General features: G+C 31.5%; 11 protein-coding genes and 1 long non-coding RNA gene across 22 annotated transcripts in view; 5 read left to right on the top strand and 7 right to left on the bottom strand.

The window, feature by feature from the left end:
• LOC129311085 (kinesin-like protein KIN-7K, chloroplastic) overlaps positions 1 to 2,117 on the bottom strand; it is a 14,648-nt gene extending 12,531 nt beyond the window's left edge. Inside the window, exons 1-4 of one of the 3 annotated variants that reach the window (XM_054953080.1) lie at positions 2,095 to 2,117; positions 899 to 1,164; positions 715 to 812; positions 488 to 577 (exon numbers count right to left, since the gene is read on the bottom strand). In XM_054953080.1, the coding sequence (XP_054809055.1) occupies positions 488 to 577; positions 715 to 812; positions 899 to 1,146 (436 nt within the window). In that variant the 5' untranslated portion in view covers positions 1,147 to 1,164; positions 2,095 to 2,117. The other 2 variants (XM_054953063.1, XM_054953072.1) reach the window with 2 other exon arrangements.
• A 16,024-nt stretch (positions 2,118 to 18,141) lies between these two features.
• LOC129313955 (uncharacterized) lies at positions 18,142 to 27,003 on the bottom strand. Of its 2 annotated transcripts, XM_054957342.1 has the most exons (13): positions 26,960 to 27,003; positions 26,508 to 26,598; positions 26,180 to 26,366; positions 25,642 to 25,901; positions 24,669 to 24,822; positions 24,400 to 24,509; positions 24,232 to 24,319; positions 22,573 to 22,908; positions 22,426 to 22,500; positions 20,390 to 20,928; positions 19,732 to 19,840; positions 19,459 to 19,638; positions 18,142 to 18,621 (listed from the first exon to the last, which is right to left on the bottom strand). In XM_054957342.1, exons 3-13 carry the CDS (start codon positions 26,345 to 26,347, stop codon positions 18,445 to 18,447), a joined length of 2,196 nt encoding a protein of 731 aa, XP_054813317.1. In that variant the 5' UTR covers positions 26,348 to 26,366; positions 26,508 to 26,598; positions 26,960 to 27,003; the 3' UTR covers positions 18,142 to 18,444. The 2 variants fall into 2 exon arrangements, with proteins under 2 accessions (XP_054813317.1, XP_054813325.1); XM_054957350.1 differs by lacking the exon at positions 26,960 to 27,003 and having other exon boundaries at positions 26,512 to 26,637.
• LOC129313973 (uncharacterized) lies at positions 26,667 to 28,758 on the bottom strand. Its single transcript, XM_054957359.1, has 4 exons — positions 28,562 to 28,758; positions 27,410 to 27,479; positions 26,955 to 27,061; positions 26,667 to 26,835 (listed from the first exon to the last, which is right to left on the bottom strand). Exons 1-4 carry the CDS (start codon positions 28,564 to 28,566, stop codon positions 26,694 to 26,696), a joined length of 324 nt encoding a protein of 107 aa, XP_054813334.1. The 5' UTR covers positions 28,567 to 28,758; the 3' UTR covers positions 26,667 to 26,693.
• Positions 28,759 to 44,362: 15,604 nt separating this feature from the next.
• LOC129291873 (zinc finger protein 8-like) lies at positions 44,363 to 45,643 on the top strand. The gene is given in 2 exon segments (XM_054929429.1): positions 44,363 to 44,757; positions 44,760 to 45,643. Coding segments are annotated over 2 exon segments (738 nt in total). The 5' UTR covers positions 44,363 to 44,676; the 3' UTR covers positions 45,417 to 45,643.
• Positions 45,644 to 57,263: 11,620 nt separating this feature from the next.
• LOC129313040 (uncharacterized) lies at positions 57,264 to 61,645 on the bottom strand. The gene is made up of 2 exons (XR_008593836.1): positions 61,525 to 61,645; positions 57,264 to 61,424 (listed from the first exon to the last, which is right to left on the bottom strand). It is a non-coding gene; the product is annotated as an uncharacterized LOC129313040 (long non-coding RNA).
• A 7,045-nt stretch (positions 61,646 to 68,690) lies between these two features.
• On the bottom strand, positions 68,691 to 69,682 carry LOC129289140 (dirigent protein 22-like). Its single transcript, XM_054925951.1, has 2 exons — positions 69,048 to 69,682; positions 68,691 to 68,952 (listed from the first exon to the last, which is right to left on the bottom strand). Exon 1 carries the CDS (start codon positions 69,630 to 69,632, stop codon positions 69,057 to 69,059), a length of 576 nt encoding a protein of 191 aa, XP_054781926.1. The 5' UTR covers positions 69,633 to 69,682; the 3' UTR covers positions 68,691 to 68,952; positions 69,048 to 69,056.
• Positions 69,683 to 82,274: 12,592 nt separating this feature from the next.
• LOC129304249 (60S ribosomal protein L21-2-like) lies at positions 82,275 to 83,887 on the top strand. The gene is made up of 2 exons (XM_054943951.1): positions 82,275 to 82,600; positions 83,499 to 83,887. The coding sequence occupies exons 1-2, from the start codon at positions 82,364 to 82,366 to the stop codon at positions 83,754 to 83,756; spliced, it is 495 nt and encodes a 164-aa protein (XP_054799926.1). The 5' UTR covers positions 82,275 to 82,363; the 3' UTR covers positions 83,757 to 83,887.
• Positions 83,888 to 84,565: 678 nt separating this feature from the next.
• LOC129304259 (putative defensin-like protein 128) lies at positions 84,566 to 85,247 on the top strand. Its single transcript, XM_054943960.1, has 2 exons — positions 84,566 to 84,681; positions 84,872 to 85,247. Exons 1-2 carry the CDS (start codon positions 84,609 to 84,611, stop codon positions 85,072 to 85,074), a joined length of 276 nt encoding a protein of 91 aa, XP_054799935.1. The 5' UTR covers positions 84,566 to 84,608; the 3' UTR covers positions 85,075 to 85,247.
• A 3,952-nt stretch (positions 85,248 to 89,199) lies between these two features.
• On the top strand, positions 89,200 to 95,167 carry LOC129289918 (carbon catabolite repressor protein 4 homolog 2). Its single transcript, XM_054926668.1, has 12 exons — positions 89,200 to 89,784; positions 91,671 to 92,415; positions 92,671 to 92,757; positions 92,837 to 92,920; positions 92,998 to 93,084; positions 93,169 to 93,255; positions 93,703 to 93,756; positions 93,840 to 93,931; positions 94,029 to 94,143; positions 94,279 to 94,423; positions 94,511 to 94,669; positions 94,929 to 95,167. The coding sequence occupies exons 1-11, from the start codon at positions 89,627 to 89,629 to the stop codon at positions 94,657 to 94,659; spliced, it is 1,803 nt and encodes a 600-aa protein (XP_054782643.1). The 5' UTR covers positions 89,200 to 89,626; the 3' UTR covers positions 94,660 to 94,669; positions 94,929 to 95,167.
• A 3,340-nt stretch (positions 95,168 to 98,507) lies between these two features.
• Positions 98,508 to 102,320, bottom strand: LOC129322499 (F-box protein At3g58530). 6 transcript variants are annotated; one of them, XM_054968811.1, is made up of 13 exons: positions 102,106 to 102,320; positions 101,943 to 102,002; positions 101,581 to 101,664; positions 101,225 to 101,355; positions 101,022 to 101,097; positions 100,541 to 100,591; positions 100,133 to 100,203; positions 99,708 to 99,794; positions 99,561 to 99,633; positions 99,405 to 99,472; positions 99,248 to 99,316; positions 98,848 to 98,953; positions 98,508 to 98,749 (listed from the first exon to the last, which is right to left on the bottom strand). In XM_054968811.1, the coding sequence occupies exons 1-13, from the start codon at positions 102,274 to 102,276 to the stop codon at positions 98,684 to 98,686; spliced, it is 1,113 nt and encodes a 370-aa protein (XP_054824786.1). In that variant the 5' UTR covers positions 102,277 to 102,320; the 3' UTR covers positions 98,508 to 98,683. The 6 variants fall into 6 exon arrangements, with proteins under 6 accessions (XP_054824786.1, XP_054824802.1, XP_054824789.1 ...); XM_054968827.1 differs by lacking the exon at positions 99,708 to 99,794; XM_054968814.1 differs by lacking the exon at positions 100,541 to 100,591 and having other exon boundaries at positions 102,106 to 102,319.
• Positions 102,321 to 108,942: 6,622 nt separating this feature from the next.
• On the top strand, positions 108,943 to 113,850 carry LOC129284801 (protein WHAT'S THIS FACTOR 9, mitochondrial). 3 transcript variants are annotated; one of them, XR_008586966.1, is made up of 2 exons: positions 108,943 to 112,149; positions 112,316 to 113,214. XR_008586966.1 is itself a non-coding variant. In XM_054920286.1 (2 exons), exon 1 carries the CDS (start codon positions 109,508 to 109,510, stop codon positions 110,798 to 110,800), a length of 1,293 nt encoding a protein of 430 aa, XP_054776261.1. In that variant the 5' UTR covers positions 108,943 to 109,507; the 3' UTR covers positions 110,801 to 110,838; positions 113,565 to 113,850. The 3 variants fall into 3 exon arrangements, 2 of the variants coding, with proteins under 2 accessions (XP_054776261.1, XP_054776255.1); XM_054920286.1 differs by lacking the exon at positions 112,316 to 113,214 and adding an exon at positions 113,565 to 113,850 and having other exon boundaries at positions 108,943 to 110,838; XM_054920280.1 differs by having other exon boundaries at positions 108,943 to 110,838.
• Positions 113,851 to 115,735: 1,885 nt separating this feature from the next.
• LOC129320285 (DEAD-box ATP-dependent RNA helicase 37-like) lies at positions 115,736 to 122,096 on the bottom strand. The gene is made up of 7 exons (XM_054965661.1): positions 121,887 to 122,096; positions 120,582 to 121,419; positions 120,383 to 120,466; positions 118,596 to 118,838; positions 117,576 to 117,743; positions 117,292 to 117,405; positions 115,736 to 116,446 (listed from the first exon to the last, which is right to left on the bottom strand). Exons 2-7 carry the CDS (start codon positions 121,311 to 121,313, stop codon positions 115,964 to 115,966), a joined length of 1,824 nt encoding a protein of 607 aa, XP_054821636.1. The 5' UTR covers positions 121,314 to 121,419; positions 121,887 to 122,096; the 3' UTR covers positions 115,736 to 115,963.
• Between the last annotated feature and the right edge of the window lie 22,083 nt (positions 122,097 to 144,179).

The raw sequence follows: 144,179 nt of genomic DNA, 5'->3' as shown, positions 1-144,179 counted from the left end.
AATGTGAAAGGAATTAGTAGTGATCAATGAAGCTAAGCATTTGGCTTCTACAAAAGTAAATAAAAAATTTGCAGGAATCACTGTCTTTTAAAGAAAGAAAGAAAGAAAGAAAAAAGTAGGTTTTTACCATAGATGCAGATTATGTCAAAATTTATTGAGAAATATTTGATGAGCAAATCTTGCATGTCTTTGACTGTGAATGGTTACAAATTTTTATGTGCATACTATATACTGCAATTTTCAACGAGTACTGGCATCCAATCCAACTAATTGTTCATAGGCCATCTCATTTTACAGTAAATGACATGATAATTTCTAACCTAATTAGTTCATATGTGACTTTTAAGCTTTGGGTTATTTCAAAGCATACATCCATAACCCAACTACCATAAGAAGGATAAGAAAGAGCGACTTCTGACAGCAAGTATATATTTTACACTTCAATCATATGAATAGCTAGCAAGTAGTAAGTTGATCTGTCAAATACCATTGATGCCCTCCATAGCACCGTTGACAATATGCTGAGCAGCAACATCGTAAACATGACGTGTTGTGGTTGTAGGACCAAAGACACGGTCTGGAAACAAGCAACAGAAAATTAATCAACCGAGGTGCATACATGACTAAAATGGAAAGAGAATGTTTCATGAGAATGAATTGCGCATGAAAGTAAATATAGGCAATAAAACTCCATTCTTAAATGTCATACTTTACCATATGCATATGCTATGGATGGATTATACTCATTTCGCACAATAGTTTCTCCGTCTGCATACCACGAAATCTCCTCTCCTTGACGTATTTCTCTTGGACTGTCCCAGACGTAGACCTAGTCAACTTAACAGCTGTCTGTAGACTGAAATCTAAGGATAGCAGAGTTGAGAAAAGCAGTACTCACTTCAGGGGGCGAAATCGGACTGTCACTGTGACATTTTCTTTTGCTCTCTCTGCATATAAAGGCACGCTTTCTGAGTAAAAATGCTGTGGCTTACTTCGAGATGATGAAGATGCTGGTGAGCTGTGACCATCAATGGAAGCTTCCAGAAATTGTTTCGACGATGAGGTAGTGGAAGATGATGGAGAATTAGCAGCTTTTAAATTGTTCAATCCTAATTTTTTTGATTTTGCACCTTGTTTTGATGCCATTGCCGTTTCCAGTCAAGCCTTCAACACAACAAAAAGGGGGAAGGATTTTGAGAGATTTTGATTTAGCATCAAATGCTCATTTTCATCAGTCTAGTAACATTTAAATACCATTATTAGAAGAAAAAAGCCAAGACAAAGAACAAACACACCGGACTCAGCTTACATGAAGTTATTAAGCTTTCATGAGCAATCGCTGCATTACACTTGTAGAAAGAAAACAGGGAGAGGGGGGGGGGGAAACGGTGCACGGAAGCCATTCTCTTTCATTAAAGGAGAAAGGTGTAGAGCGGGTATTGCTTAAGCTAATCAATCCATATATGCTATAGAATGAAGAGTGCAGGAAACAGAGAGGATCGCTACCGGAATTAGCTCCACTCCCAAGAAATTTTGCTTTCCTTTTTCAGGAGGGGCAAAATAAATACGAGCCAGAAAATAAAGAAGTTAACTTCGATTCCCCTAATATAGTCCAACCTTCTTTTTTTGTCGGGAAACAAACAAGGGCGCTGGAGATAAGACAGAAAAATCACCTTGAAAAAGTCAGAGAGGCATTTGAAAGCTGGGGAAGAGCAGAGAGAGATCCTGTTGGAAGCTAGAGGCAGATCGGGGAAGAGAAAGAGAGTGAGGGGAGTAACGAGGGAGTGAGTCAGACTGAGAGGGTGAGGAAAGAGCGCATCGTGAGAGGACATGCATCCATCAGAAATCGGGGATTTGGTGAATTATGAACGGCAATTGCAGAGTTTCATGTTTCAAGTTCAAGGGGTTGAAGAGCTGCCTTGCCTTGGAAGCGATGCCCCTCATCAATGCAAAACCTCATTGTCAATCCAGACTGACCTTTCGAAGGTAAGGTTTATGTATATTTAATTTGAGATTAAGAGGACAGTTAAGTCTAATGAGGCAGCAAAATGAAGAATAAAAGCAGAAGGTAAGAAAGTCAGAAAGCGGTATTACTTATTTATGGCGGAGATGAGAAAGAATGAAAGAAAGAAAGCAGCCCTGTGCTTCTGAGGGATAGAGAGACGCTCGTGGTGGGTCTCCTCTCCTGTAAAATTTTCCACGGTTCTCGCTCACCTTTCTCTCTCAACCTTTTAGCTGCAGAGGCGGGAGTGCGCTGTCACAAGAAGCGCGTGCGACAAGTTACGACCGGAAGTCGTTGGTAATTACTCGGGTTGAACCAATCACACTCCGTAACGTGTCAAAAAGACGAATTTACGATCCCTTTTTGCCAACAAATTTTTGTCGTCAGAAAAAAAAAAAAGAAAGAGGAACGTTTTCGTTTGGCTCATTGGCTGTGCTGGAACTGGAAGAAGCCCATTATTTTCTGTTTTTTTTTTTTTGGCCAACGCAGGACACATTATTTCTGATATTTGAGACTTGCAATAGAGTCGGGAATAAAGGTCGGACCTGGAGAGCTAGACTTGAAAATCCTGTTTAAATAAGGGTTCGAGCTTTAAAAATAAATTTTTTTAAAGTAATTGGGCTTCAGGGCTTGGCCCTGATAAGCCTTGTAAAATAGGGCTCGGGCCCGGATTGCCTTTCAAGCCCTGTTATATTATTTTCATTATTTTTTTTGGTAAAATACGTGTTTAAAATCAATGAACTGCCCACCTAATCCTACATACATTATATTATTATTAATTTTAATTTATTCTAAAATTAATTTAATATAATTTAATAAATATCAGTGTATAGTATAAAATTTATGATATTTTTTATTTTTTTATAATTATTATGTTTGTATATTTATAAAAAAAATAAACTATTTTTAAATGAAGATTTAAATTTTATTACTAGACTTCTAATGTATGTTATTTAATTTTTAAAAAATTATGATGATTTTAATTTTTTTAATTTTAAAATATTTTAATTTATTTATATTGTTTAATTTTATTTTAATTTTTTTATTTTTTAAAAAAAGGCTTTCGCGCCTGAGCCTGAGTCTTGAGTATAAGGGTTGAGTTTAAAAAATGAGGATCAAAATAAAAAATTAAACTTTAATACTTAGATCCTAAAAGGTGGAGCTCGCCCGTATTTTCACCTTTAACTTGCAGACAACAAGTTGGTGCTCTTATGGAATCGAGCTGTACAAATCGAGTGAAAACTGTCAAAACTCGGAATGAATCAAATTGCATAGATATTAGCTAGACGTCCCGTCCAAATCCAATATCCTGCGACGCTTGTATTGTAAACTTGCGGGTAAATGGTAATTCAGGACCAATGTCAAGTTGTGTGTTTAATACGTGGTCTGGTTATTCTCATATGACGAAATAAAAAAATATATCATTTATTATGTCTATGCTGTTGCTTGAAAATTGAAATGATAATTTTCTATTATTTTTATCAGTAAATCTAAATTCCATGCGTGGAATATAATATTTCTACGTGGTATAAATATAAAAAACTTGGATACCAGTCATGAGGAGAATCATCATTATCCGGATTCTGATGTAAAAAAGCGTTACATAATAATTAAATATAGGAAAAAGAAAACTGCAATTGTAGCACAATGATATATATGACGTAAAAAAATAAAATAACAATCGTTGTTCTCCTCTGCCTCCTGCGGGAGGCCGTGAAGTGTGACCAGCCGCTTGTTGGGATACAAGTTTGTATCTGTTGCGTTGATGCGTCCTGCCGTGGAACGGTTTTGTCCCCCAACAAAAACTTTGACATAATATTGTGAGGAAATTGAGATATTTCTGATGAAATTATTTAGTAGAAGCTTTTTATCACCGTCGATGTTTTGCAATTAACAATTTTTAAAAGAAAATTTATGATTGTGATTGTGTATTATATGAAGGGCAAGTGCAAGTTGGACGTGTTGTGACATAGCAATGTGATTCCCTGACCTTACATGAAGCAAGAAAGAGAGATTTATTGACCAAAAGAAAAGGTAAGAAGAATAATAAATTTATAATATTATCCTTTATATAAGACATTTTTTAAAAAATTGAATATTAAAAAATATAAAACAATTTTAATATTTTAATATATAATTAATGTATTTTTTAAAAATATTTTTAATAAATAAATTATTTTATATCATTTAAATGAAATGTATTATTAAATAATGATAAATATAAAAATATGGTTTTAATTTAAAGAGAATTCACTAATTTATTGAGATAAAATTTAATTAAAAATATTTTTATTTTAAAGAATCGAGTATTTAATATTAGCTTTATCTGAGACAAAACGAGGTATTCTGGCAAAAAAGAAAAAGAAAAGAAATGAGAACAAGAGTAAATACGTTGTGTCAAGATATTTTTATTTGAAAAATTGAGTCCCCCGTGGCCGTGTTTCAGGTAATAAGTGTTTAGTAAAATCATTAAAAAAAAAGATATGGTAATAATTGCGAGCCAGATTTTACTGTAGATGTCCTCGAATAGAATTTTAATGATTATAGGTTTAATTACGTCTTTAAATAATTATGAATTCTGAATAGAAACCTTAAATGCTACTCTTGCTTCCCGCCACAAAGGATTCGGTGCTGGTGGATAAATAATTTTATGAAAACTTGACTGTGCTTCGGATTTCTGCGGGATTTCTCAAAGCTATGAAGGTGCTTCTCCTACATGTGGAATTTGTCAGAGGGTAAAAAAAAATATATATATATATATATATATATCGAACAAACAAACGCGCGCGCTCGCTCGCTCGAAATCACAAATCACGTTCCCAGATCTCATTCAATATCCAAATTCCTAATGCTTTCTCTTGCTCTTTCGGACTTTAAAACTACTTTTTTTAGAGGGGGGGGAGGGAGCATAAGATCCCGAACTTTACATGGCATCGTTGGTTAAAAGGGGAAAGCTTTATACGTGGCATAAAAATTAGTATTTCATGCCAGCTGGACTTAAAACAGATAATATTGTTCCAAACACCTCATTTTGCTCATAATTGATTAATTGGGTGATAACTGTATTTTGGATGAAGCTAGAGAGGGTAGCTTTTTAATTTCAATTTTTAAAATTAATTATATTAATAATTTTTTATAATTAATTATACCCAATTGAAATACAAACATATCCAAAATATTGTTAAATTGTACTTTAATAAGTTAACTGATTATTTTTTAAAGTAATAATATATTTTTATATTTATTTTTATTTAATAGAATGTATTGCTTTTATTAAAAGGTGAAGAGTCAATTTATTTAAAATATTTTTTAAAAAATTATTAATTACATGTTGAAAAATTAAAAACATCTTATATATTTTATAAATATAATTCAAAAATACCTTTTTAATGGATGAAGTAATTAAAAAAGTTTTTGAAAGTTCTGAGTTTTTAAATACTTAATCCAACTTTCAGCGTGGCAATGGCATTAAAAAGTAAAAATTAGATAAGAAATTGAATTGATTAAAATATTGATTTAAAATTTTGAATTAAAATTATAGTTAAATTATAATCAAACCAATCATGATAAAAACATTTTAGTAAATTAGTCAAAAACATGGATTTAATCAATCCAGTTGACCTTGTTTTCAATATTATTGACTAAAGGTGTTGACATTACAAATAGCAAGAAAGATTGATCAGTAGAACTAAAAATATAGATCAGAGTTATATGAGTCAGCCCTCAATAGCTGGCCATGTGCATTGGTGGGTTAGGAAAAAAAATTTATCCAAATAAATATGAATCTTTCCTAGCTCATATTATATAACTTATAAATCATGCGGGCTAACTTTGATAAGTTATGGTATGTCCATTTAACTTATATTGTTTTTAAAAATAAAAAAAATGGGATAATATTGTAAATTCATGATTTTTGATAAATTGATATGCATGATTTGGCTAGCTCAATTCAAATATTTTATATAAATATTATAGGTTGACATTTTAGTGTATCTAAAATGAATCATGATGTAAAAGAATATCATATTGACTCATCATTATTTTCATTTAGGTGTATCTTTAAAAATTTATAAAAAAATTAAAAAATAAAATAAAAGAACTAGACAGGGTAGCTTATTTAATTCGTCAATTTGTAAGGATTAAATTGAGATTTTTACAACTTATATAAAAAAATTAAATTCAATTCAAATCATATTTTCTTAACCCATACGAGCTAACCCAGAAAATTTGAGTTGGCCTATGTTTTGAGCTCTACTTCAAAGCGATCATGATCTTTTTTTTCTAAGAATAATTTATTATGAAATTTTACAGGACAGGGGCAGGAAAGGCAGGCAATTTTCAGGTAACAAGCAAACATGTAGAGGGACCCGTGGGGTCAACACGAACGGATTTTCCATTTCTTTGCTTTTCTTTTTTTGGGGCCAGATGCAAATATTGGAATTGTTGACTACTGACTACCTTGCTTCTCACGATACCTGCGGCGGGACCCATTATTTATTTATTTACTTCAAAACAATTCATTTTGCCTTAAAAAAAAAATTCAAAGTTCATACTATATATCTTTGGAACAAGAGTTATGATTCAATTATTAGTGAGTTTTAAAAAAATTTAAAACTTTAATTTAGTTTAAAAGTAAAAATAAAAATAATTTTAATTATTAAAAGACTAAGATACCATTCACTTGTTATGTAAAATCATTAATTATTAATTTTTATATTTTACTTATTAATTTATTAATTTGATGTGCAAATTATATGAGTTGATGTGTCAATAGTTATATAAAACTTAATATCAATTGTTCAATTATAAGAACCAACATTAATTATTAAATTATTAACTTTACTTGTTAATTTATTAACATCGGCTGTAAATCACTAACAAATTTTATAATTTACTAGCATCAGCTGTAAATTACTGATATATCTTATAATTTACAAATAATATTAGTAAATTAACAAGTAAAATTAGTAAATTAATAATTAATATTATTGCTTCTCTAACTAATAGATGTAATTTACAAGTAATATTGATAAATTAATAAGTGAAGTAAGAAAATTAATAATCAATGATTTCGCATAACAAGTGAAAGGTACTTTAGTATTTTCACTGTAGAAATTATTTTCACTTTTATCTCTCTAAACTAAACTAGACTTTTAATTTTTTAAAAAAACTCATTAATAATTAAATCATAGCTCTAATCCTTATTTAAAATTCTCCATACATCTTTACTTTACTCTTCACAGTAAATCTTTCTCCTTTCATCCTAGTTTATAAATTATTTTTAGAAGTAATTTAATATTTTAAAATAGAAGATATTCTGATAAAAAATAATATTTCATTTATTATACGTATTTTAATGTCACTCATCATTATTATTATATTTTGCCTCTTCATTTAACATTTCAGGAATAAAGTTATATTAAATTAAAAATATTATTTGAAAACTTATATTTATCTTTTTTAATAATAAGATTGTAAAATATATTTAATAATTTATTAATTCACTTAATTTTGTCAGAAAAAATCTTGCAAACCGAGACAGGAGAGCATTAAATATACGCCTTGTACAATTAATAGCACTCGGTTGATGGCTTTGTCTATCACCGAGTTTTTTTTTTTTTTCCTTAAAAAAATTAGTATTTCACCCGTACAATGCACGGTCCTCTCATAAAAATTATAATAATTTTTAACACAATTTATATTACTGAATAAGGTTATTTAAATGAAGTTATAGTTAGAAGAATATTTTAAAATTATTAAAAATATATAATGGTATTGAAATAATAAAAAAATTACAATGTAAATAATGTGATAAACTAAGATTTAAATTCCTATTGAGAGTGACTATATTTAATTCTCGATTATATTTCAAACTTGGATTATATCAGTACTCATTCAACACACATACACATGCATTCATTTAAATATGCATGTAGAAAATATTTTCTAAATATAATGGATGTGAGTGTACTAAAAAAGACATAGGCATGAAATTATAACATACACAAATGAAATGCATCTTATATAATATATAATATATTTAACATGAATGAATGTTCAATAATTCATTTAAACACAAGGAAATATATATAGGAGGGAGGTAAATGAAGGTGTGCTTTTTTTCATCAATGAATAGATCAATCGTAGATAATAAAACCCATGTAACATCTGGAAAAAAAATGTAAGTAGAGAATATAAAAATGAGGTTTTACAAGGAATCAATTAGTCGAATAAATGAATCATAGAATATTCAAAACATTAGAATGTAACACATAGCTTTGTCCTGCAAAACTATCTTAAGTGATGTAGGCTCGTTTGGAACAATATGAGGAGCAACAGACTACAACCAAACAATGCGTACTTTGATCTTTTAATCCTCACGAGATCGATTAATGGAATGAAGGCAATTGAATGTTATAGTCATTTGAAAGAACAATATCACAATAAGAAATTTTACAAATGAATGAGTTTGTCTCACATTATGTGGGGATGCAATTTTTATACAAGCCTCCCCTAGTTTGCATGCCTTGCAAATTCATAACGTGTGAGGGAAAAGACAACCTCATGATCTCAAAGTAATACTACACATTTAGCAAGAAAAAAGGCGTGGAAAAGTGGGAAAAGTGAGATGGAGGCATGGGATGGGATAATTATAAAAAAAACCTCAAATGATGTTTCAATTTTTATGCTTTTATAATGTTTTCCTAATTTTCTTTATAGGTTATGAAAATAAAAATATAATTTTTAAAATGTTATAAATTGTTTACTTTAGAATATTCAACAGCAGAACACACTTGTTATGTGTGCAGCCTTCTAAAAAATTTATTTTTGTTTTTATAAAGGTTGAATAATAATTACTACTAATGCATTATTTAAATTAAATATAATAACATAATTTTCATAAATAAGAATTTCATTTTATCATTGACATGTTTGCATGAGATGACACATTAAAATATCAAGAAAATTATGTTATTATATTTAATTTAAATATTAGAATTTAACTTAATATCCATTAATTGCTTAATTCATAAATCATATATATTTAATTAAATTATAAATGAGAATTATATTAATCAATAACATATAAAGAATTTAATGTAATTATTTTATTAAGTTATACGTTTATAATTCAGTTTTTATTAATTTATTTATATGATTTAATTTGCAATAAAATTATTTAAATTATTACTCATAAAATTACTATACCAATTCTCAATTATTTATGAAATGGCAATATTCGAAAAATTATGTTTCAGATCATGAGAGAGAATATCAAGAATAAAATTTTTAAAAATAAAATTTTAAATTGTGAATTAGTTAAAAAATTATATTTGAGATTTGAGATCATGGGAGAGAAGTTACATTTTTAAATTACTATTTTATAAATTAAAAAAATTTATTTTTAAAAATTAATAATGATGTGGATAGCATAGAATTATAATATTTTAAAAAAACTCATACATGTCAAACTTTAGTGTTTCTTGTTTATCTATTTTATGTATAAATATATATTTCAACAAACTCTGCATGAATCATGGAGCTAAGAAGTTATTAAAATGATAGAATAATCTAAATAACTATCCATATTTAAATCTAATTATATGCATGAATTAAAATAATCAAAAACTAAATCATAGAGCAAGGAAGTTATTAGAATGATAAAATATAAAATAGCTAACTATATCTAAAAGAGGAATCTTGAGGTTAAGAAATTATTAGATCATAGGTTGAGAAGCTATTGGAATGAATTACCTAAATAACTATCCATATTTAAATTTAATTATATGCATGAATTAAAAAAATTACAAACTAAATTGTGGAGTGAGGAAGTTATTAAAATGATAAAATACTAAATAACTAACCATATCTAAAAGAGAAATTATGGGATTAGAAAATTATTAGATCATGAGTTAAGAAGTTATTGAAATGATGGAATTAAAAATAAATTATATTTATGAATTAAAAATAATTTTGTAAGTAAAATCTTATGTGGCTTTTTGAAATTATAGTATTTGAAGAAAATGACACTTGTCATTCATAAAGACGTGCTTGTTATTCTTCTATTATATATACACATATATATATTACAGCAAATAGTTAAGTGCAGGGGCTCACTTAGCTTGCACAATATTTTTATAAAAATGAAAATAGGTTATAATGATAATGAGAATAAAAATGGGACGTGATTGAATAATTAGTCTAACTCAATTCATCGATCTTTAAATTTTGATTTAGTATAATTTAATTTTTATAGCTTTGACTATTCAAAGTATTAGTCTTTTATACATCTTAAAAAATAAACTACAATAACTAAATTTTAGGAATCAATGTTTCAAATAGCTAAAATTATAAAGATAAAGTTATATTAAATGAAGATCTGCAAATTGAATTTTAATCAACTCAAGATTATAAAGATTAGATTACAACAAGTAAAGATTCATGGATTTGTCATTGGGTTTAAAATATTAAAAACCTTTTTAACATCTTGTGTAACAAAAATAATATAATATTCGACCTCCTTGGTTTGTAGATATGTTATTGACAATCTAGCTTAAAAACACTATTTTATTTAGTAAAGATGCAACACATACTTTACAAGAGCATGGAATTAAATTGGTCTTCTATTGATACATAAATATGTGAATCTTATTAGTGAGTACTTCATAAACACTCATGTAAAGAATTTTTGGAGCTATATGAAACCTAACATGACATGATAAGTTTGTGGAATTCGATAACCTGACTAGTTTTTTCCACAAGGAAGGGAAAAAAAGGAGAGGATATTGATATCTAACATGGAAGTGATGGTGTAAACTTGTAAATTATCATTAATGCCATGTTTATAGTATCCCCCGCCTTTACATGTGGGAAGAAATCAAATTTACTGCAAAATATTAGATGTTACTATGTGGAATGGAATGAAATTTAAGCAGCGGCAACTAAGCATGCATCTTAATTATCACGGTGAATTCCCATAACATACCAAAAGGGGAAGGGGGAATTACAAAACGACGGAAACCAAACAGCTGCAGGGAAAGAAGTAACGACAAGGCAACCTGAAATGTTGTAATTTGGATATATTATTGGGGGAATTTTGAGCATGACCTACTCTCATATTTACAATTACGAAAAACAACCAAATACGCTTGGCGAAGGAATCAAGTACAGGTAGCTAAGATTCTTAATTACTCTTTTATTCCCCTCTTTCTAAGCATCGAAATTCCACGTCCTTTAGAAATGTCTCCTCTCTCTCCACAAAGCTTCAACTACCTCTTTGTTTGTTCAACGACAAAAAAAAAAAAAGGACAATCACCACCTCCAATTAAACACGCACACAGTAATGTGAAATCAAGTGATAATTATTTGATAATTAAATGAAGTGCACGCATAATGAAAAAAATGCGCATCGATTGCATTAATTTCTCACATTTTTGGGTAACATAAGAGCCCAACAATTATATTATAAGCAGGGCAGAGTGGCAGAAAGTGCATATTAACCATGTACAATTGTGAAACATAGCTGTGGGCTGTGGGTAGGGGACAAGACAAAATCAGGATACCATTATCCTGTGTCCTGTCTCAAAAAAGATTGAGAATAAATTTTTGTTTCATATTTTATCTCATTAAAAACTATTACCGGATTGGAACGAGATCAAAATGTTCCGCTGTTCTAATAAATCGAATAATATGAAAAAAAAGGTTTGTATAACATTTATTAAAATTTTAAATCACATGATTTATCAAGTTTAAAATCAAAACAACACGAGTACATAAATTACAATAATTTAAAATTAATTATTGAATTATATCAATTACAACCACGAGTGTATAAAATATTATGATAGAAATTACAAGTCATCTCTAGATTATAATAGCAACAGTTACAAATAAGTCAAACACAACATCAAGTCACTATTATTCTTCTTTCGATGAGATGCGCTGAGTTAATTACTCTTTTAAAAATAATGCAAGAAATACGATATAAAATAAAAATTATTAAATATATATATATAAGAATAACTTGTATCAATATAATTAATATATTATAAAGAAAGATATTAATTATATTGTTTACTCTGTGTCATTAAAATTATTAATATAAAAATATTTTAATTTTAAATAAGAATTTCATGTATTAAAATTATAATTAATATAAATATAAATTATATTAATATATTTAACATATTTAAATACATTTTTTTAAAATAAAAAATAATATATGCTTCCTCCGTTAAAAAATATACAGTATTATGAGTTTTTTAAGGTATAATTATTATTTTTTTTCAAAAGTGTTCATGTTGAATATATTACTTTATATTTTCTTAGAGTGAAATGCTTTATTAAATAGGGATAAATATAAAAAGATAGAGTTAGTTTAAAGATAAGTAACTACTTTATTAAGGAGTGAGATTCCATTAAAAATGTCCTATATTTTTGAACAGATAGAGGATATATAATATTTGAAATGGGACACCTCGAGAGTAATTACTTGTCCCATCCTATCCTAGACTCCTTTTTTATTTTGTTTCGATTATTTTTGAGTTGGGATGAGACTCATCTCAATATTATCGAGACGAAACTAAATCAGTTGAAATGGACACAAGTTGAACATCCAGTATGTGGGAACAGCAAAATTAATGAAGCCATCTCTTTCTATTTTGATCTCATCCACCAAGCAAGCTCTCATAATTTGTGGGTGTGAAAATGAAATTATTTGGAAAATGAATGAAGGGATAGGGGAAATCAAGATGATTTGAAAAGGGATTCCATATATGGCCACTGTTAAGGGTGCACATGGGCTGGATTGAGTTAGGCAAGACCTTGCCCGATGCCCTACCCAAAGGATGCATGGGCTAAAAAATGTAGCCCGCTATCCAGCCCTACCCGCAAAATGCCCTATTAGCTTAGGCTGGGCAGGGCAAGCTGGGCACCTTCGGGTCGCCCTGCCCATCAGATAATCTCCCTTTCCATCAACTTCAAATGAAACTATCATAAATCAATAATAATGATCTAGCCTATCAACTCAAAATAACATTTATAAAGATGTAAACCATAAATATAAAATAACAGCTATGATATTCAATTATCTATAATTCAACATCTAACTTGAAATATAAAACTATCATAAGTCTTGACACATAGTGAAATTATCCATAATGCAATCCAAAATAATAGCTACAATAATCCATTAAAAATAATAAATTTTACAAAAGTTTGGAGCATCATGAAAAAAAAGAATTTCACAGAGTAGACTTCAATTTACAAAAAGCTTATTCCCAATTCCTCTTTCCGTCTTTCCTTAAGTCTTAATAGTTAATATAATTGACCCTTTAAAAAATTTAAAAAATATATTAATATATTCGGGCTGGGCCAAATAGGCAGGGCATGCTACCCTACCCGTGGCCCGACCTTGCTCGAACAATGCCCTACCCAAACATGCCCAAGTCATGTCAGGTAGCTTTTTTTAGGACCGAGTTGGTCAAAATTTTATCGAGTTCGAGTGGGTATATCGGGCAATTGAGTTACATGCACACCCCTAGCTATTGTTGCTTGTTGGGAAAGTGTTGTCAGAGCTGTTGACTTTGGAGTTCGTCCCCTTTCTCTCTCACACACATACACACAACCGACACCCACTATCCCATGTTTGATTTACAAGATACCTAATAAAAATAATTTTTAATTTAAAATATAAAGTAATTTATAATAATTAAATTATTTTTGTAATTTTATCTCTTTTTAATTAGTCTTAAAATATTTAATATGATTGTATTATTATTTAAAGTCAATGATAAAAATTAAAAAACCTCTTAATTTTTTATAATATTAATATTTTTTTATAAGCATGAAACAGTTAAAATTGTTATATAATGGATGCTATAGAAATCCACTATGACTGCAAGTTTTATGCCTTATCACGGTATCATCAAAAAATGATTACGAAACGCGCATATTCAATGACGCGATGACAAAAATGTTTGAACGTCGATGGGAATGTTTTTGCCCAAAAAAACAAAAAACAAAAACAAAGAAATCATCGCGAGAAAAAAATTCCTAAAATAATAAATACATGAGAAGACTTATTAAATGTGTGGAAGTCGATTGTTCAACGATTACATACATGAATTTGAAATTTTCCCAACTTTATTATTAATTTTCATAGATTCGGCTAGAGCTTCATGACTTTTCTTTCGTATTCTAACGTATAAAGCTGTATATTATCTGTTAAATGATTGATGCTGTGAGTTATCTGCTCTGTCAGGACTGTTCCTGTATTCTTTCGCTGTTTATAATCATAGTTTGTTATTATTTTACCATCTTTCCTTGTGTTCATATTATTGCTCATTTAATTTGCTCTGTATAAATCAACAACCCGTCCTTCCAGCAAGCGATTATTTTTCTTTCTTCATGAGAAGACATAAAGGTATATATGCATATAATAGGGAAAACTAGCAAAGCAAAGCTGCTTGAAAAAGAACAACAATTAGGCATCATGATTCATGAGTAAAGTATACCAACAAAACGTTAAGAGTATGATTTTTAAATAAAAAAGTATATGTACGTAGGTACAAACCAAGGAAAACGATATTGTGAAAGATAAGGTGACGATGTTGCTTACTCTATGAATCACAAGCAACGAGGAGTCATAAAAAAATAAAGTTGACATCTAAATGCTAACCAGACCTAACCACTCCTCTCGTCTATGGCATCTGTGTGTGTACTTTAAGCCATCTATTAAGGCACACTATCATCACAAGGGGTCCCCCTCACATGATTTCTCATTATTGGCTTTAATCAATTACAATTATGGAATCCAATTTCAATTATTTCAACTTGGCTACCTCTCTCATAAATTCAAACAATCAAACTTACAACTTAATTAGATGACATTAGCTGTTCCTTCTCTTTAACGTTACCGACACCAATTTTTGCTTAGCTATGCGGATTTTATTCATGTTCCCACATAGAATGTATCACTTCTCAATTTCTTAATTACCTGGTCACGAGATTACTTATTCTGTAATAATATTTTAAATATAACCAATTCCTATGGACGTTCCTTCTTTGGAACCACACGTACCTTTCTATCTCCGTGCTATAGATAACAGTCGGGAAAAAATTCCAATTTCTTAGATCTGATTCTATAATAAGCTTTTTCCCAAAAAGGAGCTATAGAAGTAGGTGTAAAATAAATTACTTATTGACACAAGAGTTGTTAGGTGTATGTTTACCTTAAATTTGTCCAGGATATGATATGGGTATGTTATTATAGAGGCGAAACTTTTGTTTAATAGAATATATATCCACACACTGGTTACGCTTGGAAAATCTGACTCTTTTTTTTTTTTTTTTGTGGTCATTTTAATGTGTTTGTTTATTCAGAGGTTGCAAATGACCTGACTGATCTCCGAAGCTTTCACAGCATATAAAATACCACAGTAGGCTTAAATATTCTTCTAAGCACAGTGAAGAATCGAGGGCAAATAAATTAATAATGTCGTTCCTTCTAGATGATTACAACAGCAACATTAATAAATTTAGAATTTTCAACCGATCCCTCGCAGTGGCCGTGCGTGTTAACGGCACAGTGGGATTCCATTTTGTTGGTGGTAACATAATATTCTATTCGCCTCAAATTATAAGATAATATTATATATATATCAATAAAATATAACAATTACGCTTTGTGAACTTACTTTTCCAAAATAAAATTATAAATTTTAAAAAATATTCTTATATATTTGATCATTATATTATAATATTATTTCAATTATCTCTCTTCTTGAAGGGTAATATTAAAAAAATATCATTAATAATATTTTACTTTTTTTAAATTGTCTTATATTTTGAGATAAAATTTGGGTTAAAATGTAAATTTGCTTTTAAATTATTCTCAAAAAAGCAATGTTCATGTTGCCCCTAAACTAATTAAATTAGAGCAATATTGTTCTTGCCATTTAAACATCTATTGCTGTAGTTAGTGAGATTCTCCTTTTATGAGTTAATGTATAATTTTATCCCTAAGCTATTTTTAGAGGAGCAATGTTACCCTCGCCATTTAAAAATTATAAACGTTCATTAACTATAGCTAGTGAGACCAACTTTTTATTATTTCTCTCTAGTGAACATTGAATTAGGTTAGGATTTTAAATAAACTGTGACATTTCAGTTGTTGAATTGGTTTTTGGATAACCGTTTTATGATAATTTATGTATAGGCTTTTTTGTTTATAATACATATAAGATGGTATGTTTATTTATGATAGTCAATTTTACAGAATGATCTACTCAAGATGATAAGAAGTAACTTTTTTACCTTAAAAATATTATTTATATATTTTTTGTTGGATCAAAAACTCCTCTTACAATGTTGTCAATGTAAATTTATATTGTAACTATTGTTATATTTGTCACCGTATAAAGTTAGTACAAAAATTGAGTTTCTTTTCAATGTATAATTCTTGGAATGTTGGTGAAGAATATCATGACACAGATAAAAATGTTGAATATTAGAAAAAATGTGAATGCAATGATAATGGTATAAAAAGTACTTTTCATTATTTCTATATAATTAAAAGATGTTTATGATTTTTAAACAATAAAGGCAACATTGCTCAAATTTAATTAGTTTAAAGAGAGATTGATTTTTTGAGAATAATTTAAGAGTAAAATTATATATTTAACTCATAAAAAATGGATCTTATTAACTACAATAATAAAAGTTTAAATAATTGGATAACATTATTATGATGAATAATTAAAAAATAATATTACTCTTTAAAAATAATTTAAGAATATAGTTAAACCTTAATTCATAAAATTTTTTTAAATTTTGAATGGAAGAATTATCAAGAAATCTGTGTTTAAGAGAAAAAGGGAAGGCGATGTGCTGACAAGAGAGAACGGCCTGACCTGTGCCCACTCTCACCGTATCCGGTCGTTGAAAGGGATAGATCGACGTCGACGTTAGGTCGCTCCTATTGGAGCTGCAGCCAGGTTTGTTGAAGTGATTCTTTATTATTAAAACATTTATAATTTCTTTTCATAAAAAAATAATAGCCGGTCTAAAACTATTCTTACCTCAACTGCTCTAAAATTTCTATTGAAAAGAATTTTGCACGGAGCTTTTCTATTTGTTGTCACCGTTATAGTTACGACCTGACAACAGAAAGATTTGACTAATATTGATGACAAGAGATATGTTTAAATTATGGGAGATTTCAATATCAAAAGGAAAAAAAAAAAAAAATTCCATCATTACATAATCTAATTCGCTATAAATTTTCTGATTTTTCCAAGACGCAATTTCCTTTTTCTTGAGACGAGATAGCACAGTGGAAAATTTTGTTTTGAAAGTAAAACAGTGGAATCAAACCTTTTTATGGCCATCCACGCGCTTTTCTTTCATTATAATATACTCTTTTTATTTAAAAATATAAAATATTTTAAAAAAAATTAAATATTTAAAAATATAAAATATTTTTAATTTTGTAAGATGTAATCGTTACTTTTTTTAAAAATATTCTTATTGATAATGATTTTATATTTATTATAAAGTATTTAATAAAGATAAATATAAAAAGATAAAATTAATTTAAAAATAAATAATTATTTTATCAAATGAGTAAAATTTAATTAAAAATACTTTACATTTTTAATTGAAGAAAGTAATATTTTGTAACAAAATCTTTCATAATAAATTTTCTTTCCACCATCATGTTGAAAAATATTGAGGCCCATAATTCAAGTAAATCAAGTTTATTTAAATCCAACTTAATTTGAGACAAGCTTCAACATTCCTAACATATAAAAAAATCTATATAAATAAATCCGACACTAATCCCTTAAGCTTTCAAGCTAGTCCAAACACCTATATAATTAAATATTATTATATTTTATTTTTTATTTAATTTCAATTTCTATTTTAAAAAATTAATATTTTCATTTTTATTATTTTATTAATAAAAAAAATGAAATCAGGCATTCAAATCAAGATTTGAGTTTGCGCCTGGTCTCAAATTTTTTCAAGCTTATTTGACCAGTCTAAATAAACCTGAAATAAAAAAAAAATTAAACTACCAAGTTAAACTTTAAAATTTTTTAAACTTATTCGAGTGGTTCGTATGAATTTGGCCCAAATTATCGCATATAGAAAATACTATATCAATGTCAGGTGTCATTACAAGAACGAAAATGTCAAACCCAAAAGTCTGCAGCCTGCTCAAACACACACAACAGTGAATAACATTAACAACTAAATACGGTAGACGTTGATAGTCAAAACTGTCCAAGTATTTGTAACAAATTGAGCAGCATTGGCCTATTATTACACGAACAAACTTGGGCAGATTTTAGATACCTTGGACCTGGAGAAGGGCATCCAACAACAACGGCCTCGAGCGGCGATTTTCCTCCCTAAGAATAATATCCCAAGAAAACTCTTCAGACAGACACAGGCGTGTTCATGTCATTAAGAATGCGATAGTATCTGCTATGTTCTGAAGTGTGCTTGAAACCAGGAAGGAAATCCGAGAGGAATCTGAGAACTGCAGCTAGATGTCGGGAGTCCTTGGAAACAAATGCTTCTTCTAGGAACAACGATGGCCGGATCGTATCCACCTGAAATTTGAAATTGATTCTAACAAATGTTATCTGTGAAGTTTCAACTCGCACCAAAATCAGAAATACCAGCCTCTCATGATCCACAATTGCCACTAACAAGTAGTCATCTGCTCATCTTGATCTTTTTGGACAGCAGGTGGTGCCACACTTCACTATGGCCATAAATGTTGTTGTTGTTATTATTATTATTATTATTATTATTATACTTAAAGGACACCAACAATTTCAAAGGTATATAACTTTTACCGTTGTTATTTGTCATCCCCTGACCAATTCACCAATGAAAATAAACTACAGTATTACTTTTCGAGGAACTACCAGCATCATGATCCTAATAACTTCGTCACTCACTTTTTCTAGCAAGAGAATCATCTTTTGATTCTTTTCATTATTTTATAACAAACTTAACCCATGTTCATGTACGCACAGGTCTTTACAAAATAACAAAATATTTAAAAGTCCGACTTACATACCCATTAAATGGAAATATCATCTATATCAAAAATGAATATTTCCTTTCGCTACGGAAAATAATAATTGGAATATAACAACAGTCCATTAGACCTTACTCAGCAAAGTTGACATTTCCTATCTCGCACAGCTACAGTATTTCAGCACAGCACTATCTAACTTAGAATGACAAGATCAGCAGAAAGAAAAATGGCAGGAATAAAGAAAATTCTACAGCAAGGAAGCCTGCAAAATTATTAGATTGCTACAGCAACAGGGTCCATAAATTTTTATTATCGTATCCCCCTTTTAGCTGTTATTGCTATTAAGAATAGAGAGTATCCAATAACTTTATAATCCAGCAATGAACGTGATAGAAATTACCTTGTACTTCCGAGCATATCTTAAGGCTTCTAGGTAGTATCCATCTTGCACCAGCAACAATACATAATCCTGATGTAAACCAAGCTGTCTCAGCATATCCAGACCAAGCTTCCTGGTTTGGGAATTTTGACGACCTGACTCTAGGAGCTGTAATGCAACTTCTTTAGAGGGTTCCAGAATCTGTAATGAGAGGGTCTCGTCTTAGCATCAAGCTGATTATAGGTTATATGAAGACCATTCTCCTCCCTAAGAATAGACAGAAGAATTGCAAACCTTGTTTATGATAAACAACCCAAGTTCTGCATATCGCTCATTACGGGCCAGCAGTTGAATTGTTAGAACATAGAGATTCGGGAGTATTCTAACCTTTTCTGCATTAGCACTGCATCAATGAATAGATAAGCTTTAGGAAGCCGATCAAAAGGAACTGCAGGTAAAACTTATGATCAAGAAAACAGACATGACATACGCAACTTTCATCATTTCAAGTCACCTGTTCCAACTGATCAGCTAGATTTGCAGTTTGTCCTGAATCTAATTCTTAGTACAGGTACAGTGGATAATCAAGCTAAAACATTTCAGAAAGTCATGACTTTTCCAGGAAGTCTTGTGCTCACTACCGACTCAACCACCTCACTTAGAAACATAATAGTAAAATATTTTGGTAAAATTGAAATCACTGGGTTTTAAGACAGAAAACACAATGCTTTCTGTTGGATAACTACTTGCTAACAATTTGACTTATTTAAATATGGGCAGAATTAAAGCCTGATAGAAAATTTCTCTGAACATGCGGCGATGACCTCCAAGTCTGATGCACATATAACTAAATTTCATATAGAAGGCTATGGATCTACTAGGACAAGATTAACAATATAAGTACTTAAAAATGACATTCAAAGCCAAACCACCTCTTACAGTAGTTGCATACCTGTGAAGGAACTCAACAATGATAGTGACCAAGTAAGAAGGATCTCCAACCATTTCTTCATCAACTGGAGCAAAGACAAAGCTGTACATCTCATCAGGTGAAATCGCAGGAGAAGTAAGTTGGGGCTCCTCTTGCCCAAACTGCAAAGATGATCGTGTAACATGAGCGCTGTGAGCCCGGACCCCTGGTGTATAGCCCCTTTGATTAGCAGATCTGCTCTCACCCTCAGAATCCAAACTCAAAACAGTAGAAGATTTATCAAGAGATCCACTGTCTACTCTAGCAGCAGGTTCATGCACAATGGATTTTCCAAGTGCACCTGCTCCCAAAGCAGACACATCAGCACCAGTCAAAGGGCTAACAGCATGTTGTGCACCAGAAGCTGATGTCTTGTCGGATTTAGTTCCCCTTAGATGGGGATTGGTTTTAATTGAATGGGAGTAAGAGGTGATTAATACATGTATAGCCTTGGCAACCATAGGTACCGGCCTACGCTCTAGAATAAGGGTGCGTACTATACCCAAGCACAATTGTTTGGCCTGAAAGAGTAAAAAATGAGGTCAAGATCTTAAATAATAATAATAATAATAATAATAATAATAATAATAATAATAATAAATCAGAGATCAACCTAGTCAAACCAAATAAGTATCAGCATGAATAGTGAATGCCATTATTTTATTAACTGAAGTTAAAAGTCACTTAATGCAATATTCAGTATAATTCAATTCCTTAAGGCTTGGACAAGTAACTTCCAAAAATTGTACTCCCAATGTGGCGCTTCAATATATGATTATCAGGAATTCTCAATTCTTATGTTCAGTAAGAAGATTGTTTGGCATCCAAAACTCCAAAAAAAGCATGAAATATGACTTCATATAAAAATACTGAATATCCAGCTGGTTAAATGTGAAATTAATCAACTTTTGTATCTTTCAATCTACCAAACAACTTTTCCAGGCCAAGGATAACCATCAATTAAACTAAAAAATAACAATAACAGTCATTCTTAAAATTTTTATCACATGACAAATGAGAATCTAATGATAATCTAATGGAGAATTGGTAGTATGGGATCCCAAGTCCCACATTGACTACTATGGGATACTCAAGGGGGTATATAAGTGGATTGGCCCTCCCACCTTAGCAGCTAGCTTTTGGGGTAAGGTTCGCCATCCCACTTGGGTACCCATCAATTGATATCAGAGCCTTGTTGTTGGCAGTTCTGGAGAGAGTTACCCACAGAGGGTTCTAATCGAAAGGAGACTAAGCCAAGTGTTGTGGAGTGCAGCTGTCAGGACATCGGCTTTCCATGAGAGGCCAATTGATGGAGACTTGGTAGCATGGGATACCAAATCCCACATTGAGTAGCATAGGATGCTCAACGGGGTATATAAGTGGGCTGGTTCTCCTACCTCAACAACTAGCTTTTGGGGTAGAGTTCATCATTCCACTTGGGACCCATTATGTCATGAGTCCCATATCGGGAAGCCACATTAGGGAAATGTGGTTAATGTGGCTTATAAGCTAGCTAGACATTCTCCGCTATGAAGCGCCTTTTGAGGGTGAGTTATACTTAAAGGGCTTGTAGTTGTAACATAGAGAGCCGGCGTCTATGACGGCTCACCCAATTGACTTATAAACCACACTCCACCGATGTGGCCTTCCGATACGGGACTCATATCAATTGCCTATCCACTGTTCCCTAATTCTCATAATAATCTCACATAATCAATACTGCCCTCCATTACCTTGATTGAATACACATACCCATACCCATGCTAGCTATTACAGGCTAAAATTGACAGATTATCCTCCAGCAACTTAAAAAATGAGTTTAGAATCGAAATTGCCATACTTATGACATAAGCTAGCAAATGTTTCTGCATCTCCAAAATATACACCACCAAATAAAGCAGTCAAAATTCCAACAAAAAACTACTAGCTAGACCACAGACTGAGTTCAAAAGTGCCGCAATAGCACCCAAAAGAATTGTAAAAAATGAAGCAAAGGAAAAAGTGAAGGGAAAAGATACCTTGTTAGCTTCCAACTTTCGCCTCTGCAAGAACTCTAACACTGATGGAACCTCTGAGCTACTGGCAGAAATTGCCTGTCACATAGGCCAACTTGTTAAAGAAAGTCCCCACAAATCATACCAACGTATAAATGGAAATAGACTTGCCTCTAAGTCCAAGTGGATCTTCCACAATAACTTATTTGCCACATCACATATCAGGTCAGGAACCAGGAAAGACCATGTATCAGCATAGGTAACTGTGCCGTGATTACTCACAACATTAGCATCTGAACTCTCACTTTCTCTACCAGTTGATCGAGATGAAAAAGAATTGGACCTTGGGAGACCCCTTAACAATAGAGGAAGTGGTGCAGATATAGGAGCTCGAGAATCTGCAAATATATCATACAGTATAACCACCTTTGCATCAACTTGATGAATAAGAAGTACATTGTCCACTGTACTCACAGCGATCCTGCTTGAATAAATTGGCAAAGAACCCTGCACGTACCATGAATGTTGTTTTGTCAAAAGATTCCATATAGTGAAGAATGGTGCAAATGACAACTGCTGCAATCATATGAGATGCAGCATAGAAGTGAACCTATAGTCTATTATTAGTGCACCAAGGTAACATGCCTTCTACAAACCTATGAACCATTAAAAAGGAGAAAAGAAAGAAAAATACCATAAATCTTGAAGCGTGAGAAAACCATAATATGGAGATAAACATAATTATTCTATGTAGTCCTGAGTTGCAAGTCTTGAAAGGCACGAAAGCTGATGGCCAAATAAATTTATAAATATTATGAAAAATAATACAATAATTATTATACTACTAATAATATTAACAAAATTCTCACAGAATGTTGCCCCTAACTAATTCTTATTGGGAACTTAGTCTTCATTTTATTTGGGGAGAATTTCATTAAGGACCATGGATGTTTCATATTTTCAAATCAAGCCCAAAACATTATGAAATTTCATTGTAGGATGTTGGGCCTGAATTGAAATAAAATTGTAAAACAAAATGACCAAACTATTCTTAAGTATATTGCAGCATAACAAGTAACTCAAGGGAATTAACAAGTAAAAGCATGGCATTTAACAAGCAACGTAGTTGATTAACAATAGAAGTCCATGTGGCGATTTAAATCCATAACTCATAAAACCATTATCATAACTTGCAAAATCAACTATATTACTTGTTAATTCTCGTGTTACTTGTTACATCCAGCACATTTCAACTAACATAATTACTAATCCTGAAGAAGCCTTGTTAATTCCTTAAATTGTTCATTTCCCTACATTACTTGCTAATTTCATAACCTTACTTGTGAAGTCCATGTGGGGAGTTAAATCTATTATTTGTTAAGTTGTTAGTATGACTTGTAAAATCAACTACATGATTTATTAAAAAGCTTTACTTTACTTGTTAATGCCCTTATATAACTTGTTTCACCACAACATATTGGAATAAGGATGTTTTGGTCATTTGGTTTTACAATTTTATTCCAATTCAAGCACGCGACATCCTGCAGTGAAATTTTAGATTGCGTTGGGCCTAATTTGAAAATGTCACATCCAAGATCCTTAGATGAAATTCTCCTTTTTATTTACATTTGTTGCTTATTAAATTTTTGACTTCTGTTACGGATCTTTCTTCCTATATTAACAACCCAAAAATATTCCTCAAAGAATTAGCATTTAGTAGCATTCCTCAAAGAAAATTAGCATTTATTAGTAAAGATATTTAGAACTAGAATTGGAATATAATTTCATATTCTCTAAGTTTCAGGATTGAGGAATTTTAGAGAAATCTACCTGCTGTATCACAGCATCACGGTACAGCCTGTACGAATGGAGGAGCATAGCAACTCTATCAAACTGTAAGCAGTATACCCTACCATAACTGTGAAGGATCGTAACAAGTGTAGCTGTTAGTTATGTTAACTATGAATGCATAAGCATAACGTTATAACTGATACCTACACAGTAACGATATAGATGTCTTCAGCTGCTAAAACAGGCTTACTATTTGCTTCAGATTTGGCCATAACCATCTCAAACCTCGGCAGGCGAACAATATCTGCAGAAGAAATCTAAAGAAATGTACTGCTGCATTAGGCAAATAAAATAATAGAGGAAGAAAATATAAGGATCTTGTCTAGATATTTTACAATAAGTGAAACTTGCCTGTAGCGAACATCTTCTGCTCTATAAATTAACAAGAAAAAGTAAACAAGTGAACATAACACTACCTGAAATCCATGAAATGTCTTGCACTGCATTCCTGAAGCAAGTAGAACCAAACGACTTTCATGTGTGTAAGCATACCAACTAACATTCAATTTCTTTGTCTCCACTAATTGTAGTGATTTTGACTCAGAGTTATATGCATACATGTCTAGTCCACTGTGGAAACAAATAATTGCACTTTAGTATATCACTGCACAAATATAACAACAAAACTCTCCAGTAGTTGTAGGTGATTGCAGCAATATGATGTAATCCATTGGTGCATTATACAGGAACTTTTGGCAAGTTCAGACCATTACAATGCTTGTGGAATAGAGTTTCTTTTTTGTATCCTTATGGTGCTTAGCAATGAAATTTGTTACAACTATCCTTGAGATATGTGAAGAGAGTCAAAGGTCGTAGTCTTTAGGTGAATTTTTAAATTCCGTATTATATTCCCTGCTTTTCGACATCAGAATACTATATAGGTATGTCCTCATTATAGCACTAGCACTTCCTTACTCTCTAAAAAAAAACAAAAAAACAAAAAAACAAAAGAGACAAAGTGGATGGGGATTAAAAAAATCTATTGATAATGAGGAAAACAACATAGCAGTTTAGTAGTCACTGAAATTTATTAAAGTATTTTAAATACATATTCATTGGTTGTGAATTTAGCGTGTTAAGAAATAATACATAGACATTACTATTGTATTCATCATGCCTTTTTGCCTGCAAAATCATTCATTAATTTAAGATAAATTCCAGGATAGATACAATAGAAATTAAAAGCTTCAGATGAAGGCCAAACTTTAACAGATTTATTGAGCAGAAAAGAACCCAAAAAAAAAAAAATCATAACAGGAATAGCTCACCCAAAAGCACAAATACACAGAGAATGAGCATTAACTTATTTAGCCCATAAAGGAAAATTTTTTCTTGAATAGAGATTCGTTCAAATCTGAACGTCTTGAAAAAGATGGAGATTTAGTATACCTAGTCTTGATAAGAACAATATCACAGATATGACTATCTGTCCAAAAAAATCCAAGCATGCTTTCAGATTCAGTCCTGCACGTATGAGTAAATGTTTCCCCAGTCTCTCTATTCCAAAATTGTATCTCATGATCTGACCTTTGGATTGCTATGACCTTCATATCTAAAGAATACCGAATAGATATGATGGGGCCTTCACCTATTGGATCAATGGTTGGACTGACATGAGGATCAAAGGGAACAACTTTCCAAGAGAAGACCTAAACATAAGAAAGAAAAATCCACATTATATGAGTCAAATCTCATAAGTTGAACAAGTTGAAAAATCCACATTATGAGTCAAATCTCAAAAGATCTCAAATCTCAAAAGATCTATCATATAAAATGCATAATAAACTACACTATTTGTGTTCTATCATATCAAATTCCATGCAAATCAATGGTCCACAGTCTAGTTTAGCTACAGATAAATTTTATTCTTGAAAGAATTTAAACAACTTAATGTACAGTTCCTGCATCAAGTTTACCAAAAACATACCTGATCAGATGTTGGGGAAAGTAGAAGTTTATTTCCGTCATCATAAAACAAACCCTTTGATCCAGGATTGCTGCACTGTAATGGCGGATACTGAATGTAAGCATGTGAAAGACCACCGGATCCACTCAAATCTATATTAGGCTTTGAACTTGATGCTTTCCCGGACATATTTTTAAGCACTGTTTATCTGTTGAAAGAAGCTTAGGTCAAATAAGATGAAAAACTTCCAGAGATATAAACATGATTTACATTAGACAGTAAAAGATTTCTTAAAATGAAATTGCATAGAATTACAAGAAACATAAAAGAGCTAAAGGAGAAATCTTACTCACAAAAGTTGCTGTTCCTTCCTGTAAATTGATAAGTGAAAACTTCTTATCTGCAAACTTCTCTTAGTAGCTTCCAAGCTTTGATGTTTGCTTATTAAATGCCCCAAAACAAAGACATGGAACAGGTGCACTGTTAAACCTTCTTTTTGAGCTGTTTAGATCCTTTTTTATCAGTAAAGTATAAATTAAGCAAAATAACAAAGAGATGTAACATTTCTACAGAAAAAATAAGATCTCAGATTTAAGCAACAGAGTGGAAGAAGAACATGAAGTTTACAGTCAGAACACAAAGACTCTGAAAAGACCTTCCAATAAGAGAAGATGGTCCTGATCATGATTTAACAGAATAAAGTTTGTAAAAGTTTCTCTTTAGTCATTCCAAATGAAATATTTCCTATTTAAATGCAATCCCTGAATGAAGGCATAAGGAATGACAAAACAATTACCGTACCACGTTCTGCATGCAACTTTTCAATGCCAGAAATTCCTTAGCACACATATCGCGTTCAATCTCTGGAACCTTTGTTGCAACACAGCTTCCATAGTCTTTTGCCTAGTAGATAAAATTCAACCAAATTAAGTTATAAACAAGTGGGAAGAATAAAAATCTAAAGAGAAAAAAACAACGTCTATTAAACAATCTGTCCACTCCCCCTCAAAGTGACAAGCTTGAGCATAACATGACAAAATTACTTTGTTAAAAGTTTAATTAGTCAAACATCCATATGTTTCAAGAACTTTGTCCCACAGAAGATCGATGTTTTATCAAATCTCCAGACACTGAAACGCCTCCATCAAAAGTTTCATGCCCTAGAGTGACGCCATTTATAGGTTATACAAGCAATCACTTTACATAACCATGAAAATAAAATCACAACTCAGTTCAAGATAAAAATCCAACCTGAGATGCACAATTTACCAAAATACGCTGGAAAACAGTAGAGGTATTCTTTTCCTTCATGTCCACAATACTGCAAAATACATATACAAGAAAGACAAAAATTATTTACTTTTTAATAGGCGGGCACAGCTTTAATATGGATAACTATAAGTTTTTTTTTTCCTTTAATCTCATCAAATCAGTAAAATCAAAGGACATGCTATCATAGAAACTTCCTAACAATTGAAAACCTAGAGATCAGATCTCTGTATGTTCTGTTTTAAATGTGAACATAAAAACCTTTTTACCAATCAAGGATAATTAGTCACTATATAGAATCAAGAGTCAAACTCCAACAAGAATTCTCAGAAATAAACTGCAAGAAATATTAAGTTCATATTCAGATGTAAAATGGAAAAAATTTACACCATCATCAAAAAGCCTTGAATCCATGTGATTGCGTGGCCGATCATGTGAAATGCAAGAAAATTCAGGGCAGAAATTATTTGATAACCGTCAAAGAAGGCTCGGTTAGCAAAATCGAAGGACCGTATAATGTAAATTAAACTCCATCTAAAACTTATGAAAGCATTTATTCAGACACTCAATTACGATGTTTCTTTGATCTTCGGTTCTATTATAAATGCGGTTCAGGCATCAGAATACCAAACACGTTCCTTTCTCATGCATCATTAGAAATGAAATCACAAGCTGTAACGAGGAGCAGTAATTGAATTTTCTTAAAAAGAACAACCTTTTCCAATTCTCAAAAACAGAGAAAAGCCACTTAGATAGAATAGCAGTGAAGCAAATGGGATGAAGTACATCCGCTAAAATGATAACAGAAGTCAGGGGGAGATAAAAAGCAACGGTGACTTAATTAAAAAATCCTAGATAAAGACTGAGAACACTCAAGAAATCTTGCTTTAAATTAGTCACTTGTTTTTTAAAAAAAGGTGAAACATAGAATTCGTCTAAGTGCATCATCGCAATAAACCTAAATGATAAAACGAGCTGAATTTTCCTTAAATAAGATGTTAACCCTCTTAGGAACTCCGCCTTCGGTTTCCTCACACACCAAGCAAATAAATTCTTGATCATTAACAGATACGACCAAAAAAAAAAAATCGAATGCAAGGGAAAATAGGCTATTAAGGAGGAAAGATAACGCACCTCATGAATCGGCCATCAGTCTACAATCACGATCACGATGAACACTTCTTTTCCTGAATGACTCAGACTATTGGAACTCCCAACGTACCCAACCTAACAGTCTCCGTTAATTGTTGAGGAACAGGCGGAATCTTTGTTTTGTTTTCGGCCCCAGCTGTGTTGTATGTAGGATGGGCCAGAAGAGGGATCTTGTTTTATTTGGGCTAGCTGTCTTTGCAATGGGGATGCCCAAATTTATATCATGAAGCCTGCCATTCCCCGTTAGGCAGTGGTAATAGCCAAGACCCTTGTGAGGGGCTAGGCCTGACCTATGCCAAACTTAACTTATTTATTAATCAAGTTAAATTTAAACTTTTAATTAAATCTACTTAATTAAATAAGTCATACTTGTTTTTATAAGACCTAATCTATAAATCTAATAAGTCAATCTACTTACGTATGTTGTTGTTATTGTCATTGTTATTGTTTTTAGAGAAAACATTACTTTGAATCCTTTCTTGAAGAGACCTAAAATATCAAAAAATAAAAATATAAAAACTTAAAATATTAAAAAAATGCAAGGATCAATAATAAAATATAAATAAAATGTAAGAATTTAAAATTATTTTTATTATTATTATGTAATATATTACATACACATTAATTTTGTTATTATATTTTTAATCAATCTATTCTTTTTTAATCAATCTGGACTTGTATCTTAACTTTAATATTGTTACTTTATTGTCATGTATTGTTTTTGGTAAGTCCTCCTAATTATTATATATTAAAATTGATAAATTAGGTTATATAAATATAAATTTTAAAAGTTTTAAAATATATTTAAAACATTTAAAATTAATATGTAATCTTATTTAAAATATTTACTTTTAAATATGTTTTCAGGTTAGGTTTAGGTGAGCTCAGGCTTAAACCACTAAAAAAAACTTACAAGTTTTAGATTGAACTTAGACCTCTAATCTATTATACAAGTTTAGCCTTATTTAATCATAACTTAACTCAGTTTAATCTATTTATGAGGTGGGTTCGAGAGGATTAGCAGCCTCATCTATGAGAAGTCTCGTAGCGTTTTGAAGATTTTCCTCGAGAATGTCATTCGTGATGTTGTCACCCACGCTGAGCACGCTCGGAGGAAGACGGTCACGGCCATGGACGTGTCATCCACGGACTTAAGAGGCGGGAAGGATTCTTGGTGGTTTTGGTGGTTGATTTCCCCGATGCCTAGGGTTTTCTACATCTACTAATGTTTGCTCTTTCGGTTTTCTGTCCCCGGATTTGTTGAGCATTATTCAACCAAATATATAAATATATATATATTCATCGTGTGACATCATCATTTTCCTAATAATTAATTTTTTCCTTGAATTATACCAATCTTTCTAAATTTAAATTTCACGTGACATTGAATGAATAGAAACCTTTACATCACTATTACAAATTACAAAATATCCCAAAGGAAGCACTCATTTTGGAGCGATTAAGTAAAAAGCACTCTGAAAAATAGATATAGATACATTTTGGAACGTTTTCTAAAATAAGTGCGTTGAAAAAAAAAATTATAAATTATATGTGAGAGCAGTTATTTGCAAAAGCATTCCCATAAATGATGTCATGAAAAAAAAAAAAAAGATCTACTGGAGTGCTTGCTTGAAAAGCATTTTGGTAGGTTTCCTGAGGAAATTTAAAAAATAAATAAATAAATTAGCTTACCAGGGTGGTTTTTTAATAAGTGAGGAGCTTCTATATCCTACTTACTTTCTTCTAGTTGCGTTAACATAAATAATAGAATACTGTCTACGCGATGAGGGGTGTTGAGGAATTTGATCTCTAGCTGTTCTTCTTTGATCTAGATATAATTTTTTCTTAGTTTAATTTGTGTTCTTCATATTGCAACATACTGGTATGTTGGATCATAACATAGAATCACCTCTGGCCTCTGCCTCATATTGATTTTTTATTCGAATAAAATTTTGGAGTGGAGTCATAATTTTTTTTTTTGGCCAAGTGAACAAAGGAGCTGTAAATTCTTTTATACTGAAGTGCTTTCATAAGCTACTAAAAAAAGAACACTTCCTTTTAAAGCGCTCCCATAAGCAACTCATATAAGAGCATTTTAAAAGCACTCCTATATAAATAAGAGCGCTTTTGAAATACTTTTATAGGCAAAAAATAAGCATTTTTATAAATTATTTTTGTAGTAGTGCATGAAAAAGTGGAATGAGTAATGAACCATTTAAAAATTAAAAAAACTGCTAGAGTTTGATGAGAGCGCTTTTTTATTTTGCACTGATGATATATGTCGATTGTCCTTGGTGATGAAAATAGTATCGTCTACTGCATATTATATTATAGTGTCTAATATATAGATGATATTGGAACATATGCACATATATGACTTATTGTCATGGGAAGTTTTAAATTCGAGGGCACTGCGTGATGATTTAGTTTGGAAGAATATTCTCAGACAATTTTTTTGTTTGGGCCAGTCATATGAACTTGATCACCGTATGCCATTTTAAGTCAATGTTAACGTCTTTTATCCAATTAAAATGATTTGTCTGTTAAACAAAACAGCGGGGGATGCTTACAGAAATACTTATCTGACACAAATAACGTCTTATTTGATCATTATACGATAATATGATTTATTGGATTTAAAAATAGGGAAATGGAGGAAAAAAAGGAACAAAAAGCAAAGGAACTCGACAACGAAAAAGTTCGTTTGTGCATTTATCTCCATTTACACTGGACCTAAGGCAGCTCTGAAAAAAAGTCCATGAGCGAGTAATTGGGCATCTGGATCCCCTCAATTAAAACTCCCTCTCAAGTCTCAATGTAACCTTAATTAGGACATATTAATTGTAGAGGAAGGAGTTATAATTTTGTTAGGAAAAAAATATACTGCCCAAATTCAATAATTTGTGTGTGCACTTGATTTATCTATTTTTAAAAAAAAAATTATTGTTTTGGATATACCATGATGAGTAATTGAAAGTCAAAAAGTATAATTTGAAAAGCCAGATTTGAAGATTAATCGAACTGGCAAAAAAAAAAAAAAGGGGGAAAGAGAGGGACGGAGAAGTGATACTGAATAAGTAGAATCCTCTGAATTGTAATTATATGTCTGACTTGACAAAAGCATTACCCCCCTTCAGCTTGAGAAGGAGGAATAAAAGAAAATCTAGCACATCTAACTAGAAATCATGGAGTAACATGATCAAACCGCAGAGAGCCGCGTGTGTTCAAAATAATTACAAAAGGAATAATTTTATTTGTTATAAAAGAATAGATTTTAATCTTCTAAAGTTTGCTCTCCACGGTGTCCTGAATTTGAGAGCATTGGATTAAATGAACATTTAACCATGTCCTTCGTTTGAGTGGGTTATTATTTTATTTTTTTGGGGTAAGATTTGTTCCAATTTTGCCCTCCATTTTGTGTGTAGATTATACATTTACATTGATTTATATTCACATCACTGCCAATAAATTAAAACCAACTGGATCTATTATTGTCACCTGATTTATACGACGACTCGAATTTTCTCAAAATAGTACATGCGTCTAATTTTTCTATAGAGAGAGAAATGATATATTAGTAAGAAATTTAAATTATAAAAAGATATTTTAGTTTGATCTGCACAAAATTTATAATAAACTTTATAGAGAAGCCAGACTGCAAAGAAACACAGGATTTAGCACCTATCCTGGCTAGTGGAATTAGTTACACCATATTGGCTTCCTTAGTTAATTACGGTCAACAATGTTACTAGTTAAGCAAATTAAAGAAACAGTCTTGGAGGATAAGGCATTAATATCTGTGGCCCAAGAGCCATATGTAGATTTTACACTTGGCAGTTACTAATCGTCGCTTTTCTTCGCTCAAATCACCAAAAAAGGATGTAGATCCAACACAGTACCTGTGCGCTGCACGTAATTCCTTAACCAGGTTATAAATCATTTAAGCCAGCTGTTAGTTAATAATGAGCATCCTTTTCCTGATTCCCTAAAAGAGATGGAAATTAACCAAGGCTAAAACTTGCACTCATTATTCTATAAACTCAAGCTTTGAAGGTGAAGGAATATAAATCATAGTGGTGGTGGTGGTGGGGCTGTGCAACGTGGAGGGAAAACACACATATGGGTAATATCCTACAATAATAACGCTTGAAGTTGTAGACAGTTATGTGCCTCTAAAAGCTACTGGTGGTGAATAAAGATTGATCCCCACAACAACAACCTATCAATATCAGAGAGCTAAAGCTATTGGCTTCTCTAAGGTTGCAACTTAACGTGGTTAATCTGAAAATGGTCCAAAAGCAGTTGACGATTATGACAATGCGGGCTTCCAACTTGCCACTTGTTCATTACGTTACGCCCACACCTTTTTGAAGCAAACAATTACAGAAACATGACACGAAAATGTGTGTCATAATCATAAATGAGTGTGTGAGAGGGTAATGTGAAGACAGAATTACACGTTTAGACGTGTATAACGAGTCATGATTGTTTTCCTGGTTTGTACTTGGGTTTAGCTTTTCAATTTTGGACTATATGGAGATGTGCAGGGTGCAATGTTATCTTTTTGTGGGGTAGCAAATGGATGCTTTGTTTCACAATTCACACCCACTTCGCCATCAAGGGTCCTACCCTCATAAACACTAAAGCAAACGGCCAAGCAAGTTATATGAATATCGTATGGACGAACGAAACCCATATTGCAGAAACAAGATGTACCCAAAAAAAAAAAAAAGGAACTCGAGGCTTTAGAGCCTGCTAGCTAGCAAGCTTGTCCAGGACCACTTCGAGGATATGCCAGAAGGCACAGCAACACATATATAGATATAGCTGAGAAAGATCTCAGCGATCTCTGGTTTTCTATGAAATTAGGCCCTGCGATCGACCTGTGTGGCCCCTCTACAGAGTACTTCAACTCAAAAGCCAGTTTCTTTTTATATATTCAATCTATATATCTAACTCGCACAAATACTACGTACATGTACAAATCTATTCATATATCTGGGTATTCTCAGTCAAGTACCATAGAAGAAAGCAGCTGCAGACATGAAACAAATGTGTTAAGTTGCCTATGTTTCAAATGTGTACTTGAATATATAACCAGGGGTAGGTCACTCTTCTCTCCCAAATAATTAGCGTTCGTAACGGTCAAAAAAATGGGTATAAATCCACGAAAAAAGAAATTAATACAGGATATTTTTATTTTTAAATATTACATTCTTTTTTTTCTTTGAAATCAAGAAGTGTATTAAACCTTTTTTCAAAATAATTAATTTTATCGAAAGTATTCTAAAATATTTATATAATATTTTCTGAATGTGTATTGATTTGATTAAATACATATAGTATAAAAAATCGTTCTAGTTAGCATTCCACAAAGATGGCGGATGATTGATATTAAATAAAAAAATGTGTGTGTGTCCCCCCCAATAAAATAGAGGAAATTAAAATATTAAATATAAAGTAAATATAACAGTGGTAATTTTGCGTGTAGTTAATTTCAGTCTTTTAGATGATAATAACGATCGAGGAACAAGTTGGATTTAATTCTGTCACCACGCTATACACTCGATTAATTAATCAAAAAGGATTAACTGGTGCTTTAATTTATGTAGAAATAGTTCAAAGACATAATTTGCAGAAACTGTCTATAGTGTCCACATCTTGATTTATGGATGTGGACCCAATTTCAGTCACGTATACAGAAGTAAATGGATGGGAAATTGTTCATGTGAACGTCGTTAACTTGCAACTGCTACCAAAACTCAGATCCTATTCGGTGCTGTTTTTTAAATGTCAAACTCAAACAACATACAAAATGTGAATGAATATCTATTTTCCTCTCATAAATCACACCATGTCTGTCACCTTAAACTATAACATCAAAGTTGTTACCCCCCAGGTATGCGCAAATTTTTCATGGAAAATCCGAGCATGATTGATGTGGATTCTCGGAAAAGTTTACTGCAGCTAGCGCATATGAGTTTCTTTCAAACAAAGCAGTATGCATCAATCAGGACTTGAAGGAAATATATAGATATGTAATTAATTAATGATAATGATTGCAATCAATCAAAGTTTGAATAAGATTACCTTCCAATAAAAAGATACCTGCACATAGTTTATTTTTTTTATACCTGCACATAATTTATTTTTCAAAAAAAAAATAAATTCAAGGTATTGGGAACCACAAATCTTTATAGTGAATTAAACAACCTCTCCTTGTCAAACAATATTATATTGCGAATCGTTTTAAATCCAGTAAAATGATAAGATGATAGGGACTTCTGTGGAAGGTTAGAAATAGTAGTCAACCGGACAATATTTCGACCAACGTACAATCATGATTTACCATTCTTTTTTTTTTTTTTGTGAAGGGAAATTCTCCCAACGGTCAATTGCACAACAGTGAATTAATATATACAGAAGCAAGTTTGTGTCTGTGTCTGCTCCGTATGTTTTATGTTTTCCCCTTTAGCTGCGCCTATGGTGAGATTTTTCCGAGTTGAATTTTGTGTGATCATTGTATGTGGAGTTGCAATATACTAGTAAGTACAAGTACAAAAGTAACTTTAATCTACCCCCTCTAAAGTAGATTGAGAAACAAGAAGGCGAAAACACAGTAGTAGATTTTTTCTAGTTTAGCTCACTGCAAGTAGATATAGGCTAACTATGGATCAGTTACTTTTAATTTTTTGGCCAAATCTGGGTCAGTTAGAATCAGATTGGAATAATAAAACACGAATGATTAAAGAAGGGAGAGAAAGATCGAGAAGTAGCCATTAGAGATGTACGTACATAATTTATATAGGGATGGTCCCCACAATGTTAATTGATTCAACATTTGAAAAGATGTGGTCCAAAGCACTTGAGGCTCCGGAAAACAATGATATCAAGTTATCATCGAGAGGAAGAGTTCAAATCAACTGTCTTAATACATTTTGAGTGACAGTTTAGGTGGTCTTGTGTGGTGTATGCAGAAAAAACGATTATATATCAATCAAACATCATAATCTAAGGTTTAGATCCATGCATCTTGCACAGCATCTGTTAAAGCTTTGTATATCCAAATTATGGAACTACATAAATGGTCCCCTCGCCTCCCCCCTCATGCATATCGTTTTTTTTTTTTTTAACAAACACATAATTCTCGCTGTTTTAAATTTCATTTTCTGCTACAATATATGTTCTTTTTTATTTTTTATTTTTGGGTTGCAGATGGGATGCTAAATACAATAAATTTGCAAAGAAATATATATTAGGTGAACATAGGGATGCTTGGTTCAACTAATCAATAAATTTGAATCAATTTATCCTAAGGTATCGAGTTTGAATCCTAGCTAGGATATGCAGTCACACATAAATAAAAATATTACAGGTTTTCCTAAATTACTCATGAAGTTGCCATTAGTAGTATAACACGCACACGATGAATTAGTAATGTAGTGCTTCTAGGTTTTTCAAACACTAAGCCAATAGATTCCAACTTCAACTACAAGAAAGTCCGTAATATTCTCATTAACTACTCATACAATATTCTTAGATAGATATAGTTGAATAATTGAAAGAGCTTTTTTTTATCTAACTCTTCAAATTACTTATTAGACATAGTCATACGCTTTTTATTCTTTTTAGGTAAAGCTTTCTTCAACTCATTTTAAGCAAGAGCAGCTTTCATTTGAGCTCGCCAAATAATAAAACTAATCTTGTCATTAACTTTTCAATGTCAAACTTTAAAAATCTAGATCTGATGCCATTTATTGGAAAGTGCACAATAATAATCGAAAGTAAATAAAATAAAATAATTAAAATTCTAAAGAAGTTAGAGAATATGATAAAAAATGAGATGAGAAATTTAATATGAAAAAATCTTCAATGTGAGGGACCAAAAACTCAAGGGCAATGAACTAGGAATTTCACTATACAAAAAAAAATTACAATAATTTTTCTTTTATAGGAGATAGAGAGACAAGATATATACATATATAAAAACCTTCTTATTAGCTAAAAATATTATTTGCTAAAATATCAAATAGAGACATGATAAATTTATATTAAAATAATATTTAAAATAATCACAAATGATTATAAAAATTTGAGTCATAATTTCAACAATATAAATACAAACGAGAGTTGTGTTTAGTAAAATGTGTTAGTCACGTGAATTAAAGTTTAAATTTTTGTTGGGAGAGGTTGTCCATGTTTAGTGCTCGACTATACCATAAATAAGATTGTCTCTAATAGAAAAATACATGTAATTTAGCAGTCAATGTATATATATATATACACACACACACACATATATATTATAGGTGAAAAAAAAAGCTAATAATGTTCCACATCATCTAATAGCTTTTTTTAAAAAATACGAAGTTGATGTCTTCTTTGAGTACGTTTTATGGACTTCATTTATATAAAGACAAGATTAAGCCTTCTTATTTATAAGGCGATGCTTAAATGTTATCAATATTATTTTTACCAAACTCGTGAAATATATGTAAATTTCCACGGAACAAAATAACTGTGCAACGAGGGACTCAATTTTAACAGCAGGTGATTTATAGATTCGATCATTGAGAGTGGGGAAAAAATCTCACGTTGGATAAAATTGACAAAAAGTATACATGTGATAAAACCAATTAATCTAACCAATAATTAGATGGCCTAGGGTAGGCTCCTCTTGAATTGCAAGCACGACAATAGATTCCTGTGAATAGGCATGTAAAAAAGTTTTATGCACTTAGCGCCTTAAGCTTTTTGGATTAAAATGATGTCAAACTCACTTATACATTGGAAGGTTGAAGAAATCTCCCTAATAACATTGACGGATCAGAGGCCGTACAAATTACACAATGTTTGATAGGTAAATTTTTCAGGAAGGAAACTGGAAATACATTTTTTTTTTCTATTTTTTCTACGGAATATTTTTCCGTGTATGCCTGGAATTTTTTTTTTGTTATTAATTTTCAGGTAAGAAAAGGGGGAAATTGGGGCTCTCATTATGAAATTTTGTCCATTAGATCGTTATCAGCCCTTTATCGATCCAACTCAACCAAAAAACGACGCCCACAAACGATGAACCCTACTTTGGACGTTAATTAGAACCTTGACTGTTGAAGCCGAAAGACATTAATTGACATCAAACCCATATTGACACATAATATGTTAGATAGCGCTAGCTAGCTGAGAGAATAATTTAAATCAAACAAGTCAAATTCATACGCTTCTCATATATCCAAATTACAAGCCTTGAACTATAATTAAAAGGAACATTCTGAGTCTTTCAACATAAATCAAGCCATTATTTGGCCACACAACACAAGAGAAGGCACTTCCATGTAATTACGATAAAGCAAATGGGGAGGTCCAAAGCTGTAGCTCTCAAACTCGAACATGTCACAATCAAGACACGTAGCGGGCAAGACTGAAGAGAGATAGAGGGAACAAGTGGACAGTGACCCCTCTTGTTCTTACCTCATAGGACACGCCAACTATTATTAACCGATGTGGTTGCCACGACAATTCACGATATACATGGGGAGACTTATATTCAAGTCCCTACAACACAATTAAATATATACTGCAAGAGGAGGTTTATTGACAACTTAGATAGCGAGATGATCAATTATTGTCATTTTGCTATATATTCTCAATTGTCGGTATACATATCTTACGATATTTGATTGTGCTGAGGAAGACTTAAACGTAATTCTCTCGTGTGTGTGTGTGTGAATAAGAAGGCACGAGAATTAATCTCTGAGCCAAACCAGACCAATATGCCGTGCCAGGCTAGCCTCTAGCCAGGTTTCTCAATTTCCTCGTCTACATTCTCGACAGTTCTGTCTTGACTCGTTTTGTTGATGGTGGTGGTGGGCGAGCACTGAACTTGGACTTATACATGGTCACATGTCTTGGGGTTTTCCATTAGGGACGCAAAGTAATTAATGAGAGACCTGGCTATAGCCAGTTGCTCAACTATTTTATGTGCCCTCGTCTTGTAATGCATGTCAGGTATATTTTATATTGTCGTTCTTTCTGTTTGCATATATGAATCTTGCGCTCCAAGTTAATGATATATCTGAAGTCTTATGAGTTCTCGTTTTCATAGATAATTGACATGTCAAATTAATTAAATATGATTTAGATTTAATTATACTTCTATGGCTAAATGGGCTTTATGTATAGAAACCATCTTCTTCCAGTGTAATTTTCATCAAGTGGGATCCATTCAGCACATGTTCGTTAATGATCATTAGCGTGAGAATATTGCTTGATGAAATTAATCTACGTACGGCATAGATCAACATCAGGTCCCTACCATCGCTTTGATGACATAGATAACGATCTGAACGAGGATTCCATAAAATTAATTCATAATTAATTAATTATAAAGAACATGCTCATTGTGTGTGTGTGTGTGTGTGTGTGTGTGTGTGTGTGTGTATCCTGAAGATGTAGGATGGACGTACCTTGGAGTAGGTAAAAATTTAATAATGTAAATGTGATGCTTATAAACCATGGCATCATCACCAGAATGCAAAATTACATAACAGCTAGCTAGTAAAAAGCATGTCCTTTAAAAAAAAAAAAACTCGTAAGAGTCATGAAATGTCACTAACGATGTTGCCAAATCATGAGGCAAAGCAAATGGCAAATGCTCATGCTCACATCACATAATTTTCTACTTTATTAGGGCACGTAAGTGGTTCAGTTGCATTGAAACCCCATGTGTTACCATGGTCCCCTCTCTCAAAGCCTTTCATGAGTGTGACCCTATTATTGGCAAAGAAATTACTTTCATGCTTGTCGCTAGTTTAAGAGAAAGAGAGATAATAATGGGTTCTTTAAACAGAAGAAAGAGGCCCACTTAGTTTGCTAGTTTAGGTGTAACTTGAAAGTATTTCCTGTCAAACTTTTAAAACACAGCATATTATTAGCCCAATAATTTTTAGTTCTGGACAAAATTGATAAGGATACGTGGTAGGGAATCCCAATTAATCCTACCAAGCTAGGCACAAGACGCCAGTGCCACGTTGGGAATTCATCCCAGGTGTAAACCAGAAAACTAATACACAGGTCTGAAACCACGAGTAATTAATTTCATCCAATTACAATTACCAAACTAATTGTTGATTGGATACAAGGGAATCTTTTTATGTAAATGCCCGCCAAGCAACAGTATTCTTAACAGCTTCAGGGAATTCAACTGTCTGGCGAGAGTTTCTCTTAACCAAAAGCAATAAGGACTATGCATGGTAGATAGATAGATTATAGAAAGAGATATTTATCGCAAGTGCTTCAATGGAAACTGGTTATCTTAATGACAGCCCAAAAAGTAATTTTGAGAATGGAAAGAAAGTAGGGATGGTGACATGTCTATGGGCAAGAAATTTCTTCAAAGAGTGAGAAGTAGTTGAAGAGTGAGAGAATAGGTATATGGCAAAATGAGTCAAGCATTCATAAATAAAGCAGCCTGCTTTTGCAGAAAGAAGGGAAAGGTAACTAAAAATAATATCATGAGATTGCTATTTTGAATGAATTCGATGAAATATTCGCTGAAAATTTTTAGACAACTCTTCACAGACAAACCCAATTATAACAGCAAGTGAGGTCGCCTTCCCTCTCCTTTTCCATCTCGCGGAATGAGGGGTAACTTTTTGAGGTAACAAAAACGATAAAGAGAGACTTGGGTAGTGTAGACATTGAAACCAGTGAAGAGAAAAAACAATAGCTTCATATATAGATATATTCGCATACCTTTTATGCATGACGAAAGATAGATTTTTTTTTTTGTAAGCTTTTTCTTAGTAAAATTTTGTTTTCAGGTTTTTACCTATAATAGATTTCTGCGTTCTGCAACCATTCCACTAGCTAGATGCTATTCATTTCTACCTTTCGATCATTACCATAATGCTGCTCGAATACAAAAATTAAAGCGGGAATTAATGTTAAGAGATTTTTCTTAAACACCATGATGTCTTAAAAGATCGGATTGGAGAAAGAATTAAACCGGAAAAACATCAAATCCAGTAATTATATTAATTTTTTATTTTAACCTTAATTAAAGCCTAAAATTAAGAGACTCTAGACTCTACGCTATATAGTTTTTTATGATTTAATTTTAAATTTTCTATTTGCATAATTTTTCCAATTATCTGAAACTAAATTTAAACAATTTCCATTTTTTTAAATTACTTAATCTTCTCGCGGCTTCATTTTTTTTTGTTCCTTATTGTTTTCATAAACATTCCTTGATTTTATTGCCATTAATAAATTATCGTATATCAATGGATTATTATCAAAAATTGATTCTAAGTTTTCAATCAAAGTTTCTCAATATATAACTTCAGCAAATAGAAGTCTTACATACTAATAAAGGTTGATCCAATTAAGGATTAGACACATAATGTCTATAAATTTATAGGACCAAATCTTATTATTGATGTAAAAATTTTATTGATGAGTGATTTGTAAGTACTTATGTAAACATCTTTTGAACTAAGATGCATGCCTTATAATCTTGAGAGAGAAAAAAGTTGTCAATTGTTTTAGTTTATCACTTTTTTGAATTTTGATTTGATTCAATTCTCTAGTTTTCCCTTGATTCTTTTGACAAAGGACTGAATCTACTGCGCTCAAATATTCAGAAGAATGCCGAATAACATCAGAATGGTGCAAGGTGCATATATATATATATATATATATAGAGTACATCTACTTGCAGACAAATTTATCCAGAAATCGTTGTTATCAAGAACAACAACGACCCAGATCCAATTACCACTGGCCACCTTGATCTCTTTGATTACATACATACATACATACTGTTAGAAATTGTGCCCAAGGGTCAATTATTGTACTACGCACGTTGTTATTCAATGAATTTCTCTTGCATTAATATATCAATCGCAAATTTACTATGATAAATGTATCCTTAAACAAAGTATAGTGATTGTCCTAAATGTCCCTGGTCGGTTATCTATGAGGGATCATAGATGAAATAAAACTAGTATGACTTTGATTAATTATAAAGATATAAATTAAAGTTACAGGCAATTGAAAGAGTACAAGGTGTTGGACCAACCTGTTATAAAAAAGCTACATAATACAAGTCATAAGCTTGTCTCATATGTAACCATATTATTAAGCTCTTTGACTTGAGATCGTCATGGATTCCTACATGATAACCATTAAACTTTGACCTAGTCAAAAGTCACCTTTGGCTGAGTGATCATAAAGGCTATGATTGAATTTAGTGATATTCATGCAGAGAAATATGAATGATCAAGATGGAATTTATTCCTCACATTAACTGAGAGATATTACTAGGCCGCTCAATGAGTAAAACTGAAAAAATGTATGGTCATGCTACAATGAAAAGGGTTTTTTTTCATTGCTATAGTTAGTCCACTCAGAGATTAAGAAAGTAATGGTCAGGTAAAGGAGAATAACAATTTCATATCTCACACTTAATTGAAATATCACGTAACAAAAAGGATAAGATACGGTTACATGATAGGTTATATTGGATCATCGATCTCCATGTAAATTAGGTAGTCACAATGTCTTACTAGAAGTCACTTGTAATTTGTGAGCTAATAGCAAATTAGCCTACTGCCAACTTCATATGAGCCTATAGGGTTGCCCACAAGAACAGCCCAACTCAAGCTTTAATGTTTAAGTTCATTAAATCTGGAATATGTCTAAATATAATGAATGTAATATAGGGTGAATAAATTATATATATATATATATGAATATTATTTGATAAATATTTATATGAAATATAAAATTTGAAATGTAATTATATATATATATATATTTGAAATATATATGTATCTATATAATATGTATATGTGAATATATATATATTATATTATATATGTTATGTTATGTTATGTTAGTTTTAAATTTAATTTTATATAATAAATTAAATTTAATAACTAACATGATATGAGAGAATATCATGTCAATTTTATAATTTAAATTTATAAGATAAATTTGAATTAGATATAATATCATGGATTAAATTTATGAGATAAATTTAATTAAATTTTTATGTGTTTTTAAGTGAAAGACGAAAACCCTAATTTATATAATATATATAGATAGGGATGTGCTTCAGTAATAGAGAGAGTTATAAAAGTTCTGACGGTAAAAATACTTTGAGAGTCACAAAACACCATGTAGAAAGAAAAACTAACATTCAAAGAAGAACAGACGCTGAGAGCGCTAGCACACTGTTTGAGTTAGAGAACTGTTCGTGTAGATACCGATAGAAGGAATAGATTTACGTTATCAACTCTTAAAATCCAAACTTTCGAAGAGAACACACACCAAATTTGAAGAATTAAAAATAACTATTCTTTTCATATTGACTTAAATGAATTGTTCGGTTCATATCAAGATAGAAACTTTAAAATTTTAATTTCTTGCTGCACCTCTCTATCCAACACATACATACATATATGAAAACGTGATCATGATGATCAATTCGGCTAAGGGAGAGCTTTTTCATCAGTTCTCAAATGACTACTCTTGTCCTTGTGAATTTTAACACCGACGATTATAAAACAAGCTAAAGAAGGAGGGGAAAGAAAGGGCATTATTTGAGGCGGCTCGTGATGATGAAGCTAAACAAATGAACAGACATATAGAGTATGTATAACTGGACGAGAAAGAAGAAGGATGAACAGAAGAATATATGTACCTAAAGAGGAAGAAAGAAAGAGTAGGTGTATGTTCGTATATAATTCAAAACCCAAAACAAAGAGGAATAGAAATTAGAAGAGAAAAGGTGTGAGATGAATCCATAATTCATCTCTTAAGCGCTCGTGGAGTCTGATTTGAACACTACACTTTTCGACTTTTTGCAGCAAGGTATATATTTGTAAGGTTCCATTGGATGATCTCTCATTCTTCAAAACCCCGAAACATTCATGGTGATTTAATTATGGCAGCACCGGTGGTCAATTATAATGTATGATGATATCATCACATCCATGTGTGTTTTTCTTTCAAGAAACATAATGCGATCTTGTTTGAAATAGTTGGTAGTTGATCATGCATATGGAATTTAACTTAACTTTTTAATCATGAGCCATTTTAACCTTAATTATTAAAAGGAGCGAATGATAAAGAATCTTTCAAATACCGGAATACTTTTAACATTGCATCCAATATTGGACCGGAAACACTATATTTATAATAAGGGTACGTAAAGGTAAAACTTTGTTATTATTTGAATTACTAGTTATATTAAAATTTTCAGATGAAATAATTTTTCCCCGCAGACTAAATCCGTTGTTTCCAAAAGAAAACAACAAAAAATCACCTTTTTCAACTAGATTATTTATGCTTTCAATACATAATACTAATCTCTCGAGTTAATTAGAGAGTAAAAAATAGACTTCTACCGAATAATTTATACACACACATATTTTCTCTAATTTAAAATATAAGCATCTTTTTATTATAATATAGATATCAATAAAATTTCTATCCTCATAAAAATATATATTATTTTATTTTTTATTTTTATTTTAATTTATGAGGAGTGAGAAGATGACCAAAAAAAACACATATACAAGAATTTAGGTTAGTAAATATGAAAAAATAAAATATAAATTTTTTTACAAATGCTATATTATTTATATTTTAGAGTTTGGACTAAGAGTAGTTAGGAGGAAGTCAAGTTATTAGCTAAAAAATAAGAGCGTCAAAGCCAACATGAATATATATAAAGTACCAAAATTACTTGGAAACGAGATGGCACATATATGATGAGATGAGGGGATGGTGGGGTGGCGATGACTAAGAGTCGAAGTATTTGTGGGGTTGTCAGGGCTTTCACTGAGATGGATGAGCCCTCAGCCCTCCCAGTTGTCCATTTGATCTGAGTACCCTCTGCTCTGCTTCCCTGTGTCCCACCCACCCCCTCCTTCCCTCTAATACTCTCTCTCTCTCTTTGCCCCTCCTCCTTCTTCCTCTGATCCTCCTCCTCCTCTTCTCCCCAATTCTCACATCATTTCCCCAAAACTCCCACCCCCTCTTCCTCGCTCATTCACACACACACACACACACACAAGCCTCGCTCCCTCATGGACAAGTCAGACAGAGAGACTCATGACTTCATGAACGTCCAGTCCTTCTCCCAGCTCCCCTTCATCCGCCCTCCTCCTCCCTCAAAGAGAAGCCCCTCAAGCTTTTCGGCATTGAATTCCCCAACTCCGACTCTTCTTCTTCCCCCGATGATGCCCCTTCCACCACCGCCCCCAATAACGCCTTCGACCTCGATTCCAAGGACTCCGCCGCCCCCGACAACAACTCCGACACCACCCGCCGATTTGAATGCCATTACTGTTGTCGAAACTTCCCCACTTCTCAAGCCCTGGGTGGCCACCAGAACGCCCATAAACGAGAGCGTCAGCACGCCAAGCGAACCCACCTTCAGTCTGCCATGGTGCACAATAGCCTCTCGGTCGACGCCGCCGCCGCCGCCCATGCCTACGGCCTCGTCAACTACCGCCTCGGCTCTGCTCCCTATCCCTCCTCTGCCGCTGGAAGGTTCTTTGGAACCCACGGCGCTAGCTCCTATCCTCACCTGCAGCCCATCAACGGTAGCCCCTTGGCCTTGTGGCGGATCCCCGCCGTCCACAATAACCCCGCTGCTTTCAACCGTGACCAGTCGTTGCACTCGCAGCATCCGTTGCCCTTGCTTGCCGGCGACGAAATTAACGTCGGGGCTCCTCAAGTCGTTGGTTCCGCTTCGCAGAATCGCCTCGTTTATGACTCTAAACCCGGCGTTCACGACCATGTGAGTTTGGATCTTCATCTGTAACGATGAATAACTTTATATCTCCTCCCCACGAATAACTTTTGGGGCTTCTCTATATGAATTATGTGGAAATTTTTTCTTTCTTTTGTTGAAATCCTATGACTTGATCCCATGTACGATAAGGCCCATATATCACTTCGGTTCTTATTCTCCTCGAAATTAACAGTGATCAATTATGATGAGACGATGATTTGATATGTAAACGAAGTTTCCATATTTTATTCATGACATTCAGCATTCCGCTTCTTTTAACCATTTCTTGATTTCAAAAATCAGAATTAAGAAACGACGAACCATCTTGACTGTTTTCTCTTAGTTCAAATGGGTTAAAGTTACAAATACCAAACATCTAATGCAGAATTCTATAGTGTATCATTTCGTATCCTGTATAATGTATTATAACATCCTTGTTTGTCTGCAAAGATAACTGTTCACACGTGTGGCAATGATAAAGCATACAAGACAGTTGGGTTCGCATGAAGGTTTTGTCCAGACACACACGTGTGCGTGAATCCGGCCATCATAGTGTGGAGACAGGTGGGGAGATGAGAAAGGACATGGCTTCTGATTCGATGCAATGTAATTGAGAAGGCCATTGTATAAAGGGTTTTCAAGGTCTGCTCTAAAATTGCAGTAAAGAAAGTGATTTTTCAATGCCATGTTTTGCAGTTGCAGCAATGCAGCTTGCCAAACATCAATAATACTTGCAGATCCAACTTTTTCCAATTAATTTAGAGGCGACAGTGAAAAGAGAAATTAAGAACAGAAGTTAATTATCTCTATATATTCAAATACACGCGCGCACACGTCATGTGGCTGTAAGCCCTGTCGACTTTAGATCATGTCTCCTGTGTCTAGCTTTAATTTGGTACACGGTAGAACCCTTCTCAAATGAGACCTAGGTAGCTACTCGCGCGTGACCAATATGAAGGAACATATCCCGCAGCAACAGGTTCATGTTTATTACATGCAAATGCTCGTTGCAAAGCAAAGGTAAGGGCTATTATTAAAGTTGACTCTTGCACATATGACAACTTATCGAACCAAATAGTCCTTATGCATGCAAAAGAGAATATTTTGGAGCTCTATGCATATTGAATAGGAGAGAGATGTTCATATGTCTATAGCCAGCGGTGGAGAATTATTCATCAACATGCACTTTGGGGATGATTGAAATGACACGACAAGAAGTAATTAGGGAAAATTTCATTTAAAACTCCCTGGCCACACTCAATAAAACATAAAGCTTCTTAAACTTTAAAACTTCATTTCAGATTAGGAATATTAAAGTGAAATTGAAATTTTGAGAAAAATAACAAATTAACTATTTAATTCTGAACTCCCTATGATATCAAACATCTCTTATAGGTTAACAAACAACTTTATGTAAAAAAAATGAATAACTTCAATAAAAAATCAGAGAGGATGAGGGACAATAAAATAATTTTACTCTATATTTTAATTTCATTTCAATAGCTCTGGTTTTAAATGAGGGTGTGTTAAGTGAAATTTTCTCAAGTAACTACCTGTAAGTTGACGATCAGCACTGTTGAAAGTTGAAGTGATGGATGTACAAACAAGCGCCATGTTTTTAATTCCTCATCACACTAATAAATTCATGATTCAGAGAGAATGACGCGCACCAATTAAGGGTCAGAACATATACTAACATCTGGCGTTAAAATGGCGAAACTAACCCCTCAGAAAAGGGACGTGTTTCCCTTTTCACTTTAAGAGACTTTTAAGGAACATATGGACAAGTTAGTTAGGCAGCCATCTTCATTTTGTGCATCTCATGGTTGTCTGAACAGGAAAGAAAGAGAGACAGGGATGTGTTAATGTTAGGTGGGTTGGTTTTTAGGTGATGAGTTGAACTGTGGGACTTGGGAGATTCCTCGTCTGGGGGAAAGAGGAGAGGATCAGGACATGAATATGTTCTCCTTAACAAATACTAATAATTAATACCCATAATAATAATGTTTGTACGCTGATAGTTTAGTACTGATAATGAAACTGTCTGCATTAATCACCTGGTGGTATATGGGTTAGAGAGTTGTATGTATGCAACGGCACCATACCGAATTTATTGCCTTCCTATAAAATTCAGAGAAAATTGGCAATCAATCACCCACTCATGCTAAAGTTCTCCTCAAACTTGTCGGTATGTGTGACTTTGACTTTCCTCACTCGTTCACTCCTATTTTTCTTCTCGTCGTCTTTTTTTCCCCACTTACCTCCTCGCCGTTTTTTTTTTAAAAAAAAAACTTCGAATTCGGACTTTTAATAGTTAGAAATCCATTAGTTGTTGATTAAATGATATATATATATATATATATATATATAAATGTTAATTGTTGATAGAGCATTTCGTGGAACATAGAAATCAGCTTACTTTTACCTATATATAAAACTTCTTGTTAAAGCTTTTAAATTCGAAGAATGTTTTTTTTTACTGTGCAATAATCAGAGAATATGATTTTAAATAATTTGTTGTTCATGGAGGACCATAATAATTATTTCATGTGATTCATATAGTAGGTAAGATCATTTCTATGTTAGGACTTCTTCTTCATTTTGTTTTACACTCGTAACTTCAGGAAAATTGTTCATAACGTGATTTTTAATAGTAATTCAATTTTGCATAAATCTTTGGTTTTAAATTTCCTTATTCTGTGCTAACTTTGTAACAATTAAATATTATTTCATATTTTCAAGAGAAAATACATTGGTTAATATATATAATTTTTAATACTAGAATGAATGTTTTTTGTAATTAATGCAGAATATAGGGATGTTAATGTATTTTAGTCAATATTATTTATCCCTCACATTCTGATTATATAGCAACTTTAGTGTTGTTATAATTCCGCGTATAGAAATGATATCATGATCAGAATGTTTAATTTATACGGCAATTTATGTAGAAACATTTATGCAAGTATTTATAATATATAGAAACACTAGTGATGTAATATATGTAGCGCAGCTTATTTTTTGACCGATATATAATATGTTAAGGCATTGTTTGACAAAATCTCAGGTACTAATAAATATTATTAAATATATTTAATAACCTTGTACCTTTAAAATAAAAATATAAATTTTTAAAAATATACTTCATTTAATATATTGAAAAGAGAGAGAAACAAAAATTAAATAGAGCTAGAAAGAATAATATTGAAATAAGTTTATTTAATAAAACTTTAATCTTCTCAAAATATATTACATTCTTTTTTAAAAATATCTTATGATTTGAGACGGAGGGAATATATATACCAAAAAAATTTATTAAATACACTTTACAAACTTTATTTTTACTTCATTCGTTCCAAATTATAATATATTTTTAGATAAAATTGCATATACTAAGAAAATTATTAAATATACTTTACAAACTTTATTTTTTTCAAAATAAAAATAAAAAATTTTAAATATGCCCTTCATTTAGTACTTCATTGATGAAAGAATAATAAAAGAGTTAAATATAATGGGAATAGTAATCTTAAAAAGTATTATTAATTAAACTTTATTTTTGTTAAGTATTTTATATTTTAGAATGATGAATTACTCCTTAAAGTATTTTATAATATGAGAGGAAGAAAGAGAGAAAGAGGAAGTATTTAGTTGTTGAATGCAGAGGAATTCTTTGAATGAACGTAAAAGAAACGCAAATCCAGGCTAATAATAGTAAATATTACTCTTTTTATTCCTAAGATGTCTTTAAAAGTTTATTGTATCCTTAAATATACATGATGTCATGATAATTTTAAATAATTAGAAAATTTTACTCTTACTTAAAAAGAAAAAGAGATACTCCCTCCATCTAAAAATATAAAATATTTTTAACTGAATCTCACCCGCTAACAAAATAATTATTTATTTTTAAACTAACTTTATTTTTTTTATATTTATCCTTATTAAACATCCTACAATAAATATAAAGTTATTATTAATAGAAACATTTTTGGAAAAAAAAAGTAATGATTACACCTCAAAAAATTAAAAATCTTATATTTTTTAACATCCAACTCCTCAAAAAATGCTTTATATTTTTCAATGGAGGGAGTACTAATTGTGTGCTTTACCCACTAGTTTTTTTTTTTTACCAGTTTTACCCACTAGTTACCATCATGATATAAATTAATTGACATTATCAAGGCAAAATTAAAAAATTCTAATAATTTAATATGATTTTAATTAAATAATAAAATTTATTAATATATAGAATTTGGTTAAAAATATTTTATATATAGTGATAGAGGGAGTACTTGACTTCATTGATTATTCCGCACAACACAATCTTAATACATTTACAAACATAAATACGTACTCGTATATTTCAAAGACTTGCCCTTTTTGTTGGTTAAAAACAAACAAGAAGACCTACCTTTTCTCAAGACCGTTGAAGAATTTATTGCTAATGGCCGTAATTTGGGCAAAGTTTAATATGCTAAATTTAAATAAGCTTTTAAAAATTTTAGGGTCAAGTTTAAAAGTTTAAAAAATTTTATTTACTCTTAACTTATTTAGACTGTGTACATAAATTCAAAGAAATTCAAGTGAAGTCCAAAACTTGAATGATTTTAGCCATAATACTTGAATTTATTTTTTATTATTAATAAAATAATGTAAAAATTGAAAATATTAATTTTTAAAATAAATTGAAATTAGATTAAAATAAATAAAATAATTTTTAACAATTTGAGTAATCTAAGCTAGCCTAAATAAGCTAAAAAATAGAGGATTAAAGCCAAGTTTGATTAGATAAATTTTTTATATGATAAAATATTTTAAGTTCAATCTAAATAAGATTTCAAATTATGGCACTATTTATTCCACATCTCACAGTGAGGTGTCCCATATATATTTGAAATCCTATAGCATGATTTGACTCCTTTGACCATAATAAAAATAAATAAATAATAAATATATGTATATATATATATATATAATAGGATTTCTTTTACATATCAATAAAATTTATTAAATACAATGTACAATCTTAATTTTTTTAAACTTCCAAAAATACTCCCTGTTGATAAAAGAGAGAAAAGAAAAATTGTACAAGGGGTGAAATAATGAGAGTTAATATCATAATAACTGTTATTAATGAAACCTTAATTTTTTTAAAAACATCTTACTTTTTGGGATACCAAATCAATTTAAAAAATATTTTATAAAATAGGATAAAATGTGTGTGTGAGTGACAGAGAGAAAGAGAGAGTGCGCGTGCGTGCGTGCGGTGGAGACAAGAGAGACAAGGGGTCATGAATACCCTAACTTTTTAATTTTTTTAAATAAAATATAAGAGATATATATTTTCAACACCCTAAAATATTATATATATTATTTGACTCATCAATTATAAATAGCTCTTGTTATTGTACGTAAAGTAGTTGATATATATATATATATATATATATATATATTCATTCTTTTAAAACTTGAACATGATTTTAAAACAAAGAACAATGATGGATCACAAGATATTTTTGCATTTCAAACTGCCAATTTGATTGAAATGATTAAATTTATATGGGATAGGTTAAGTTAGCACATTATAGTAGCCTCATACACTAGACGATATTCTTATTTTAATTATACTTGTAGTTTTTATACTTGCATATATAGCACAACTGTTTCAATTCGTGAAGCTATGGTTGCCACACGATCTATTCATTTTTAATGAGGTAATGCTACTGTATATGCTTATAAAGTATTAATGTTATCTTATTTTACTTTTATTTTACATTTGACGAAAAAAATTACCAATATTACTATCAAACTTTGTCCATTCCGACAAAAATCTCAAAATACCTTTAATATTATGTATTTAATATCTACTACAAAATTATTTATTCAAAAATTAGAAGACTACGGCTAGGAAGGTTTTTAAAAAAAATACTTATTTTTATAATAACCAAGGTATTGAAATTCTAATATAAATGTTTTTATTTTGTAATCCCAACACCCCTAATTAAAATTTTTGGGCCCTAAATATATACATATCTTTCGTTGCAGATATAAAGATGATAACACATACCAACCATGAACAAGTTATTTCAGAGGAGGATAGCAAGGTGTTTTTCGACAACCTCACAATGGAATTCAGAAGATTCGTACGTGCAAGCGATTTTTCAGCTGTTTTTCACCGGAGAAAAAAAACAAAACAGTATGTGAACAAGAGCGTTTTATTATTGCCCGCCTTTGTCGTTTCTGTTTTACATTAACGGATATCTGATTTCCATCATGAAAATAGCACAGTACTATATAATACACTCAATTACAAAACATTGCATACAATTAAAAATTTTATTTAAGGATATATTAGACTTAAATATAATTTTGCATATTGTTGTTATTGATACATTTTTAAATAAATAAATGACATGCTAATAAATTTTCCAAATGATTTCAATCATCACATGAAATATATTTAATTGTAAAGTTGTAGGTTCTTTTTCGTTTTTACATAAAACGCATGGCATAGATAATAACTTGGAATGATGTGGACTTAAAAAAAAAATAGAAAGAAGAGCAGAACACAAATTAAAGAGAGTAAAAATATTTGAATGGAATTTAAATAGTTGAGTGAAAAAAGATAAGAGGAGAAGCATAACCACACAAGGTTAGCTGAGAAGATGAGAGTGAAATGGAGTGCAGGCGACTGGCCCCAAAACAAAAAAAAGAAAAAGAAAAGAAAATGGAGTGTAGGCGATATTATTCAGATCCTTATTGTATATAAAAAATAATTTTTTAAAAAACAAGCAGTGTTAAAAAATACTGTGATACACCAACGTACAACTAAAAATAAGCTGCATAAATTTGGGATTTGAATATAGTTAGCAGTCTAAGTTTATTTACTTAACAAGTATCTTACATGTAGCACAATTGAATATAGTTCAATTTAATTGAACTGAGACTATTTTATCATATAATATTTAAAAAATATCAAATCTAAAACTTTTGAAGGAGACAACGTTTGATCGTAATGATTACTTTGAATTTTTTAAAAAAATATATTTTAATAATTTTCAAATACTAATAAATTTCAATGATCATAATCGAGAGACTAATTGAGTGATTAAATTTAGATCACTTGCCAAATTTAAAACCATAAATTTGCCAAGCCAAGATGGTTCGGCAGTGGAAAATTTTAAACCCCAGCAAAGGCGCAAAATATTGCTCCCTTCTTTTTCAAGCATAAAAAAAATGAACTAATTTATACAATCTAAGAAGTTAGTTAAGTATAATAATTGCATTTGAAATTAAAAAATATAGAGTAAATTATCATTATTAATAAAACATTTATTTAGTGAAAATAAATATTGACTTTATAAGAGACAATTAAAAAAATGTAATAAATGGTTCTTGAAATTTATAGTTTTACTTATAAACATAAACAAAAAGATACATGTCGGTAATTTCTCTTATATTAAAAAACTGGGGGAGTATTTCAAACCTAAATGTAATAACCAGACAATTGATTCACACAAATTAAAACGAATTAGTTAAATTAGTTATTAATAAAAAAATGTGTATTGTTTTCTTAAAATACCCCATATTAATTATTTATATTGAAATTAACCCTTACTAATTGTACATTAAAGTATCACGTTCATTTACCGATAGTTCGAAGAAAATAAAAAACAAAGAAGGCGAAGGATATCGAAATCTTATATATTTAATATCAAATAAGCTCTTTCAACTCTTATATTCAAAATTGAATGGAGAAAAACTTAAAGTTAGTTACTCAAGTTTTCAGGAACATAGATATATACTCTAACTCTATTTATAGGGTAGAAAGAAATTTTTTTAATTTTATTTATAAATCACGCTATTAAATTTTTATAATAAATTATCTTTTTTACCTTCATTAAATATTTGAGAGAGAAAACATATTAATAAAGTATGCATATTTAATAGAAGCAAAATTAAAAACTTATTAAATTTTAAAATAAAGTTAATAAATTTTAAAATTTAATAATGATAAAACATGTTAAAAGTAACTTATAAATAATACTAAAAGAATATAAAATACTAAAACTCGTGCCACAAATTTTTTATAATTGTCTCTACATCGAGTTTGGATTGGTCCCTTCCACAATACGGCTCCGCCTGGATAATGATAGCATATATTCATATACCTACACTCAACTTCAAATGATAGTTCGAAGGGTCTAAAAAAGAAATTGAAACCCTACCACCTCCGCCAGACGTAACGTGGATTCATTACTCAGTTCCCGACATGGAATAGCTGCTTTTCTCAAACTCATTACCGGGTTTCAAGATATAATCTGCCTTTCGTTCAAATAATTGAAAAAGATAAAACTCGATCGAGAAATTGAATCCGAATGTGAAAAATGCCCGCCGAAAAAATAAAAAGGGCAAGAGAGAGAAATAAAAGACAATCCCGAAATACTGCCAGTGTTAACGTCAACCCAACAATAGAGGGCCCCGCAAGTAAATGTAACACATAAAGCGCATGTGAGGAGCAAAGATAACAAAGGGACACAATGAAGAGGGAGAGACAATAGACACTAGACACGTAATAATTAGGACCACCTCTTCTTCCTCCTACTTGCTCAGAGAGAGGGAAAGAACAGTGGAATTTAAGAAATATCGGCCCACACCTCAATAAAGTTTGTAAACGAGGTCGACAGTTTATAGTTACACAGTAACCTTATTAAGCAAACCTTGAAATTTTTGAACACAAAAACATACACCTTCCTTTTATATCCTATTCCTCTCCTATTGGAGGGTTGTTGGTTAACAATGTCGTAACAAACGCCAGAATGCCCTGTAGACCCAAATGCTTGCTTGGTCTTGTCAAAACTATCTACCAATTCATATCACTTCTCTTACTTTCCAACTCTCATTAATTAAGAATGTAACCCAGCCCCTAGAAATATCACGTCACTGCTCACCAAGTCTTTGGAGCGGCTCATCCACCCGTGCTTCGGTCTGAACACAAGGACCACTAGTGGGTCGATGTTATTTCTTATCCATTGAATTTCGCTTTGATTAGGCACATAACGTTCAGGTCTAGTTGGTCAAGGTTGATCCGTAACTGGATGTGATTGTAAGAGAAGAAAGGTCAGAGTTACCAGGCAATCTCCCCAGTCAGATCCGTAACTGGATGTGATTGTTACACATTTTATGCCTAACACAATCTCCCCAGTTCTCCCGCTTCATCCAATTTAGCCTTCTATGCATAGATCACTCTGTCTGGAATAGAGGTTTTGAATAGTCCAAGTTACTTCAAGAGACCCCATTCTTAAAGATTATTATCATTACTTTTGGGTAGAATTCGATCTTAAGAGTTATCCTATTTGCATTGTTGTTCTATAGGATAAAATAAACTCGTCACGAACAAGAAAAGGAGGACAAAAGATACAAAGTTAAAGCAAGTATAACTCAAATGATATACCAAATTTACCTTTTCACTTTACATGATCGATCACTAACTTTATCCTGCGGCAGTCATTAGCACATTATATACATCCATGCTTTTTTTTTTTTTTTTGGTTGGTCGCAGATATATATCCATGCTTTTACTATTCAAAGTTTCAGTTCTTGTTAAGGAGGGGAGGGCGTTGCACCTTTTAGCGTTCTGATTTATTCAAATCCAAACATGCTTTTGTTCTTTGCAATAACTATTAATGCTCGACAATTACAACTCATTGACACAAACTTATAGTGTTAGTTTTACAGTAGAAATAATGCCTGCTAAAAAGTTATTCAACCACTCACGTTCATCGCCAATCAATTCCAAAGCACTATCACAAATAATAACATCAAGAATTTTAAAACACATTTATATAAACAAATAAACTTTTCACGCCGCTGTCTTGTTTTAAGAATTTCACACCCTTTGCTTTCTTGCAAAGGGTATAGCCTTCCCTTTATTTTTTCTTCCAGATATTTGAAATTAATTGACAGTTATAAATTGAAGTAATTAGAAGCAACACCAAGTTGCAACCAGAAATTTTAAAATCATATGTTCCTTTCATTGAGGTAAAATAATCTTTGGAATTAAGGCATCCTTGCAGCATCCATGATTTCAATTATCAGGTAATGAATTAATTATACTTAATTTTGAGATTTAGAAGGGAAATTTAAGGCTTAGAATCTATTAAGGGCATCAATTGAGGTTTAGAAAACTTTGAAATGAGAAAAATATTTAGAAAAAAAAATGGGGGAGAATTGGGCATGTCCGTCCATAGACATGGACCCAAAGGGTGTGTTCGTACGCAGACATCACCAGAGGGGAGTCTAAGCCTTGACTAGCATTCGACGCCGGACGCAAGGAAGGCCGTATTTGGTCGCAGACAATAACAGAGAGGGAAGAGGCCATCCTCAGGCTACAGCCGATCGCACACGTGGCACATTATGTCTATGTCCATCTACAGATGACATCTATCGTCGAACACAAAATGAGCGCATGCATTTGATCCCAGATGTTATTACAACCCAAATTATAGATAGGGGAAGCTAGCCTAAACAAACAGAGAGATTGCTAAAAATTGCAAGGAAAGCAATATAAAAAAAAAATGAAGACAAGAAGGCTCTAGATAATGGTATATATATAATCTTAGTCAATTCAAAGTTCAAACCACATAAGATAGATATAATTTCGGGTATAAAAAACAATGAACACCGATCGTCAGTTCAAAATTAACATGCACTATATGTCAGAAAAGCGAAACCCCTCAACAACTCGTACATAATTTCCAGCAGAAGTCAGAAGATTCATGATTAGATTATCAAACCCATCAATTTAAACACAAAAGCGGCACAACAAAATCCAATTAGAGCAAGATTGAAAAAAAATTAAAACAGAAAAAAAGAATGAAATGCTAACCCAACTCCTAATAATTAAGTGTTTTCTCTTGAGCCAATTCTATTGTCTCCAATCGTTTGTTGATAATGAAGACGGAAAAAGGAGATGTCCCCAACAAATTGGTCCTTTTATTATTTTGCAGAAAATTTCAAAAATCTTTAACAACAACAAAGAGAAGAGAGGGATGAAGGAGCAGTCATAAAAAAAATATCAGGGAGCAGATCACATCAAGGAAGTTACTAAGAGGTGGATGTTTTAACTACCAAGAATTGTTATGGGCTGCCTGATAATAGAAGAGAATTCCCTTGTGCATGAATAAAAAGTTCATCATTGACTCAAATGATCATTTCCTCATATCAAAAGAACCCCCACCCTCTGCCTTCTATACATTTTATCAAAACCACAACAAACATAATTTTGATTGATAAGGCAGGATCTCCTTTCACACAACTTATGGTCAATTTCAGCACAACATTTTGTATGGAGCTAATAGCAATTCACATTCACCTCCCCGCAAGAATTTTCATTAAAACCTCAAAAGACATTATTTAATATGACAAGGCGGGATCTCCCTTCACATCCCTCAAGGTCAAATTCAGCTTGATATTTTGTATGGAGCTAATAGCCATTCACATTCAAATCTCCACGAGAATTAAATCATTCAATACAAAAAATAAAAAATGAAATAAAATAACAAGCGAGGACGACTAAATCTCCACAACAATTATAACTATAGACATATGCCATGAAATTTTCATAAGTTATTAACTTTGTATCACATTCACACCACACGAAACAAGAATCACTCAATATAAACAGCACAAAGAAGCAAGGACAAGGTCTAATACTCCAGTAAAAATATAAAAAATTTGCCATGAATATTTGACCAAATAATAAGTCCAAAAGCATTGAAGGTGAAACCACAAAATCATAAACTAATGCATCCTTGGAGAATGAGATGCACTGTATCGATAGGAGATAATGAGGTCTCTTGAAAGCTTTGGAAATCATAATAAGGGAATGCACAAAGCTATTTATTTCATAAGCCATCCAAGAAGTGCTAGAGGCAAGCTGCTAATTTGTGAGATTTCCCTAAAGTAGGAATAATCGGTTCATCAACTACTTGAACGCCATTTCCTCAAGTCATAACAACATTCACCCTCTACAATCCATACATTTCATCATAGATAAGATGAGAAATTCCATCAAACCACTCAGTCCATTTCAGCCAAACATTTTGTATGGAGCTAAAGCAATTTACATTCATCTGTCCCCAAGAATTAAATCACTCGATAAGAACAACAATAACAAATGAGGATGAGGTGTAAATCTAAAGAAAAATTAAAGATAGTATTGGATGAAATTTTTGTAGGATGAGTTCTAAATCTTAAACTATAACATCCTCCAAGGTAGTGATACGTTGCTTAGATAGGAGAGGATGAGGTCTCTTGACAGTTTTAGAAATGACAATAAAGCAATGCACAGAGCTTGATGGTACATGACCAATCCAAGAACTGCTATGGACCATCCAGTAATCCATGAGAAATCCCAAGAGTAAAAACAATTGGCTCGTCACCTGTTCGAATTGCCATTTCCTCATGTCACAAGAACCCTCACCCTCCACCCTCTAATCATATCATCAAAACCCAAAAGAAGTCAATCGCATAGATAAGACTGGATCTCCCTTCACACCCTTGAGGTCTATTTCAGCCAGACATTTTGTTTGGAACTACTCCACAAGAATTAAATCAATCTATAGGAATAACATCGAAAAGTGAGGATAAGGCAAAAATCTCAAGAAAAACAATAGATAGTATACCATGAATTTTTAGAAGTTTTCAACACAGTATCGCATTCACTCCACACAAAACATGAATCATTCAATTTAAATAAAAAAGCAAACCAAGAATGAGAATGTAGATTGTGAGCATGGAAGGTGAAACCGCCAAATCTTAAACCATGGCATCCTCCAGGGTAGTAATGTGTTGCTTAGATAGGAGAGGACAAGATCTCTTGACAGTTTTAGAAATAACAACAAAGGAATGCACAGAGCTCGATAGTGCATACTGCATAAGCAATCCAAGAATTGCTATAGACCACCTGATAATCTGTGAGAAATTCCTTGAGTAGAAACAATTGGTTTGTCAACTCCTCAAGTCGTCATTTCCTCATGTCACAAGAACCCTCACCCTCCACCTTCTATACATTTCAACAAAACCCCAAAAGACATTTTTTGCAAAGAATGGACAGGATCTCCCTTCACACCACTCAAGGTCCATTTCAACAATATATTTTGTTTAGAACTACTCCATGAGAATTAAATCACTCAACAAGAATAATTTTAAAAAGTGACGTTGAGGCACAAATCTCAAGAAAAACTATAGACAACATGCTATGAAATTTTCATAACTTGACGCCGGTATCACTTTTGCTTTTCACAAATCATGATCATTCAATTTAAACAACAATGTAAAGAAGCAAGAATGAGGTCAAAGACTCCATTAAAACTTTACGAAATTTACCAAATAAATTTTACATAATGAGAAGACCGCGAGCATGGAAGGTGAAACTGCTTAGCATCCTCCATTGGAGAGGAGGAGGACTCTTGACAATTTTAGAAATGACAATTAAGGAACACAGCGAGCTTGATAGTGTATGAGCAATAGACAACTTGCTTTGGAATATTAAATACGATGTTGGTGAAATATTAAAAATTTCAGCAACAAACCATAAATGTGTCTATTTTTTTAAGTTAAGGCTTACATATCAGAGATATTATAAGACCAAACCCCTACATGAGAACATATTAGGATGAGAATATCTATTACAACATCCAAGCATATGACTCACAAGACAACTGATGTATATTATTGACTCACCCAAGCTATGCCCACCAAATGAATAAGGAAAAGCAAGTCAACAGCAATAATATGATGAGATATCATTACTGAAGATCACTTCAACCTGGTGCAAAATACAATAAAGAATCATCTTCAAAATGATAGGTGCATCTAAAGGGATAAAATTTACCCTATATGCGCAACTGCTCATTGTTTAAGTCTCTTTTGTTGAGTCCAAGAATATTCTGTTCAATATGTCAAGTAAGAGATGAACGTGTACTATAAATAAGTCCCAAAAGATGTGACCTTATCATGAATGAGGTCCCAATCAAGACAACAACAATAACATGATAAGACATCATCACTGACTACTATTTAAACTTGGTGCAAAATACACCAAAGAATTATCTTCAAGATGATAGATACATGTAATGGCATAGAATTTACCCTATATGAGCAACTGCCCACTGTCTAAGTCTCTTTCGTTGAGTCCAAGAATATTTTGTTCAACATGTCAAGTAAGAAATGAGATTTGATAACGTGATGCACTTGAGGCAGCAAAATAGGATGTTACCATGAAAAAGTTCACTAACAAAACACTTAGATGGTTTCAATTCATCATATGACTATTTATGACCCTAACATTTGGATACACACTTCAACACTAATGCAGGAATAATCTTTGTAATGTCATCATCTTGCAGAAGCCTCATGTAACTTACTACAAACTATGACATAGCCAACTAGGCATTTGATTTTCATTTGCACAGTTAAAGCCTAGAACATGAAGGACTAGAAAGCAAACAAAAATTTATTAACATAGTCCATTGTCATGCCAAGATAATATGGCCTCACATGATTAATGCAAATAAACAGGAAACGTCTGAACTCTAGTACAAAAATTCTGATTTTCTTGAAAATCGATGCAATCATGGCTTATAAAGACAGCCGGAAGAGAAATTGGACGAAAAACCATAATGACAATTCTTAGAGCCAGACCATACACAAACAAATAACCAAAAGAAAAACTGCTATGAGAAAATAACAAGGACCTATATCTCTCCTATGACTCAACTGAAAATGTCGGGAATAAGGGAACCCACTAGCCAAACTTGATGCAAAAATCCTCACCCAAAAAACTCCAATCAGACAGATTGATAATTACTGTCATTTCACTTCTTAGTTCCTTTAATGGTGGAAAGGCCAATCCAACATTCTGTAAAGATAATTTTCCTTTTTTGTAAATTGTATAGGGAACTCTAAAACATAGAAATCGAGGATAGGGTAAGACCAATTTGTTCATTCACTCTACAGTTAAAAATTGATTTTAGGCCATTATATAGAGACTACCATCAACAAAGAATGAGACACTAAAGATTCCGTACTTTAAAAAAAAATAAATCTCGTTGAATCAAATACCTTCAAATAGCAGCCAGTAATATCAGAATTTCTGGAGGGGCATTAAAAAAAATTAATTCACAGCTCACAGGAATGAAATCAAGATAACATAATGGATACTGAAATTATGAGGCCCTTGTGTAAGCTTAATAAATCAGCAAGTACAGTAATTACTTCCAAACACAGCACTAGCAACGAAACAAAATTAGCACAGGAGGAAGCAGTGATAAAAGAAGAGACAATGACTGGTAAGCTCGAGGATGTGAAAAAGTTCTAATGCACAACTCACCCCACTAAGTGTTTGAAAACTTGAAGGACAACGAATCATGCGAAAGATGCCGGCTGCGCATCAACAGTTCTCAGTAATTGTAAAGGAACGCAAAATAGGAAAACGAATTATAAGAACCCCAGCATAGATAATAGAAGCTGAAAACAAAAGAAACAGATCATACCTTATTAAAGGTTAAAGATATGAATTGCGCTAAGCATTCGAATAACTGAGTCCATTTGCGCTTCCCCTGACGCGGTATTAAAACCACGAACTCTGGTTATGCTATTAGTCGTGACTTTGTTGCGCTCGGAAATAAATTTAAATGCATTTCTATCCTGTTGTCTCCCGTACAGAACTTATTTCCTTGCAGCTCTGTACCCCTGGTAACCAGCCACTAGACTTCTTTTCTGATAAATAAAAATTGCCAGCTCTAACAAAGCACTTGACCGATACCCGAACCAACGTATTAAAATGAGAGCACAAAAAAATGGAGAGCAACCACTAAAACCGCGTATGTAGGGTATTCTAAGTATCAGAATTTCTGATTTCAATAACATCAACAATAGCACCGGAAAGCGTGTGACCGTGTAGGCAGAAGATCACGGGGAAAGTGAACGTCCATTCGCCTTTGTCCTTTTTTTTCCCCCAGAGCCTTTGTCCTGAATCGACAAGATCAACAACAGCATTAGCAAAGCAGTTCGCGAATGACAGCCAACCAAGGTGGCGAGAAGATCGAAGCCTGAAGGGGAGCTGCTCAACTTGTTTTTTTTTTTCGGCCACCGTTCTCCTTGAGGTTGCGTGCGATGACAGGCGTTGGGCTCGTTCTTTGCATATGACTAGCCCAACTTAAGGAGTGCCATACATGACTGGAGAATTTCGCCTAAGGATTATGCTTACAGCTTTCTCCATGACTCCATCCGTTCCTATTTATAAAATATTTTTTAAAAATAAATTTTTATTTAAAATATAAGATACTTTATAATAATTAAATTATTTTTTTAATTTTATCCATTCTTAATTAATATAAAAATATTTAATATAAATATATTGGTATTCAAAGCTAAAAGTAAAAATAAAAGTACATCTCACTTTTTCTATTATATTGAGAAAAAAAAACTAAGTGTTCTTAATATATGTGAAATAGTTAAAAATATCCTATAATAAAGATCAAAAAGAGTAATTGTTAGTGAGTTTTAAAAAAAAATTCAATTCAGTTTAAAGAATTAAAGTCAAAATAATTTTAAAAGTTCAAAAATTAAAATATTATTCACTTGTTAATTTTGTGTGAGATACGTGATCATTAATTGTTAATTTTTTATTTTACTTATTAATTTATCAATATAAGTTTTAAATTACATTAGTTTGTTAAATATGAAACAAGATCATTTATTAATTTACTAATTTTACTTATTAATTTATTAATATTAATTATAAATTATAAGACCTGTCAATGATTTATAATTGATATTCAAAAATTAACAAATAAAATTAGGAAATTAAAAACTGATATTATTACTTATAATTGAATAAATAATGTTCAAGTATTGCATGATTATTAACAAATCAGGTTATATAATTTATAATTCATATTGAAAATTGACAAATGAAGAAAAAAATCAACAATTAATAATTTTACATATAAGATAAAATTAACAGTGAAAGGTATTTTAACCTTTTCACCATTGAAATTATTTCCACTTCGACCTACTTGAATTGAACTGGAAGTTTTTTTTTTAATTCATTAATACTTAAGTTTCATCTTTAACCTTTAATTAAAATTTTCTCAAATCACCTTTATTTTCAGCCTAGAAAAAAAAAATCTATTATATATATAATATAAAAATAACAAGCGCTTTTCCAAGTTTGATACCTAAGCATTTTATAAAATACTGTAATTCTAGACTAACCGCGTTACCATTAATTCTTAAAAATATTTTTTTAAAAAATAATATCAACGTCATGTCTAAAATTGATCAAAATTGCTTCCCCTGTTTCGAAATATTCTCTCACGTGATTTTGATCAGGTTTCAAATAATGCAAGCTAGTGAAGTCTTCAATCCTATAAATGATATATACCTAGGTCAATTTGAGACATGCTTATGATGCTCTCCAGGGTGGTTTCACTCACAACTTGCACGCCTCACACGTCTACTCTATGAGGTTGTATGTTATCATTTGAATACTTTTAAAATTAATGATAATTAATCTTTACATTTGATCCATTTCAATAATATTATTTGATTATCTTCAAAACTATAATAACAATATGCGTGTGTGAATATAGTTGTCAAACTCTCAAGTTAACTCTACAAACTTAATATTTTTATGTTTTTAACTTATAAAATCATGCAAATTCACTAATAAATTTTGATTAGATACAAATTTGATTAAACTTATGAATTTACATCTGAGTTATTATTTTATATCTTTAACTATATAAAATCATGTCAACTAATTTATAAACTTGAATTAAATGTAAACTTGTTAAACTTATAAATTTTTTTTAAGTTAAGCGAGTTAAGTATCTACTGAGAAAAATTTAATTTACAAAAGTTATATAACCTGGTTCAAAGAAAAAAGTTCTTAAAATGAAAAAACTAATATTAATAAAAAAACAAAAATACCACAAATAAGTTTTCTTGTTTTAAAATTTCTATGTTTTGTATGATAATTTATTAATTTATATTATTTATATTTTAAATATATTTAAATCAAAATACATTCATATTTTATATTGTAATTATTTAATAATAATTTTTTAATTGTTATTTATTAATAAAATTAAACCTTACGAGTTTAAGATTTGAGTTTACAATACGAATTTACATTCTTATCATGAATTTATTTAAACTCATAAATTTAATAACCTTATATGTGAGAGTGAGATATTGTACAAGGCAATAACAATATTTCATAATGTATACCAAAGCTGTCTCGTGTGAGAAAGGTAAATTTGAATATGAATTTAACTTAATTTTTAGATGCATATTGTCTTATATGTTGTATTTGTTTAATTCTCATGAGTTTTGAAGTGCTCTTATTTATCTTCTAACATTATTACAAGTGATTATAGCAAATTTTACACAGTCATTTCCACTATCTAGCACACCAGTTTCTAATTATCTTCTATTGTTTTAACTTATACGTGAAGTCATGTAGAATTTTATTTATAACCTAATTTATTCTCATTCCTTCATTTTGTTAATTTTATAATCCATGATCTAACAATTTCTCATTCCATGGTCCCTTTTTTTAGATACATTTAATTATTTAGAGTACTCGACCATTTTTATGTCTAATTATCTATCTATATATACATGGAATACTAATATGTGTGTGTCTGTATTATCTAATCAACTAATGTTATTTTATATACATTTTGTTAATTAACTTATATGCATGGGGTGCATACTAGTTAACTTTTAACAGCAAAATATATATTTAATTATTTAACCTTATATAAAATTTTATTTTAATATCTTTATTTTGGAAAGCATGTTTTTTGTTCTGTAATTTTAATAATATTGTTAGTTTTATTAAAAATAAAGGTTCATATTAAACTTTTAAATGTTGACTAGATAATATTAAATATTGATAAAATATAACCAGCACTCGTAGCAGCAGATCTTGTGGTGCTGGCGTCCCCCACACCCACTGTGTTGCGTTTTATTTTTTCTGATAGTAATGAATGTTAGGCTGTTTGATGACAGCTTAGGCAGTTAGTGCTTTCTTTTCATTCCTGTTTGTTTCCATTAAAAACAAAAAAAATATCATTTGATGCTAAAAATACTAGACTTAAAAAAACTGAAAAAAGTATTTATAGAATTAAATTACTAAACTGAGACTTCATATTAAAATTAGAGGGTACGGAAGGTATTTTTTCCAATTCTAATTGGCTGGGAATATTATCTGTGCATATTCATTATTCAGTATTTTTCCGTGGGGTTGTTGCTCGGTCATTGTTTTTTTTTTTTTTCCGGGCTTAAGATGCCCAGTCATTGTTTAAGTGTCTAGACTCTGTATCTTGGGACATTGTCCGTCGGAACAGTCCGTCCCCTTCCGTTAAACGTTAACTGCTTCCTAAAAAAGCTAGTTTTTAACCCCTGCGCATTAAATTTTTGAAAAGATACCAATAAAAACAATGAGAAAAAAAATAATATCTTTCAAAATGTTTTGAAAAGGTTCAGTTTAATTCATAGTTTTCAAATTGTTAAAGCCAATTCAATTAAGGAAGATAAATAAAGTGCTACTGGGATCTTAAAATGAAACAATGTATGAAAAAAGGGAGCATTAGAGTAAATTACTCATGGCCCTCACAAATTCCCATGACTCAATCTGCGTAAAAAGAAAAAAAAAATCTGCATAAAAAAAAAGAGTGAATCACTCGTGAGAAATAACTTGAAAAAACAATTTATGGATAAAAAAGAGCATTATGTTATGAAATTAATCAAATAGAAAATAAGAAATATGAAGAAGAAATTGATGTAAGAGCATAGATAATTTCTTGTGGATTATTGTATATTTTAATACAAATAATTCATCATATTTATAGAGATGATCTTGCATTAAGGGTTACACAAATAATAATAACAAACAAAAGGATAGTCAATACTTGTGGTGGTAAGACTTTCATGAGAGAAGATGAAAAGGTGAGAGAAATGGACATTCACACTTTTAATATTCATAATACTTTCCCTGGATATCATTAAATGAGAATGTGTTTTGTTAAAAATTTCAATCAAGAAAAACTCAATAAAATAAAAATCTAGTAGGAGAAAAGAGTATATAATTCAGCTATATGTTATCTAACACTTCCTCTTTAAAAATCTTACTAAGAAGACTTAATGAGACAAAAACTTAGTTATGAAGAAAGAGTGCAACACATATTACTCCCTTGATGACAACATCACTTTTAAATCACTATATTTTAAGATAATGTGCTGATTTCTCAAATGTAACTGCTGTCGACATTTTTCAAAACATATATTGCTTGTGGTTGAATCATATTAGCTACATTGTCATCATATATATAATTTTTGAAAAAAAAATTAACACATCGTCAAGATATAATACTTTTCTTATAATATCATATATCTCTTTTAATATCTATTTGTTCACCAGAAACTTAGCCTTGCTAACAACATTATATCATATACAGTATTAACCAACTGTATAAATATTCATGAAATATATGATACTCTAGGACCAATCAAATTAGTATGGTCTTGCGGACAAAATAAATGTAGCATAATAATTTCATAACCACTAGCTATTAAATACTTAATCAGCAAATTGAACATAAATTTGAAATCAAATTCTCATTCTCAAGTTCTTTTGATCAAAACCTTTCATTTTCAATTCATATTTGCAAAGACAATGCGTGCATATTCTTAAACCATCTTAATCCGTACAAGCTTAAGAACTCACACATGTATATGTTAAATGATTTTCTTGGGATTTTTTTTTTATGCTCCTAGCATTTGAAGTCCTTTAAGGATTATCATGTAAATTTCATTGTTTAGCAAGTAATGTGCATAAACTATAATAATATTCAATAGATGCACACCATATTTCAATTTTATGTATTACTAAACAAATGATGTATACAAAAATCCACCACATGATAATATATTTAATTATCGTTATATTTTTGTGAAAATTTTTATTTTCACATAAATTTTCATTTTATCTCACAGTAACTTTACACTTAAGGTATTTTCACTATATAACCGTGATTTTCACACATTGAGAATGAATATGATTTTACTCACATCCAATTTTTTTTTCATTTGGCCAATCTTTTTTTATCTACTTTTCATAAAAAAATTGTATACAAAATTCTCATCTAATTATGTGATATTATTATCAAAATTATTATCAACAACTTTATATTTTTAATTTTATTTTTTCAGTTGTGATATTACTTTTTGAGATCTCTTTATTATTTTCAATACCTTAATCTCTTATGAGACTTTTTAAACCAACCAATCTTGACCTTCTTCTAAAGTGTTTGCCTTCTCAATATAATCATATTAATTATATGCTTATTTTTTACCAATATTTTTATATTAAAAATCAATTATTTAATCTCTCACGCTTCAGCCATGATTTATTTTCATTTATTCTAAACAAAGATTATAAATATCTAATCACATGACCAAGATTATCATGAATGCAATCATTCAATATTGTTTTCCAATATCAAATAATTAATGTCAAATTGACGATCATAGTCTATAATATATTAAAAAGAATTTCAGAATTAATTTTGAAATAAGAACATAGAAAGAATTTCAGAATTAATTGTGAAATAAGAACATAGAAATACAATAGCGCTTTACCAGATCAAAAAATATTCAACATGTATTTTATTAAAATGATGAAGTGAGCCTCAGCGTATCCGCAGCCATGCTGTCCACTGGTGGCTGACGCGTGGTTCTCATCAACCAATTCCATTTGAGTACCGTGCCAAGTTATTGAATTATTACTTTCCATTGAGAGTGAAAGAATAGCTAACCCATCGTCAAATAAACCATTGCACCTCGAATTTCAACGATAAGCAGTAGCGACAACAAGAAATATATAACATAAAGCAAATTTGGAAACGGTCTTCTTTTATCATCATTACTATAAAGGAGAATCCTGATATCAAAGAATTAGAGATCAAATCTTTTTTCTAAAAGCGCAACCTGGGCGAAGAAAGATAACATAAAAACGACATTCTATCCCCGCTTTCTTCTTTAAAATTATTGTCCAGCAAAATGACATTCTATCCGCACCAGCTATGGTTCTAAATCAATCTATTAACTCTTTTGCTAATATTTATTCCTTTTTAGAAAATTTGTAATTTAAAACTTATAGCTCACCTTTTCAGGAGTAGTAAAAATCTTAAAGATTATTTTTTTCATCATAATATTAAAAATAATTAGCATTGCACTTTCTTTCTTGATTGCTCATATATTTCCTTCTATTAAATGCAATGATATTTATTAAATGCAATGATATTTAAAGTACAATCGAATATTAAATATGAATTCATCTTTTAATAAAAATTTAAACTTTGATTCCTCATCTTATGAGAAAATGATTTTTTTTACTAGACCTAACCCCGATGGTAGCATGATATCACACTTTCATAAAATGATCTATGTCATACCGTAGATATCAAATTACAATAATTTATCTGTGCAATTGTCAAAACAATTTCTATGTTACATATCAATACATTTAACCTGGAAATACAATTCAACATAATCAACCTGGATAGTCGATATTGATATAAAATGCAAAATTTATGACAGCATTATGTTCATAGCGTGTCATTTACAAGTCGCGACGAGTGAACTACATCAACGCCAACAAGAAAGAGAAAAGAGAAACAAAAAGGAGAAGAAAATGAACCAAAAAAAAAAAAAATCGTTGTGTTGTATCACGAGATAACCCGAAAAGTTGCCCGGCCTAAAAATTAAAATAATAACCCACTTAGTTAAAATATAATTTCATTGATAGTCTAGTTCAAAGTCAATTTTCCTTTTTGCTTCTCAGATGAGTCTGCCTCACCTAGAAAGAACATCCGGGGCCTTCGCATCTCGTCATGTTTGGACAGTTCATAACAATCCATTCACATTCATCTCGTGAATCATCATAACATTAATTAAATATGTATTTGCAGTCCTAAAAATCAAGCCAAAATTTGAGATACAGAGCATTTGAAATCTAAAAAACTCCAGGTCTATAATTTTTATCCAACTGCCTGCAAAGTACAAACATAAAAGGGGATATATGAAACAGTTAAAACGTTTGCACCCAGTTCCAAGAAAATGATGTTAATTAACTTTTGTTTCATGTTATATATTGATGATTCCCTAAAATTAAAATACAGAGATAATTCTCAACACAAATATACTATGCATGTATCCGGTAACTGCAGAGAAACAGTAGTGAACTGTTGAATTTGCATATATTTTGTTCTGGAGGCCAAGGACCACACGTCTAGCAAGCAAACATTGGCAACAAAGTACCAAAAAAGGAAAAACACACAATGTACTAGAAACATTTGAAATAATTTCGAGCGAAACTAGAAAGGAAAGGAATAATTTGTATGTCTCTAGAAACTTCATGCGATATTAGTGCGGAGAATCCTGATCCACCGTCAAGGAGAACCCCAAGGCAAGGACCGCCAGTTTACTAAAAGAGAAAAGAGAGAACAAGACAGAAGGGACAAGGATTACTAATCGGAGAGGTGGTCTCTGAGCTAAAAGAGAAAAGGAAAAGTTAAATACCAGGAACCATCAATAATGGAGTACGTAGACATTGTATTCCACGACGGCGTCGCCGGTTTTGAGATCAAAGGTGTGGGTCTTGGCCTGAGCGTAGCCACGAGCGAACCGGAAAAGCCCACTACCGCCGACGATCGGCATCTCGCGAACCGTACTGAAAACCTTGTTCCGTCCCAACAAGCTCAGAGTACTACCATTATACTTCCCTTCCATGAACGCAAAGTTCATCACCATCAACAGCCCCACCTCGTCTTGGGCCGCCGACGCGTATATTCCCTGGGCCTTACCCACCAGCTTCGACACCCGCTCCGGCCCCGTCGTCAACGGGTCATCCACCATCGCCACCATTCCGAACGCCGTCAAGGAGGTGTTGGTCATGAGGGCCTCCGCCACCTTCACGGCGGTGGGGTTCCGTCCGCTGACGATGTCGTGGAAGTAGAAGTGAAGGTGGCTCAGCTTCTCCTTACGGAGGCCAAATGAAGATGGAGAGAGAGTCCGAAAGAAACCGGTGGGTTTTGCGGCGATGAGGGATGCAGAGAGGAAAATAAGAGCGAGGCAACTGAGGAGCGTGGAGAGTTTTCTCGCCATTGTTGGAGTTTTTCCGAAAGTCTTGATGAAGATTTCTTCTATTTATTTCTTCTTCGAAATGGGATAAATCTATACGGTGTGTGGATGTGAGAGTGTGTGTGTATTTTACCAGAATCTACGTGGTATATAGAATATTGAAATTGAAATGGAATGAGAGTATGAGATTTTATTAATGTTTTAAAAATCAAACTGAACTAATTAATTCAATAATTGAATTAAAAATCGGCTCTTAATTTTATTTGGTTGATTCTAAATTACTGGCTACAGGAGAACCAATCAATAACCAAAAAGACTAGTTAAAAATTGGATCGATTACCTTAAAAATCAAGCTAAATTAATTAAAAATTTAAAAATTAATTAAAACAAAGAACATCCAAAAACAATTAATATTAATTATATAGTTATCAATAATAAATTATTTTACCAAACATTTATTAATATTTTTTAAAAAATATAAATATTTACATGTATTTCTTATTTAATTATGATATATATAAATTAAAAATATATTAACTTAATATCAATCGATTTAGTCACAATTAAACTAATAAATCATGAATCAATAATTAGTTTGATTTAATGATCATTTCAATTTTTAAAACCTTAAAATTTTATACCAATCATAGAGCGGAGACCTTTGGCGTAATTGGAAAGTATCATTAACGACTTGGATTTACATTGTCAACGTTATTGACCAATAAATAAATAAATAAAGGGCTATTTCTTTAAAAATCACCCAGACCTCATCTGACCACGTGCGAATGAAAATTAGACTCGAGTGAAAATGGAATGCTTTGATTTTGATTTCGGGTAGCGCCAAAATAAGTTTTCCTGTAGATAAATCAAGACAAATATAAATGGCGGTGATTTAATTTCTAGGCATCAGTGCAACGAAGGAAAACATTTTATGCCGAATAAATGGGATAAATTTACAGGCATCATGCACGTACTTGTGGGCCTATGCACATCTAAAAGAACGAAATATCAATGAAATAATATATATGCCAGGGCCCTGGGGGGAGGCATCCTCACATCCGCTGATCTGCTGTCTGCTGCTACTTGTTTGTTAAGAGTTAAGACTAAAACTTGTAAATAAACTGCACGGACAAAAAAAAACTTGCAAATGACAAAAATATATTTTTTAATTAATTCCAGTCGTCGCATAATTGTGTATTAAACTATTAATTATGTGTGCGTGTGTTCTTTTTTCCTGCAGACGTGATTATATAACTGGAGAGGGTTTGTTTCTATCCAGTAACAGTTGCAGGTCAAGGTCAAAAAAAACATAAAAAACATTTTTTTTGGGTGGGGGGTGAGGGCATGGGATGAGAAGCTTGTAGCTAGGGGTAAGAAACAGGCAGATTTGACTCATAGAAATTCAGTTTTTAAACTAAATTTTTTAAAAAAATTTAATTTTTAAAACTCAATCTTTATTTAAAAGACTTAGGGTTGAGCTCATAAATCCTTTGTTATTATTTTTTATTTTTAAATTTTTTAAAAATTAAAAATTTTAATTATAAGATTTTATATATTTTTAAAATACAAATTATAATATAAAAAATTAAAAATACATAATAGAAAATAAAATCTCAAAATATAAACATATATATTAAAGTTGAAATTTAATTTAAAAATAAAATATTTTATTTTTTTAAAATTAAAATGAAAAGTGGCCTAAAAAGGAAGCCCAAACCTTTTTTTTTTTCCGCCTATCGAAACTGGGCTTCAAAACCTAATTTTTTAAAAAAAATAATATTTTTTAAATTCAAACTCTTATAATTAAATAGATGATCCATCAAGTTCGGTTTTTATTTCTAACTTTATTTGTAACTCAAAGCGACAGCAGTGCAGTCATAGACAAAGGGTAAAAAGAAAGAGAAGGATGAGTCAACCAAAGATGCAGACTGGGGCGTCAAAGAAGGAGGACTTGAAAATGCGGATTGCGTGGAAGAAGGCAAGAAGTCATAACAAGAATATCAGATAAACAAACGAAGGTTATTGGGTAGATAATCAAAACATTTAAGCGTGTCGTATAATAAGTCATAGAATTTGTGTAATCACCGGCAAGAACTTGCACGATTCGTTTTTTTTTTTTTTTATCAGCGGGTAGTGTTTAAAGGAGAGTGAAGAAGGAGCCCCCGAAAAAAGGGGAGGAGGAGAAAACAGTACATAAGTGGAAGCAAGGAGGTCGAAAGACCTTGTTTGACGGGGTACTTTGAATCCAAATTCAATCCGCCGTTCAGTTGAAGCCTTGAAGAAGGAATAGTAACAGTCGGGTGGTAACGCTGGCTGTGGGGCCCTTCGAACCACGTTTCAAGTATTGTTTGTGCTAGCTAGATTTTGACGCGTGCAATATTTTTTTACTTGCATGTGGGAATTGTACAAATTTATTTAAGATATTGTTAAGTATTTGTAAGGATTTTTATCATTTAAAGGGTAAGTATAAAATAAAAAAAATGAAAACTTTAAAATAATCTTTTTCCGTGTACTTGTAATATCTTTGAATTTAAGTTTTAAAAATATGTATTCTATTTTAGAATTTTTTTCCCAAATATATTAAAAATATAAATATTAATTTGTTTTTATTTTAAAATATGTTGCTCCCATGATGGATTTAAGAAGGCAGCACCTATATTTGTGTTATTCCTTCAATTGATGCAAGGAGAAACTTTGAAATTATTTTAAAGAATAAATTTCATGTAAAGTTCAATCCCATAATTAATCGAAGGAAAAAATTATTGTCTGGCAGATATTATCAGATTATCGCTATTTACTCTGACTGAGTTTCTAAGCAAAAATCCCTATTTTACAATCTAGTACCTTCATGCATATTAAAAATTATATTTTATCTATTTAAAAATAGAGGACATTTTTAATTAAATTTTATTTCTTAATAAAATAGTTACTTATTTTCAAACTAACTCTATCTTTTCATATTTATTTCTATTAAATACTCTATAATAAATATAAAGTCATTATTAATATAGGCACTTAAAAAAAATGATTACATTTCAAAAGACTAAAAATATCCTACATTTTTAAACATCTAACTCCTTAACATTTTTTAATGGAGAGAGTAAATTTTTTAATTGAGCATACCATGCAAAATAAAATTAGCTTATTTTCTTTAAGAATTTTTTGGTCCATGCATTGTTAAAAAACATATGTTATAATGACACGTACACTATAATATATTTTATAATAATATTTACAAATCATAATTATAGCCAACGGTCCAAAAATACATGAACAGTGATTTTAAATCAAGCAAGTATAATAACCAACATTATAATACTATTTATTAATCACATATATGCTTATAATAGTAAAAACAACGACTAGAAAAAGTTTAGAACTAGGAGGTGTGCAATGAAAAATAAATTCATCAACCTCGTAAGATTAAATTTGAAGTACATGATTGTAATATTTTCAATAGATTCCCAAGTTATAGTGTGCTGGTATATATCAATAGTAAATTTGTCTTCTTACACATATTAAGAACATCGACAACAATTATTTTTATTTTCAGGTGTATTATTTTATAATTTGTTATTTTTGCGTATATGAAAAATATAATAAAAAGTTTGTTATCTTGTGATACGTTATTCTCACATAAATTAAAATTTAAACAACAATATATTCTACTCTATATTTTTTTATTCTGAAATAAAATTACATTTTATAAGTTAAACTTTGAAATTTGTGTATTATTGTACATAAACTAAAATTTAAATAAATGGTTATATTTTAAATTTTTTCTCTATTGAAAACATAAATAATATCCCTGGTATATTACAAATTGGATGTACAATCATCAAAGTTGATATCCATAAATTTCAACGAAATTTTCTATTTTAAATTTTTTTTCATTTTATCATTTTTCATAAAATATAAAATTTTTTATTTCTTTCTTAAAAAGGCACATAGATTTATAGATATTAACTTTAGAGGATTTAAATATTAACAATTATATATATAATTTTTTTACATGTCTATATTAAAAATATAAAAAATAAGTTATTATTTCTAAATATGTCATTCTCGTATAAATTAAAATTTAAAAAATAAAAAATTCTTGTTATTTAACTTTGTATTTTATAGTACAATTTATTATTTTATGCACATACAAAATACAAGCAACAAATAATGTATCTCATACTTATCATCTTTACTATAAATCTTATACCTACTATTTATTTATTTTACTACGAAACCCACGACATTTTGACAAAAAAAATATTTTTTTAAAAAAATTGTTACTCGTCAACAAATTGTAGATGTACGGTAATGATAATATGTAAATCAACAGTACAACAATATGCTTTACACACATATATATCGATAGATCAAAACAAGTTGTTGAATTATTCTATTTATTTTAAGACATTAAAAATATTTTAATTATACTCTTATTATTTTATTTATGTATTTTGTGCAATCTCATCATACCATTTTCAAGTTATAAAAATGCTGTTTAAGTTATAGAAATAAAAATGGAATATCATTTAATATTTCGACTATAACCATTGCACCTTATAAATTGGATAAGTTTCTATTTTTAGAAAGTACCTTGTACATGAAATCAGAGGAAGTCTAAAATTTGAGAAATAAATTATTCACATTAAAAACATAGCTTGTATTAATATATTGAGATTAAATTATATTTTTAGTCCTATAATTTTATATAAAATTTTAATCTAGTCTTTTAAGTTTATAAAGTACTCCCTCTATTAAAAAACATAAGTCATTTTTTAAAGAGTTGGATGTTAAAAAATGTAAGGCATATTTATAGTGACTTTATATTTATTGTAGAGTGTTTAACAAGAATAAATATAAAAAGATAGGGTTAGTTTAAAAAATTAATTAATTTATTAAGGGATAATATTCAGTTAAAAATATCTTATATTTTTAAATGAAAGGAATATTTTTTTAGTTATTTAACCTTAATATCACTGGTTTCATGTGATTCTTTTTTGTATCAGTCATTGCTATTTTAAAAAAAATAAATTTAATACATCAACATTTGATAATATTTTGTTAATACTTGAAAGTTTAATAGAAAAATTTGTTAGAATAAAAATAATATTTTTAGGATTAAAATACTAAAAAAATTCTTTATAAATTTAAGAGATTAAAATAAAATACTGTGTAAAGTTAAATGGTTAAATGTATACTTGATCCATATATTAATTATTCAATTTAAAAAACTCAGAAAAATTCAGCCAATTATATGGATTTTTCGCAACAAGATATCATGAAAACGATTTTTTGAATTAAATTAAATTAATATCTTGATTTTTAAATTTAAACTATACAAAAAGTGCGTAACTTTTTAAAATCATGTCATTCATAAAACTTTCACCCAAATTTTTTATACAGTTCAAGAACATTATCTGATCATTGCCTTGAAACAGTTTTTCCTGTTACACACACACACACAATATTTTCATGATTTTAATGAAACTCGAAAAATGTTTAATTTAGAGGAAGCAAATCTCTCTAGTCTTTTTTTTTTTGGCCAACAAATACTTTCATTCCAAACTTAGAAACCGAAAAACGTGCAAAAACAGCGCAAAAGAACAAAGCGAAGCTACAGCAAAGCAAAAGCAAAAGCACAAAACAAACAGGAAAGCAACAACAAATCAACAAAAAGCAGAACAGCAACAGTGAGGGAATCAGCCGCCATCATCGGAGACAGCAGAGGAGTTCAAAGCAAATCCTCTCGCAGTCTCAAGGTCCAAGATTTCCATCTGTAGTATTTTTGTGAATTTAAACGCAATTCGGTCATTTTTTGCTATATATTGGATTTTCAGTCTGAACATTTTTGTATACAAAACTCATGCTGTATTAATTTTATTAAGGCAGGATCAAGGTTGACTATGACGCCATGACCCGTGCGACTGACAGCGTATATGTCAGCTTGTCAAGGGTCGAATCCGGAAAATGGCGCGCTATAGGCAATGCAGAAGAGACGGTGGCGTGTGCACCTGCCAACAGCAGTGACGTCGTTGGTGAGAATTGCCCGCGTGTTACAGCTCCAGGTTGTTATTTTGTCGATAACTACCTCGATAGTTTTGCATCGATGTGTTATGAGGAGAGAGTTGCATCTTCCATCTACGTGTCAAACGGGGAACGGCTATGGTCACTGAGCTTATGGAGTTCAAAAGGCTGATCCTACTTGGGCGTTTCCATCACATGACATTGGGTTGGGCCCAACTTTAGCAACGATGGGCCTGGGTTTGAAACACATATCTAGAAACAATTTTCTGAGACGGGAGGTCTTTACTTTGGGCCTGTTTGGATACCCTTTTAAAATTAATTTTGGGTTTAAAATTATGGTTTTAAAAATTTTTATCCAAACACCCCAATTTTCCCAAATTTCATTTAGTTTGCAAAACTCCATTTGGAATAAGCTAAAATTTGTTCCATTTTGAAAAATCAATATCATAATCAATTTTTGAAAATTTATCCAAACACCATCACATTTTAATAATCAATTTTTTCCAATTAAAATCCAAACACACCCTTTGTTGTATTTGCCAACGCAAGTGGAGATATCACTCTTTTCTTTTCTTTCCTTCTTCTTCGGCACGTGATACGAAATAAACAGGAGGAAAATGAACAGGCTTCTCTATTGTTGGTGTGACTGGGCTGACTGAGTATGGCTTGATGAGAATCCCCCCCCCCCAAACAAAAAAAAAAATCCGGTTCGGATCTCCTGGATGCCAGAATCTATAAGGCAGGTGATGTTAGTTTGTTAAGCCCTGCAACATGAGGGTGAGTTTTATGAACCGGGTTCTTAACCTGCCATTTTCCTTACAATTCTTTGCATGCATTTATAGTTATAAAGGTGTTGGTCAACTTTGTGCTTAATGTTTTATTTCTTGAATGACAAGAAACTGTTTCACTGGCAAAAAGGGGGAAAAAAGACATGGACTCAGAAAAATTACAATCGATTAAGACATTTTTTGTTTCAAGTAACAATTTTAGTTATAATAATTCTGAGAGTGTTGCCTAATGTACATACATGGAATAGTTTTTGTGTGTTGCTATTAATACCTGCTTTAAACAATAAATGCTTGGTAATGTTTGAAAATTGTTTTCTAAAGTATAACAGGCAATAGTTTTAAAGTGTTATGATGATAAAATTGTCATATAGACAACATAAAAGATCACTACCTATAATGATACTTTCATGACAACATTTTAAAATTGTTTTCTATTGCAACAAAAAGATAAATATTGCTTATAAATCTTGTTTTTGGTAACATTTAACAATTGTTGCCTACAGCTTTCTACTAACAAAAAAATATTTTCATTTTGATAACTTATCTATATTATTTTATTTGTTTGTTTATTTTTATTTTCTTAAAATTAAAAAAATTTAAAATTTAATTGAACAGTTATCTTCTCACACGTGCGTGTATAATATTTTTGCATTATAATAACTAAAAAGTCGTGTTAGAATAGTGATTAAAGTTATTTCATCATTTTAGGTGAATCAGGGTTCAAATCCCAATTGAAGAAAGAAATATAAAATTTAACTATTTAGTGTTTTTACAACAATTCTTAAGTATTGTCTGTGCTTATATACTATGCAATAGGCAAAAACTATTACTCATTTTAGCACCTCAAGACCTTGCCTATTGTCTTACTATAGGGAATGATTTTATAATTTGTGACCTAAAATATGAAAAAAAATTATTTTCTTAGACTATAGGTAACGCGGGCAAGTTCCACATGCCTGTACTTATATGCAACGGTTTTGCATCCTGTAGCAACAATTCTTGGTCACTGCCACAAACAAAATGTCCTAGTAATCGAGGAGTCAAACAAGATGTATATAAAGCACATGTCCTTCTCTAACACTGTCTGCAATATAGACGGATTCCTTCCTTTAATTTTTTATTAATCAACCCTCCAACAAGGAGGATTGCAATACACGAATCCGTGCTTTAAAGTTGAAATCTTAAGATGAGAAGAGAAAGAAGGGAGGATAACAAAGTAGGATGTACACATGTGTGAGCATGTGTGTGTGAGATAGACATAGACATTATAGTCCACGGCAGCATTCCCCGTTGTAAAATTGAAGATGTGAGTGTGGGTGTAAGCATGGCCATAGGCAAACCGGAAAAGCCCATTTGCACCCACAATTGGCATTTCTGTCACATTTGAAGCCACGGCATCATGCCCCAAAATGCTCAAATTGCTTCCATTGTATTTGCCATCGTTGAAATGGAAGGTCAACGCCATCAAATATGCCAACTCGCTCTGTGATGCAAATGCGTATTTCCTTGTGCTCTTCTCCTCGTCCTCGAACTCAGCTCTGGCCCCTCCATCAAGGGGTTGTCATCATCATCATTGCTTTAGATTGCATCTTTAAAGCGTCGGTGGTTAGAGCCTTCGCCACTCTCATGGCTGTTCGATTGGGTTTGCTCTGGTTGTCATGAAGGTAAAAGTAGAAGTGGCTTAATTTGTCCCGCTTTAGTCCTACTTTGGTCAGCGAAATGCTTCATGAGAACTCATGATCTTTTACATCTATCAGGTCCCGAAACAAGAGAAGGAGAAAGAAAATAAAGCAAGAAGAGGAGGGGAGGAGTTTTTTGAGTGACTCCACTACAATGATCTTAAAGGATTCAAGAGCTGGCTCTTATTATGGTGACTACGCTACTTGCACTAGTTTCGTCACCTTCTTGCTGTTTTTTTTTTTTAAACTAGAAAATGGATCAACACATCAAAAAATACATGCAACCCAGTCTAAAGCCAGAGAACATAATTTGTTATCATCCATCGCCTTAAGACAAAAAAGTGGGGGATGATCAAAGATATTCCATCATAGACTGGTGCTAGCATTAGTCGCTACCTGCATTGCTTTCACTGTCTCCTCGTAGGTTTTGTACATACAAGTGAAGCTGGACTTTACGTGCATCTGAATGGTAGCGTGTATTTTGGGTCTATTTTTTATAAATAGAAAACTACAAATTTAAGACTTTGGCAATTATATATATAAACTTAGAATATTATCTCGCAATGAAAATTTTTTTGGTCAAAATGACAAAACAATTCAAAATTCACAACTTTTAATTATTTGATAATGTGACGGCTTGTTTAGGTGACGGGAAACTCTGCTACTCATAATGGAGAAAGAGAGAGATAATTGCATTCACATTGTGGGATAAGTTTTTTAATTCACTCTACTAATTGGAATGATCTCTTATCATGAATAATGCATAAAAAGTTAAAAACGTCAGTGACAAGTAACATTATAATAGTATATTTTGGTATGATAATTAATTAAGAATTTGTTTTGATCTTAAATGTAAAATTTTAATACCCTCTATTTCCTGAATTTTTAACTTTTTTTTAATACTCATACAGTTAGATTTTTGCATGATGTGTGCATTTTATCAGAAATATTCAAATGTAAGTGATTAAAAAACAATATTTTGAAAAGCCAGCACAAATTTTTTATTTACGAGAATTAAAAGTAATTCTTGTAGTTAAAATCAGATGGAGTTTTGTGAAATTGATAAAAAGTTGGATAGCGTCACGAACCCCCACCATCTTAGAGCTGATTGTTTGGGGTGGGAAGGACCAGATGCCATAAAGAAAATATCACGAAGGGATGTACAAGAGACGCAAAGAAAACGCCATAAAGAAAAAGTCTCCTTCAAATACAACAAAATGGCTTAAATAGCACCGTTTGGTGTCGACATTCTAACATACAGTGACCACCTCCTTGCTTTTCAACCTTGCTAGATAGGATTATAATATAATTTTGATTTATATATAAAATTTATTTCTTATCTGTTTGTTACCCCGCAACTCAAATGGAAGACAAGGGGAAAAAGGGAACAGTTTTTTTGGGAACTTGAACTGTACAAGTGAATTGGATATAAAAATATCAACAAGATAGGAAATACTAACCTTGTACTTATAAAATGAAGTATATAGATTGTTCAACAACAAAACACGCATGAACCAGCGTTTTCACGAGGCCTGAGTCATATTTTTACCAATTTGGTGAAAGTCTGTTTGCAATCATGAGAAGAGATGTTACTTAATATTAGTGACATTATGCAGCTGGACAAATAAAGTGATATATTTCTTTTCTTTTAATCATTATTTAGCAGTGTAAACTGATGGATTATTTCCACACTGGTCCTAAACAGGGTCAAAGTCACGAAGCCAAATTTATAAGGAAAAGGGGCAAATAGTAAGTTACCGCCCGCCCCCGCAAAATGGTGTACTGATATATATACTTGTCAAAGCACGAGGAATGATACAGGAAGTCAAATTGAGAGCAACATGCTATAAAAGATGCCGATGAGAAGATTGGATTGAATGTTAAAGCAGGTATTGATCTTAAACAGGTGAACGATGTGTTGAGAGAATTTATAGAGAGACGATGAGCGATCTTCTACATGTCGTTGCCGTTGGCACATAACAGGTCATTTCTCGCTTGTTGCACCCCTGGTTCTGCTCCCAATGATCGTCCCTTTTCAGTCCTTCAAAGTCTGTAAGATCATAATCTTCTTTTTCCTTGATCGACTATCAAAGGCATCTGTGTTGTTTAGCTTCACTCCAATCCTCTTCGTCTCTCTTTCATTTCCAAGGCATTGGCGCGTGTGATTTGGTCATGTTTGTCAACAATGAAATTTTGAGCTGTTCATTTCGTGTTATACCATGAAGGATTATGCTTGACTCCCCAGTCAATTCCAAAATACTAAAAAGTAAAAACTCTTTTAAGAGCAAAGTAAAATTCGGTGGTAAAAAAAAAACAAAGTACAATTCTGGAGCATTTATGATTTTTTATTTTGGTGGAAGGCACAGAAGCCCACCAGCAAACTATCTAATAGATTGATAATGACTAGGGCTAGAGCCAAAAAATAAAGCAAAGTGACTAGAATGTCCAAAAAAATTGTCAATCTTCCACATACAACAAAATAGGAATAATAATGGATAGGGCTATAAGTGCAGCAGGGGCTTGAGTTTCAGCAAGCGACAGCCACTTTGCTTCTTGACCTTTTCCTCTAGAAGATTAAAATCAAGATTACTTTATCGTCTACCTGGACCACCTGTGTCATCCCATAAGTAAGGGCGATTTTTTGGCTGCCAAGCCAAGTTTACCCAGTTCAGTTCAGGGCAAACCAGTGTAGAGAAATTATAAATCCACCCATGATAATTTCAAAACACACGTTACGTTTTCAGCTAAAGATCAAAACTCAGATAACAGGCGAGACGAATCAAACCAAATATACACACATGTATCCTTGTCCAAGATGATTTGCGGCACAAGGACTCATCTGTTGGACTTCAAATATCAGAAGAGTATGGCTTTCACAGTGCAAATGGCATGAACAGTAGGGAAATAATGAAGAAAAAGGATCAGTAATGGAGTACATATACATCATACTTTAAAACAGCGCGAGCAGCCCGTGCTTCGGCATCGAAGGTGTGAGTGCGGGCCTGAACGTACCTGCAAGCCAACCGGAAAAGCTCACTCCCACCCACAATCGGCATTGCTCTCGCCCAAAAGAAGAAGAAGAGACTGAAGGAAGGGGGGAGGCGCTTTTCCAGTGACCCATCCACGTCGACTTTAGAGGATGCGGTGGCCATTCTGAACTCTCGTTTCTTTTTTTCTCAGAAGAGCTTTCTTGGACTTTAGTTTCTAACTTACTACATGCCATGGTCAGCTGCTTTAAAGGGACTTTTCCCCCTAAAAGAATATCATTCAAATCTAAGAAGAATTATTAGCGTTTTCAAAACATTATAAAATTATTATACAAGATTAAGAACCCAACTGATAATGTTGGCCACACAGAGAGAGAGAGAGAGAGAGAGAGAGAGTAAATTTTATTGTAAAATAAAAAAATAATATATATATCGACCTTGCCACTAGCGCGTAATTCGTAAGTGATAATGCAAAAAGTAATGTTAAATAGGTTCCTATAAATTTTAGGATAAATTTCTTATTTCATGGTACTCTTTTATTATTTATCTATTTCAATAAATTTTATTTGTCATTTTCTATTTTTTAAAAAATGGTTGGCAATCCATCAAATCCTACTCTATCATTGATATAAAATAATTAAATGATTTAAATTTTCAGATATGTGTTAATTATTTCTGTGAAGCCTGACTTTTTTTAAAAAATAATATCTTATATTTTATAAAAAATGATAAAAAATACTAAAAAAAGAAAATTTCAAAGAAATTCACAGACACTGATTCTAGAATGTTTAAACCTTAAAACGAGAATAAATTGATCATAAACTATATTATTTATACAGAACAAGTCATTTTCTTATTTTTTTTTTATAGGAAGCACAAATCATTTCTCAAATTAGATGCAATACATTCAAATATATTCTGATTAAAAAATAAAAAGTGTCGTAGGTTTGATTTGTTTGTGTATTTTCCAAAAGTGCCGGTATATTAAGAAAAGGGCAAAAAAGTAATAGCGCTTTTTAGGTTATGGGCCCATGGTTTTGTGCTTCGTAACAAGAGGCCCATCTGATTGGGCTAGAAGTATTCTGAACCAACGAATAAGCCCATCTTTGCTTAAAGTGCCCATGCCAATAAGGGCCGAAGCGGAAACAAAACCCTAGACGTAGGTTTCCATTTGCCAGCTATAAACGAAGCCAAACACAGCGCGGGAGAAGAGCGGTTGCCTCAGCTGCACAGCACTTCACTTCAACTTCGCAGAGAAACCCTAGTATTATCTGAAGATGCCGGCTGGGCATGGTTTAAGATCTCGAACCAGGGACTCGTTCTCTAGGCCATTCAGGAAGAAGGGTACTATAGCACTGACAACCTACCTAAGAACTTACAAAATCGGCGACTACGTAGATATCAAGGTTAATGGTGCGGTCCACAAAGGTATGCCTCACAAGTTTTACCATGGACGCACCGGCCGTGTCTGGAACGTAACTAAGCGTGCAATCGGTGTCGAGGTGAACAAGCAGGTACAAAGCTCTCTGATTACTGTTCTCTGTAATTTGGTTTTGGTTTGGGGTTACCCGTTATTAAAAATCAATACAAACATATTTTGAGTTTTGTGTAATAGCATCCCGTGTATCTATTTCCGTGTCCAGAAATAGTTAAGGTGATGGGTACTTTTGTTGCGGAACTCTCTTTGATTACATGTTCTTTTGCGGGGGCCAGATGTCCTTGGTATGATTAATATGGTGTACTGAATTTTCAATTTTCATTCCGTTCGCACAAGGTTGTAGTTGTTTCGATTTTGTGTGATATGTCAAACAAATTTTTAACAAATTGATTGCTTTACGGCATTTGATTTCACGATGTTTATTAATGTATCATGTAATATACACAGATAATTTAGAAAACATGGCGTTGACTGTCATTGCGTTCTAATTGATATTATGGGAATGTAATGTTATAAAATTGAGATTTTTTTGAAAATGGCTACTGGGAGCCACCGTTGCTGAGATTGTTGTTGCTAGTTGCTTCAGTCTGTTTCCTTGTGTTGTTAGCTTTTGTCAAGCTTATTCGTTTTGATGATTTATCAAAATCTTACATAGATAGAATATAGAAATTTTCGGCTTTAACAGTTTCTATTGTCCTAGACGACTTGCTAGTGTTTCTGTTTCTTGATTCCCAACCTTGGTGAATTGGTGGAATAATTCAAAAGAGAAAGTAGTCCCTTTCAGTGTTTGTGTTGCAATCCCATCTGCCTTCTAAATTCCTGTTATTCGCATTCTTGTTTTTCATGAAATCATATGTACTTCCTCTTATCATCTGATTATTCTCTAATTCCTGCTTGTCTTCCTGCCATTTCTTCTGGGTTAGTAAACTAACTCTTCTTTGTAATTTTAATTGACATAAATGTTCATAATCCAGGTCGGGAACAGGATTATCAGAAAGAGAATTCATGTGCGTGTAGAGCATGTGATGCCCTCAAGGTGCACTGAAGAGTTCCGCCTGAGGAAAATTCAGAACGATAAGAAGAAGGCCGAAGCAAAGGCCAGGGGAGAGGTCATCAGCACCAAGAGGCAGCCCGTGGGTCCTAAGCCTGGTTTCATGGTTGAAGGCGCTACATTGGAGACCGTAACCCCCATTCCATATGACGTCGTCAACGATCTTAAAGGCGGTTACTAGGTTGAACGCGTGTTGTTGTATTGTTTGATGGACTGCGTGGCTTTATTTGGATTTGAATCCGAGTTTTTTTGCCGTTAGACTCTCATTTTTGTCCTATTTGATTCTAAATACAGAAAATGCGTTCTTATATATTTCCATATACTCGTCACAGTGTTCTATCACACACACACACACGCTTGAGGCACCGTATCATGAAGCTTGGACCCGCGTTATGGGACTTCCCCTAAACCTATTTTCAGACTCTGTTACAGGTTGGTGCTTGCTGCCTTCTAAACAATGTACAGGATACAGCTAAATAAATAGGTGGCTCTCGAACTTCACGAAATCTGATGTGCCCATTGTTATAGGATATGGCCGACGAATAAATATAACTAGATTTCATATTATATGCACAATGTGTATGCGCGCGCGCACATATATATGTTCAGGAAAAATGTATATTTTTTAATAATATATATACATATATACATATATATATATATATATATATTGGATTGGATATGCTTGACGGTATGAGTGAATTAATAAAAGATTCGGAGGTTTGGTTGGGTGGCTAAAGACCAGCCTGTGTAAGCAGAAAACCAAACAATGTGCTCGTGAAGTGCTGAAGTAGTAGTGAATTTACATGCTCTCTCTCAAATTTCACTGAAAGGTTTCAGAAGTGAATTGAAAAAGAAAACAAGATACGTGTGGCGGTTCTGCCGAAACTGTGGTTTGCCTTTTTGGTTTAGTCTATATCAAGTGTCAACCTATCTTGAGAATATCAAGGTACCTTCCTTCCCTCCGCTAAACATAGCGTGTACTTGTAGACAGACATAGAAGCACCAATTTGAGAAGAAAGCGGGACGACGAATGAGAGTTTACGCGTCCATGGAAACACCTTCTTCTATGCTCCCTCATCTTCTGCTCCTCCTTGTTTTCTCAGGTAATTATTCTCTTCACTTCAATCCTACCATCTATCTTGTATCTTAAATCGAATGGATCAAATTTTAGCATAAGCATAGACTAAATTGAAGTACATCCATTCCTTCCTTCCTTCCTTCCTTATTTTCTCGAGAACGATTATATCTATTATCTAAGTGAACTCATATATGTACTGGTCATTATTAGGGCAGGTGGATTGGCCTCCAATTCGGTGGTGCAAAGCGGCGCTGACGCAGCGAGAATCCCTGAACATAGTTGCCATGAGCTGCTTCACTTGAGCAATTGTGACAATCAGAAATGCTCTCTAGAGTGCTCTAAACATCCCAACGGCGTCGGACAATGCAAGGTCACCACCTGCTTTTGCACCTACTTTTGCAAAGATCCCCCTCTCTAATCCTGCTCTCTTCTTCCAATCTGGCTTGCTCGCTCTTCTTTTTACAACTGATATAGCTCATGGAACTGTAAGAAATGAACCGTATGAAAACTGAAAAGAGCTGGATTGAACCTGCTTTTATATGTCGATGTAATGTTAGCTAAATATTAATAAAGGTACTACTATTTTCACAAGATGGATCATCCCGAGCATAACATATAAAGCAGCATGTGGAAAGGCTGAATTCACATGCTATACTATGTTTGATACATCGCTTAGCCTAGCTATTGTAGCCATCATGGTAGACTTGGGACATGTGAAGCAACCTGGGGCAGATACTCAAAGGCCAAGATGGGGTCGTGATTAGTGAAATTCGTAATAATGGCTGCTTGCTGGTTTATAACGCAGGTCAAGTTAGACGATTCAGTTCATTCAGCTCGAAGGCCTTCTTAGATTTTTGACTGCATTAGGACGGGTTGTTTTGGATTCCTGACATTTTCCCAGCTTAGCTGAGTATTTCTTTTCTTTGTTTTTTTTTTTTTGGGGGTTATAAGCTCAGCTGTATATTTTAATTCACAAATCCGTAGGTGTTTTCTCGTTCTATTCCTAAATTTTCTCCCGGGAAAAGTTCACGGGTTCGTGATATCATTCCGTTGATTTCGGCCATGAGAGACTCCAGTTCAATCCTACTACTAATTAGTGATGAGTCCGACTTGGCATCAGGATCTGCGATCGCTTTCTAGATTATAACTGAGTTATATGTGAGGAATTTTTTTGTTACGATTGCGATTTGCGATAGCTGTAGGGGTGAATGATTTTTTTTTTTTTTGGTAAAAAGTGGTGAATGAATTTGACGGTGATCAAGTATTGGACTGATGACTAAATTTTAGTAATATCAAACAATTAATATTGTTTAGTTGAGAGGAAAATCCGCAGATCCTTTTGAGATGCTGTGGCTTTACACAAAAAGTTCCAAAAAAAAAAGTAATCTGCAATATAATTCAAAATTAATTTTATACTGATACTGTGTAAATAACTTAATGTTATATTTGAATGTATATAGATTTAAATTTGGATTTGATGTAAATTCAAATTCAAATCCCACCTCAATTTTTTTATAATTTAAAATGCTTTCTAAATTTCTATTATTTTAAATTTTACCTCAATTTTTTTATAATTTGACCGGCCCATCACAGATGCTGAAAGGCATCAGATTACTAGCGATGACTAGGACTAGACTATTGCCATTGTTGCTGTGATAGAACAGTCAACTTCCACAAGGATCGAGTGACCAACGATGATCGAGATCGGAGTGTAAGCGATGACTAGGATTAGACAGCCGGTTCGACTGGGATTGGAGTGCAAGCAACTACCTAGATCGAACAGCCAACTTCCACCGGGGTTAGAGTGCAGACAATGACCCTAACTAGAAGGTCAACTTCCACCGATAAACCTATGTGAGAACTCATTTGGTAAAAACTCTGTGGAAATGGTAGATCCTGAAAAGAATTAATTTTTCCTCCTTTGACAAGCACTTCATGAGAGACTAAATACTAACTCAGAGCCAATCTTGGGCTTTCACCCACTGGTGGATGCCCCTTTGAGTGTCATGGTGAGGAGAGTGTCATACATGTTATTTGTGATTGCTAAATTGCTTAGGATTTCTAAAAGCATTTGATTTCGACTAACCATTACTCTACTTTCTTTCAATGTAACTTGCAGGTTTGGTTTAACTGGAACTCCAAGCACAATTCAGCTAGCAATACCTTCTCTAAATGGCCTCAGATGAGAATATTTGGATTGGGATGCTGGCTACTGTGGAAAAATAGGTGTAAAGCCATTTTTGAATGACTAAGACTCACCGCCTAAGAGCTAGTTCATAGCTGCCTCTTTTACATTCGCGAACATGTTGCTTCTGGGAATCTTAAACATGTTGCTTTTTCCAATCTCACTGCAACAGAAAATACTTGGATGCCATCACTGGAAAATGCTGGAAGAGTTGACGTGGACATTTCAATATCACCTTGGAAGAATGCCTCATGTGGTGGTTTGATTCGAAACAATAAAGGTGAATAGATCTGTGGATTTACATGTGCATTAGGAGATATTCTGATCGTGTTTGCAGAAATGATGGCCATCAAAATTGGACTTGAGGTTGCCTACCAATTTGGATTTAACAGAATTATTTTATACTCTGACTCACTGAATGCCATTAAGATACTACGAGACTATGTAGTGGAATTGAGGTTGCCTACCAATTTGCTGCAATGTGCTAATTATTTGGCAAAACATAGCCATCAGACCGATACAACAGTTGAATTCCTACATATAATACCACCTGATTTGCACACAATGTTGCATGAGGATAGCTTAAACATTACTTAGTTTGTTGTACTTTTCACTAAGCCTCGTGCTTACCTTCCACTAAAAAAAAAGAAGGCTAATTTTCACTAGGACCAGACTGCTATCGCCGACCAGGGCCATGATATAGGTGATGATTAGGATCGGATAGCAACCTTCCACAGGGGCCAAATGACCAGGTTCGATCAAAATTGGACAACTGACTTTCATTAAAATTGGACTAACGGTACTAACCAAGATTAGACCGCCACCTATGACAGAGATTGAATGACAAACTTCCATTAGGATTGTAACACTGGCGACAATGGGGATTGGGCTGCCAACACCAATCAAGACAAAACCAAGCGCTAATTGTCCAATCCTGGTGGGAGTCAGTCGTCTGAATTGTTGAAGTTGTCTGATTGCTTTTAAATTTAAATATATAATTAAAATTTTACTTGAGATTCAAATAAAATTTTTAATATTATAATTTAAATTTTTTTATATCATTCAAATAAAGAATTTAGGATATATAAATTTTAAATATGAGATTTTAAATTTAAATTTTTAACTTAAATTCATTTATCCTAACACAACCTAAATTTCTTTGTTGCAAACTTGCAATACGCCTAATCAGTTATCAACATTTTTAACCGACTCCACATCAATATCAATCAAATTAAATATATATAAAATAAAATTTATCAAAACCATGTTATCAGTTATCAATTATCAATTATCAATTAATAATTCATAAATAATGTGACTTATCTTAAATTCTTGTATAACGTTGCATTCTTAGCCTTAGTTATTCATAAGCCTGTGAAAAAAGAAAGTATGGCCTATGCACATTGTTCATTTAAAAATTAAAAATTAATATTGTTTTTAGCTAAAAATTGAAAGATAACGTCTATAATTTTAATAACTAAAAAAATATAGAAAAATAATTTTAAAAATAAATTCCAAAGTGCATTGATATATATTATTCTTGTCTTCATTAAAATTATATGTGAAATGTGCGAAAGGGCTACAATAAAAAATTCAAGAGCAAGAGAAAATGAGTTAATATAGCATCTATCATTTAAATGGCCGCTGATTTATCAAATCTAAAGCATTTACAAAAGGAGTTGTTTTCGTAAAAACTAATGAAATGAATTAACATGTATTCATCGTGAATTGTAATTGTAAATTATAGTAAAAATAAAACGCAAAATGAAAAATGATTAAAGAACCAAGCCTTGGACTATGGTAAGAGAAAATCGCTTTTAGGTTTCACATAAAAAAAAATTAAAATACATCGTCTAATAAAATTACAAAATCACTCTAAAATCTCATATTATTTACAAAAGTTGTCGATTTGTTACGTAAAAAGATCAATTAATGTTATATAGATGTTAATAGTTGGCAACTAAATAACAATAATTATTAACTATTAATAATTAATAACAATAATTTATAATTTCAACAAAGAACAAGAGATTTTAGAATAGTTTTGTAATTTTACAATTTTTTTTGTATTTATATTGTTTATGTAGGACTTGAAAGTGATTTTTTTAAAGATAAAATTGTGAAAACTATTAGACGCATTTCTTTATGTTTTATTTTAAAAATAATTAAGAATACATGGCAAAAATTAGGAAAACATAATTAAAAACTCCGTAGGGATTGGAGTTTTACAGGGGAAAAAGAGACTGAGTAACGTGATATTATGTAATGCTGTGCAGTGTAATTAGGGAGACACGGCCTCGCAAAAACAAAGAAAATAGGATCAATGCAAAAAAATACAGAAGTCGTTTATTATTATAAAGCCCTCTCTCTCTTCGCCTTCGGAAAGAAAATGAAGCCTAAGCGATTACTTCCACTTCCTCTGTAAAACCCTAATAATCGTATCCCTTCTTGTTTTTCTCTCTCCAACCGAAAATTCTTTCTCTGAAAAATTCGATTGCCTCACTCTCTGATTTGATTGATTGAATTAACTTCAATTGCTCCACAGACGATAGCTTTTATCTATCTTCTATCAAGATCCGCTGGAGGCTGCGAATGTGCTGTGATTTTCTCGGGCTTGCTTTCTAGTCCATTAAGGCTGGCTGGTATCCGGGTTGAGTAAATGGCGGATCCGCCTGGTATCCGCCTCTGCGCGCGTCGTCTTTTAGGAGATAGCAGAGTCCTAGGTTGTCTTGTTCGGTTGTTGTTCTTAGGATTGCAGTTTTGTGACGATTGTAACGAGTGAAGCATGCTGAGCGTGCTACGGGTGCACCTTCCCTCTGATATACCCATTGTTGGATGTGAGCTTACGCCGTACGTGCTCCTACGGCGACCTGATAAGCCTGTTACCACCGACGATGTGCCAGAGTCAGCCCCAATAGACGGCCATTTCCTACGTTACAAGTGGTAAGTGCTGTTTTGCACCCTGCCTTTGATTTTTCTGCTTTTGTCTCTCCCTTTTTTATGTCCTGGTTGTTGATTTGATTGACTTTTAATTTTGATGACTATGACCAGCTAATTGGTGTTAATTTATTTTAAATGATTTAAGATGGTTTTTCATGGAATGTTAATTTGCAAACTGGGTCTTTGGGGATGTTTTAGAGTTGTGTAATTGTTATTTGAATTTGTCTTTAGTACCTATCTATCTTCTCGTATTTTTCATATGCGTGTAGTTCATTCGTTTATTTATGGTTTGCTAGTAGACGCAGTTTTCTTATTCATTTATCTTTGTACTATTATTGTTGGTTTAATTTCAGTCATATTCACCGAAATAATCAAAATAAGTTCATTTACTTTATTCTTTCTATTTACCGGAAATCTTTCCAATTCATGAATGTTGTTTTCATTGCAAATAATGTTTAGGGAAATACAAGCTGAGGATGAAGCTACATATAACACCTTACGAATTGACTGAAGTAAATGGAATATTGTGGTCTCCACGATTATACAATTTGAATGGCTACCTGTGCATTCCTTTTCATCATTTGTTCCTTTCTACTTTGTTCTTTATTTCGGCAGTTATTTTAGAAGATTCTATACTTCTAATGCTTGCTCATTATGATGATGATCAGAAAACGCTATATGTTTATTGACAGACTGTGATGTATGAACAATCCCCCCCCCAAATTTTTTTTTCCCATTCTTGTCATTGGTAGATCAACCTTTACAAATTCCTATATTGTTGCCGGAACTCATAATTTTAATTTATCAAGTAATCATATGACATTTACGTGTTGTCACATAAGCTGAAAATGCAAATTTATGGGGCTTCTTTTCCATTATTTTCTTTGACGTCGAGATTTTAATTATTCATTTCAAAATAAGTTGAACTTTTTTTAATATACAATTGAACGCCATAGTGAATGTAATATATCCTGGGTAGATTCTCCATTTCAGTAAAAGATATTCATAAAAAAGAGGGAAACAAATCCAAATTATCTATATCTTCTGCTGAATAGATGTCCTCTAAAAGATTTTGTTGTTGAGAACAGTAATACTAAGCAAACTCACTTTGTTGAAGATAGAACTATAAAAAGAGATATAATGCATCTTATGCATTCAGGGTGATCTACGTTGGTCGAGCCTAATTTAGTCAACTGCTAAATTATAAGTTCAGCTGCACTAATTCTGTTTTCTGTCTGTCAACACAAGTTTGCTTGTGTTTATAAGCTGTTAAGTGAAAAGTGTGTCCTTGTTGAGGAAAAGAGCTTGTTCTTGTAGTTAACCTTATATAGTTGTGGAAATTAGAGTGGAATTCATGAATTTGTGTGTGGAATGAGAGATTCTTAAGCAAGCAAGGTGCACTTTAAGTTTGTTTACTCCACCTAGAGGCAATTTGTTTGGCATTTACTGCCCAGTGGAACTGAAATTTTAAAATGTTAAACCAGTTGTTGATTTCTATTGTTCCTTTGCTTAACTCGTGGTAAAGAATATCTATTCTATGTTAAGTCATCCTTAAATATTACACTAAATTGGGTTTGTATGCTAGTGGCAGTACACTTGGTCTCTCTCTCTCTCTCTCTCAATATATGTATACTTTTTTGTGTATTGTGATCTTTAGTTGTGGTGTACTGGCAAAGATGTAACTGCCTACTATACTATTGATCTCACTACTTTATAACTGTTTTTAGTCAGCAGAAAGGAATAATAGACATGAATTTGTTTCTGATGTGTATTAAGATTTTGAATTTTCATTCCAATGCCTTTATTTCATGTATTAGATTAGACGGTTGGTTCAGTACTTAATCTGTAACTTATAAACAGATATATCATTTGGCTGTCCTTTCTGGTAGGTATCGTGTGCAAAGTGATAAAAAGGTTGCTGTCTGTAGTGTACATCCATCTGAACAGGCCACACTGCAGTGCCTTGGTTGTGTTAAAGCCAAAATACCTGTTTCTAAAAGCTACCATTGCACACCAAAGTGCTTTTCAGATGCATGGCAGCATCATCGTGTCCTTCATGATCGTGCTGCAAGTGCTGTTAATGAAAATGGGAATGAGGAAGAGGAGGTATTTGGTCGCTTTAATAGTTCTGGATCTGGGGTAATCAATAATAGCTTGTCTAGCTCTGCATCAAGTGCTGCATTGACAAATGGGTCTGCACAGTTGTATCCATCAGCTGTTACACAACGAAGTGGTGGTGAAACTTGGATTGAAGTAGGACGATCAAAAACATATACCCCAACAGTTGATGACATTGGTCATATCTTAAAATTTGAGTGTGCAGTAGTTGATGCAGAGACAAAGCTTCCTGTGGGACATGTCAACACTATACTAACCTCCCGTGTCATTCCTGCACCATCGCCTAGTCCACGCCGCCTGATACCTGTTGATGGGATGGGACCCTTAGATGCTGATGGACGCATAACATCTTCAGGATCTTTTACTGTCCTATCATACAACATTTTGTCTGATGCATATGCGTCAAATGATTTATACAGTTACTGCCCTTCATGGGCTCTTTCTTGGCCATACCGTAGACAAAATTTGTTAAGAGAAATAGTTGGGTATCGTGCAGACATTATTTGCCTTCAGGAGGTACGTCAACATGTTTTTGTTTGCAGTTTTGACCATTGATAAAGTAATTTGGTAACCTGGGCTGACATTCAGGTTGATTCTGCTGAAGAATTTTTATTAAATGATAATGCAAGTTAAAGTAGTTGCTCATTGCTATTTTTGTTGCATTTTCAACTCAAATGATTATTCAAAGAAGGGGGGAGGGCTAGGCATAAAGGGTCATCTTATTGTATGATTTCTGTATCGTCTTATTGACAACTTTTTTTCTCCTTTCAGGTCCAAAGTGATCATTATGAAGAATTTTTTTCTCCCGAATTGGACAAACATGGATATTATGGTTTATATAAGAGAAAAACAAATGAGGTCGAACTGAAATTCTGTTTCCTTTTGCTTATGGTTCTGAATTTTCCTTTAAACGTTGATATAAATTGTTGATTTTCAGGTATATGGTGGGAACAGCCATATAATTGATGGCTGTGCGACATTTTTCCGCAGAGACAAATTCTCGCATGTGAAGAAATATGAGGTTGAGAAGCACTTTTTTCTGCATGGCAGTTCTCTCAAGTTTGTTCACAAACTTAGATTATGTCTACTTGCTTGCAGGTTGAATTTAATAAGGCTGCGCAGTCTTTAACAGATGCCATGATTCCAACCACACAGAAGAAAACTGCTTTAAATCGGCTTGTCCAGGTGGCAACATATTGATTGAAAGACTAGATGTTACTTTTATTTCTGATGAAACTTTTGTTTATCTTGTTATCTTTTTGTTCCTAGGATAATGTTGCTCTAATAGTGGTTCTAGAAGCGAAAGTTGCCAACCAGCCAATTGATAATCCTGGGAAAAGGCAGCTTCTTTGTGTGGTAAGCTCTTTTATACTGCTGTTATATCTGTGGACTTTAGATGGCCTTGTGTTTTCATGTCTTTCTGATGCACTGTGTTCATTGGATTTCTCAGTTGTGTTTGATCTTCCTTCTTTGTTGTTGTTGTTCTCCTATCTCTATCACTGTAGTTGCCGTACTGTAGTCTTTCTAGAATTGTTCTTCTTGGATGCAAATTGTTTTGGAAGGGTTGTGAATGGCTGTTGTTGCAGATGTTGAGGCACTTGGCCTTTTGTCAGATTAGCTCCAAAAAATTTAAATTCCGATGACCAAATGGATGTTCAGCTTTAATTTTTATGAAATTTTTCTTTGGCATTGGATGGTCCTGTGAAAGATTTATGCCATTTCCTCTTTCCTCCTTTTCCTTTCAGGTTGCAACACAATTTTCGTTGTTCATTGTTAAGCACTAATTTTGCTCTTGGACTGCAGGCTAATACACATGTAAACGTTCACCAAGATCTGAAGGATGTCAAACTCTGGCAGGTGAGTATTTTTCTATTGTTCATTCATTTTAAATGTGTCTACTGTGAGCTGAGGAGTTATACCTTTTCATTTCCTTCCTATAGGTGCATACTCTTTTAAAGGGGTTAGAAAAAATAGCTGCAAGTGCAGACATTCCAATGCTGGTTTGTGGAGATTTTAATTCAGTTCCTGGAAGGTTTTGTGGCGTTTTCTTCTTTTTAGTTTGATCAAATTTTATTTGTTAATATATTGGTATCAGTAATTTTTGTCTAAAGTTGGTGCTGATGTTGCAGTGCCCCTCATGCACTTCTTGCAATGGGGAAGGTAGACAACTTACATCCTGATTTAGCTGTTGATCCTCTCAGTATCTTGCGTCCCTACAGCAAGCTGGTTCATCAGCTGCCACTGGTAATACATTCATTGAAATGCAACCCTTTTAAGAAATAAATAGCTTAGTTTTTCTACTTTCTCATATTATTGTGCATTTTTCCTTTTCTAGTTGTTGATTTTAGCTTTTTAATGCAAGTTGCTTTTTAATTATAGGTTAGTGCATACTCTTCTTTTGCAAGAACAGTAGGTCTTGGCTTTGAGCAGCACAAAAGGAGACTGGACAGTGCGACAAATGAACCCTTGTTCACAAATGTCACTAGAGATTTTATTGGGACTCTAGATTACATCTTTTATACAGGTTTGCTATCCTGATGTGTTGTATCGTTTATTAAATTTTAAGGTGCAGGCTGCTTAATTTTTGAAGCGATGTGGTTTGTGGTTTCAGCGGATTCTTTGGTGGTGGAGTCACTGTTGGAGCTATTGGACGAGGAGAGTTTGAGGAAAGACACAGCACTTCCTTCTCCCGAATGGTCCTCAGATCATATAGCTCTGTTAGCGGAGTTTCGTTGCTGCAAGAATAGATCTAGGCGTTGACATGTAAAAGGTAGGTAGGCTCTTCCTTTACTCTTTACTGTGAAAGAGCTGACGTTTTATTGAATTTCTCACCTCACCCAACTAAATTGGGTAGAATTTGAGTCTGTTCGCAAGCCTGTACATGCCCCAACCAATTATCTATATATCTGTAGAATATAAAATCTACAGGTAGCACTGTTTGCAAGTGATGAATAATGTGGTTCATTTAAAACTTGGCGCAAAGCACAAGCTTGTGGTTTAGTTTGATGGGAATGATTTTTAATTTGCAGGTCTTTTCCAAAGACACGCAAAGAAAAATGCTGGAAGAAGCGTTTGGTTGATAAGTTATTGTAAGGATGGTAGATCACGCCTTTGTCTTTCCCAGGTATTATCGTGTGGAATCCTTTCAATGATCTGCATTGTATTATGCCACCCGTCTCATAGAAAAAAGAAAGCATAATTATGCCTTATTAAATTGCATCTTCTTTTTTGGTCAAAAAAAAAAAATTGCATCTTCTTTCATCCCCAATCTTTCTCCGCGGTTAAAGTTATCTTCAAATGCCCGCTGGCTTACTTTGCCCTAGTAATTAATCGAAGTCCTTGAAATAGTTAAATGGACTCAGCATTTATTACTTAGAATATTTTCGAAAACAAGTGGTGCCTGAAATAAAATGGCTGACGATGTAGAACAAGTTCTTTTGCGGAAGCTTTGAAATTATCTGAGAATTTGCCATGCCTTTTCTGAGAAGGTTGATTCTATTTAGGGATCCAACAGACAATTATGAAACCATCAAGCACTATGTACTTGTTTGGGATTCTATTTATTTAACTTAAACTATAGTTTGTAGACTTAGAAACTAGTTAGGGGGAAAAATATGTATATTTGTATAAGAGTAGTTGTTAAATGGGCTTTTCTTTCTTAACTATTACGCCAAAAACTAGATTTTGAAACTTATATTAGTTATGTTGAAATATAACTGTCAGTAGCATTTAATGCGTTTTAAATTTATTGAATAATCTATTTATCCTTTCACATTTCGTTTTGAAATTCGATATTTTTATTAATGATAAATTTAACATTTTTATTATTTGTAATATGTGTGTGTGTGTGTGTGTGTATATTACTTAAATAGATCTAATTAAGTTTTTTAGTATTTAAAAATATTTCTACTTTAATACAGTAGCTATTATTTTTATAATTATAATTATAATTATAATATTTTTCTTAAATTTATCAAATTGCATGCTTATGTGCGTGCGAGAGAGAGAGAGATGCAACTTACGTCTTTTTTAGGTTTTTTATCAGCTCATTTTCTTTTTAGTTATTATATATTTAAGCATGTTTTTTAATTACATCGTTCAAAATAAGTTTCAGTTTGTCAAATTGATTTTTTATATAAGATTATCTAAATATAAATTACATTACAAGCTTTTAATTGGTTTATGTGAAATGCAATTCTGTAAAAGTTAATCCAAAAAAGCTTCAAGACATCTGATTTCAAGTTGCATCAGTCCAAAATGGAGAATACGTAACCGCTGCCAAATTAAGTTGAACATATCTCCCAATAGTTTTTAGCTTTAGTGGATTAAAAGAATAAAAGTACAATGGAGGAGGGCGAGTTTTCGTCAATGGCATGATGCGTCAACTTGTAATCCTCTCGGGGCATTATTTCATTTGGCCGATATTAAGCGTTGGCTCTGTTAAATTTTGACTTCAATAAAAGGAATTTCAGTTGCCAAAGAAAAGGAACTTCAGATTTAAGTTGATGGGTTCCGAGACTGGGATGCAAGGAATGTAAATAGTTATATAAAATTTATGAAAGGGTGAATTATTTATAGATTGATAATAATATAACTCAGTCTCGCATGCAAACTCAATTAAAAAAATTAATCATTTAAATTCTTCATTTTATATTGTGACTGTTGAAAATGTAATTGAGTAATATCTGATATCATGCAGTTATAAAAAGAAATAATTAACAAGTGGATAAAGGTTTGAATTTCAACTTGTGTTTGCAAAGTTGGGGAAAGTTTATTTTTTGCCTTCAGTATGTCGAGGGAGGTAAATTTTATTATGGACGTGCACTATCAAAAAAAAAAAAAAAGTTAGCAAAAAAGTCAAGAAATAGTATATTTGTTCTGGTCATATTTATAAAATTTTATCTTTAAAATCCTTAATACTAAGACTACTAATTAATTTAAAGAAAGATTTAAAATACATTTTAAAAAGATATTTCCTCCATTTAAAAATGTAAGGTGTTTTTTTTTTCTAGAGTTGCATGTTAAAAAATATAAGACAGTTTTAGTGATTTAACTTTTAAGGTATAATTAATGTGCATTTTTTAAAAGTACTCATAATAAATATATCATTATATATATATATATATATTAAACTGAAATATTTTATTAAATAAGAGTAAATATAAAAACATGATATTAATTTAAAAATAAATAATTATTTTATTAAAAGTGAGATTTAGTTGATGATATTTCATATTTGTAATGGGGGGAGTAATTCTAACCATAAGTCAAACAACATTTACTATTCATTCAAGATAATTAATAGATCCTGAAATTTTTTTTTACAATAAAGCATGTAGATATATTATTTAGTTGGGAGAAATTTACTTGTTACTCTCATGTTCCAAAAAAGATTATCTGCACCTGAGAGGAACATTTCTTTAACCATCCTTCCTCTTGTATTCAAGAAGAGGAGGAAGGGGAGAGAAATGATCATATAAAGGTATTTAGTTCTGGTTATGAATGAATCATCCTTTTAATCCCAAAAAAAAAAAAAAAGATTCTCTGCTGTACAGAGTTTACCCCTTATTTGAAAAAAAAACCAATTATTTTGTATTCCTCGATACACCTAAAAGTAAGGTTTTCTTTTTTTTTAAAAAAAAAAAACAAACTTGTGCAAAGTAGTGAAAATATTACCTTCACACTGTCCAATGAAGATTATTCAAGATGATAAATAATTATGTTTCTTTTAATTGAGACACAGCGGAGTTCATGATCACTGACTGCCATTGTTTTATTGAAAGTACTTTCAATCATTTTTACAAGTCACATTTAAAAAAAAAAATTAGTCCTTTATGTAAGTTTTTCTCCCTTTGTTTTTGTAGCCCTTAACGTACAATTTCAAAAATAACCTCTAACAAATTCTTAAAAAAAAGTTTAATATTTTAATTTTCAAGAAAACTTTTCGTACATATCAAACCACTCATTTTTAAATAGAAGGATAGAATTGAAAAGTGATTTATTTTTAAGATAATTTTATTATTTTAACAAACCAACCTTCGTTTTGATTAGTTAATTAAAAATGACATATAAGGACCAAAAGAAGTAATGGACTGGCTAAGCTAACTGACAGGAAAAGGATTTAGATTATACTAAAGTACTCAACCATGAGATGCCATTACAATGAGAGATGATTGTTGCATTTGTAATTTACTAATGGCCTATACCACTAATTACGATTTGCTCTATATATATTGATGTATGGGATTCGAAAAACAAGAAAATTGCATCATTAACTTTCAGAAAGTATATTCTCATTTTACATCCTCAAATCATTGGTTCGCCGAAAAAAAAGCCCAAGATTGTACTTATTTCATGGGTTTTAGTGGTTGTGTGCAAACAAAACAATTTTGTTAATCAAACGAATGTGACACAAATGGTAATGGTTTGAACACTTTAAATATCATTCCATGTTTAATTCCTGGAGGTGTATAAAAAAAAAAATCACTTGGGAGAAGACGACTCCTTAAATGATATTCAGATTCTTTGGGAGATTAATCTCATGGTTGTCGGTCGTGAAGATACTTTAGGCAGCAACAAATAAAAAAAAAAAAACAATTGTGTTAAAGTTTGACAATAGAAACGGACTGTTGTGACTTCACTATAAAATTGATACAACATGATTAATCATCCTCCAAGTTGTGTAGACAGGAATGTTCGAAGAAAACAATGCTTGGGAGTATCGCTAGCCTATATAACTTGTCTCGAGACAGATTTCATCAAGAAACTTCCGGAAAGCACCACATTAGCTGTGCACTTTAAAGCATTTTAGATTTGGGAACAACTGAAGCAGCTTTTCGCGGCTCCGGTTCTACAGAAGGAGATAGCAAGTTATCAGAAGAACTAGTGCAATTAATGCCTGTAAACTGAATTGTCATAATACACTGATAATTCAGGTTGGAATATTGCCTTAATGCCAATACATCCGTTCACATCAAGGGTTGTGATCTTGTTGTAACCGGATTTTGAAAGTGCCTCTAGAGACTTGTCGGTCACACCAGTTATTCCAAACAAACTGCATATTTGTCCTTCCAAAATATCAGAAAAAAGGATTGACCGAAAAGAATCAGAAAAAGGAGCCATTTTGGATGGAATTATTAAAACAGGTCACTTCATGTTGCCATTGGAGCAGGAATATGTATGAAAAGGTGTGTTCATGAATCATTATCGCCTATTAGGCTACTTCATGCGCCATACGAGTCAAAGGAAATCTATCAAAATCTATATGACTTGCAAAGACACATTCAGGTACTCAAAAAAGACGCATTCAAGCATCATCAAGCAATCTCTAAAGGTACACGCCACACACCTTAGAGATTCAATAGAGGTGCAGCTCCTTGCAATGGATATGACCCCCTCATCAGTCACACGTACACACCTATCACATGAAACAAGATGCAGATGACCCCAATGAACTCGTTTAGTTAGTTAGTGTATATGTGTGTAACGGTTAAAACTTTAGTTACCATGTTAGATTTAGGGTTATAAGATTCTTGCATTTAGAAATGCTGGAAAGACCTTCATCTGAAAGGTTCTATAAACCAAACCATAAATTGTTAGCATTAGCAGTTAGCATCAGATAAGGTGCAGAGGGATCTCCAGAGCCCAGAAACATATATTACCTGGGCGCCACAGAGATCCAAAAGCTTGAGATGCACCAGGAGGGAAATCTCCTTGTAAACTTCATCTGTGAAACTGAACAAGAACAATGAATTGATTTGATCAAGAGAAAAGGTTTTCAACTAAAATGAATATGTTTCAGTGGCTACCTAGACAGAGCATAGAGATTTAGACTCTGAAGAGACAAACATTTCTCTAGTAACTGCTTTAAGCCAGAATCTGTAAGCTTGATGCACCTAAGCGCCAAAGGGTATGAGTATCAAAAGAAAAATAGAATCCATCCCATGTTCAATGACATTATCTTACCAGATAGAAGCATGGAATGTGAATTTCAAAAACAATTCAAGAGCCTAGAATTGAAACAGAAATAGAAGACTCTAATTCACTATTTATAATGACTCATGGATATCAGAAAGACACATGCCAGCAGCCAGTACAAGTTTTGCAGCTTGTTAAAGCTGAAAGTGAAATTCTAGTAAAGGCTGGTGTTATTCACACATCAAGACATACAAAATAATCCCATACTAAAGTAGATCTCATAAAATGATAATCTGTTATAAACCACCTCAAATACCTTGTCAGGTTCAATGACTCTAATTCTGAATAATTCTCAGCTACAAATTCCAAGCTTTGGTCTGAAATATTCTGCCATTATAAAATTGTAGAGCCCTTAAGATATGTTCAGAGACAGTCGTTAAATTTTATTAGCTGAATTTTGAGTTAACGCGAGTGTTAACAAAAGAACCAAATGATTACCATTCAATATCTAGTCACAAGAAAAAGGCTAAAAGCAGAATCACTACTCAGAAATCATATTTGAGATATTGAAGTTGTACTTAATTCAGAATGGCAGGGGTTAGAAAGACACCCAAAGGACAAACTAAATCAAAGGTACTTTGTTACAAAATGAAGGGAAGTCTACTGTGCAAGCTGAATCTTGTTTTCTATTTGTATGGTTATTCATGGAGTGTATCAAACATACACACTCTCGAATTCTCTCTAAAGGGATTCTTCCTTGCTTTCCTCGGCCTTCCTTTCTAGCAAAAGTTAGTTATCATTTTACACCCATAAAATTCGCCAATGGAAAAGAAGAGAGATTGATCACAAAATGCTTTAAAGCTTGTAATAACCATTTTACCACTTAAAAAGCACATGTGAAGACTTAAAATCAAGTTATTATTCAAACAGTTCACAACAGAAATGTGGTACTTATACCAATTCTTGCTTGGGCATGCTTTTGCACTCCTGAACATCATTTTGACCAGAAATTTCCATAGCTACAAAGAAGGGGTGCATAAACACAGTACACACATATTGCATGCACAATCCAATATGTTTATGCGAACAGATGCAGACAAAAAATAATGTCTTCCTATTATTTGTCTAAGATGCACAAGTAATTCAAATCCAAAGCATCACCATACTGTCAAATATAGCTTGGATTGTGTTAGTGGCTCACATACCTTGCAGCCACTTATGTTCAGATAAATTATGCCTTTGCAATTTTTCACTAGATGCCTTAGTCCCGCATCTGTTAACCTGGAACATGTTTGGTTTTTTTTTTTTTTTTGTCGTTGTTATTAAAACGTGATGGGAAGTCAGACAGTGAAAATAAGATTTTCAGCTACTAATGTTAACTTCACAGATTTAGAAGAACTTCAAGCACCTCACATTCCAGTAGATGGAAAAAGATTTCAGTTGCGGACAACAACTGGTTATAGCTTCAACTCCTTCATCTGAGATTTTTTGGCAGCCGTTCAGATTTAAGGAATCCAAGCCTTTAAGAGAATCTGAACACTTGGGGTGAAAACAACATTAATTAGGATCACTCAATCAATATATTTTTAAGTGATATTGGAGATGAGGTAGAGTGTGATTCAGCATTTTTAACATGATGGACATCTGCCATCTTCAGGGAAAGAACACAAAGTTCATTTGTCTTAATGATGGATCTCGTGCCTCAGTTTTTTTGCAAATAGAAAGATAGACGAATAATTCATAGCAAATTATAAAATATGCTACCTTAGTCTTAAGAAGGATGAGATGTGTGTCATCAATATCTTGAGCGAATTCCAGGTTAATCTGCTTAACATTGCGATATCTAGGCTACAAAAAAAATGTCAAGTTGAACATAAAATAACTATCAGCAAAAAATTTAAGAGAAATTAAACAAAAGCACCTATAACACCAAAAATTCAAATCTCCGTGTGGTACTTGCACATCAAAAACTAGAAAGACATAATCCATTGGTCTTAAAAATTCGCTTTTATTATGGTTCCTGCTTTCCCGTCCGTAGAGTCAAGATCAAGATAAATGCACTATATGTAATTGAATGAAATGCATCGTATCAGGAAAGCAGTCAGACTTAAAAAGAATAAGCTAACCAGAGAAAGAGCAGCTATAAGCCGATTCCCGGCAATTTTCCTCTCGCGAAAATTGAGTACCTATCCAATGAATGGTGTGGTGAATACACAATCATCCGTATAACCATATCCTTGAAAGATTCATCAAAAGAATGAAACAGAATACAGAGAAGATGAGAAGCACCTGCCAAAGTGACGAGGCCGAGGTAAGAATCCGATAAATCCATGGGCTGACGAGCAAGAGGGAAATAAGGTCTCTTTGAGATGATCTGGAGGAAACAAGTAGGAAAACTCGGGGCACCGTTTCTCTGCTCCAAGTGAAATCATCTTCCGCCGGCGCAGCTATTTTTTCCATTCCTTTCTTTGCTGCAGTCGAGATTGGGGGGGGGGGGGGGAGGAGGGATGAAAAAACCCAAAAATAAAAGTTATTTTTTGTAAAATGAAATGGAATAAATGAAAATACAATATTTAATTTAATTTAATTTAACCAAATGTGTGGGAGAAGTTTTCGAGGGAAAAAAAATGAGAAGACAAGATTACACACAGAGTTTTTAATATATACAGTATCATTTTATAAGACAAAAACGATAAGAGTTGGGTGCCAGATAAGGCCATTTATAAAATTTAGACAATGATTAATATATTTGGTCTAAAAATTATTAATTAATTAAAAAATAAAAAGAAATAATATTTAATTAAAGTGTATTTTTAAAAAATTAAATTTAAATATATGAGTTAATTTTCAATGTGGTAAAGTAGATAAAGTTATAAATAACTAGAATGATAGAATATATATATATTAAAAAGAGCTTAACACTGTGTTAGAGATTTTTTTAAGAAGGAATGCAATAGAGTGAGATAGTTAAAAGATATAAAGCATTGTTTGTAAAAAAAAATTTAAAAAAAAGAATGGAATGGTAAGGAAGGACCTCTGAAGTCCTCTTTTGCCATCCATAGCTTAATATCTTTTGCACCGCAACAATTAAGGATGGAGTGACACAATATAATCATTTTATTTATAAAATTACCCTCAATCTTCTATCTTAATAAAAAAATCTCATCTATTATTTTTATTTTTTAACTATTTTTCTTACCTTCTATTAGGATTGCACATGGGCAGTGTCGGGTTAGATATCACCCCAACCCGATGTGCACTTAGGCACCAAGTTAGCTCTATTGACCTAAAAATATTCGTACAAGTATTTTTTAAAAAATATATAAAAAAAATTTTTCCTTAAAAATTATTTTTATTATTATTATTTAAAATATATCCTTTATAAAACTAATATTAGAATCAAAAGTAATTTTTTAAAAGTTCAAATAAACAACAATTGCCAATTATTCTTTCATAATAATAAGTTTAAAAAAATTAAATTTTGAAAGAGATTTAAAAAATTGTAAAAATAAAAAAATTTAAACTATCATAAAAATAATATAATTCATGATAACTTTCAATAAAAATAATAATGTCACATTCATAAAAAAAATAAAAAAACTTGCACATGTTTGGACAATGTAAGGTTTGACCCTTGTTGATGCACGGCCCCATGTACTCAAATGCTTCGGGTAAGATTGAGCCAATCAAGCATTTAGGCATAGTACATAGCCATACCTCCTACCATATCTCTCATGCTCTTGCCATCTTTATCTGTTGCACCTTTCAACATTATGACTCTATTGTGTTTTCCTTTTATGTAATAGAAATGTTTGCATAAATAGCTCTGTTGCTTGCTTTGTCTTTTTATTCTTAATTTTTGAATATCTTATTTAACTATTAATTTTAATAATAATAATAATAATAATAATAATAAATTATTATTATTATTATTATTATTATTATTATTATTTGCTGTATAAATATTATAATCATTTAATGAGCATTATTATTTTCTTTAAATTTAATTATATGAGTAATATTAAAAGAAAAAAATTTTAAATTATTGCATTCTGTTCATTTTATAAATACTCTTAAACAATAATCATGTAAAATAATTTTTTTATTATAAAACTTTTAAATAATAAAAAATTTTATTTTATTTTGCTCCGCTCCATTCTGTTTCATTTATTAATGACCGTTTCTTTTCATTCAACCTAGGGGTGTTCATGATGCTCGGTTACCCGGTATGCCCGCCCAAACCCGATTATTTTTTGCCCAGCTCGGCCCAAAATATTTTATTCATATTTGGGCTGGGCAATGTGCGAGCAGGGCCGGGCAGCGGGCAAGTCATGCAGCCCTGCCCGTTTAGCCTGGCCCTATTTTTTTAATTATTATTATTTTTAGTTTAAAGTTCAAAATTATGGAGAGTGGGAGGGAATTGCAAAATTGGTCCGAACTCACGGTTAGATAAAAAGAGGGAGGGAAAAGATTAGGGTTGGAATTTTTTTGTTGTCATGTCACGCCAGCCAAGCCAATCTGCCATTTTTGGTTTTGGATTTCCTTAGCTTCGTCTGAGTCTCTGAGACGGTGAGGTTGAGAGTCACAGCCTGTTGAGACTTGAGACTCACAGGGGCGACAGCGAGTAAGCGATAGGCGAGAGCGAGTGAGCAACAGGCAACCTCGATTGAGCTCTTCTAATCTTCTTTCCTCTCTAATCTCCTCTGCCGTCTGAGCTCTTGAGCTTGAACGAAGTCGGATCATCTCCCAAATCCCATCAATGGCATGCGAGTGCAATGATCCCCTTCCCTGCCATCTGTAAATTGATGCTTAATCTTCACCTTCTCTCCCGTGTGAGAGTGCGAGTGGCAGTGCGGCGTGCCACTGTGTGAAGGAGCTTGAGTCCTTGACTGACCTCAGCATCTCTCGCTCTACTTGTCTCCAGTCTTCGGTCTCCACAGCTACACAGTATACTGCCGTTCCTAACTTCCTTCTCTGGTCTCTCGAAGTCGTACAGAAGCTCTCATCTGTCTAAGTTCATGGTCTATTGCTCTCATCACACAGAAGGTCTCGTTTGCCCAGCTTCACAGTCTTGTCTGCCCAAGGTAAGATTTTCTCTCAATTTTTTCCATAATCTTGTCATAGTTCTTTGTATTGCAGAAATATTTGATTTGAGTAGCCCTGTTTTTAGATTCTTTCCCTTGAGGAGGTTTCTGGTTTATGTTGTGAAATTTTTGTGCTCAAAATTGATCTAATGTATTTCTGCTAAGAAACACTAGCTTAGATGTTCAGTTTAAAACCTTGTCTGCTTTCATTGGGCTGATTTTTGAACATGTGGTTTGGCATTGCTACGGCCATCTGAAGCTTTCTTTAACTATGATTAGGTTGGTTGCATATATACCTCAGTACAATTATATCACATTTTGTAAGGCGTTATTCTCAATTTCTTCTATTTTTGGTTACATTAGTACATATCACATTCTATGCTACATGCATTTTGAAGCTCTCTTTTGCCCAGAGTTAGATTTTCTCTTGATTTTTCTTATGCCAAATTTTGCCCAGGAAGTCAAGAGAAAGAATTGAATTAATGGAATTAGATTACATTTTGGACTTGGATTACATTTATGTGTGTGTGAATTTATTGTTGGACTTGGATTTGCACTTCTAAATGGATATATGTGTGTGTGAATTATTGTTGGACTTAAGTTACGTTTTGGAGTTATATATGTGTGAATTATTGTTGGACTTGGATTAGATTCTTCTTAACTAACAATTTATGGTCCTGTACTTTTTTATGCTAGTATGGAGGATCAAGCTTCGGTTGCATCACCCTTTGAAACATCTCAAACATCAACCCCTACTGGACCTTCCATTCACCAACCTCTACTGGACCTACACAAACGCCAACCCATACTCCCCCCACACAAACAGCAACCCTGCCCCTCCCCATCAATCTGTCCCTCCTATTACACCTCCTTCTCTTCCCCCTTGTGCTCCTCCCACCCAAACACCCACAGAACATGTCACACAAGTGACAGATGTTGAGAGAAGGGGTCGAAAAAGGAAAGCAAAGGAACCCAAGTATACACCAGAGATGTGGGATTACTTTATTAGGTTGCCTATAGAATAAACTAATGAGGAGCATAGAGCAGCATGCAAAGTGTCCAAAGAACCCTCACAAGGCCACCAAAGATAAGAAACAAGCAATGATAAATTTGTTATCTGGTGGGACAAGTGGGCAAGGAAAATCTATAGTCACTCACTTATATAATGAGAAGAGGTGTAGAAGAGCTCTTGCTAAATTTATTATTTGTGATGAGCAGTCATTCAGAATTGTTGAAAAGCCTGCATTTAAGAAATTTTTGAATGAGTTTGAACCTCGCTTTCCAATCCCTTTAAGAACAACAATTGCAAGGGATGTGTGGCAGCTATATCTTAGTGAAGTAAAAGTGCTAAAGAAAATCTTGAAACAATGTTCTAAGCGTATTTATCTCACAACAGATTGCTGGACGTCAAACCAAAATTTTAATTACTTGTGTTTGACGGCACATTTTATTGACAATGAATGGAAGCTTCACAAAAGGATCCTAAGTTTTGTTATGATTGAAAATCATAAAGGTGAGACTATAGGGAAGACCATTGAGCAATACTTGTTGGATTGGGGTATTGATAAGGTGTTTAGCATAACTATGGATAATACTTCATCTAATAACACGGCTTTGGGATACCTTAAAAGGAGGTTGAGAAGTTGGAAGGGCTTAATTTGTGGAGGAGACTATCTACAATTAAGATGTTGTGCACATGTTCTTAATTTGGTGGTCAATGAAGGCATCAAACACATGAAAGATAGTTTTGAAGCCATTCGAAGTGCTGTGAGATATGTTCAGTCTTCTCTTTCACGGTTTCTAAAGTTTAAAAATTAGGTTGAATCTGAAAAAATAGAAACTAAGAGCCTTGTTTGCCTTGATGTTAGTACTCGATGGAATTCAACATATTTGATGTTAGAAGCTGCAGTGAAGTTTCAAAAGGTGTTTGAGCGGATGCATTATGAAGATGATGACTATATTGCATTATTTAACTCTAAGCAAGAGGGAGGTGTTTTCTCTGGCCCTATTATTGGTGATTGAAAAAATGCTAAAGTCTTCATCAAATTCTTAAAGGTTTTTTATGACATAACTTTAAAATTTTCAAGCTCCCTTATTGTAACATCAAATGATTGTTTCCATCAAATTGCTCGTGTTCAGCAGATGTTGCAAAAGCATATTGGAAACAGTAGTAATACTTTTTTGGCAGATATGAGCTTTAAGATGCATATGAAGTTTGATAAGTATTGGGGTCAGGCAGATAATATGAATCTATTATTGATTGTGGCTGTGATTTTGGATCCTTGGTACAAATTAGTTTATGTAAATCACATGTTTGAACTCCTTTTTAGTAACCCTGAAGAATGTGCATTAATGATGGATAAGGTCAAAACTTGTTTATATCGATTGTTTGATAAGTATTTTGTTGGGATTTCTACTAAATCAGGGCCTACCCATGCTAGTAATGCACCTACAAGTTCATTGCCCTCTCTTGATGATGATGATGATGACGACATTGAGGATCCAGGGGCAGTGTGGTTAGAGTCTTTGAAGAAAAAAACTTCAATGGATCCACAAAGTGAGCTAGATAGATATCTTGCAACTGATTCTAGAGCTGACATCTCATCATCTGATTCTGAGTTTGACATACTATCATGGTGGAAAGCAAATTCTAAAAAATATAAAATTCTCTCCCACATGGCACAAGATGTATTGGCTATGCCAGTTTCTACAGTGGCTTTTGAGTCTGCATTTAGTACTGGTAGACATATAGTTGATCAATATAGGAGCTCTTTATCTCCTAAAATGATAGAAGCATTGATTTGTGGGCAAAATTGGCTGCAAAGTGGGCAATCTCTCTCTGAGTTGGTTGATAAGCTCCATGAGTTCGATAACTTTAATGAGATAGAAAATATTATTCAGCTTACAAGTAACATTTTTTTTTCTAAAGTTTATACATGCACACATACACCCTTTATTTTAGTTTTTATATTAATGTAATTTTTTTTGTCTTTAGATGCAACACGTGGAGGGGAGAATGCGGCTGCTAGTGTTAATTAAAGTGTTTCTTTACAAGTATATCTTAACTCTTTATTAACTCTTTGAAAAATTAAATAACAAGTATGTAAATTTGGTTAAGTTGGATGAAGTGGACACTAATCATAGGTCCCTTATGCATGCATGCCCCCTGCTGGCCCCTTTTATTCTGCTTTGCTATTTACTAAAGTTATGCTTTGGCTATTATAAATTCCATTTCTTTTGACCCTTTTTATCTAGAGGAGGGCAGATCTGATGCATTCCAAAGCAAATGTTGGCTTGCATGTGAGTTTCCTTTTACTCCATTCAAGATTTACTATGCATTTGTCTTGAATAAGGATTTTAATCTGTTTAGTTATGACATATTTTTTCTCTTCCATTCATGCAGGTTGGGAGTTGGGAAGAAGTCTTTTGTGAATTAGAGTCTACTTTTTCAAATTGCTGTTTCTCATATGATACTTCAAGCTTTTGTGAAATTTATTGTTTTCAATGATCATAGCTGTTATTTTGGATTCAATTATAGATAAGTTGATATTGTGCCAAGACTTGTTTTTAAGTAGAGTGTTGAATTATGGATAATTAAATATTGTGGCGTCATTATTATTGTGGATTTATGGTTTTTGATTTTATGGATGCTATTTTGAGTTGATGCATAAGATTATTGTTGATTTGTAAAAGTTTTATTTCAAAATGATAAAAAGAATTGTGATTTAATGGGTAGGGTAATTATTTGATGGGCTGGGCAAAGCTGCCCAGTCAGCCCAGCCCAGCCCAACCTAAACTAATGGGGCATTTTGTGGGCAGGGCTGGGCTTCGGGCTGTATTTTGCAGCTCATACATTCTTTGGGCTGGACATCAGGCAAACTTCTGCCCAGCCTAGCCCTGCCCATGTGCACCCCTAATTCAACTATCAACTCAAACGCAGGTCAAGTTGAATTAGGTTTGGGCGAAACCCAACCCGACCCGACCCTGACTATACGAGACCGAATTGCTAGTTCTGTGCGCTGACAATCATTTCCGTGCTCTCGGAAGGCGATGTTCTATGATTATTTATTGGGACACTTCACGCTACCGCATAGCGTGGGAATTTTGGTTTGTATATCAGCGCACTCTCCAGATTACCAGTTTCTCCAAAATTCAGGGCAGAGTATTTCTCCCAACTTCGCGACTTTGGAAATTAGGCATTTCTGAAAAAGTCTTTCTTTATTTGGGTGGTGTTGAGGAAGGACATTGGCAAGCTTAATCTATTGATCATTATTCGGAAGGAACAAGATAGTGATTCTCCCAGATTGTGACTCTTATACACCTAACTGGTGATGTCCTTCTCGGTTCTGTAGAAGTGTTTAGTATCGCCATGACACTTAATTAGATAACTTTTGTTGGAAGGCCATTCTCATAATACTGGATTAATTCCTCTGTGATATGGGACATTTTGCGAACTTTATTACTTCGCAATCCTGTGTTTTTTGCCCTATCCAAAGCCATTCACTTTTATTTCAATTATCATCAAGTTAGCTTTTGCAGTCTGCGTCTGATTCGGAACTTCCAAATCTCTGTCTGGGTATTGCTAATTATTATTTTTCCCCGTAAAGATGAATTATATAAGAGATATTTCTTTGCTAAAGTTGAAACATTACGCTCTATACGAGACTCTCAAACTCTGCCAGTGCCATCAATACCTCCAGTGCCGAGGCATAGTGAAGGTCCGGCTCAAGTGGGTGAAAAACCGAAGTATTGATCACATAATTGACAAGGAAACGGATTTGAAGGCTGCTTGTCTCCTAAAGGACGCGATTAAGCGCTCGTCCACTGGTTTTCTCACAGCAAAATCTGTAGCTGACTGGCAAAAAATGCTTGGCCTTACAGTCCCGGTTCTTCGTTTCATGCGTAGGTACCCCACTCTCTTTGATGAATTTCCACATCCTCGTTGGCCTAGTTTGCCTTGCTTCCGTTTGACAGATACTTCAATACTGTTGGACTCGCAAGAACAAAGCATTTACGAGGTCCGTGAGAGTGATATTGTCGAACGGCTTTGTAAGGTACTTATGATGATGAAGACTCGAACTGTGCCGCTGCAGTCCCTTCATCCTTTGAAATGGGATCTGGGTTTACCGGATTGTTTTGAGAAAACACTGGTTCCAAAATATCCAGATCATTTTCGATTTGTGAAGGCCTCAAATGGAGTCACCTGCCTGCGACTAGCAAATTGGTGTGAGGAATTTGCAGTTTCAGCATTACAGAAGAACAATGAAAGCAGTACATCTGGGGATGAGTACAGGCAATTCAAGAGAGGGCAGGCAGCTCTGGTTTTCCCCATGAATTTCCCAAGGGGGTATGGAGCGCAGAAGAAAGTAAGGGCATGGATGGAGGAATTCCAAAAATTGCCTTACATTTCTCCTTACGAGGACTCTAGACAAATTGATCCAAATAGTGAATTGATGGAGAAACGAGTGGTTGGAGTTCTGCATGAATTCCTAAGTTTAACCATGCACAAGAAAACAAAGAGGAACTACTTGAGGAGCTTGAGGGAGGAGTTGAATCTTCCCCACAAGTTTACTCGAATCTTCACAAGATATCCTGGCATATTTTACCTCTCATTGAAATGTAAAACAACGACCGTTACTCTTAGAGAAGGGTATCAGCGTGGAAAACTAGTAGATCCGCATCCTATTGCTCGGCTTAGAGAGAAGTTTTATCATGTGATGAGGACGGGGCTTCTTCATCGTGGTAAAGGTGCAAACTTTATGGATCAAGAAGACTTATTACTAAATGATACAATGGATGAAATAGGGCTGGGAGAATCTGAGGAGGGAGGGTCTGGAACAGGTGATGAATTCTATGAAGTTGAAGATTCAGATCTAGATGGAGCATCTGATGGAGAGTAGTGTTCATATGACAGAAGTAGCATTACAGCCACTTACAAGTAAGAAAGAAAATAATTTGCTCTCCCCTAGCGTAGCTTTATTACAATATAATACACTTTTGATTATTCTCTCATCAAATATCCAAGCTTGGATGAGTCTACTGGTTATATTATTTGATTTGTCTTGCCAGTGCAACCATGACATATTCTTTAACAATTGCTGTTTTATACTTTCTTTCCTTCTTTCATGTTCTTACTTCCCTAAAGGGATAGTGGGATGTGCTATTAATCTTATAGGAGGGAGAATTAAAGGACTGTAATACTGCATGCTTTGATTCTGCTTTTGTTCCACAGATGCTTCGATTATTAAGGGGGATATTCTCCAACATTTGTTAATTATGCTTTGTTGAGATGCTAGATATCTGGAAAATAAGTTTCGTATTAAAAAACATAATTTGCAGTTTTAAATGATTTTCCACCTTGTTTCCTATAATGTGAGTAAGTGGGACACTAAGATCTGGTAAGTTAACATCTAGGAATTATAAAGATCTTGTAAAAAAACAGCGGTGCTCGGACATGGGAAATGTTTGTCTGCTTTAGGTTGACACATAATTAGATGTGAAATTCAACAAAATTACCCCGGCCGAAATTTGTTGTCCTGTTAGGATTGTCATCAGTTCTCCAGATGACCACAGTGATGCTGATTAGTTTGTATGCAGCGAATTCTTCTCATCAGTTACCAGTACCACCTTTGAACATAATTTGCTTGCATTTTCAAATCGCTTGCAGATATTGATTTTTATTACTGTCTGCACCATTTCTGTTAAAGGCTGTTGGGTGTAGACGGGTAATAGTCTGAGGATTACATATAATGATCTAAATGACATTCTGGTGAAATTTGAGCCTGAAAAATTGGGACAAGTCAACTTGGTTAAGTTGCCTATAGATGTGGTTCTGCCCTAGTTTGACGAATCTAGGTTCTCTGAAGTTCAGAATGGTGAAAATGGATGAAGTTTATCAGATTAAGAGAGAGAGAGAGAGAGAGAGAGAGAGAGAGAGAGAAGGTAAAAGTAAGCTATTTATTCTCCCTCGTTTTTAATTTAGAAGACTTAACTCAAATTCACCATTCTGAACTTTATAAGATCCATTTGACACATAAAAGGTGAAGTGGAGCCGTAAGAACTAATGCAGTTATTGCCCATTTGTGCAGTGTGAATAAAAAATTAGTGTATTTAGCAATATTCTTTCTTGTCTGGGACTAACATATTGAGTTTCATGAGCACGTTTGGAGATCACTCAAACAATTGAAGCTTGAATGCCTCATGAATCGTCAGCCTCGTTTGTCTGCTATGTCTACTGATAACATCATAGGTCTGGTCTACTTTACGGCTCCCTTCAGCAAGTTTTCTATCAGAATTCTTCATACTTGGTTATTACAAAATTTTGTTGACACACAAATTGTAGGAAATGATTGATGTCTAGTTTATAGCAATTATGCCAATTATTCAACAACTCTTAATTTTAAGCTCCTTTCTAGCTGTTGACGATGGTGGGTTCGTTTGGGGTTATATCTCCTGTTTGGAGAATTATCGTACGCTGCCTGCAGGAGCAGGTGCCCGAACCTCGGCCATGTCCTCCATACCTCAGATTGCATACTGATAGATGAGCACCTGAGCCTACCGAGAAGGATTGTTGTGACCATCGACAATTCGACATGATAGTGTGAAAAAGAAGCTAGTGTCGACAAATGTCACAAATTCTCTTATGAAGTGGCAAATTGCCTTGACCATGATATTTAATCGATGAAGCTAGCGGCATGTTTTGCATGATGAAAAAAAAAATTGAAGGAATGGATAGCGGAACGGAAAACGGAATGAAATGGTAGTTGGCATTAAAAATATGAACATTATAAGCTCTTAAAGGATATAGAGAGATACCGTTGAAGTAAATGTCGCATATGCCTATGATGAGGAAGAAGTGAGAGATGGCTCTGTAATAAGGTGCTAAGTTTGAAACCATGTTTCTGCGAAGAAGCAAATGATGAGAATGTTATCATGGTTAAGAAAGAACAAATACTATGATACTTTTTGTATTATTATTTGTTGCAGCAGAGAAAGATAATCGGAGTAATTTTACCTTGTCAAGAAATTGGCTACAAGCGATATAGTCCCAACTGAAGGGATCTGTGAACATGAAAATCATACAGCAAAAGATCACGAGAACATTGGAAAACAACGGCAGGAAAGAATAGGAATGTTAAAGTGTAAATAATTTACCTATTGCAAGTATTGGAAAATTTATAGACCACATTGTTTGTAGCACTCCTCGCTTTTTTATCACTGTCATAGATAAGATTTTTAGACCATGCGTACGTCTAATTTTTAAAGGAGTAATGTATAGACGGGTCTTGAAAAATGTAATTTTACATTGATGATAGTTGTCCCTTCTTTTTTTTTTTTTTTTTTGTAATTGCAAAGGAGTAAATGCCTAGAAATTGTCTCTTTGTCCTCTCACTTGTTAATTTATAGCTTATGGGCTTGTTTGGTATGCAGCACTAGAAGGTAAGGATTGAAATTATGTCAGAGTAATATCACCTTTTACATGTTTGGTATGAGTGATTCATCAATATTTGGGATTGCTCAGTCCCACTTAAATGGGAATACTGAAACCCACTATCCCCCATAGTATTGTTCAATCCTACTAAAATTAATCCTGGAATTGAAATTTTTCTTACCAAAATACCCTTCTAAAAAGGAAAAAATCTTGGACTCCCTTCTCCTTCACAGCTCGAGCACGTTCACCATGGATGACCTCCTCCATTATCAACAGTGACTTCCACCCTTACCCATGATGACTTGGACAGAAGCAATAGCTAGCAAGCAGCAAATCTGGGTTCAAGTTGAAGACGAAAGCAGATTTGGGTTTCAAAATTTACGATGAAGATGATGAAGATGCGGTTTCAGATTTTGTTGATTTTTGATCATATCTTCTTTGCCTTCCTTTCTCCTTCTTTCTCTTCCACCTCCTTCTCACTCGCCGCCTTCTTCTCCAGCTCTGCTGCATTCACTGTTGAGAAGCTCTAGATCTGGAGCTCAGAGCTCATCCTCTAAACTGTGCACTGTTCATCTTCATGGCTATTTTTTTAATTAATAATAATGGGCGTTATGGTATTTTGCTCATTTTTGATGAATTAAAAAAATTAATTAAAGTTTTCCCTCTAAATATTAATTCATACCAAACATATTAAAGTCTTAACCCTAATCCCAATCTCTCAAAATTCATATATGTGTACCAAATGGGGCCAATGGGTACTTCTTTCAACTCAAAGGATTAAGAGAATTATTGACTCCATGCTTTTAGTTAACAATCTTCTACCCCCTATTAAAAAATATAAGGTATTTTTTAATGACTTGAATGTAAAAAAAATATAAGGCATTTTTAATTTTTTAAGGTGTAATCATTATCATTTTTTCAAAAGTATACCTATTGACAATAATTTTATATTTATTGCAAGGTATTTAATAAAGATAAATATGAAAAGATAGGGTTAGTTTGAAAGTATGTAATTACTTTATTGGAGGGTAAGATTCTGTTAAAAATGTCTTACATTTGTTAATAAAGAAAGTATATATTCGTCTTATTTATAGGACACTTTTTAAGAGTAAATTTTGATCCAAAATATGAAATATATTGTAATAATTAAATCACTTTTTTTAAATTTTATCCTTTCTTGATTAACGTAGAGATATTTAATATAGTTTTATCATGATTTAAAGTCAAGGATAAAAATGAAAGTATATATTATTTTTTCTTAACATGTGTGAAACAATTGAAAGTGTTTTACGATAAAAATCAGAAGGAATACTTGTTTTCCTTAGTTGTTACCCTTATTATTATTGATAGGTGTTTCTATTTAATGCCGATCATGCTTCACATAAAATTATTTTCAATAAAAAAAATCTATACAACTAAAAAAATAAGGTTAAGGTGCAAATCTTTCCTTAAAGTATTGAGCCAGACATGCCCCATGTCTTAAAATCCTAATGTTTTTTTTATTTTAGTACAATGTCATCCCGTTGTCACTCTTTAACCACCATGACTGCCAACTTTAAAAATTTGATCATTTTGTACCTCAATGGTAGTCACATGGAAGTCCATGTAACCATTTTTTTTTTCCAATTATTTTTGAGGGAAGTGGAAGGGGTAGAGGAGAGATGGCTAATGTGGCAAGCCACTTGGGTGTTGGTCTTTTTTTTAAATTTTAAAAAAATATGCCACATGGCTACTAAAATTAGAATTAACGATCAAATTAATAGTCAAACGAGTCAAACCAAATGATAGATAAATACTATACCATTTTGAAAAATGTTGAGGCAACATTGCATTAGAAAATACTTTAAGATATGAGATGCATTTGGTTGGAAATATTAAAGACAAACTTGTACTTTAACTTAAAAAAATATAATGCCTTCAATCATTTATATAGGTAATAAGATGTCTTTTAAAAAGAATTGACATGTTATAGTCCTGTATTAATATCATCTAGGAGACTTAGAATTCTAAATGTAGTGTTTGTTTATGATCTTAAATAGCAGTAAAGTTGAAAAAAATATATATATTTAAGATCTCTGAGTCAACTGCTTTTTCTTGATAGTTGAATTATAATAAGAGCCGGAGGTAACATGTTATATCGTGTTGATAAGTTTTATAAAGTTATTTATGTAATTTAATAGTTATTTTCATAATTCATTGGATCACAGTTGCATCTGAATATAAATGTCCGTCGAATTACATAATAATCTTTTCATGTACAAATGGAAGCCACACATGCAACGTTGAATTAGTTTTAGAAAACTTGATTTGCAGGCCTTGCAATTCTCGTGATCTTTCAATATAACGTACCATGATTTTCGTATCACGATAAACCAGACAGTATACAGACCATAATCAGACAAAATTATGACAGCTAAACCGGAAAATCTATCCATTAAAAAAATATCCAACAGCAGAACGACAGTACATCAATCTCACAGGAAATCAGTAGCCCTCTAATATTAGACACAAGATTTCCAGCACTAGGGAATGCATGAATCTAGCTAGACCAAGGGCTAAGATTGAACTATCATAAACGAAGTCTGAAATTATATACAATCAGCAGCAGTTTGAACGAATTGATAAAAGGCGACTAATCCCAGGCACTAGTAACACCTGGAGGACCATACCCTCCACCAAAAGTGGCAGGAACCCCGTATCCACTTGCTCCGCCATAGTAGTCGGCTCCTTTATTATGTTGGCTATCCCTCCTATAATCACGGCCACCAAAACGGGCCCCCCCAGAACGCCGATTTCTGTTGCCGCCACCGTAGGAAGCTCTAGCTGCATAACGTGTGAGCCACGCAGGTACTTCTTGATTTGCCTCTTGCATCAGATCAGCCAATGGCTTAGCCAATGACAGATTATTGTCATTGAAGAAAGCTGTTGCTAAACCCATTTTACCAGCCCTCCCTGTTCTTCCTATCCGATGCACATAATCATCAATGTCATTGGGAAGATCAAAATTTACCACATGAGCTACACGTGGAATATCAAGACCACGTGCTGCAACATCCGTTGCCACTAAAATTGGCGTGTTTCCGCTCTTGAACGACCTCAATGCTAGTTCCCTTTCCTGCACAGAGACATAACACAACACACATTTATAGCAGCAATTATGAAGTATATGCCCATATGGCGTGATTTGTACCCAAAAAAAAAAAAAAAACCATGGAAGAGACATATACAAGAACTAGTTAAATTCCTACTTCAGCTTCAACAAATAAAGGTGTGGGCATCAATTAAATGCTGCACCAGTAGACCAGATCCAAATATCAGGAAAATGACCACAATCCATGGTTGCCCGAAAAAGAAATATTCAGAGCACGCAACTACCCAGCTGTTCTAATTGCACGAGGCATTATGATAGTTGATGAGAATTGTAAGCATGGGCTAAGGACCTCTAATGGACTTTTCTTTAATATCCCTTATAATGCTCCAACTTCTCATTTTTGTTTTTCTTTGAATCATTAGCTTCTACATAAAATAGGAAACATTTTGATATCTTAAAAGTCTCAAAACGGTGAAGTTTTGTATTTTTTTTAAGATTTTTTAAAGAAAAATATCACAATTACACTCTTTTATTTTTGAAAAATTGTCAAAAATACAGAAGTTTACTGTTTCGGGATTTTAAAATATCGAAATATCTCTTATAAAAAACAAAAATGAAAGTTGGGGCATTACAAGAGATATTAAGAAAGGCATATCCAAGACCCCTAGCCCAATTTTGATCCTTAAAATTCTCAATTTATCAACTGACTACGATAAAATGAAAATCCAATTCAACTCCCCTTCTAGCCCATTAAAACAGCATATCTGTTTATAACATAAAAATAGATATAGGTATGTTGTTTGAATGAAAATCATGATATTGACGCGTTTAAAACTCCGACATGATTTTATTTAGCCAAAGATAGTCACCTGCTGTGATCTGTCACCATGAATGCTAGTTGCAGGAAACCCATTAATGCACAACCAGTGTTCCAATGCATCAGCTCCTTTCTTTGTTTCCACAAAAACTAATGTAAGACCTTGCTGCAAATTCCACCCAAAGATGTTTAGCAGAGAGCTGAATATGATAAATCATAAATCTGTAAATCACACATGCATATTCTTAAACAAGAAGTTCGAACTTAAAATGCAGCACAATGTCAAAAAATAGCTAAGTTTGCATAGAGAGACAGTTTGCAGCGTAGTCAAATTACCTTGCCATAAATTCCATTTTCTCTCTGGGCGTGAAGAAGGTCCATGAGATGGCTTCTTTTGTCAGATTCAAGGACATATTCCACTCGTTGAGCAATAAGGTCAGTACTTGAACCAACCCTTCCAACAGCCAGAAACACATAATTGTCAAGGAAATCCGATGCAAGTCTCTGCATACACATGAACATTGCGAGAGGAAGGTCATATTTGCTAATTCTAGCTTGCTCATTGATTACAGCGCTGTTCTAAATAGTACAAGATCTATTAATTCAACCTTCATATTTAACTTGCAATACAATATTACCCTCAGCATAAACAACAAATGACACATTTCATAGCCAAACTCAACTATCTCAGCCACAATGGTAGTATATCATCTTTCAAGTCTTGTATGTCTCCCACAGTTACATCACCATCACTTCACCCTCGCCATTATAACTATTGCCATATCTAAAAGCACCAATCACATAATCTTCTCTGGTAAACCTTTAAATTACAATAGCAAAGCCATTCATCCAAAATTATTACTTATGATTTAAAATCAACTACTCTAAAACATGAAGAAATAGCTCCGCATCTGTCCACATAAATACCAGACTTTCCACAAGTTATCAACATTTAAAGTACGTGCATGAGACTAACTGAAAAGGTAATGAAATATAAAGTCAGCTCCTATTTCTTAAACAAATCCGAATTTCCTTACTTCCAACCTTGTTATAATTATGTTATGTAGCCTTCGGCCTTTACATGTGAAGCAATTGATCGGGCACCTTAATTGAAGCAGTAAGAAATTTTGCAAGTACAACAGCAGCGCAAAACAATCTGACAATTTAAAATAGGCACCCAGCAGCGAAATGAAATTGGAACAGCTGCTATCAAGAACTCTTCCCTCTCATTCTAGCATCATCAAGACAACCATGACATATGATAGCAAACACAAAATACACGAATGAAATGTGAATTTTTTTTTTCCAAGAATACACACGAGAAGCTTGAGAACCTGATTAAAAGCCACGACCTACCTGTATCTCTTTGGGAAAAGTGGCACTAAACAGCATTGTTTGTCTCAAGCCTTGAAGAGGCATGTCCATTTGTTCAACTATTTTTCTTATTTGAGGCTCAAAACCCATATCCAGCATCCGATCTGCTTCATCAAGAGCTAAATATCTGATCATTTGCAGTGACACCCTAGCCCTCTCTAACAAATCTACCAGACGTCCTGGAGTTGCCACAAGAATATCAACTCCTCTCTCAAGCTCCCGCAACTGAACAATATAATAACCGTTATAGTATTAAAAGGGGGCAAGTGTTCACAATTCCAAACCACTGAACTAGTAACACAAGCTGAAGAGAAGAAAACTACAAAAACTTCCAAGCATAACGAGTGAAGACATAATCATGACACATTAGGTTACCACTACCCAGACAGGATATATGATTTTAAAGAAATTTAAACTGCAATAATGCTATCACTTACTTGATTTACGATACAAACAAAGCTTACCATTAATGACAGACACATTGACTATCATAATATGATAAAAATAAAATAAAAGAACTGGGGAAAAGGACCACATCTGCTCCTGCCAGTCCCTGTAAGATTACTCTTATTAATTTATCATAATCGGCCGACTGTCAATCATCCCAGCATTTTACTTGATTGAAGGAAAACATCTGCACTTTTATTAATTCCTTTCGAATAGCCTTACAAAAATGGAATATCCATTAATCTTAATGCTCCAAATTATTATTGTCCAAAATAAAGCTCCAGTTAGGACTTAGGACTAGCCTGGTAAATCTTTTTTATTTTGTTCATCACTAAGCATTAGACTCTAGAAATAACCAAATTCTTCGTCCAGTCTAATCATTCTAGAGGAATGCAAATATTGCTGTAAAATTTTATTTGAGAGAATTGCTGGTGGCTTTTAATCCTATCACACCTTCGAACTCACTAGGACAATAGACTACTTTCTGATCACTCTGCTTCTTAGCCCAACATATTAGGCATTTGGAAGCAAGTGTATGAAACATTCAACACTTGTTAATTCATCCACATTCTTTAAAAAAAAAACATTATAAATATATTTAGAAATGGAATCTGAGGAAATGGTTTGGAAAATAATAAAGAAACAATTGTCTACTCTTTAATTAAGAAGAATAAATTACTTTCACGATCCGTTGTTTTGTTGAATTTATATGGATTTCCCTCCAATTTGGAAACCAACACAAAGCTTATTTCCAGCAACAGCCACAGGAGTGTATTTAGGTTATAAGGCAGGTTTTTCTGGGAAATAATTTAACAAAGCCTATGCCAAACAACATCATAGCAATACTATTGACATGCTGGAATCAAATGAAATTCCCATCATCGGTCAGAAGTTATTCAACATTTTGAATACACTGTTTCTAACTTTTATGTATGAGCCAATCCTTTCAAGAATATATTTATCTGCTATATACACCAAAAATCAACATAACTGGCTTCTTTATAATCACTCTCATCTCCATTTCCATGCCCAATATGTTTCAGAATTCAGACCATGTTTTACACCATGTTTCTCCACACCCCTGCCATTATAGAAATTAAAATGATATCATACTATTTTACGAAGTCCCAAGATCGAGATTTTCCCTTGCATCCAAGAATCATACAAAATCATTTCTATAAATACACATGCACAATGCATGCAGTGGTATAGATCTATTGTCAAGTAGGCGATGGAAAATTAAACAAGTAAAAGAAATAATACAGTAGCAATAAATACATCAAGAAATCAGCATGACATGAACATTAGATGGTAAAAAGAACCTGTTGGTTTATTGGTGCTCCTCCATAAGCAACTACCACCTTGACACCAGTTTGATAGGAAAACTTTTTAGCCTCATCATGTATCTGCAAGGGGATGAAACCAGGAATTAAAAACACACGCACGCACTCATATTGCGGTCTTTAAGACAATATACATTACAGAAGCAAAGGAAAGTAGAAAATAAAAATAGAATCCCACCTGACATGAAAGCTCCCGGGTAGGAGATAGGATAAGAGCTAGAGGGAAAGCAGTTCGAGCTACACGTGGTCTTTGAACATGTGGCATCCTCAGGATTCCACTTATAATAGGAAAACAGAAGGCAGCTGTCTTGCCTGATCCTGTCTGAGCGCAAGCCATCAGATCTCGCCCCGCAAGAGAAATTGGTATGGCGTACCTCTGAACTGGAGTTGGTTTGACGTATTTGCACCTCCTTATATTTTGATTCAATGCCTCACCCAAGTCTATTTCTGCAAAAGTATTTACAGCAGGAGGCACATTCTCCCCGCTAGTGTCCACAGGGATATCATCATAAGCGTCAAAGTTAATGCCTGTGTTTTCTTGCTCACTAAAAGTATGATCTGTGGCTTCATCATTCTCAAATGGGTTAACCTCACGCTCCCTTCCACGGTCCCACCCTCCGCCTCTATTGTTCCAACCCCCACCAATTCGACCACTAGAACCATGGTCCTGCCTTCCATAATCAGTTTTATCAAAGAAACTGCCTCCGCGATACCCAGCAGTCGACCCACTAAAATTTACCCGATCATTAGCCGGTAACGAAGATGGCTGTGATGTCAAAGGGGGTTCTGAAGATGGCTGCTTATTACGAAGATGTGGTGGAACATACGTTGACCGAGAAGGACGCGCGGCATTGGCATTTGAAGAACCAATTGCTGAGTTGTCGACAGAATCTGCCCACGAAGTTCTCATCGCTGCAGATATTTGACTTCGTTGTTTACAAGGAAATGGTAAAGACCAACTCGGCTTCCTGATTGACAATACTACTATGCGTGCACTTTATGCACAGACCATAACCCTGATCAATCATAATGCACAGATGAACAAGCTATACAGAAAGCATCATGCACAGATGATCAAGCTATCTAGAAAGCAAGGAGGTTCCCCCGGGGGGGAGGTCTTGAACTTGAATAATATAGGGAAAGGGGGTTATGAGCAGGAAATCCATCCAGCACAGAACTTTGGAGGAAAAACAAAATTGAAAAAAAGCTATCGGAAGATGGAAGATCCTACTAAATCAAAATGTTAAAAGAAAAAAATTTGTAACCTGCAGGCAAACAGATCAAATTAAGCATCGGAGTATGAAGAAAATGCGTTATATCTTGCGAATGAAAGAGTGAATCAGATTTCTGAGAGCATCGAGTTATATGAAATTCAACATCAGGTGAGCGATAAAACGGAAAACGAATAGATGGTGATAAGTTTCTCGCCAATAGACAAAGCGAACAGATAATAACTATCAGGAAGAGAAAGCAAGCGAACTACCTGAATGAATGATGTATGGAAACGAGCTTCGATTGTAGCACGATTGAAAGCCAGAGGAACTTTGAAATCGGGTTGAACCCCTTGCGAAGATATCGCTCTCTCCCCCCTTTTTGTCAAAGGATATTATTCAGATTTCTCAGCGGTATCAATACTCTTCTCTTCTTGGTACCATTATCAAAGCCACTGGCTTCCGTACACTTTTGGGCTGGCCAAAAATGAGCTTGGGTGTGAAAATTCTATTTCCGATTACTGGTTAAATTAGTTTATTTACTTTTTTTTTTTTCTTGCTTTTTATACTGCCCGTTGATATGCTGCGATGATGGCAGGCTCGGTTTTATGGGACAATGACAATTAGGAACCCCGGGACCATTAATTATCATCGGGAATCTCAAATTATTAAAATCTTAATAATAAACTGTTGTCCTTATTTAAAATTAAAAATGTGCATAAGTTTATAAAATTACCCTTCATTTAACAAATAAAAAAATAACATTGCTGAAATTACTATTATGAGATGTAAATATTATTAACCTTGGGTGAAAAATTGAGAAATAATAGTTAAGAATGAATTTTTGTTCAATATGAAACTAAAATTTACCATTTAAACTTTTTAATGACACTTGTAAATATACAACAACCACTAAAAATTTACTAAAGTCAATTTTGAATATGATTCTAATCACTTATAAATTTTATGCTTGTTGATATATAAGTAGGCTGTCTAAAAATAAAAAAAATAATACTGTTAAAATTACTATCGTGAGATAAAAATATTGTTAATCTAAATCTAAGGAATAATAGTTGGGATTTGGGAATGTATTATTGCCCAATATAAAATTAAAATAAATAGTGACTCAAAAACTTATAATTATAAACCTAATCACTTGTAAATTTGTATACTTGTTAGTATATAGGTAGATTACTTGAAAAATAAAAAAAAAATTAACATCATTGAAATTACTATCATCAAGTAAGAATATTGTTAATATCAATTGAAAAACAAATGAACAATAGTTGTAAATGAATTGTTTCTCAACATGAAATTAAAATTCACTTTTAAAACTTTTTAGGAACACTTGTAAAAATATAATGATTGTTTGAAAATTTACTAAAGTCACTTCTGAAAGGCATTTTAAGTTATTCTATTTTTAATTTTAAGTAAAGATTGTTATTTACTATTAGGATTTCAATCAAGGAAGGAGCTAGAAAATTTTACTATGAGGCCGAGATGATAAAGTATAAATAACAATTGAAAGAAGGTTAAATCTATATATCATTGACATAACATAAATATTTTAAAATATATATTTATATTCAATTTTACATATATACTACAAAATTAAATATATATCTTCATTTTTAAAGTTTTACTCATCAATTTTTCATAGGCACGAGGATAATTAATTATCATGTCTATGGTAAAATTTTTAGCAATTTCTTTTTCAATAGAGATTATTATTAAATTGGTGAACATTTTATCTTTCCTTTAAACATTGAATCATTTAAATACATAATTGGGATCCGAAGTTTATTCGATCTAAAAAATACATTACTTATTTGCTGAATTCACTATTTAATTTTTTTAATTAATAATTATTGTAAATAAATATATCAACACAATAATGATACTCATTTGTCATGAATTCTATATGTCGATGAGAAATAGGTACATCATAGTAAAAATCATCTATATAATAAATTTTAATAGCTTTATTATTATAGAAAAAAGTAATTTTTTTTTAGAATAAGATATCTCAATCACGATCTCGTAACTTTTGAATCAATGATTTTATGATTAATATTGAGTACGTAGCATTCAATATATCTTGAGACTTTTGTTGCAGTGTTTGACAAAGTTTATTAGTAATAATTTTTATAATTTATTTCATCAAATATAAAACAAAATCAAATGATATCAATGCTTTAAGAGCAACCGCAACACCATCTTGTTAAAAATAAATAGATTTTATGACAATTATATATTCAAACCATCGAAACAGTTAAACTATATATGCATAAAAGATTACTGTAAAATTGAAATGAGCATCTCATCTAGTGTCCTAAAGATTCTATAATGTGTCAATTTATAGAGCTAAAAGTATATAACCCTTACATTTTACTAAAAAAAATTAAAAAAATTAGCAAATACTGTGGCTCCGATTGATCCCCCCTCCACACTTATGATTTCAATAATTTAGGATCTCCAATTATAATTCATAGCCTTAAGGGGTCCCTAATTGCCACTTCCCTTGGTTTTATTTTAGATTATATAAACTAAATAATCTTCTGAACTAATGATATAAGTTATTGTTAGTTATTTTTTGTTTTACAAAAAAAGTTGATCAAGATCTTCATTTTTGAAAAAATTTCACATCTTTCTAACCGTGACCTTGACTATAATAAACATAATATTTGATTAATTTAAAACACCTTCATTAATTATTCAGTAAAGTAAAGTTGTCATTGAAAAAAAATACATTACACCAATTAAATGTAATATATTTTGGATTAAGTAAACTTTATAGAAAATTATCTATATTATGATTTGGAGAGAGTAGACTTACAGAGTGTTTTTTATTTTTCTAGAATTGTAATTATAAATGTAGTGTAATATTCCAATTATAACTATTTTAAAAAATATACATGTTTTAAAAGAAAATAATATCTATGTTTTTAATTTAATTCTAATGTTTTGATAAACAAAGCATTCATGAGAAATGTTTAACCGGCAAGACTTAAAAAAAAAAAAAATCTAGCCCGTGTACTCTTCAAAATAAAAAATTTATATAATTATATCAAAATTCATATTATTTTTTTCCGCTGTGACAGGAAGGGTTCGGACTTGCAACTAGGGGTGTTTAAGGAATTGGACAAAATTAAGACACCCTATCTCGTGTCTCATCCCAAAAAAAGACTGGATTGATTTTTTTTTTTCATGTTCCATCCTGTCTTAAAAATTGTCCCATTTTATTAAGAATCGAGATGGGATCGGGATGAGATTAAGACGTCCCACTGCTCGATAAATTGATCAATATGGGAAAAAGATTTGGATAATAACATTTATTAAAATTTTAAATAACATAATTTATTAAGTTTAAAATTAAAATAATACATAAATCACAATAATTTAAAGTCAATTATTGAATTACATCAATCACAACTATAAGTGTATAACATTATGATAGCAATTATAAATTATACCCAAGCTATAAGAGGAACAACAATAGACAAGTTAGGCACAACACCACATTATTGTTCTTTTTTTTTAGTTGAAATATGCTAAACTAATTACTTTTTTAAAAATAAGGCAAAAAATATGATACAACAAAAGTTATTAAATAGATAGATATAAGAATAAATTATATTAATATATAAAAATATATTACCATGTACTACTTATTTTATATTATTAAATTTATTAATATAAAAAACTTAGTTTTAGATAAGAATTGTATTTATTCAAATTATAATTGATATAATTAATATAAATATAAATTATATTAATATATTTAATATATCTAATATATATTTTCAAAATGAAAAATGATACACATATAAAATATTCAGGACAAGGTGAAACTTTTCGTGGGCAATTCTATGTTCCGTTTCGAGCTCCTTTTTTATCTCATCTTTCAAGGTCTCGTTTCAATTATTTTTAAATTGAAACAAAATCCATCCTGATATGACCAAGGCAAAACCAAGCTAATCATGATAGATATAAATTGAACATCTTGACTCCAATGCTAATTCTTTCTTATTTTTACTAACATGTCACATATTGAGATATTTTTATGAAATATTTATAAATAACATCACAGAATCGGTGGAGGATATTCTAATATGTTTGAAATATTAGTGGAGGATATGCTACACCGCGTAATCCTTGAATTATCAATCTTGTGGGTCATGAATTGGATACTTTGTCTATGTAAATATATCAGGTTGTTAATATATTACAGGAGAGAAATCCTATCTCTTCCTTTCCCATCACCTGCCTCTGTTCTTTTTCTTAAGCATTAAATCAAAATTTATATAGTTTAAATTCAATCTTCTATAAAATTACCGCTAAGATGTTAAATTATTAAAAAACAGATAATAAAATTCAAACCGTTAAAATTTCAAATTTCAGTGCTCCAGTAATTAATATTTTATCATTTATGAATTGGATTCTTTGTCTATGTGAATATATCATGTCGTCAAAATACTACGGGAGAGAAATCCTATCTCTTCCTTTCCCATCACCTGCCGCTGTTATCCTTTTTTTGGGTTAAAATATATTTCTCATCTTCTAACTCTATATAAAATTTTACTTTAATATTTAAATTCTATAAAACATCTTTTAAATCATTTAACCTTAACATAATTAGTTTTAAATAATTATTTTTTATATCAATTATTGTCATTTTAAAAAATAAATTTAATATGTTAATATTTGAAAGTTAAACGTAAAAATTTGTTAGGATAAAACTAATAATATTATAATTAAAGAATTAAAAAGATATTTTATAAAGTTAAATGATTAAAATAAAATATTATATAAAGTTAAAGGACTCAATGTATACTTTAACCTCTTTTTTAATCATTAAATCAAGATTTAAATAGTTTAAATTTAATATTTTATAAAATTACTACTAATATGTTAAATTATAAGAATACATATAATAAAATTCAAACTGGTAAAATTTCAAATTTTAGTGCTTCGGTAATTGATTTTTTATCAATCTCGTGGATCATGAATCAGATACTTTGTCAATGTAAATATATCAGGTTGTTAATATACTACGGGAGAGAAATCCCATCTCTTCCTTTCCCATCACCTGCCTCTGTTCTTTTTTTTTTTAAATCATTAAGTCAAAATTTTATATAGTTTAAATTTAATCTTCTATAAAATTACCACTAAGATGTTAAATTATAAAAAAAACAAATAATAAAATTCAAACCGTTAAAATTTCAAATTTCAGTGCTCCAGTAATTGATATTTTATCAATCTCGTGGATCATGAATTGGGTACTTTGTCTATGTAAATATATCAAGTTGTTAATATTCTACGGGAGAGAAACCTATCTCTTCCCTTCTCATCACCTGCCTCTATTCTTTTATTTTCTTTTTTTTAAATTATTAAATTAAGATTTAGATAATTTAAATTTAATCTTCTATAAAATTACTCCTAAGATGTCAAATTATTAAAAAAACAGATAATAAAATTCAAAACTGTAAAATTTCAAATTTCAATGCTCCAGCAATTAATTGTTTAGATTTTTTAAAAAAAATATTAAGGAAAAATAAATAAAAAACAATTTATGTATATACTTTCATTTTTACTTCTCCAATACTTGATTTCACATTAGTAAGGGTTAAAAAAAATATGTTTTGTGATGTTATATTATTTCGAAAAATCTTAACTTGTAAAATAAAAATAAAAATTGATTAAAAATAAATGCAAGATATTGTGATTAAACTTGATTGAATGTAATTTTTTTTATATGTTCAGCGTTTTAAGCTCGACATGCTTCCATCCAAATGATCGAATGAATTCCCTCGGCGCCCACTGACGGAAAAAGTTGGGCCGCCCTGGAATGAGAGCTAAAAGACCATCTAGCCCTCAACATTCTTTAAATTTCCTATCTTGGGCAATAACAGATTTGTCCTCTTTCGTCCACACGACATCCATCTCAACTCCCTCCTCCTCACGTTGTGTCTTATGCTCCATAATCCTTCCTCGATTCCTCGTCGTTTGGTTCATTCCCTTCGTCATGTGCCCGCTGGCTCCTATCTGTCGTCGCCATGTGCCTGTTTTAGTTTGTTGAACAAATATCTCGATTCATGTCTTCGCCAAAAAGCTGTTGGTAGATCTCATCGTGTTTTTAAAATCTGTCTTTTTTTTTTTTTAACACAGCTCTTATATCGTCGTGTTATTCTGATCTTTCCACGTCTTTAACCAAGTTAAACTTAAATAGCAAAATCCATAGATCTTTTGGACGTGACAGATATATATTAGTTTAAACCCCTTTTTCATTTTCTTCCTTCTTCATATCTCCACTAACGCTACTCTCAAACTCATTCTATCAAAGGTCATTTCTAACATGGAAGCTGTTTATTTAAGATTTAAAAATTATAAAAAAGTAAATTAGTGTGTGTTTGAATTAAAAAATTCACAATTGAAGTTATGAAAAAAGTTTGTGACTTCACATAATTTGGATTTGGATATTTTTTTTATAAAAGTTAGTTGAACAAGCTAACATTTGTTTGAATAATTTGTTTTAAAAGCTAATTGAATTATATAATGACAAAAATAAACATGAATATATATATATATATATATATATAGTGTGACTAATTTGATATTTTTAGGAAAAATATTAAATTTAAAAAATAATTCAAAAATAAACTACAACTATAAAATGCACTAATAAACCAAAAATATTAATTTCTGACTAGGTAGAATTAAATGATAAAATTTAAAATATTTAATTATTGAAAATCTAAAATAAATTCATAAATTACAAAATATTCCATTCATATGAGCTACAATTTTATTTAAAAAAGGTAAAATCAACAAATCTAGAATAAAAATTAGCTTAAATGATATAATTTAAAAATTAGTTTAGATCCACAATGACAAACAAGAATATAAATTTTACGAGGTACTCTCTCTGTTTAAAAATGTAAAGTATTTTTAACTCAATCTTGCCTCAATAAAGTAGTTATCTATTTTTAAACTAACTATATCTTTTTATATTTACTCCTATTCAATACCCTACAATGAATATAAAGTCATTCATCAATAGGAATACTTTAAAAAAAAGACAATGATTATAACTTGAAAAACTAAAAATATCTTACATTTTTAAACATCTAACTCCTCAAAAAATGCCTTACATTTTTTAACAGATTGAGTATATTTTTATGATTAATTTAACATTTTTAAGAAATAAATATTAAACTTTAAATTATTACAGTTATATTTTAAAAAGATAGAATTGTAAAATATAAAATAAAAATTAAAAGCCAAGGTTATGCCTTTTGATCTAGAAACACTAGTCTTGGCCATAGAATGTCCCATCCAGGTAATCAATTTTTACTCAAGCTCATCAGGTTTTCCTTCTTTATTTTCTTTTATTTTTAATTTTTTCCCCTCAATCCTTCACCGAACAAATGAAACCCAATATTGATGGAGTAGTCATGACAACAACGTCGATTGAACCCACGACCTCCACAGATGACGACGATGATGATCGGAGAAACGGGACGCAATGATGACCAGGAGATACAGATGCAAGTCAAGCAACATATTTCCATTTCTTGAAGACAGAGGTGAAGAGTTATCACGCAATGTAGTGGGTGAGGACAAAAGAGACAAATTCAGTGTTAAATGCTCCCTCAACACCCATTACCTGTAACATCCCAATTTAAATTTTAATAGTTAATTTAGGTTAATAGAAATTAAAAAAAAAATAATATTTAGAGGTAAGAAAATTAGTAGAAAATGATTATTAAATCTAATTTAGGATATAATTCTAAATTTAAAAAAAATTAAAAAAATAAATTTATTAAAAAAATTATTAAATTATTATTATAATAAAAAAAAGGGGAAAAGGTATGCCAAAAAAAAAAAGGAAGAAGAAGAGAAAACGAATTTGCTTTCGGCGCCGCATGAATAGTAAATATAAAATAATAAAAAAAAAAAGGGGGAGAGAGAAGAAGAAATAATAAAAAAAATGTGTGGGACCCACTAAATTTTTATAAAAACTCACCTTCCTTCATTTCCTCATTCATTCCTGCACGCGAGCTGAGGCAGAGAGAACGCGAGTCACCGGTGTGAAATATCTAAATTTTTAAGGTAAGAGTTTTTAATAGGATATTTAGGGTGTGATTTTAAGCTTTTCAAGACTAAGTAAGTGTTCTAAAAATTTTTCTTAGTCATCCTTCTTATTTAGTTTCTGAGTTTGTAGTGGTAGAAAATTTAAGATCTGGAAGAGGGATGAATTTATGTTGAATAAATATGATTTTTGAGGTTGTCAGTAGTATAATAAATGTTCTAGAGTATAAATTTATTGATGATCTTTGAATCTGTGGCTTATGGATCAAAATTTAAACTGGATCTGAAAATATATGTTGATTTATTGAGGTTTAGATGATTATTTGGGATGAGAAATGAATTATTATGGTTATAGGATTATGATTCTAAACTAGAGACTTAATTTTTAATTTTTGGGTATTTTAGGTACGAATTTATGAAATAAAAAGAAAATTTTGATAATAAAAATTAGTTTAGAAGTTGATTTTTAGATTATTAATGTTTATTGATAATTAAAAGAGGAGTTAAAAATTATACTTAATAGTATTAACTATAGATTTGTATTAAGATTGAGATTAGGAATTATGTTATATTTTTAATTCTATTATTAGAATTATTTTATTAGTTTCAAAAATTGAAACTAATATTTATAAATAATATGTTATTTGTAGATTGTATTACTGGTGAAGATTGTGGTGAGAGAGAAATTTTAAGGAATAATTTATTGAAAAAGCCACAAGGTAACCATGCTTTTAATTTGTGATTAGTGTTACTTCATGTTAATTGGGTGATTATTGAGAAAATTATGAATTTTGTAATATTGTATAATTGTGCAATATTATTATGAATTTGTTTGATTATTGTGGGAGGTGTTGGGAGACTTGCTATTGTTGTTGTATTTATATGCCACGTGGTACGCCCCTATTGGAGCTCAATAGGTGGCTTGTAAGGGCTCGGGCTAATCTACCTTTGGCCGGGTAATTTAGCACCGAGTGAGGGCTACGACTCGAGGTTAATGGAGGGATATAAGGATGGTTGTTTGTGTTTATTATAATATTTCTTATATTTGTTGGAATTATATTATTTTTAATTCTCACTTAGTAAGCACACACTTAACTGTTTGTATACACTATCATAAATTGGCTTTGGTTACTGGGACTTTTGAGTCTCATTATGTGGTTAACAATTTTCAGGAGAAGAGCCACGAGTGACACGTGGAGGAGTCCCAGAGGCTTAGTGGTATAGATCCACTGTCTCTTTTGGGTATTTAATTTATGATTTATAATGTGTTATATTGCTAATATTAGGGCTTTTTGTTTATTGTCAATTATATGAATATATAAATGTAATCATGTCTTTCAAACTATTTCTATTTTTGGTACAATTTGGATGACTGTAATTTTAATATTTGGTTTACTTTGGATTGGTTAAAATGGCATGATTATAAGGCCAAATAACTGGCTTGTGTTGAAAATTGACTAAATTGCTTATTTTATTTGTTGGGAGTATAAGGATGGATAAATGTAATTTAGTTTACTTGTTGGGAGTATAAGGATGGACAAATGTGATTTAGCCTAATGGCATGTGGGAGGTAAAAATTTATCTGAAATGTTATAGTGTGTGAGTTGAAGCCAATTATAAAATATTTTATATCGAAATTATTGATATAAAAATATATTGGGTGGCTGTAACCCAACTATGGTTGAGTTAAATTATAAAAAAAAAAATTTTGGTGTGTTACATTACCCACTAATGCTTGTTGCAAAAGTTAGGGTAGTCAATTTCAACGTGTTTGGATTGACAATATAATTAATTTTTGGGAAAATTACTCAAATTGTAAAAAAAAAAAATTTGATAAATGAATATTAAACCAAAATCATGTTTTGAAATAAACTCTAGGATGTTGCTTATAAATTTAATTTTACTGTTAAATAATATATTTATTTCTTAAATAAAGTTTAAAAAATTTAATAATATTAAGTACAATTTTATCAATAATTTAATTTTAAAAAAGTAATATTCTTTATGGTAATTTATATAGTTAAAATTAATTTCAATATCCAAACAAATTGCGTTATAATATAATAAATTATAATTCAAATTAATCATATTAATCAATTATTTTTATAATCAATTATACTTAACTGAAATTTGAACGACCTTTTTGTCAAAAACATTTATTCGAATCATAATGTCAATTGATATTTTTTTGTCATCCAAACATGATTATCTAAACTTTTAACATCCCAACCTAGGTTAGGATGCTATTTAAACACACACTTAGTCTTAAATTTTAAGTTCATTAACATAATAAATCCTAAACTATTGTATCAAGCAAATTATTCTCTCACCTTTTGAAAACATTACCATTTGACCTTTGTTATTGATAAAAGTTAATTTTAACTTTTAGTTGACTATAAAATAACAAGAAATGACCTCAAAAATTAAAAAAATGATTACAAAATTATCATAAATAATCCAAAAATTATAGGTAAAGACAAAAAAGTTATAGAAGTTAATATTTGTTAATGGAAATGGTCAGGTTGCTTTGTTTTTAAAGGTTGAGAGAATAATTGGCATATTAAAGGAGTTGATGGTCTATGGTGTTACTAGACCTAAAGTTCAAGTAATAATTTACTTATTTATCCCTAAAAAAAGTGATTTTTAGATAATTTTGATATTTTATAAAAAAAGATTTAGTTTGTAAAGATTTTATGGAAGACATATATTATTTTATGCTTGGCTATAATAATAAAAAAGTAATTATTAGTTAGTTACTTTTAAATTTTATGATATCATCATTAATTTTTTTAAAACAATTTATTTTTAAATTATTTTAAAATTTTATAATACCTTCACATGTCCTATGTTTTTAAAATATTCTCTTTCATCTATTGCATTAAATTATTTTTAAAAACTATTGAAAGTAGTTTTTTAAAATAATCAAAAATTTTCTTTTTTTATCACATTTTAATTACTTTAAAAGTTTAAACAAATATCATAAAAACTTGTAAAATAATTTTAAAAAAATACATATTTTTAATAAAATAAGCTCAAGCAAACTGGTCCTAAATTCTTAATGTATCAAATGAGGTCCTACTCCTCATTTAGGGCTTGTTTGCTTGAGATTAAAAAATAATTAAGTTTTAGGTAGTTAAGAGATATTTATCTGATCCATTTTTATAAATCATTTATATCAATCTCACCAATACTAATACAGAAAAAATACAAAGAATAAAATCTTATAGAATTCCAAATATACCCCTTCATAATAATTTTAAAAAGTGATATCATATTACTTTTTTTCTATTGTGAAGGGTAATTTTAAAAATATTTTTCAACTATTATCCAAAAAGTAACACTATAACTTATAAATAGGATTAAATAAACTTTCTAGAATGTGCCTTATAATAAGGTCAAAAGGAGTATTTTGAGAAGAAACTTTGTATACTTCCTTCGTTTTTATTTGTAGGAGAAAAAGCTATATCATACAATTTAAGTAGATCAGTTAACTATATTAATTGTATCTAAAAATAAAAGAATTAGATTACAATACTTTTTATTAATTATGTTAATTAAACATTCATTAATTGTTTCTTATAATTATGAATGATAAAGTTATGAGGGGCAATTTCAAAAGTTTGCAATAATTACTTATTGAAAAATGTAATTTTTCTTATATAAAAAAATAAATTAAAAATAATATTTTTTTCTATAAATAAAAATGAAGGGAGTATATTTTATAAAAAACAAATATTTTTGTGTTTGTTTGTAATAATAAAAAGTGTAATTACTAATTAATTATTTTTAAATTCTATGATATCTTCTTAGGTTTGTATTTTAGAGAGATTATATATTATTTTATTATTTTAAAATTTTATGATATTTTTAATATTTTAAAACATTATCTCTCATCCACCGTATCGTATTAATTTCAAAATTTATCTAAAGTAAATTATAAAAATAATTAGAAATATGTTTTTACTTTGATTATTTCCAAAAACTTAAACAAATATTACAAAAACTCACAAAATAAATTTTTTAAAACAAGTAATTTTTTTATAAAATAAGTTGAAATAAATGAGTATTTAATTGTAAGGATTTTAGAGGGGAGATTTTGCTTCCTTTCGTCTGACTGAAACAATGAATGGAATGTTACAATCCAAATTTTGCTTACTTTTAAATTTCATTGATAGCTTGTGCACTTTTGATTAACCACCACTTCTTTGTTAAGAGGTGGTAGATTATGAAAAGTTTAAGTCTTATTGAGTAAATTAATGTAGCTTGTAAGAGTATTCATGGGACGGGGCGGGATTGAGACACCCATATCCCATGTCTCATCTGAAAAAAAGATCGCGATTAAATTTTTATCATATATCTCGTCATTTCCCGTTAAGAATTGAGACAGGATCAAGACAAGATTAGAACATCCTACTATCCTGATAAATTAAACAATGTGATAGAAAGGTTTAGATAATAATATTTATTAAATTTTAAATCATATAATTTATTAAGTTTAAAATCAAAACAACCTGACTACATAAATTACAATAATTTAAAGTCAATTATTAAATTATATCAATCACAACTATAATTATATAATATATTATGATAACAATTATAAGCAATCTTTGGATTATAATGGTAATAATAGCATACAAACTAGGCACAACATTAAGTCATTTTTCATTTCTTTAGTTGAGATGTGTTAAGTTAATTACTCTTATAAAATTAAAGCAAGAAATATAATATAAATAAAAGTTATTAAATAGATAGATATAAAAATAAATTGTATTAATATACTTAATATATTATAAAAAATATATTACCTTGTATTGCTTACTCTATATCATTGAAATTATTAATATAAAAAATTTTAGTTTTAAAAGATTTGCACATATTGAAATTATAATTGATATAATCAATATAAGTATAGATTATATTAATATAATTAATATATATTTTTAAAATAACAAATAATATATATATATATATATATGTAATATTCGGGACAAGATGGGACATCTCGAGAATAATCTATGTCCCGTCTCATTTCAATTATTTTCAGGTTGAAATAAAACTCGCCCAGCTTTGATCAGGACGAAATCAAGCTAATCAAAAAGGGTACAAGTTGAATATCTCTAATAGCTTGTATCCCTTTTTCGGATTAACAGACTATAGAGCTTCGTGTTATTAAAAACAAAGTTTAACCCTTGATAAGTTTATAAGCTTTAAAAAATGCCTATATATAAAAAATTAACTATCGAGTAAAAAGAAAAACACTCCCTTATTTCGCTATCAACAAATTCACGGTTAACCCCCTGCTCTTGTGCTTTCTACGGAGTCAACGTTAATCCAGTATTTGGGATTAGGCATAAAGTTCGTCTTTTAAAAAAAAAAAACATGTTAATGAAAAATTTCAATGAATGGCATGCGAGATTTGTTTAATCAGTTTAGTAAAAAAATGTTGAACTTTTTTTTAAAATCATATAAATAAAAAAATAGGGTAAAAAAATAAATTGATTCTTAAACTATGGGTCTAAACACATATGGGACCTGAACATATGTTTTGTATAGTCCCTTCAATTATTAAAAATGGTACAATTTGACTCTTGTTGTTAACAAAAGTCAACTTTAATTATTAGTTGATTGAAAAATAATAGAAAGTAATATAAAAAATAACAGAAAATGTGCAATAAAATTTTTCCAATCATTTTCTATAATTTTTAGGTCTTTTAATATAATTTTTTTGTCATTTTCTATCATTTTGATATTTCTTTTTGTTAGTTTTTTTTGTCAACTAACCATTAAATATAACTTTCGTTAAAACATTATTAGATTGTGCCATTTTTAATAGTTAATTGAAATAGTGCACAAAAAATAAATTTAAGACCCTGAGTTTAGTCAATTTGTTCCTTTATTCTATAAAAATGAATATGTTCATTTTGGATCATTTGTATTTTTGAGATTTTTACATTTCTCTGTGCTTTAGATTGCTATTGACTAAGGCAGATTGTATTTTTTTTCCTTCTTCTTTTCTAGAGAATTTCAATATAGGGCCTTATTAGCAAATTGATTAAAATTCAGGATAAAAAAAATCTAATAATACACCATAGGAGTGTAGGCATTTGGGGCTAAAATGAAAATAATTTTATATAGTAAATGATTGAACTGCGGTTGATTTCAAAAAAAGAAAAGAGCCTCTGTGAGAAATCCCAATTTTGGCTACCCCAGGAGGCTGGGAGATGGTGAGAGTAATTCCCATAGCGACCTTATCTCTCACCCTTCAAGTTAATCGATCATTCTTCCCTTCCCTTTCTTCCTACAGCCCTCCTCGATGCCTTTCCTTTTCTCATCTTGGCAGCGGTAAGCTCTCTCTCCCCCCTGACTCTTTTCAGATTCATTGTCTGCTTGATCAATATTTTTAATGTTCTTCTTAAATGGTAATATGCTTGGGACTATATGTTCTGAAGACCTTCACTGATATTATTATGCTTACTTCATGTGGCATTAAACATAATCAGTGCCTTCGAGAAATTGACTTTGGATCACTATGGTTTGTGAGGAGCTAAAGGATTATGGATTGGTTGCCCCATGAATCATCATCGATTATGTGCCTTCCCGATAGAAATTTATATCTTTTTTTCTTTGTCATTAGGGAATGATCTCTTCTTTTCACACCACCATACATTGATTTTATGTTTGATAGATAGGAATTTTGGGTTGGAAATGAAGAGCTTGTTCGATGTACGAGGAGAGACTTGAGAATGCAAAGCTTGCTCGGACCAACAATCGTGGAGATTATGAGTGGATTTTTTCTCTTGAGTGTGAACAATCTTTTTCACATTAATTTCTAGTTAGTTGTTGATCAGTGCAAATTCAATGCTGGCGATCTACTGCTTCAGCAATCATCTGACTCATATGTTGAGCATTCAAGGCTGTCCACTCATTATAATCTGGTAAATTTATGGTTAATTCAATTTGCTTAATGCCCACGATTTGTTCTTCCCTGCTCCACTTCTTGGTGTTGGAATATTGTTGCTTTGTCATCACATTGAAAACCCCTTTCCTTTCTTCCCCTACTCTAACAATTGATAGCGGGTAATAACAATAATATGTATTAGATATACAATAAAATTATGTATTTTATTTATATAGAGAATAAAAAATTGGTAGGTAATCTAACGGGTTTCACCTCAAAATTTAATTTACTTAAAATAAAAAATTCTAAACCAAATTACTCTTCGCAAAATAACAAATTCTAAATAAAATAATTTGTTACTTTTAATTTTATATGTATAGTATAATAAAATGTAGAATAAAATATAAAACTAAGCAACAAGTTAATTTTATATGTAGATGATAACAAAACATTGAATACTATCCTTTAATTTTAATTTTTTTAAAAACTTTTTTGGTATTTTAATTTTAACTTTAAAAGAATATATCCTTTAAATATTTTGAGAATAATTTAAACAGTTTTCAAATGCTTAGTCCTTATGGTTTTATTTACGAGGTAAAGAGAGAAGTTTTTTTAATCTTATTTATAAGTTATATAATTAAATTTTTATCACAACTTTTTTTCAACCTGTTGGAGAGAGAAAATTTAGTTTGCATGAATGTTGATACGTGTATACGTATTCAATACATAGATACTTTAATTTTTAAAAATATAAGATATGGCATGTTTTTTATACATGTATATATATTTCTAAAAAATATTAAAAATATAATTTTAATTTAGAAAATATTTAAATTAGCATACATATATTATCTTTTATAATAACTCTAAGTAAAATATAATTATTAATTGTAGTTTTATTTTATCTATACCAACTTGCCTACCACATGATATTTACTAATAGGTATAGTATCAATATCTCCTCCTTCTCGACCATCATAAAATTACATTTGTCTTATTTTTATAATTTAAAAAATATAATATTTATTCTTTTATTACATCCAAAACTTATTTTTTAAGAAAAATATAATCTTTGACTTTAAAAGAAAATTAAAAAATGATATTAATAATAAAAAGTTTAATACTACAAGCTTTAATAAATTTAATTTTTTAAATTTTTTTAAGTATTGATTAACAATTTAAAAGTATGGGATATGTGTCAAAAATTAAAATTTTTTAAAATTAAAAAATATTATTTAGATATTTTATGGACACATATCGAAGAAATATTAGTCAGTATGGATATGTGAGACAATTTAAAGTATTGGTGTTTGTAGGAGAAAATAGATTGTTAAAGTGTATATATTTAAAAAATATTAAATTTTTAGACAGAGTTAATAGGTTTTAATTTTTTTTAATTTTAATTAAATATGTTAGAATTGACTTATCAATAGAACAAGATGAGTGTATTTAAAAGGGGACTAAAATAAAAACTTGTGCAAAGTTAAAGAATTAAAGAACTACTTTAGCCTATTTTTAAAAATAAATGAGAGATACATGAAATTAAAAAAAGATAAAGGAGAGGAAAGAAATAGAAATTGTTCCTTAAATTTAAAAGAAAAGTGAGTGTGCATGAGACCATAGTAAAGAAAAGTGCGTATGAGACGTACCATTAAAATAAATAAATAAATATTTATTTATTTATTTATTTATAAATTTTAAAAATTTACACAGTATGTAAGAAATAATGAGATTTTTATATTTTAAAAGTCCATATAAAATCTATAGTAAAAATTAGGGGTGAATGTAAAATTCTTGATAAAAATAATGTATAGTTGTTAAATATACAATAAAAGACAAGGCATAAAAAGTACATAGTTCAGCTCACGAGTTTTATTTTCAAATTCAATTTTCTCAAAATAATAATTTATAAATAAAATATTTTATTACTTTTAAATTTTATCTGTATAAGATAATAAATTATAGAATAAAATATCATAGTAAGTAACAAATTATAAAATAAAATATTTTATTTTTTAAATTAGAGGATGAAAAATGTTTTGGAATAATAAATTATTCTTTGTATTTTAAAATTCATGGAGTAACAAATTTTTAAGTTATTTGTTTAACAATAAAACAATTTGTTGTATATATTCATAATATATATGAGTACGTTATTTGTGTGTTTATCATGCACAGGGATTACAAATTCTAAAATAAAGCAAGCTGTTATTTAATAAACACAAGTGTTTTAAAAATAATTTAAAATTATAAATAAAAATAAGCACAACTTATAGTGACTTGCCCATCTCTTATTATATTAAATTCATATTCCATTAATTAACAAAAAAATTCATATTTCATTAAATTTTTTACATGCATGTTTGAAATATTATTTTATCAAACTTATATATTTATTTTTTAAAATAAAAAATAGATAAGTTTTATAACTAGTAAGTTTAAAAAATGAATAAAATTTAAAAAGATATATCATTTAAATGTTTTGAGTGTAACATGAATAATCTTCAAACAACACTTATATTTAAGGAAAGTCATTTAGATATAATATATGTGACCTGGTTGTCAACTAATAGTTGAATGGATGAAAATGAAAATTTAAAAGTAAGAGGAACATTTGTATTTTGTATCTATTAATTTTAAGAGAGATTTATATAAATTTTATAAATATAAAAAGTGTATTTGCAATTAAGAAAAAATAGAGGGAGGACAAGATATTTTATTTTAAATTATGAGTACTCTGAAATAATTTTTAATTTTTCACAACTATTTTTATTTTTATCTTTTATATACTAAAACCTTCTCGTGTGATCAAATATAGTTTTTTAGTATGATGAAATAACAAGTTGGCTTACTTATTTCAAATGGACCGTTTAGAGAATGCTTGATTACTGAAATTTATTAAGATTGTTTGTTAAATAATAGTTTGTAAATGACAACTTGAACATAAAGCACTAACAAGTGAGATTTAATATAATATGAAGGAATTCTTACGAGATTCAAAAGTGAAGTTATAGAAATTAACAAATATTAGGGCACATAATAACAAGTAACTATGCTAAATTAACAAGCATTTTTACATAATGACTTTTTGCACACTTGTTAATAGCAGGCTTGGGTAATCGACATGGTATTAGAATAAGTGTAACGAAGACAATTCCACAAACAAGTAATAGCTTAATTGTGATGGGTTGTTGAGTTTAGTACAGTGAAATAACAAGTACTTTTGTGAAACTAATAAGTATTATTGGTGTATTGACAAGTGAACGTTTGATGAATGAAAACTATCAAATTATGTATTGTAAATGACAAGTTTATTATAAAAAAGTAGCAATTGAAATTAAACATGACAAAAATGTGTACTTAGTAATTAGCTTGACAATAACTTTAGTGTAAGCTTTTGTAGCAATGAGAAAGTGGTGGAGGAGAAAGAATAAAAAAAGATTTACCATATTAAGCTTGAAATGTAAACCGACAACAAAAATTCTTTGTACTAAAATATATTTATAATTGTTTTGATATTTATGTTAATTATTTTTCACGCTTTGTTGAGTATTCATGAAGTGTTGGTATGGTTAATTACTAATATAATTTAAATACTCGCATGTCAAGGACTACACAAGTGCTGTTGGGGATTTAACAAGTAATACTATTTTGTTGACGAGTGACATGATGGATTTTGCAAGTTAGGCTCTTAATTTAACAAACCATACTAGATTTAATGTAAGTTAAACAATTAACAAGCTAAGCAATGCAATTGACTCTTCAGGTAACTTTAGAAAATTAACAAGTAATGTAATGTTTTTAACAAGCGCGAGTTAAGATGACATATTAATAGGTTACGGGTTTAAATGAAGCCTAATAAATTTACAAGTAATTCAAGGAATTTAACAAGTCTTGTCAAGCAATAATTTATATTCTCTTTCTTCTTCTATATTAAGGGAACTTTGATAACCTAACCATGAAAATTTATTTCATTTTAGTCCTCCCAACTTGTATTGACATGTTAGGTTTAATTAGGCCTTATTTGTAATAATGTCACATCCATAGTCCTATGGTTAATTTTTCCCTAACTTTTTGGCCAAAGATTAAGGAAGGTTGTATGGTTCATTATTAATAATACTCTTTCTAGTTTTATTTATAAGTTATTTCTAATGACTTCATCAAATCAAAGAGATGTAGGGTCTGTTTGGTTTTTCTCTGTTTCACGTTCAGAAAACAAAATTTTACTTTCAGAAAGTTAAAAGTTGTTTGTGTTAAATATTTTATAAAAAAGCACATCCTGAAAGTACATTCAAACAGTAGCTGAAAGTGAATTTCTAAAATGTAACTATTTAAAACTTTTGAAAAGTGGATTTGAAAAGTAAAATATTATTTGACCATATTATCATAAGTTTAATTTCTTATTCTTTTATTTAAAAAATAGTTAATTCATTAAAAATATAATTATTATTTTAATAATAATAATTAGATATCAATTTTTTTAGTATTATAAATCGAGTAATTAATCATGTTAATTTTTAGCATTAATATATAATAAAAATTACAAATCTTTATTACGTCTTTTAAAATTACAAATTTAAAAAAATACAAATAACTAGAAATTAAATTTTTAGCATTATAGATCAAAATTTATGTTATTTAAAATATTTATTATATTTTTTAAATATTTCAAATATATTATATTTGTATAATAAAAATTATAAATCATTATAAATCAATGTCCTTTTTAGTAATTGTACATTTAAAAGCACATTTCACTATCATAAACCAAACAACTTTTAATGTATCAAACTAACTTTTAAAAAAATATATTCAAACACAAATTTCGTTATAACAACTGACTTTTACTAAACTAACTTTTACCAGGTGGACTTTCACCAAATGAACTTTTGACAAATTAAAAACCAAACGCACACATAATTAGATTATTGATGTTGTATAAAACTCAATTTATTCTTATTAAATGCATCATTTTTTTAAAACACTTTCTCTCTTGTGTGACTTGTTATTTTACTTATTGAAAATTGTGAAAGGGTAGAATGGGTAGAAAGTGATTAATGATCTATTTTTTTATGCAAAGTGACTAAAAATTCTTTATAAAATGTAACTTATAAATAAAAGTGAAGTGAGTACAAAGTTCACATTATGCTAGACCTTCCACCAACACTTAAAAAAAAATAAAAATTAATTTTGATATAATGGATTTATTAATAAGCATATATAAATATAAAATAGTTAAGAGCACACTCTCCTTGTTTCCATATATAAAAAGAAAAAAATTATATCACATAATTTAAAAAGATTGGTACGCTATAATAATCATATCTGAAAATTAAAAAAGACTAAAACACCTTGTATCAATTAACATAAGTATGCATTAATTATTTTTTTATTAATATAAATTATAATGAGTATTTTAAAAAATATATAATAAATGCTTATTAAGATATTCGATATTGCTTATAAAAAAACAAATTAAAAGCAACAGTTTCTCTAACAAATAAAAACTTAGGAAGTAATAGACTCACAGTCAATGTATTGTCATTACTTATTTTCCATTTCCTTCTCTTGTAAACTAAGGGCCCATTTGATTCATTGGAATCATTTTGATAGAAATGGAGCTAGAAAAGAAAACTTAATTTAAAAAGTATGTTCGGTATTGTTTAAAAAATAAGTATAATCCTTCTAGACAAATTGATTTTAAAATGTGAAAATACACCATTGCGCTTGGAAGCTTTTACTCCATTCTTCTATCCCTTCCTCTCTACTTGACTGGTCATTGGTGACACCACAGTCCACACAACACACCAAAATATACACAATCTAAAATCATGCAGCCAAAACAAGAACTTGGGTAGCAGCTTTTAGTAGAGGAATCTGAAGAGTTGAATAAGAAGAAATGGCATGATGTGACGAGCTTGAATGGGGAGGATGCAAATGGTGACAGATGGCATCAACAGCTCCGAGAGAAATGCGACACGATGACGCAAACTTGGAGGGAGAGACTCGGAAGGGCTTGAACCTAATGAATGAACAGTGTGATGTAGATGGCCATAACAAGATTGAATAGAGGAAGGGCGACTAAAGCAAGATGGATGATGATGGTGAGATTAAGCAGCAACATTGAGAATCAACAAAGACGAACTCGAGCACAGTGGAGGATGAATGCTAGCGATGATGAAATATTTTTCATTTTCCTTTGGTCTAGCTAAAGAAATTAAATTCTGGATCGAGGAGGAAAAATTAGGTTCCAAGAATTTGTATGCATGCCCTTCAAACCAACGAAAATGAGCTTTTCCATTCTCTTTCTTTTGCCCTTTTCATGCGGACCAATCATGCCCTAAAGAAGATGATATTAAAATCTTTCTCTTTCTCAAAACCCCTCACGTTTCCACCAAACGAGATAATATAAAGATTCCCGCAGAGTAAAGATGACGAGATCCATTTTAGGCTTCATGATACTTTAATTAATGTACGAGTATGAATCCATTCCACATGGAATATAATAAACATGATACTGTCAAGAGAAATAAAACATCCTCCCTGCATCCTTGCATCTAAAAAATCTCTTATAATTTTTTTTATCTCTAAATATAAAAAGTTATCAGCATATTTTTTAATAAATAGACTATTATATCCTTATTAAATTAGAAAGAGAAAAAATAAGTATTCTCATTAATTTAGTTTAAAAAAGAAATTTATTTTTTGTTTACAATAATTAGGGACAAAATCAAAATATTGTTGTGCTTTTAATTAGATAATTAAATTTTATTAAGTTGGGTGATTTGGTTAAAAACATCTTATATAAAGAGAGGGAGGGAGTAATAAATATAAAATTATTTATTAATTATAAATAACTAAACGTGGTCCCAATGCATTACAGGATGAACTAATCATGTACTCCATTTGATCTTATTTATAAATTACTTTTAGCATGTTTCATCGAAATTATGAAAAATTTTAAATCTCATTAATTTTATTTTAAAATTTAATAAATTTTTACCTTTATTCCTAATAAATATTCTTAAATTTTATTATTAGTATTTTTATTCAAAGTATAAGAGCAAAAATATAAAGAGAAACATTTGCAAATTGACAAGTGCCTTATAATTTTTCTTATTTTTTCTGCCCTATAGATAGAGCCAGAGAAACACATGATTTGTGAAAAATGCATTTTTTATCAACAGTTTACATTGAACTTTATTGATATTAATACATTTACAAGTACTAGTGCACAAATTTATGTCCAGTTCATTTAAATACTGGATTGCATGTAACTAGTATTAAAATCTTACAGGGAGAACACGACTTTTTTATATCTTATTTTCAAAAAATAATTTTTCTTTTGTAAAATGAAAAATTGAAAAAAAACCAAAAATCATAACTTTTTTTTAAAAATATCTTCCAATTTTTTGCCATACAAAATTAGAAAAAAATACATATCATGTTTATATTAATAATAATTATATTATATTAATATAGTAAGTCATTCTTTCACCTTTCATTTTTATCACCTTAAATGTGCTTTACTAAAATTTATTTTATTGTATCGTTTAAAAAACATAAACAAACA

This window comes from Prosopis cineraria, unplaced genomic scaffold, assembly GCF_029017545.1.
Source record: "Prosopis cineraria cultivar Desert tree isolate PC_DT_omini unplaced genomic scaffold, ASM2901754v1 PC1, whole genome shotgun sequence".
In the NCBI taxonomy this organism is placed as follows: Eukaryota; Viridiplantae; Streptophyta; class Magnoliopsida; order Fabales; family Fabaceae; genus Prosopis; species Prosopis cineraria.
The sequence above is the reverse complement of the archived record's forward strand: the minus strand, read 5'-3'. Positions and strand labels throughout refer to the sequence as shown.

Bases quoted from the DNA above. Each gene is read 5' to 3' on its own strand.
- LOC129313955 (XM_054957342.1), bottom strand. From the start codon at position 26,347: ATGTCCGGGAAAGCATCAAGTTCAAAGCCTAATATAGATTTGAGTGGA. The intron at 22,501-22,572 runs GCAAGTCTATTT...CCTATGTGACAG, and splicing joins AGATCCACTTGGACTTAGAG to GCAATTTCTGCCAGTAGCTC. The intron at 19,841-20,389 runs GTATGCAACTAC...TCATTGATGCAG, and splicing joins ATTGTTGAGTTCCTTCACAG to TGCTAATGCAGAAAAGGTTA.
- LOC129313973 (XM_054957359.1), bottom strand. The intron at 27,062-27,409 runs GTTGGATTTTTA...TTTATCTACTAG, and splicing joins TGGTAAATTGTGCATCTCAG to GCAAAAGACTATGGAAGCTG. The intron at 26,836-26,954 runs GTAATTGTTTTG...AATCATGATCAG, and splicing joins TGCATGCAGAACGTGGTACG to GACCATCTTCTCTTATTGGA.
- LOC129289140 (XM_054925951.1), bottom strand. From the start codon at position 69,632: ATGGCGAGAAAACTCTCCACGCTCCTCAGTTGCCTCGCTCTTATTTTC.
- LOC129304249 (XM_054943951.1), top strand. From the start codon at position 82,364: ATGCCGGCTGGGCATGGTTTAAGATCTCGAACCAGGGACTCGTTCTCT. The intron at 82,601-83,498 runs GTACAAAGCTCT...TTCATAATCCAG, and splicing joins GTGTCGAGGTGAACAAGCAG to GTCGGGAACAGGATTATCAG.
- LOC129304259 (XM_054943960.1), top strand. From the start codon at position 84,609: ATGAGAGTTTACGCGTCCATGGAAACACCTTCTTCTATGCTCCCTCAT. The intron at 84,682-84,871 runs GTAATTATTCTC...TTATTAGGGCAG, and splicing joins GCTCCTCCTTGTTTTCTCAG to GTGGATTGGCCTCCAATTCG.
- LOC129289918 (XM_054926668.1), top strand. From the start codon at position 89,627: ATGCTGAGCGTGCTACGGGTGCACCTTCCCTCTGATATACCCATTGTT. The intron at 92,416-92,670 runs GTACGTCAACAT...TTCTCCTTTCAG, and splicing joins ACATTATTTGCCTTCAGGAG to GTCCAAAGTGATCATTATGA. The intron at 93,085-93,168 runs GTGGCAACATAT...TTTTGTTCCTAG, and splicing joins CTTTAAATCGGCTTGTCCAG to GATAATGTTGCTCTAATAGT.
- LOC129322499 (XM_054968811.1), bottom strand. From the start codon at position 102,276: ATGGAAAAAATAGCTGCGCCGGCGGAAGATGATTTCACTTGGAGCAGA. The intron at 101,098-101,224 runs GTGCTTGAAGTT...AACATGTTCCAG, and splicing joins TCCATCTACTGGAATGTGAG to GTTAACAGATGCGGGACTAA. The intron at 99,317-99,404 runs GTAACTAAAGTT...TTCATGTGATAG, and splicing joins ATAACCCTAAATCTAACATG to GTGTGTACGTGTGACTGATG.
- LOC129284801 (XM_054920286.1), top strand. From the start codon at position 109,508: ATGAATTATATAAGAGATATTTCTTTGCTAAAGTTGAAACATTACGCT.
- LOC129320285 (XM_054965661.1), bottom strand. From the start codon at position 121,313: ATGAGAACTTCGTGGGCAGATTCTGTCGACAACTCAGCAATTGGTTCT. The intron at 117,744-118,595 runs GTAGGTCGTGGC...ATGTGTATGCAG, and splicing joins CTTTTCCCAAAGAGATACAG to AGACTTGCATCGGATTTCCT. The intron at 116,447-117,291 runs GTGACTATCTTT...GTCTCTGTGCAG, and splicing joins ATGGTGACAGATCACAGCAG to GAAAGGGAACTAGCATTGAG.